Source organism: Brachyistius frenatus, unplaced genomic scaffold, assembly GCF_029030835.1.
Source record: "Brachyistius frenatus isolate BFR_SWC_R1_liver_20210118 unplaced genomic scaffold, ASM2903083v1 Contig_56, whole genome shotgun sequence".
Taxonomy (NCBI): domain Eukaryota; kingdom Metazoa; phylum Chordata; class Actinopteri; family Embiotocidae; genus Brachyistius; species Brachyistius frenatus.
Window position 1 is genome coordinate 833458 of NW_027210655.1, and position 144179 is coordinate 977636.

The following is a 144179-nucleotide window of genomic DNA, read 5'->3' on the forward strand; positions in this document are numbered from 1 at the left end:
AAACGCTTTAAAAGGAGTAAAAAAACAACAACAACAACAACAAAAAAGGCCTCGTTACAGAAGCTTGTTGTTTTCGTACTTTGTGAAGTGTATTGGGACCATTGTTGCGCGAGTAAAATCAAATTGAATAACTTTTATCGAAACTGTAAAGAATCCGATCAAATCAAAGTGCGATACCAGACGAGGACACGTTCGCTTTAAAAGTCACCTGATTTGGTCTGGAAGATTTGTCTTTTGTTTTTGTGGGTTTTTTTTTTTTGCACCGCCGACTGAAAGGAGCTGAAAAACAATTTGAAGTTGGGAGACACAAATTCTGTTCAGGGATTTTGTTTTATGTAGAAATAATGACTCGGTTTAATTTGCTGTGTAGTGACCAGTTTATTTGTGTGGATTTGACTTCACTCCAGCTCTAAAGACTCTTACGAGAAACATTTTAAGACCAAAAAAAAAAAAGATTTACTATCGCTGAAGGCCGCGATGTAGACGTCCCGTCCGCTCGGGCTCCGTTGAAGCCTCGCGGTGGTGGTGGTGGTGGGGGTGGGGGTGACGGGGGGGGGGAGGGGGGGGCGCAACATCTTCTGTACAAGTTAGTAGTGACACATCCCATCAGCTGGGACCTGTTCCTCTTGTGTTCCCCTCGGCCGAGCCACTTTGCCTATCAAAGCCGGGCCGGTTTGACGCCGTATTCCCTCAGGAGCCCCTCAGATCTCCACCAAAAGCGCCCATTACCGGATCATAAGCTGCGGGAGTCGGGCAGGACGCTGGACAGGAATCCCCAGTAGGGTCCCGCGGATCGGCGCTGATTTGCAACATAAGCGCCCCCTTCCCCCTCCCCCCCCCACCACCACCACCACCCACCCACCTGTGATTGCCCATTAGCCCCCTTGTCCCCACTGACGGCGGCTCGCAGGGTAGCATGTGTAGCGCTAACCAGCCACTGTGCATTTGCCATTGAAGGTTTCGCGACCATCGCTTCCCTCTAATTGGGTGCGAGGGGTGTTAGGAGAGGGTCCGCGGCTTCGGGGGAATTGATAGTGACATCTGATCTGACGTCCACTTAAAAATGAAGATGGCGTCGAGTCACCGTGTTGCCGACAGAAGAATATTGTCCCGGGAGGGCGGCTTAAAGATCCGATGATTGACGGGTTATTATAATACAAGCGCTCGTGTGTCAGGACGGATTTTCAGTTTCCGTTCATTTTTCACAGCTGAAATTTGTTCACCGTACTGCGTTTTTGTTCTTTTTTTTTTTTATATTCGCATAACACGCGTCAGTTCTGGACAAATAAAAAAAGTGAGCCAGAGCCGAGAAATAAATACGGACTGAAAACCTTTCAATACGTCACAGCATTTCTTCTTAAATCTGTTCCTGTCGTTTGCAACATATTTTGACTCGAGCTATGAAATTGTTGGAAAAAGAACACGTGGACTTAAAAAAACAACAACAACAAAAAAACTCTTCATTTATTCATAAATATTTTGAATCCATAACGTCTGAAAATGTGTGCCGGGATGGTCTTCAATCTGTTGAATTTCACACACCATTAGTACGACGCCGTTCTAGCGTTAATACTTATTTAACATTTTTAAATCCATGTGACAGACTCGGGTCCAGGCGTCCATTCCTGTTGCGTCACTTGTTCATTTGGCGTCTTCAAATCAACTCACTTGCTCCGTTCGCACGTTTCCGAAGCTCGATTTTAAAATCTCCAAACCCGGGATTGTGACTTGTACTTTACTCCGTTTTATCTACTCAGACTTCATAAATTCATATTTGAATGCTTCTTATATCGCCGTCTTATTTGATGTTTTTGTTGATTTTTAATTCGTCTTTCATTGTTAAATCTTCCTTCATCTGACATGCTAAATGGTTTAACTGGAAGCTCAACCGCGGTTCGACCTCTGCCAACTTTGTCTTCTCGCTGCGATCACTGCCGTCGTTTTGATTTGTTCTTTGCGTTGTAAGTGACTCGATGTCGTTGTGAATGAGGGGGTCACCCTCAATGATTTCTCCAGTATCAATAAAGGTTGAATGAATGAATGAATGAATGCACCAACAGGAAGTATCCTAGATTAGATTTCTGAAATGTCATGTAAATAATAAAGCAGATTTTGAGGCGTGAAAGCTGCAAACAGCTCTTTTTTTTATTTTTATTTTTACATGTATAGAAATAATAGACTTGGGGAAGCGGCGAGAAAAGACCATTACACACCAAAAAAAAAAAAAAAAAAAAAAATCTCGAAGCGTACGTCTTCAATTGAGACCAAAACTGATTCCAATCAGGAGTGTTTCCATAACAACATGTCAAATTCAGACACATTCGGGACGCAAGTAGAACAATAACCGAAACCAGTGGGACCGGCTTGTTTCGCGGTCTCGTCTGCATGTGGCCCGTCGGGTCGGAGCGCGCGCACGAGACACCGAGTGTGGTCCGTCGACGGCTCTTCCCAATCAACCCCGGAGGACCCCCGGCCCCCTTTCTTTTAGCCGCCCCGAGCCTTCGACGGGCCTCGCATGTGTTTACACACGCTGATTAGTTTGGTAAGTGTACCGAGTTGTCCCGTGGACGGTGATCTCTGAATCAGTGTTCCCCCCCGTCCCGTCCCCCCTCCCTCACCCCCTTCAGTCCCATCCTTTATCTTTCCAATTCCTCTGTCACAAAAGCCGGAGATCCTCTTGGAAAAGCGGTGAGAGAAATTAGAGGATCAGAGTCGGCCTACTCCTGAGCAAACAGACTGAAGCTAATGGCCCGGCCCGCTTTCTCCTCCCCTCAAATTATTAGCGGAGCGAGGGAATGTAGCCGGACCGGTCGCGATGTTAATGCTAAAGCTACGCACACACACGCACACACACACACACACACACACACACACACACACACACACACACACACACACACACACACACACACACACACACACACACACACACACACACACGCACACCGGGTTGATCACTCCACCACCCAGGCAGTGGGAGAGGATGCGAGAGCAAAGGAGTGAGACTGAAAAAAATGAACGTATGCACATGGGGGTGGGGTGGGGGTGGTGGTGGTGGTGGTGGTGGTGGTGGGGTTATGTTCCCAGGGGCCTAAAAAACATAATGCAGCAGGTTTCTGAGCTGTGAGAAAAAAAAAAAATGACAAACGAAGAAGAAGAGGATCCTGATCAAAGTCCAAACCTGAACTCGATTTCATGGATGTTTTTTTTTAGCGCAGTTTCTGAGCTTTGTTTTACAGATTTTTCCTTCCTTCTGTCGGAGGTTACTTCCTGTTTAAAGAGAGTTTTTCCTTCCTTCTGTCGGAGGTTACTTCCTGTTTAAAGAGAGTTTTTCCTTCCTTCTGTTGGAGGTTACTTCCTGTTTAAAGAGAGTTTTTCCTTCCTTCTGTCGGAGGTTACTTCCTGCTAAGAGAGTTTTTTCCTTCCTTCTGTTGGAGATTTCTTCCTGTTTAAAGAGAGTTTTTCCTTCCTTCTGTTGGAGGTTTCTTCCTGTTTAAAGGGAGTTTTTCCTTCCTTCTGTCGGAGGTTACTTCCTGCTAAGAGAGTTTTTTCCTTCCTTCTGTTGAAGATTTTGTCCTGTTTAAGGAGAGTTTTTCCTTCCTTCTGTTGAAGATTTCTTCCTGTTTAAAGAGAGTTTTTCCTTCCTTCTGTTGGAGGTTTCTTCCTGTTTAAGGAGAGTTTTTCCTTCCTTCTATTGGAGATTTCGTCCTGTTTAAAGAGAGTTTTTCCTTCTTTCTGTTGGAGGTTTCTTCCTGCTAAGAGAGTTTTTTTCCTTCCTTCTGTTGGAGATTTCGTCCTGTTTAAAGGGAGTTTTTCCTTCCTTCTGTTGGAGGTTTCTTCCTGTTTAAAGAGAGTTTTTCCTTCCTTCTGTTGGAGTTTTTTTTCCCTCCTACCTTACGTGGGAATTGTTGAATCATTGTGGTCCTCTGTATAATGTAAAGTTCTGCTGTAAGGACTTTACTGTGTTAAGTGCTGTGAAAAAACCTGTCCTGTGATTTGGCGCTGTTATAAATAAAATTGAATTGAATTTGACCAAACAAAAGTGTTGTGGGCACCCCAATCTGTGAAACCTCATCCTCCTCATCCTTTTTTTTTGGGGGGAGGAGGGGGAGATATGCCTGATTCGCACAGGTAACAGCCAGGTAACCCAATAACATTAAAAACCTCCCTGAAATCATTCCCCACCTCTCCATCAACACGGCCTCCTCTGGTTTTAGGTTAGCAACAGCTGGCTAAAGCAGAATATGTTAATGCCACTTTTCTTGGGAGGAGTACTTTGGGCTTATGAGGGATTAGCGCTTGTTGGCCAGCCCCGACTCCCCGCTGAGCGAGCACGCTAATACAGGTGTTAGTAAACTGGCATTAGGCTCCAGCTAATTAGCTCCCATTCACCGAGCGATTGTCCGGCGAGCTCTGCCATTTGTAGCGGTTGTTTGCTCATCGGCAGGGAGGTCTCTGTGCTGTGGTGGGTCCGTCATGATCCGACACGATCTCCCCTTCTTCCCCTCTCTTTAGGCCGCCGGGACAGCAGGGGCGCATCCAACAAGAGGCGAAAACTCGGGACGGTTTGAGGGGAGCCAGAAGCCAAGACATAAGAACAGAGGACGGCCAGCGGCGTCACGCTGAGACAGTGTCCCCCCCCCCCCCGGTAAAGTAGCCACACATGAGAATGCATCTTTAGTTCCCGCTCGAAACCGTCGCGCCAGCAGCCAAAAAGATAATCTAGCAGCCAGTGACACAATGCGGTGGTTGTCGCTATAAAGGATCGCTCTGGTTTATCTGAACTTCGGCCATTATTCCCGCCAGAATATTCTACTCGCTATATAAGTAATTCTACGGATCACTACTACAACCAAGTCCATCGAGGCAAAAAAAACAACAACCACAAACCGCTTGTTTAAAAAAAACAAAAAACAAAGTTAGGACACATTATAGGAACCACTTTATATGGAGGTGAAACAGGAAAGTGAGCAGTGTGTATACGGAGGCTGCAGATGGTAAAGTAGGTCAAAACGTAAACCAGGAAAAGCTGGTCTGGGAACATGTGATGAAGGTTTATTGTGTGAAGTTTCACTGTTGGTTTAAAACCTGTTTGATTGTTTCCTACAAACAGTGACGAAGATCCGCGGTAAGAAACATTTTCTGTTTCTGACGTATTGCCGCCAAAAACATAAAACTGATTTTGACGGTGGAATTATCATCGACCTCGGTTATCTGGTCTCCGCTCTTGATCAGATCTCGTTCTCCCCGACAGCAAAACGGGAAAATGTGTCAAATGAACACCTGATAAAATAAATTCAAAATCAAAAAGTCACTCGAAGGAGAGCCGCAGGTGCTGGAACTTTCTCCTGCTGAGACGAAGCAACGTAAAAGGCGTTAAATAAAACGGACGTGCAAAAGTTTAAGGCATTTTAGAGGCTTAAAGTCTCATCCATCATAAAATAGCATCAAGAAAAAGGCATGAAAACGACCCAAAATCATCCAACCGCCGTCACAAAGAAGCATCCTGCAACAGATGGTTCGACCCCGCAGATTCTTCAAGATCTTTGGGGGGGGGGAAACGCTGCATAACTGTTAAAAATGTATTTTTGAAAGCGTAATAATAATAATATGCATAATAATGCAAATTAATACAAAATTCAAGCGTTTGCAGTTGTTATGTTTAAGATGAGACAAAACTTCACAATCACGTCAAATAATAACCTCGATAACGAATTACAATTTGCGTCAAATTATTCGTGTGGACGAAAGGACGTTTTTTTTCAACTTAATAATTATTTCAAACTTTTTTTTGGGGGGGGGGGGCAAAACATCGTGATGAAAAACGCATTTTTAAGAAAATCAAATCGTCCTATGAGGTTCAAAAGCCCTGAAAATAAAAACAAAAACAAAACAAATAATCTTAACTCAAACACCTGAAAAGCAGTTATTTGAATATTTTTCTCTCTCAAAGACGGTTCAAACTTTTTTTTTTGCTCTAATTTGATTTCATTAAAAAAAAAAAAAAACCATAACGCGTTACGACAAGCGCCGCGCGATACGCCGAACGACTGATCGAGTGCGGACGCGGGAGATGTGGGAACGGGAATTGAAAGATGGGTATTAACGTGCCCTTCGAGCGCCGCTGGATGTGGGAATCGGACTAAAGGTTAGTTGGCTGACATTCCCAGAAAAGCCGTTCTCGCCGGCGGCAGCTCAAAGGAGTCATTAAAGCTTCGGCCGTCCCGCCACAAAGAGGAGATTTAAGACAGCAAATAGATCCGACGCTGGAAAAACTCAAAGCCAAACACGAATATCCACTAAGAGGCTTTGCTGTTATTATGCTGTTATTACCGCACACAAGAGCTGTCCAGATTTTTTTTTTGTTGTTGTTTTTTTTTTAACTGTTTCAAGTTTTCTGGGAAAGTCTCTTCATATCTCGTCGTGTCAGCTTTTTTTTTTTTTTTTTCCCCCTACCGGTTAGGAATCACGCCTGCAGTCAACTTTTACGACATATCGACGAACTGCACTCCCGAAAGCGCGTCTTATTGTTGACATAATGACGCTGCTGGTCTCGGCATCACCTTCGTTCGTTGACTTTAACAAGGCGCGTGGAGTGGGCTCACGGTTCAGACCAGCTCAGCGGTAGAACAAAAGGCCGGCGGCGCACCCGGAGGGGGAAACGGTCGAGGGAGTGAGAAACGTGGAGTCGTTGGAACAAACTACGCGCTTTGGAGTTTTTCTCCTTTTCGACACACTTAACGGACACGAGGAAAATGTTTGTAGGAAAAAAAGAAAACGAAAAAGCTACTCTTTGGTTTCTGACTTGCTGGTTTAAACTACCTGATGCTGTACAATTGTCTCTAATCTCCTTTTCTTTTTCTGGTCTCAACAGTATCATATGGTGGGAACTCTTTTTATGTGGGGTTTTTTTTAAGCATCTTTTTTGCTTATTGATGACCACTAATCAAACTGCTCCAGATTTTTTTTGTGTGCCATTATTGTCACCATGCAGGGTCGTACTTCAACTCTCTTTAGGTTTTTACCTCGTCGATTTGTTTCGTATATTCTTTGTAGTCGGGTGACCAGTTTTGCTCCGGGACAGAATATATGCTCTAAATATGCTCTAAAACGGGCAGAAGCGTGTCGTGTGGATGCGTTTATATGACATAGGAAGTATCAATATCCGCCAATAAGCTGGCGCAACCACAGGCAGCGTGCAGACGTTCAATAAAATTAAAGGAATGCAACAAAAACCAACCAACCTTATGATCATAACGACTTCTGTTGACTTCTGAACCGATGGAAGTTCACAGTTGCAGATGACGGATGAACTCTTGGATTCTTCCGATTGGAAACACGCGGTGTCGTCTTTATTGCGTCGCGTAAGACGGTGAAGTGAAAGCTGTCGTCTGATTGGCCCACAAGAAAATGAAGCCTCAAAAATCTGTATCTGTACATCTGTATCTTCTTATTTAAAAAAAAAAATAATAATAATTTACATATCGAAAAGCAGTTTATTTCACACTGTAAAGTTTGTGTGTCCTAAATTCTAATACATAATAATATAATAAGGTCCTATTGAAGGCACACTTCAGCTGGGTTGTAGACGCAGCAGGTCGGCCAGATGTACCCCGTGTAAGTCTTTATATCTCTACCTGCTGGGAGCTGGCGGTCCCCCACCTCCCTCCCTCCCCCCCCCTCCCCTCCCACAGACTCCTTTCAGCACCGGCTATTGAAAAGCAGTGATAATCTGTTTGCTCTTTTAATGAGCTCATTGTTTCCTCGGAGAAGGAAAGAAGCGGGTCTCATCCTTTGAGCAGGAAAAGCTCCTCTGAGTACCGCTGATGCTTCGCCTCCGAAACATATTGCGAAAAGGGCCTGAGCCTTCGAGTCTGAGCCCGCAAACAAAGCCGGGCCTGGAAGACTCTGAGCCTCCGTCCCACTGCGGAGATACTTTATTGCACCGCCTTTTTTTTTTTTTTTTTTTTTCTTCTTTCTCACAACTGATCAGAGGAGCCGGCAGCTGGTTCGGCCTTTTGAAGCCTTCAAACTTTTAATTTTCCCTTTCAATTTCCTTAAAATCTGGAGAAAAAAAAAAAAAAATGTAAACTCTGAATGGTAATTGGTTACGACTCTATATCGGGAAATAGATTTTTTTTTTTTGGTCTCGGTTTTTGCTGTTTTACCCAATAATTACAAATATATTACACTTTGCAACGTGGCCGACACTCTAGCTTTACTTTACTTCTTCATTTTTAAGTGCTTATTTAGAGGAACTCTGGTTATTTTTTTGTAATAACGGAAAGCTTTATTAGCTCTAAACAGCAATCATCATTTGTTTTACACTAGGAGGCATTTTTTTGTGTGTGTATTTGGACAAATCTAAACAAAACTGATTTGCTCCTTAAAAAATTAACATCAATTATTAGTCTTATCTATATTCTGTACCGGTTTATTGGACACTTCATTGAAACCCCACATTACATAGCCTAACCCCCAAAAAAGTGAATATGTCTTCATGATGATACGAACTTGAAGCTAATAATCATTAGTGACAAAATATACATCACATGAATCAAAAGGCCCAGTGTGTTTTCTTTTTACTGATTAAAAACAAGTTGACTTCAAGCGATCCCTGAAAATATTCATAGATCTGTTATCTTGCGGACAATAAAAAAACACATTGCAGATTAATTACCATTAAAACGTATGACCATGAGCGGACATCTGAGCGTGAGGTCACAGGAAAGCAAAAAGGCATCATCTTGACTATTGTTCACACCAGCTGCATCGGCAGACGCAGCAACAACTGACGGCAACAGTCGGCTTTAATGATCGAGGCTACTCTTATAACACACACACACACACACACACACACACACACACACACACACACACACACACACACACACACACACACACACACACACACACACACACATATATACATCATAGGTCCCATCAAACGCTGCATCTTGATCAGACAGTGCCTCTCTAATTGAGCTAATCCCCACTTCAGGATCAGCGCTGTCCCCCGAGGTCCGACCCTCCCTTCTCCCGCTCTCACCGTCTCAGCTCTCTCGGCTTAAAGCTACCCTCCGTCCCCCTCCGTCCCACCTCCCCTCCGTCCCCTCAGCGGCTCATGTGGACTGTAAAGCTGTTTATTAGGAGACAATGGGCAGCAGATTGTGCTGTCAGGCTCCATTAATTGCCATCATTAGCATCACACTCCAGAGTCTGTGGAACCGGGGTCCTATAAGCCCCAAGCTGTGTCGTGTGTGTGTGTGTGTGTGTGTGTGTGTGTGTGCGTGTGTCTGTGTGTGACATGTATGTATGCAGGCATGCATGTACGCACCTAAATGTGTTTTATTTTGAAAATTGCTTAAAAAAATTGCTTTCATTTTCTTATTTTTCATTTTATATTTTGACTTTTACAGGATTTCAGCACCGACTTCAAGGAGATAAAAGAGTCAAGATGTCAACAAAATGGAAACGTATAGATCTAAAAACAAATCGATTGTATTAATATCTGATCAAGAGTGAGATGTGCACATTTTTTTGTTAAATGACAGAATGTGCAATGATGCCATCAGTTCATAGGTCTTACAGTCTCTAAATAAGGTCCTATTAACATTTGTCAAATCTTTTTGGGGCTCACTATCTTCCATTGAAATTTCACCTTTGCAGGACCTACCTTTATAATAATAATAATAACATTAATAATAATAATAATCTGAGCAAAAGCAATAGGCTTCCACCACCGTTGGTGTTTGGACGAGTTGTGAGACTTCAAACAAGGTCAAATATTTTCCTCTTTGGTTTCACAACGTGATCTTTTCTTTACAACTTTTTTTTTTTTTTTTTTTAATTCTTCAGTTTAGTTTTATGTAAAAGCTGCATTATCACGTGTACTTTCTCACTGAAATCGATTCTCGTTCCCGAAAAGTTTTTGTGTTTCGTGTATTTCTGTAACTTGCAGGTTGAACCGATCATCCGAACTCATTTTTCTTCGTCGTAGCGTCCAGACTGGAGTTTGTCTCATTTAATTCCACAGTCTCACTATCCCTGAGATTTTTTTTCTACACAAGTATAAATATGCAAAAATGTCCATTAATATTAACAAAATGCTGTAACGCAATAGATCACCAATCACATGAGCCAGTTTCAAGTGTCAAGAGCATCATCAGTTCGGCTCTACCCATTTATCACGTGCACCTGTGGTCCGAAGAGGGAAAACATTGAATATTGGGAACTCCGTGGCTCCCGAATTTATATAAAATAACGCCAGCCTGACCTGTGTGAGCAATGATGTCGCTCCCACTGCTCCGAAAGCAAATCTGCTCCCGAAAGACACGGTAGGTGGAAGTGCGGTCGGCGCAGCAGCGACGGAGACGTCGAAACGGTATTACGCAACGTTAAAGGAAAAAGCGCGGCGGGACCGACAGGATGTAAAGAGTGTGAAGACCGACTCTTTATGATCCATATATGTCTTTTAGTGGAAGCTAATCGATGGCCGATTGACCAACTGACCAACCGTTGGCATTTCCACCTCCAGCGGCGGAGCTCTTAAAGAAAATTGACCCACGTTTCTGCCACGCACCCAACTGAGCAATAACGCCTTCTCGCGGCGACTTCTTGTCCGATCGATTGCGAGAGACAATGGCTCAACAGGTGCGACAGACAGGAGCCCGGCCGAGCGGCGGCGCTCCCCCGCCGCTCGGCCCAATTAGCGCCTGCGGCTCGGGAACAAAGAGGCGACATTTCGTTCGAGCGGAGTGCCAGTTTAAGGCCTCTTCTCTCAACCCCTCGAACCCCTCGGCCGGCTTTTTCTTTTCTGTCTCTCGCTGCTGACATCTTTTACAGGATCGTCCCCGGCGCCACCGTGTTCTATTAGATCGGGTCGATGCCTTGTGTTTCGCAAGCGGCGGGGGTGTTAAAAAACATGGGGCGTTGATGAATTCATTGCATGTGACTGCACTTGCTTTCTTTGTGTGCAGGTTTTGCCTAATGAAACTCCCCCCTCCCCCCTCCCCCCATCCATCCACCCACCCTGAAGTTCTGACAAAAGGCAGAGACATTTTTCAGGGTTTTTTTGCTCCTCGCAGACGACTCCTCAACTTAAGTCTTATTTCCATGTATCATACGGAAACTAAATAGTATTAATGAAGTCCTTAATGATCGTTTTCATGAAGCACCTGATGTGTGCAAACAGACGTTCACCGTTGTACGGCTTCTTCCAACATCTTTCCAGAATCGGAATCGGCGTTTATCGGCCAGGTATGTCGACACATGCAAGGAATTGGACTCCGGTTGTAGCCTCACTCTCTCGGCGTGCAAAGAGCAAAAACAGAAAATATGAAGAGACGTATAAAACATACATAGACATATGTACAGTTTAGAAACAAATATATACACGTATATACCTAAACAATGGTGCTGACGGGGTTGAGTGTAGTGCGCCGCTTGACATTAGAATATTTGAATATACATAGAATTTTCTCTCAAAATTAGGGCCATCAAAAACACATTTTGAAAGCATATTTCTGACGCAACGTGAACTTTTAGTTTTCCAGAAAGCGTTTTCCCGCGCGTGAGAGCAGCTGAGAAAACAACACCGGCCAAACAGCTGATCGCCCTCAACAGCTTTTGTAAGGAATTCAAATTCAAGTGTTTTATCGGTCCTACAAAATCATAAATGACCTGGTGAAAGGATTATGTAACCTGTCACCGCCCGGGGAAACTATAAACTAACTCGGGGGAAGACATTTTAGCAAAATAAAAGGTAAAGTGGAAGCTCTTCGTCCAGGTGTGTCCGTGTAAAAGTTTTTTTTTGGTTTTTTTTTAGCAGCTTGAGGTGAAGCCCGAAGTCGGAGGTATCTTTCGGGACGACGATAGATCTTGATGCGGTGTCTATTCGAAGCCGTCTCTCCACCGGGGCTTCATCCATCTAAAGAGGACTTGAACTTCATTCCCCGTCTTCTGCTCACTTCCACCATCATCTCTGAATCTTTCTAACCTCCTCCAGGTTGAAGCCTTTTAAGTTCAGGCCCACCAACGATTGTATCGCCAGGGAGAAGCAACTCTGTGGTTTAACTGTGAGCCTTCAAGAACACGGAGTATCATCTGCTGCTGGTTTATTGGAGGTTCAGCAGCAAAACATCCGGAAAGAAAATTGATGATTCAGCTTTTTGTCAGGATCCAAAAACAGAAATAAGAACATTTACAGTCGGAGCAGAAATAAGCTGCTCAGTTTCACATCAACTTTATTTTGAAATTTTTGAAAACAGAGTAGCTGCGGTGTCCTTTGTGATACCATAGGTTAGGTTAGGTTAGGTTAGGTTAGGTTAGGTTAGGTTAGGTTAGGTTAGGTTAGGTTAGGTAGTTACTTTATTAATCCCCGAGGGGAATTTTGTTTTCGCTACAGCAGCATACAGAAGCAATAAGATAATAATAGAACAATAGAAAAGCAATAAAATAGCAAAATATAAATATAAAATGCACAGTATATACAGTACAGTATATATCTATATATATTATATACAAACAACCAAGAAACAGTCAACAGTATTATTGTTATGTGATGGGTTTTGCCAGAGGTGAGTTATTGTATAGTCTAATTGCGGTTGGCAGGAATGATCTCCTGTATCTGTCCTTGTGACAGCAGAGCTGGAGGAGTCTATTGGAGAAAGTGCTCCTCTGTCCCTGCAGCAGGTGGTGGAGAGGGTGGTCAGGATTATCCAAAATGGATAATAGTTTGTTCAGCGTCCTCCTCTCCACCACCTTTTCCAGGCTGTCCAGTTTGTAGCCGATGATGGAGCCGGCCTTCTTCACCAGTTTGTTAAGTCTGTTGGTGTCACCGGCTCCAATGCTGCTCCCCCAGCAGACCCCAGCGAAGTACAAAGCACTGGCCACAACAGACTGGTAGAACATCTCCAACATCTCGCTGCACACATTGAAGGATCGAAGGTCAGTGATCCAGGAGACGGTGGACACGTCCACCCCCACCACCCGCAGCTTCTCACTCAGCAGCAGTGGTTGGATGGTGTTGAATGCACTGGAGAAATCAAAGAAAGTGATTCTCACAGAGTCACCGGTTCCATCCAGGTGAGACTGAGCTCGCTGCAGCAGGTAGATGATGGCGTCGTCCACTCCCACACGAGGCTGGTACGCAAATTGCAGAGGGTCCAGAGAAGATTTCACCAGCGGCCTGAGGTGGGCCAAGACCAGCCTCTCCAGCACCTTCATCACATGAGATGTGAGGGCAACCGGTCGGTAGTCGTTGAGGCCAGATGGAGTCGTCTTCTTGGGGACAGGAACCAGGCAGGACGTCTTCCACAGCACCGGGACCTCCTCCTGCTTCAGGCTCAGGTTGAAGAGGTGTTGTAGGACCTCAGCCAGCTGGGCGGCGCAGGTCTTCATGACCCCGGGGCTGATGCTGTCAGGTCCTGCAGCCTTGCGCTGGTGGATTCTCTCCAGCTGTCTCCTAACCTGGCCAGTCGTCACAGAGAGGGGTGGTGTGTGTGTGTGTGTGTGTGTGTGTGTGTGTGTGTGTGTGTGGGGTGTCAAGGTGTTGATGGAGGAAGAGCCCTTTGAGATTGAGGGCTCTATGCAGTTCACCAGGGGGCGCAGAGGTGTTTGGGAGGTGTGAGGTGTGGAGGAGACAGATGAGAGTGGTGAACTAAACCTGTTGAAGATACAGTTTAGTTCATTTGACCTCTCCATTGTTCCTCTCCAGGTTCCCCCTGGTTGTTCCTCTCCAGGTTCCCCCTGGTTGTTTCCTCCCCTGGTTGTTCCTCTCCAGGTTCCCCCTGGTCTCTCTCTCCCCTTGAACCCAGTAATCTCCTTCATACCGGTCCACACCTCCCTCACGTTGTTCTGCTGGAGTTTGGCCTCCAGCTTCCTCCTGTAGGAGTCCTTGCACTCCCTCATCTTCTCCTTCAGGTGGCGCTGCACTCTCCTGAGCTCCTCCCTGTCCCCAGACCTGAAGGCTGCTTTCTTCTTATTAAGAAGCACCTTCAGGTCACTGGTGATCCACGGCTTGTTGTTGGGGAAGCAGTGTCCAGTCCGGGATGGTACGGTGGTGTGTTCACAGAATTTAATGTATTCTGTGATACAGTCCGTCATGCTGTTGATGTCCTCCCCATGTGGTCCAAACAGCACATCCCAGTCCGTGGACTCAAAGCAGTCCTGCAGGGCGTCTTTAGCCTCCTGTGTCCACCTCCTCACAGTCCTGGTGGTCACAGGCTGCCTCTGCACCAGGGGAACATACCTGGGAGTCATCAGGACCAGGTTGTGGTCTGATCTACCGAGGGGGGGAGGGCAGTAGCACTGTATGCATCCATGGCATTAGCATACAGTAAGTCCAGAGTTTTATTGTTCCGGGTGGGGCAGTTCACATACTGGTGCAAAGTTGGCAGTACTTTATCCAGACTGGTTAAAGTCTCCAGTAACTAACAGAAATGCACCGGGATGCTGAGTCTGTAGTTTAACCACAGTGGAGTGGATGGTGTCCACTGCTGCCTCTGCATCAGCTGATGGAGGAACGTACACAGCGATAACAATGGCGGACGTGAACTCCCTCGGCAAATAATAAGGGCGCATCCCCACGGCTAGAAGTTCAATGTCCGGGCTACAGAAACGTTCCTTCACACACACGTGGTCGGGATTGCACCACCTCTCAAAGTGGACGCTTTTAAAGCAATAGTGGAGATTTTAAAGGAAGTGTAGACAGCTGGCAGTGAGTTTTAAATGTATATTTGAGGCTGGTAGTTTTCAGTTGTGTTGATGTTAAACATTGTAGACAAGTACTGATTATTTCCTACAGAGAAGGGAGCAACGGGGAAATAATAGGACAGTAGAATAACAAATAACAAGTGGAAAATAAGTAAATTAATAAATACAGATGGATTTGAATATATAAATTCCCTCGATGCAACAATGTCAGGAGAAAAAAAGATATATACGTATAATATTATTTCTTCATAAAAAGGAAAGTTAGTATTTCCAGCACACCTCCAACATGTGACGTCATCAAGGTAAACAACTACGCCCTGTTGTAATGCGGTGCTTAAAAAAAAAACAAAAAAAAAACACCACTTGCACTGTGCCAGCAAGGTTATTTAGATACATCTATATTTATATCTATCTATATATATATATATATATATATATATATATATATAAAACAACGTCATTTTTCGGGATTCTCCTGATGGGAGTTTTGAAAATGCTAGTGCGCATGCGTCGTTTTCTAGCGCTGAGCTTATGGCGGTCCAAGGACGAGGCTCCAGTCTCTCCTTCTCGGTTGAGTTTGCTGCTCCTATCGTCCTAAATAATTAAAATAAACAGTTTTGCAGTAAATCCGTACCGCGACATACCGACGGTGATAATATGTCTGTATTATTATTATTATTTTTATTTTTTATCCTCGTTGCCCCGGCGACAAGCCCGGAAGACGGTACCGTTTGTATAGATAACGAGCAAACCAGGAAGTGTTCCAAGCATTATTTTTTGTTTTTCCCCGTCGTTGCTCAGAGCGATCGTGTGTTATGAAAGTGTTGAGCACCATCCTGGGAAAAGCCACCGGAATATTAACGCTCCTAGTTGCTGTCATTGCAGCGGTTTTGAAATACCTGGACGACCCCGAGCCGGTTAAATACATCAGGTAAAAAAAAAACAAACAACGAAGGTATTTAATGAATCGCAGACTCGACATACACACGTGTTCATTTAGCTACGCTCACTGCGCTTGCGTCGTAACTGCAAAAATGTCAATAAAGATACAGCTTAGTGAAGTTGAGCTTTCAAACATTGCGGTGTTAAGACCTGCGGACACCCCATGCGCGTTAGATATCTGAAGTATAATAAGGGCGAACATCAAGCCAAACTCCCTGAAGAAATTCGTCAATTTAAGATCCACTCACTTTTTAGGCAAACGTACTCGCCTTGTAAAACACAATGAAGATGGTTTATGAATAATTTGCATCTTCCCACGAATTCGGCACTAATTGAATCCACTAAGTATCCGGGGTTCCCCCCACCCACCACACCAAAGTAGGAATACCCGCATGACAGTTTGTTTGATTAGTATTACAGGCACATATGCACAGTGCAAACAAGAGCCAGCGTGTTTGCTTTTCTTTGGGTACACAGCATGGCTGAGGACATGAAGACCCTGGAGGAGAACTTCAGGCAGCAGAACAAGAGCTGCTTCATCCTCGGCGCCTCGGGGGAAACGGGCAAGGCGTTGCTGCAAGAGCTGCTGGAGCGCAACATCTTCTCCAAGATCACTCTGATTGGAAGGAGACAGCTCACCTTCGAGGGCAAAGCCTACGAAAACCTGGTCAGTGGGATGGTGCTCCTGTCAGCTGACAGCTTTTTTTTTTGTGTGTGTGAAAATACATTTTTCTTGACGCTGTTTCTGTTTTTTTTTTCCTTCCAGGCACAAGAGCTGGTTGACTTTGAGAAGCTGGATGACTATGCTGCCGCCTTCCAGGGCCACGATGTTGGCTACTGCTGTCTGGGAACGACCAAAGCCAAATCAGGGGCTGTGAGTTCCTACTTCATCCAATGTTGGAGGAAACTTAAGAGTTAACTTTTTCATTTGTATCTGATGGGGTTGGTTCCCAGCAAAGATGACTAAGCAGCAGGCGATGACTCTGCAATTTTCGTCTAACAGCACTGGCAAATATTAGAGTATAGCTGCTAATTTGGCCCGGCAGATTTTAGCCAGACATCAATATTTCTATACAGTATTAGCAGTAGTAAATGGGTTACTATTAGACTTGTGGATGAATAAGAAAAAAAAATATTGCATATATATATATGACCGGGTGTCACACTTTATGTAGGACAGCACAGCATTTTTTCTTAGTTGTCCAACGTCCAACATTTTTGAAAAATTAAGCCAAATTAAAAAAAAAATTCAGGGCATACTCTTATCTAAAAATAAATCTTAAAAAATAAAATAAAAAAGCAAAAGGAGGAATCAATGAAAACTGTTACATTACAATTACATTTGTTTTTATTCTTTCACATACTAAAGGGTCTAACCTGTAACCGGTGCACCATATCGAGCGTATACAATTTTCTAAGTTAGACAGACATACAAATTTAAACATTCGACTCCCTCTCAGCATTGGTAACATGCCCCACACAAACATCCTGTTTGGTTTTGTTTAATCTGTTCGCGCTAATTGCAATCATAATAATCAAATTTACAACATTAAAATATAGACCTATTATTTGATTTTGTTGTATATATAAGCTCAGGTATTGAGATCTGCAGTGATTGTTTCTTGCAGGTATTTGTCATCACTCATTTACACATATTACAAAACAATTTATATCAATTTAAATGTTCCGCCACTTTAAAAATTTTTTTTTTTTTTGAACTAGAAAGACGATAAAACAATCATTTTTAAATATTGTCCATCCACAGTTATGACCCATTATTTTTTCAGAACGTGATTTTTGTGGGTTCTAATTTTCAATTTGACATATTTTAAACATTATATTTGCATATTTACTGAATTTAAATCCATACACAAAACACAACACACACAGATCAACTGTAGCAGATACTGTCAGTGTTGCACGTTCAGCATTTTCCCGTTTTCTTTCAGGATGGCTTCGTCCGGGTGGATCACGACTACGTTATGAAATCGGCCGAGCTCGCCAAGGCGGGAGGCTGCGCGCAGTTCCACCTGCAGTCCTCCAGGGGAGCCGACAAAAACAGCAACTTCCTCTATCTGAAAGTCAAGGTCTTTCCGAAGCTTTTCTCCGCCGCACGTTACTCGCCGAAGTCGTTTTCTCGACCAAAGCTTCTCCGCGGGTCTCTTAACACGATTTGATTTTCTTACAGGGACAAGTGGAGGCAGAAATTGAGGCACTGGGGTTCGACAGATACGCGATTTACAGACCTGGGTGAGCGATGTGCTGCATTTAATTCAACACTTTTATACAGACTTTCATTTTTATCATATGGAGGTAAAAAATAAAATAAAAAAAGTTCCCAAATTAAAATCATATTGCGACATCTTGTAAACTTGTCCATTACCAAGAGTTCGCATTCAAATATTTGTCCTCTTATCGGTTTAACGACGGGACGTTTTTTTGTTTGGCGCGTGAACATCATCCTAAACAGCAGCAGGAAGTGATCTGCAAAACAAACTGGGTTGTGGCCGCTCAGAGGAAATGAGCAGAATAAGAAAAATAAGACAAGTCTGGGCGAAAGATCACGTTCATCCAGAGCAAATATTGCGCTTCACTCATGTTTCAAGGACTGTTTTGATTTAATTTGAGCAGTTTGATAGAAAACCGAAACTCTTTTCCAGTGAAACATGACACTCGAGGATCATAATTGTATCGTGTTATAGACCATTAAAAAAACAAAACATGTGATTGCTCGTCGTCCTCTCTTTTAAGGAAAAAAAAAAAGAGTCAAATCTCCATTTTTAATTATTATTATTTTTTTTAAACTATTAAATACCCTGATTAAACCCAATAAATCTCTTAAAATCATCTCCATGTATTTGTCTCTCCCCGACAGGGTTTTGCTGGTGGACAGGCAGGAGAGTCGGCCCAGCGAGTGGGTGGCCAGGAAGTTCTTCGGCGCCTTCTCGGCCGTGTGCTCCACGTCCATGTCCATCCCCGTCCCGGAGGTGGCGAAGGCGATGGCGTCCAACGCTCTGCTTCGACCCGAGCAGAAGACGGAGATCCTGGAGAACAAGGCCATCGCCGCTCTGGGAAAACCCGCAGGGAAGTGAGAGAGCGGGAGGTGAGAAAGATATCAGCAGTTCACGCTGATAAACCAAATTCTAGCAATGTTATTTTATTTTTTATTTCTTTTGGACCGTAAGTGTCACCGTTTATATTCGACGCGGGAAAACTAAGCCAGTGACCCATCACGTGAATTTCACCTCTTTGCATCTGCGTTAAGTATTTATTTTCTTTTAAAGAATACTTTGTGTCCGTGTCCTGAAGTTAAAAGTCCAACTCCTGTAAACTTAACAAAAATGTATTGTTAATAAACTGTAAGTACATTTATTTAGTTACCATAGCGACTCCCTGCTTAACAATTAGTGCTCAGTAAATATTGGATTCAGATTAAAGCCGTAAATTAAGTTTTAAAAAGAATACCGCTTCAAACTTTTTGCCGCAACTTTCTGTATGACGTGACTCAGAACGTTTTCTTCCGTCTTCCTTTTTTGCAGGTATTTTTCAACTATGACAACACACTGCATTACTCATCACTTTACCATCATTTGCCTCAGTTTTTTTTTTTTTATAGTATTTCAAAATCTACATTTATCCATCAATTTGGCATCTGCCAGAAATCTTTTTTGAATTTTTTTTTCTAATATTAAACGTGTTGACTTCTTGATGAAGAAAACAGCCCGAAAAGCGGAGCAAATATACAAATACATCTTATTGAATGGTCATTCGGGTTTCGTTTCTATGGTTTTTCATTATGTTGTCATCAGGGAGGTTTTGTCTTCGCCATGTGTGCTCTGACACGCTGAACCACTGCCTTAAAATGAGTCTTTATTGCACATAACTTAACGTGTTCGTCGCATCTATGATTCCACCAATTGAACATTTTTAAATAAACTTTGTTGCCACTGAATGTTTCTGAAGCCAAACTTGAATCCTGCAGTTTAAAACGTATTTGATGAATTGTTTTCAATTTGTTTTAATTTTGAATAAAAAATATTACATGTTTGAACCTATTCTTTTTTTTTTTTTGAGATGGCAATATCGAGTATCATATACACCAACGTGTGTGTATGCAGGGAGAATAAACATGATGGCAGACGAACCACAGCATCGCTACCTAATAATGTCATACTGTCAGTGTGTTCATATATGAATTTATCTCTAATTTATTTTCTTTGTTTTTTTTCCTGCTGTTGTGTTTTTGATGAATTAATTGCTGAATGTGAAGCACTGAATTGCTGTTGTTTTGATGCTAAATAAACTTGTCTTTTTTATTTCCCTCTTTGATCTAGTGGCGCCATCTTGTGACTAAATATGGTTGCACACGTTGTTATAACCTGTACTATTCATCACTAGTAAAAGCACAGATGTAACCAAAAAAAAGTAATTAAATAAATGACCTCGATTCCTTTTATCTGTTTTAAAATAAAAATGTGCATTTCCAGGAGGAAAATACAGTGTGAAAGCTGTTGAACGTGTCGCTGCTGCTTGTTTGCTGCATCTTTCTCGGGAATGGAGAAAAAAAAAAGGGAGTGCCGTGCAAGAAAGGTCCAACCAGCTGGACATCGAACCAGGTATCCACTGTTAAGGAGATTAGTAACGTCTTTAGGCACTTTAACCATTAGACTATCATATTACAGTGAAATAGAGTTAGAGAAAGTGCATACATCCACTTAGTGGCTCCTGCAAAAGTTAGAATAGAAGTTGGATGTCCAAAAAAAAAAAATATTATATCTTAATTTGTATTATGTGTTGTAGTTTTGTATATATTGTTCTTTGTTTGATATTTATTTTGTCGTAAGTGTGTTGTGTTACGTGTTTGAATGCACGTACCCGTGTTTGTGATGTCTTCGTTGCTATGAGTGGGACTCGAACCCGCGGTCTCCCAAGATGTTCCCAAGCGCGGAGGAGGACGTTGGGAGGCCCGACGGAGGTTTTTGTTCTCGCGAGAATTCCCAGGTTGGAAAGAATCAGCCGGGCTGCTTTCTGCCGCAACAGGTGAACCGTGCACGTGACTCATACTGTCAGCGAGAACTTTAAAATGATTAAAAAAAATAATGTACGTGTAATTGTGCATGCTGTATGTGTTATTACCCGGTGGGTAATCTGTTAAACCCGTGCAACTTGTACTTTTCCACCTGCCGGAGCAGATAATAATAAAAAAAAAGCGTGTGAAACCGTCATTTTGGCGCCATCTGCCGGTTCTGTGCGGACAGTGCACTCTCTCGTGACTCGACCCGGCCCCGCCCCTTTTCCTTACGTCATCAAAACGTCATCCAGGAAGTCCTCTGAAACCAGTGGCTGCATCATGGCAGAATACACAAACGCACGTGAGTATGGTAAACAGCGAACACGAAACTGCGGCATTTAAAAAACGCGTCTGTTTGACTTGCGGTAGTTTCTGTTGCGTGATGAGTTGTTGTTCTTTTTTTTTTTGCGTTTCGTTGCGTTACGCGACGCGGTTCGCAGCAGTTTGCGTGGCGTTGATGCTAAACTGCAATTAGCTCGCATCGACTCTTCCAAAGTAGCTTTCTGCTTCTTCTGTAACGAGTTTTTATTTATTTTTTATTATTTATTTTAACTTGGGACAGGCGGTAACGAAGCTGCCGAGGATCTGCACGAGCTCTCTGACGGAGAGGAGGAGGAGGAGGAGGATGGTGATGAAGAGCAGTGGCAGTGGATGGAGGAGGAGAGCGACAGTCAGTCCGTCACCTGTTTGTTCTGCGACAGGTGAGGTGGTTTGGTTCTTTCCTTCAGTTGCATAAGAAAAACAAAACGTGAAATGTTGCTTTTAATGGATCAAACCCGCTTTTACTCATTTTAAAATAGTTGCTTGACTTTTCGCGCGTGTCCCAGTTAAGATATTTAAAAAGGTTTGAAAAGTTTTCACACAAATGGGCAGGCCGAGTATTCAAAAGGAATATTCACGTTTTTTTGTTGTTGTTTTTTTTTTACTGCCGCTGCACCTGAACTCCTGGAACAAAACAACAGGATCTCCTTGAAATCAATTACTCCATTCGCACATTATTCGATTTCCTTGATCTTTAAATCTGTTTTGTATAAACTGTACTTTTTGATGTACTCAGGCGACATAAACTTCTATTTTAATGCTTCTTACCTTCTTATTTCATGTGTTTCGTTGATTTGAATTCATCTTTCAGGTTAAATGTCCCTTCGTCTGTTAAATGTGGTTCAATCTTATTGCTGTGATCAAAACTCAATGATTTCTCCAGTACAAATAAATAAAGGTCGAGTGAACGAATGTTTCAAACCTGTCCAGTTGGCAAAATGTGGATTGTATTATCTAAAAATGTTGCTCTTCTATTTGAAAGAAACTAGCCGAGATTATAAAAGTAGGTTTTCAGAAAACCATTCGAAATAAACGATTTGTCGTCGTTCGCGTCTCCAAACTGCGTGAACGACCGAGCGCCACACACGGGTAAAGATATGAGGACGTTGCCGTATCCATAGCAACCTTTAAAGACCTGACGGTGCATCCTGACAATTACAGTGAGCTCATGTTCCTTTTTATTCAGGATTACCTGCAAACTTTAACAATGACAGGTTTTTTTTTGGGGACTAATTGTTCAGTTGATGATTAAATTCTGGATTTTTTTAATTTTTATTTGAATAACTTAAAGAAACACAACAAGTGTTTTATCGGTTTACTTCCGTATGTTGCGCTGTAGCATATTTCTGTACTATAAACTTAATAAATGAGGTTTATCATGTTTTTTTTTTTTTAATTTTATTATTATTAATTAACCAGATTTTGTTTTCCCGCCCGTGTGTTTACGTTTCTTTCAGGTCGCTCCGCTCGGTGTCGGCCGCCCTGCAGCACTGCTCGGCCGAGCACCGGGTCGACCTCGCGGACGTGATAAGAAAACACAGTAAGTGGACGCCCGCTTCTCTCTCGTGCGTCTGGGAGGTTTTCATTTTTCACTTCGATTCCAAAAAACAAACGACAACTTCCGTTTCCTCGTCAGGTTTAGACGACTACGGTTACATAAAGATGATCAACTTCATTCGGTCGACGGTGAGCGAAGACGTTTCGATTTTAAGGCTGAAAATTTGTGTCGATGGTGATTTTGTAAATATTTAATAATAATTTAAAAAAAAAAAAAAAAGTTAGAAAACAAATTGTGGAAAGATAATCAACTGAATGCAGAGCAGCTTTGAAGTGCAATAGAATTAATAAAGGTTTCATTTTCGTCCATCTGTGATGACAGAAGTGTAGCGCTTCCTGTCTGACGGGGCTGCCGGACGCTCCTCCGCCCTGGGAGAGCGAAGACTTCCTGCGCCCGGTTCTCCAGGACGACCTGCTGCTGCAAACGGGTACGGCGACGCCTCCCGAGGTTTATGAAACAGATTTGAGCTTCTAATTTTTGAGTAACTGATATCAGCAGATGTCTTTCCGAGTTGTTGTTTGTTTGGGGCGGAGCTATACATCCGAAGGTCACATCCTGTTGATCTTTCGTGTGCTCAGGATCCGATCGACCTCCTGCTTTAAAGAAATGTAATAAATTAGATTTTCTTATTGACATTTCATCCTCGTCGTCGGGGTTCCACCTTGCAGGAGCATCAGCTTACTGGAGTGATGACACCTGTCTTATTTAATCAGGATTTTAAAAAAGCATCCAAAATGGGAAAAACAAGCAATTTTTGTGTTGTTTTTTTTTTTTGAGCAACTTCAAAGAAGAAAACAGAAGAACGACAGAACATTAAATATTAAACACAATTCATTCAGGCCTACAAGTCATTTTTTTTTTCATAGTGATTAAAGAGATGCCAGATTTAATCAAATAGGTGCTGGATCTAATGTGGGAGGTCCCAGTTTCCTGTTCCTACAGCGTGTGGCACAAATTAAACTCCACTAGTGACTGATTTTACACACACAAAAAAAAAAAATCAAAAAATGACCTGAACAAGAAGTATTTACTTATTTTGTGTTCCTAAGGGGGAATTTTTTTAAATTTTATTTAATCCTCCAACAGTGAAAATGCCATTATGATTTTATAAGCCCTTTATAACATGTGGAACAACTGAAAATCACTTCGCTCCATCGCACGTCTTTTTTCATTTATCGTCCCTACAGGGAAAACGCTCCAAAAAAGGCCAACATGTATATAAAAATAAATCCACTGCCCTTTCCGCCTGTGTGTTTCTGTCAGACCCCGAGGAGCTCTGTGCCAGCGAAGGGTCGTGCTCGTCTGGCACTGTGTCCCATGATGCACTGCTGCACAGGACGGAGGCTGCTGAGGAGGCGCTCGCCAGAGCCATGGACGACCTGAACAAAATCAAGTCAGCAACCTTTCTGTATCTTCTTCATCTTTTTTTTTTTTTTTTTTTTTTTTTTGGGGGGGGGGGGGGGTTAAATTTGTCCAATTTTTTTGTTTATTTTTTAGCTTCTTTTTTTTAATGTTCTTTAGAGCCTCCACTGTATTTACTGTAGTGTGCTGCTTTTCTGCACTGCCCTTCTCTGGCCAGCAGGGGGACACGGTGAGCTCAGTACTGCGGGAACATCAAACTAGAGTACCTTGTGGAAGAAGTTTGGAGGAAGGAGAAAGATAGAACAGGGGAAGGGAAAATTCCACTGCAGCATGGAGGTTAAAGTGAGAAGGGGGACGGGAGGGGGGGGGCAATAAGGGAAAATTACAGAAAGAGTGAGTTTGGGGTGGTGGGGAGAGAAAGGAGAGAGTTAGAAAGATGAATGCCCCTCATCTCCTCCATTTACTGCTTTGTCCTGCGTGAAGGCTGTGTGCTTTTTTTTTTTTTTTTTTTTTTAATCTGCCCGCTTTGCCTTTGTCCCTCGTCCCTAATGTAAGAAGTTCAAACACGGACCTGTCCCGGTGTCTCTCTCTCTCTCTCTCTCTCTCTCTCTCTCTCAGGCTGCTGACTCAGGATCTGATTCTGAACGCTGAGACCGGCAGGTCCGGCGGCCACCTGGGCGCCGTGGCCGAGCTCCGCGAGGACGAGGACGAGGCCTACTTCAGCTCCTACGGCCATTACGGCATCCACGAGAAGATGCTGAAGGTCTGAGTTGTGCAGACACACACACACACACACACACTGACCACCAGTTATCACCCCCCCCCCCCCCACCGGGGCTGCAGAAGTATCTCCCAGCGCGAAGGCGGGCTCGTCAGCGCACGTGCTCGGCTGTGAGATGTCGATGTAGCGCGTAAATGAAAATCATCATCTTTTACGCAAAAAAAAAAAAAAAAAACCTCACGAGGACGAGACATTTTTCTCAAAAGTGATAAATCAGCAACAAGTGCGGCGCTCTCGTGTGAAACACTGTAACGTGGTGCACGATCCAGACGGGGAAATGAATTTCTACACTCCTTTAAGCGCTGAAACTTGAAAGTGTCAGCACGGTGGGGGGAGGGGGGGGGAGGGGGGGTTCAGCTCTCTCTCCTCCCTTCCTATTCTACTTACCGCAGTGCTCAGACATATTCCTGTCGGCCGTCCTGATTGGTGCTGGTTTAAGTTTTGCGTCAATGTGATCGTGCGTCAGACTGTAAACTCCATCAGAGCCTTACGTGGTGGAGGGGGGAGGAGGGGGAGGAGAGGGGACACGTGAGGGTGGAGGGGGGGCTTTGCGGTAGTATACGGTCAACTCTTTCACAGGCCGGCAGTCCGTATTTGAAGAAACCGTCTGAAAGACGGGAAGTATTTTACTTCCATTTAAAAAAAATGAATCAGCCTTTAATTTGTCATTAACAGTGTTAGTTATGTGATTTAAAAGAATAAATAATATTTAGTCTCTCTGTGGTTGAAACTGAAGAAAAAAAATTCATTTTTTAAAAATATTTTATACAGAAATGTGGGTTTGAAAGATTTTCAAACGGCATAATCTGAAGTTTAATTGTAACCTTCACCTTACGCAGCATTTTGTCTCACGTCAATCTTAAAACATGGAAATATGTACAAGAAACACAGTTGCTGATGCATCAATAACCCAAATATATAGACCGGGATCACATTATTTTATTGTAATGCACCATATCGGCAAGGATTTTGATCGATAAAGCGTAAATTGGTGGTTTCCTGGTCTTTAAAAGGCGCTTCAGAGATGAATGACACCAAATACTGCAGCTTATTTGACTGTCATCATATCCACCATTACTAAAGGTAGAAAACTTTTTTTTATTTTTATTTTTTTTCAAAGTATCTCCCAAAACCGAAAACCGGAGTCCCTTCCGGTTGTATTTATCCCACATCTGAAATTCCCCAGGAACCCACCACACTTCGTTCTGATCTGCTGTTATCTGCACCTTCACAGGGAAAATAAAAAACAACAACCTACATGCCATGTTTGAGATCCCCCCCCCCTCTCCCCGACCCCTCCACCCCCACCATGATGCGATAAGGCAAATGTTGAATTTCGCTTCATATCAGCATACGAACACAAGAAAATCAAATGATCTTTAAATCGTATATTAAGCCACATATTTCTGCATTTATTTTTTTGGTATTTTATTATTATTATTATTATTATTTTGTTTTCACAGGATAAAGTGCGCACGGAGAGTTACCGCGACTTCATGTACCGCAACCCCGAACTGTTCAGAGATAAGGTGAGTCAGCCAAAACTAATGCAGTGTGTGTGTGTGTGTGTGTGTGTGTGTGTGTGTGTGTTTGTTTGTTTGTTTGTGTGTGTTGTGAGTAAGCTGGTTAGGTATACACAAAAAAAAAAACATTAACAGGAAATGGGCATGTGCATTTTCCAGAACAGACATTAATAGCACGATGGTGGCTGATTTAAAACGCAGCTTGACTTTATTAGCACCTCGAATGTCGACTGCGGAGCCCCGATAACGGATAGACCCCTCCCCCTCCCCCATCCCCGCCTCCCTCCCCTCGCCACGCTCCCCCTCCATCCCTCTCCTTTTCCTTTGCCTGTAGTTGCAGGAAGCGGCGGCCTGTATCATGACCATCCATTATACGGGCGGCTGCCGGTTAGTGCCGGGATGAGGCTGTAGAGGAAGGGAGGCAGGGGAGGCTTTCGTTGATGGGAACGTACATTATCCCTGTCAGGTTCGGAGGAGAAAGCGTCTCCTCTTCCTCCTCTTCTTCTTCCTCCTCCTCCTCCTCCTCCTACAGTAGCCGGTAGACGGAGAACAAAGCGGGATATTGTAGTTTCGGGTGGAAAAAGGAGCGAGCGGTCGGCCTCCGTCGTGTCAGAAGTGTGTCGGCGACCCTCTGTGAACCCATAAAAGGCAGCGGGGGAGGAAGAGGGGAGGGGGGGTGCCGCTTTTTAAATGGAGACGCATATAAACACAATCGCCACGGCGTCGCGGTCGTTTAACAGCGGCGAAGATGAACAAATAAAAAGTGAAATCGAGTTGATTTCAGGCAGAAGAGTGAAAAAAATAAAAATAAAAATAAGCTCCTCGGGAGAAAAGTGAAGGATTCAAGAAGCAGTTGCGGTGAAGTTACCGAGTTCATCCCGTACACAGCGTCAATGTAAATAACCATCAGGTGTTAATACAGATTTGGAAGCCGTAGAAGCTAAACGTGACATATTTATGTCATTTACTGGCTGTACGTAGCTGTAATAAGGCAAATTTCCAGACGGCGCCTGAATGCAGCAAAGTCTTAAAATGTGGGAGGAAGTTGTGAAGCTTCGCCCGTCTTCATAGTCTACGGAAAGATCTGAATAAAACGAAGTATTATTTTTTTTTTCATTTCTTTTTCTCTTTTTATTTAGTTTCCACTTCTCCTATTGGCTGTGTGGCAATTATGACTGATGTTGTTGTATATTAAGTTGTTTTGAATGAACTTTGGTTTTATTTTCTCACCCACTTCTTTTTTTATTTTTTCCTGCCTTTTCCTGAACTCTATCTCTTCCTCCTCCTCCTCCTCCCTCCTCCTCCTCCTCCTCCCGTCCTGCAGGTGGTGCTCGACGTGGGCTGTGGGACAGGCATCCTGTCGATGTTCGCCGCACGAGCCGGTGCCAAACAGGTCATAGCTGTCGACCAATCATCAATCATCTACCAGGCCATGGACATAGTCAGGTGAGACGCATGAATTACAGAGTTCTCGGCAATGATACATGACATATTTAGACGCTATCTCACACACACACACATACACATTATTTGCTGGACACGATACAAAATATTTGTTATGTCTCGCCTGACACATTTTTCCTCAATTTAGCTGAACAGTAACAATAAATACAGCAACTTTTATAAAGAACAAAACAAAAAACTTCTTCTGTAAATAATTATTTTACTCTTGTGATCAAAAACTCAACTCAAAGCTCAATTCTGTAAATAGTTTTCTAATTAATAATCAATTCAGCCATTTCTGATCAACACATCAATTTTAGACTTCAATGGAAAACGTACGGTTACTCTCCACTACTTTTGGTTCAAGCCCCGCCCACTTCCGGATGAAGCCCCGCCCCATCCGAGGACTGGTTCCGATCGTTTTTGTTGCTTTACCAGATACAGATAATGTCCCTACTAATTTTTGTCCCCTTTCTGCGTGCAGCAGCAGAGGATTGTGGGAGTTAGAGGTCTGCGTGACCTCCAGCTACCTTTTTTTATTTTAATTTTAATTTTTTTAATTTTATTTGTTGCACATGATTGACTTCAATAGAGCTGCTGTCAGTCGCGTGGCCGTAACATATAATTTACACCCCGCCGTCGGACTCGTTCACCTCCCGCCCCTCTCATCTTCCCCCCCCCGGCAGTCGCTGCAGTCCGAAAACTGCCTGAAGTCATCAGACAGACATGTAGATGAACCCCCTGCTGGTTCCTTTTTTTTAATACAGTCCACGGCCCAATCTCAGGTGCGACGTTGTTTGGAGTCCATTTACCGCCACCGGAGCCCCCCCTACCTGCGACCACCATCACGACCTCCCGCCTCTAAAGTGCGTTTTTTTTTTTTTTTTTTTTTTTGAGTTAGTGGGCCATTATGACAGCTATTATTGCCGTTATGTAAGAGAGTGTCGTATCAGCGAAACAACAGGGTTTGCTGAAAGAAAAGGACGTTTTAATTTTACAGCCCACTGGCTCGCTGTCGGGAGTGTGTGTGTGTGTGTGTGTGTGTGTGTGTGTGTGTGTGTGTGTGTGTGTGTGTGTGTGTGTGTGTGTGTGTGTGTGTGTTTTGTTGGCATGCCGGCTGCGTCTCAGGTTTTCACCAGCGGTGAAGATTCAGCGAAAAGAAAGATGTTTGTGATTCACCCACCACTTCAGCTCCTTTACACACACACACACACACACACATATATATATATACACACACACACACACACACACACACACACACACACACACACACACACACACACACACACACACACACACACACACACACACACACACACACACTGTGTGTGTGTGTGTGTGTGTGTGTGTGTGTGTGTGTGTGTGTGTGTGTGTGTGTGTCTGTCCTCGGTGTGTCCGCCACTTCCTCTCGATGTTAATATCAGGATTGTAATTACAGTGGCTCCTGTTGGTTGGGCAGCAGCATCCATCTCCTGTCTCCTCTCCGTGGCCAAAGTTTAAATGAAAAGCTCGATGTGACTTCCCTCCTTCACAGTCACTTCCTTAATGGATAATGCCTAAATACTTTTTTTTTTTTTTTTTTTTATTTTTAAATGGCTCGAATTGATGGATTTTCCGATAGAACGTTTTGCATCGTGACAACAAAGCGGAAAAACACGAGACGGTATCTCAACTTTCGGTTGGGGTATCATCTGAGGACCGATATTATCAGTTTGTGGATGTTTTATCAGCCAATATTTAACTTAATATTAAAGAATGCTGACCTGCCATTTTACCCTTTATTTGACCAAATAAAATTTTCATGGAAAATGATGTTCATTTAGATATTTTAGTTCATTGTTATTTATCTAACAATTCCTCTTCAAGTATTATAAACATATTTTGATTGTTTGATATTTTTTGGGGGGAAACAAATTTAAATGACAAATAATTTTTTTGTGATTTTGTGACGGATTTTCACAAAAAATTATGAATTGATATTACGAAGATCGAAATTAACCAAGATGCACCAAGTTAATTCAACACATTGGCCGACTGTATGCACAAAAAGTCCAGTCTCTTCCAACTTGACGTCTGTATGAAATGATTTTAGCACACAATAACATGTAATCACTTCCATTGATAATAAGCATTTAATTAGATCATTTAAATGTCAAGACCACATTTCCCACAAACTCCGTCACATCCGGTTTCTCTGCTTGTTCCGGTTTCCTCCCGAGTTTTATTTGGTGATGGAAAAAAAAAACCAGGAGTTATTTTTGTCAATAAAGTGAGTTTTCCCTGAAAGGACTTAATTTATGCCTTTGATACTTTCAGCACAGCTGCTGCTGCCGAAATTTTGAGCGGAAAAATAATCACGGGGATTTTAAAAAGAATATTACGGAATTCACTTGAATTTGAGTAAATTATTTGCTTTTGCAAAATCTCGATTTCCTGGAGGGGAATGACTAGAAAAGAACAATTATTTGCGAACTGGTTTGCAAAGATAAAACGTTCACTTGTGCGCACACACACACACACACACACACACACACACACACACACACACACACACACACACACACACACACACACACACACACACACAAACACTTACCTACAAAGCTGCACAGATACCGACTCTCTCCCCAGAGTCCTGACATTGTCCTCTAAATTACCCCAATAATGAGATTACAGTGTTCCCCTCCTTGTGAAAGGTGGGGGGAGGTGGTTGTGTGTGTGTGTGTGTGTGTGTGTGTGTGTGTGTGTGTGTGTGTGTGTGTGTGTGTGTGTGTGTGTGTGTGTGTGTGTGTGTGTGGTGGGGGGTGGATTCTGGGAGGAGGTGATAGCAGCGGTAGGAGAGCAGCTGAGAGAGGGGAGAGACAGTTCAAGATTAGGATCGCTGCTACAGAAATGCACTCTGGGCCGCTGTGAGTAATTGTTCTGTCCTCTGTAACATTAGCTGTCATGATAATGGAATATTCACAGAGATTGATACTCACGAACGGGCCGATCGGGAAAAAAGGGGAAGGGGATCATTTAAACGGCGGCCGCTGATCTTTACAGTCCTCACCTGAGCCCGACACACAGCGAGGCCCCCCAGTTACAGTTTCCTGCTTCTCGCATCCCCACATGAGTCTGGAATAAATAGTCAAGTTGAATTGAATTGGAAACACAACAGATGTTGACAAGTTTGGAAAATGCTCGAAAACTTAGGAAACTGATTGTTTAAACACATATCAATGAATTCTGCTACTTGTCCAGCACAAGGACTATATATAAAAGTTTTTTTGTAGCTTCCGGGTCAAAAAAAAAAAAAAACTGGGCCGATGTTGAAGTGCCCTTAAGCTGCAATACCACCGAGTGCCACTAGAGGTCGGCTCCAAAAAGCCTCCGACTCCATAGACTCCCATTCAACAGGTCACATAAAATCCTCAGTCAATAAAATTTCTCCACGAGTTATGTTGGTGTTGTGAGCTAAAGTCTCTCCTTCTTATTAGTTTCCTTAAAAAGTAAGTTTCAAAAAGCTGTGTTTTGGGGGGGGCGTGTCTGTTTGATTGACAGGCCTGTGGTGCAGTCAGGTTACAGCTATCGGTGGACGGGACGTAGTATCGCCGGGTTTCCAATCAGACCGAGTCTGATCCACCGCTCGCTCCTCCCCCATCTCGCCCAAATACGGTCACTTCCTGCTCCGAACTAGCAAAGATGGCGCCGGCCAAAATTTGAACTCGAGGCCTCATGACGGCCGTTCACAAACCAACGGGTGACGTCACTGCTGGTTGCCGCTTGGTCCAGCACAAAGTTATCGACTATGGGAGTGTATCACTGCCATAAGTCAACAGCATGCTTCTTCAGTTTGACAGCGTGGCTTCTTGTTTTCATGATCAAATATTGTAACATTCTCTCTCCAAAATCTCGACTGAAATCGGCCGCTGCTCGCTCGAGGACTTGCTCGGCACTCTTTCAAAACCGTACGTCTGTCAAATGGCAAATTAGGTGGCAGTATGTCAGCGTTGCCGCCACTAATTAGCCCCAAAAAAGATTTTCCTAATAATTTGTCATGATGTAATTGCCGTAATTGGGATGTAAAATGTTGCTCACCGAGGGCGAAACAACGAAGCCCACCCTCGAAACATTGGTTTGTTGATTGTTAGGTGAAGTAAAATAGATACGAGATGTGTTTCTAAATTCTCTGACTCTCGTGTGCTTCTTCCAGGGCCAACCAGCTGGAGGACAAGATCACTCTGATCAAAGGCCGCATCGAGGACATCAAGCTCCCCGTGGAGAAGGTGGACATCATCATCTCAGAATGGATGGTCAGTACATATTTACACACATAACACACATATATATATATATATATATATATATATATATATATATATATATATAACTCTCGACCTCGAGCCTCCGTGAATATCTAACCAGGAAAAGAGCAGTCTTCCTTCCCCCTGATGGCCATTTATCAGAGAGATCCTCCGCGGCGATACAGGCGGGACGGCCAAAGTTGAACGCACCGCCGAAGTCATCCCTAATTCATGAGCATCCCGTATCTGTCTCCCCTCCGCCTCCCCCATCCATCGCCAAACCCCAGGGTCACGAGCAGGGGTCGCCAGCCACAGTCTTCCCGTCCTTTCGTCGGGGGCGGAGGAGGATTTTTTTTTTTTTTTTTGGGGGGGGGGGGGTTGAAATTCGGCGGCTGACGTGCACGGTGGAGCAGTGAAGGATAGGGGGCGTAATCTCTGATGACACCGGCTCGGCGAGAGCTAATAAATCTAAGAATTCTCCAGTCGCTTCTCATCAGGCCGGCGATGGCAGACATTTCTCAGAGGGGCAGAGACTTCTAAGAGCTGCCCTCCGATCTGCCGGTATAAAAAGAAAAAAAAGCGACAGTTGTCACAGGAGTTGTGGCTTCCTGGGCCGGCGTAAATGGCTTCAGACTGTATTCACCTTTTAGTGGCTTCGTCTTATATGGAGGTCATGTCTTATTTATCTGAGTGATTCTGGACAGATCTGCGCTCTAGTGTGTAATTTTTCATTTACATTTTCTGTCATTTTCAAAATATGTCACCTAAGTCGCTGGTGCTATGTTTGAAGAGTTGTTTTTTTTTAAAGTCACATTTTTGGTTTTCTCATTGAATTTTTTTTTTAGCACTGCAACTTTAATTTCACCTCCGTTATTCCCGTCTCACTCGGTTTGTACAGCTCCCCTCCGCATTATATCCAAATAGCCTTATATTTAATTGTAGATATGAAAAAAAAATCATGTTAAAGCAAAAACAACACGCTGCATCTTTGGGATTATGATCAGGGGTTTAATAACTTCACCTGACGTGGCTTTAATGTGTTCCTCTGGTGTGTTTTTTTCTAACCCTGCTAAAAATGCACACTCTCACCTTCACACACACACACACACACACGCACACGCACACACCTTGTCCACTAACACAGACCGGGAGCTTGTTCAGGCCTACAACAGGGAATTATTCGAATTAGGTCAAAACAGGAGGGAGTTGTGTAACTAAGAATAGATTATCAAGCAGGTTTTCTTTTGTGCAGACAAGCTGAAAGCTTCATATCCCTTCCTGTTTTGGGAGGAATATAGGATTGATTAAATAAAAAGGGACAGCAGGAGGAAAATGATTGAATTTTGGAAGACAACAACTAAATACTGAGGAATTTTAATACAGTTAGGGCGAGGACACAAATATATAGCTTGCTGTCTTTTGTCACCCGACAGTGTAATTCATCTGAAATATGTAGAATTGATGGACCTAGAAATGTATGCTGTGTGGATAAAGACGGGGAATCTCGAATTTATTGCGAGAAAGGAAGCCATCACTCCTTTAAGAAAAAAAAGCAATAAAACAAAAAAAAACTACATTCATCTGTCATCATGTCCTACGGCCTTGAAAGTAGTGTCCAATTAGTGGAATAAAAAAATCTGTAGGGCTTCAGAAAATTATGAATTAAAAGAGTCGACTAAACTTTACTTTTTGTGACGCGTCTTAATCGAAGTTTTCATTAGCTGCTTAGTTGCAGTAAGAAAAGAAAATCTCAAATTCAATGGTACGGGTGATTAAGTTGCTGAAATCACCAGCAGCGTCGAGGTAAAACGAAAAATCAATTAAAGACCCGGTTCATGCACTTATTCAACGTGCGTCCCTCATCAAACTACAGCTAAAGACACTTAGTCTAAAACCTCTTCTTTTTATCACGTCAGGAGTTTATGAAAGAAAAAGTGTTATTTTCACTCTAGCATTTTAAATTGTGGTTTTATACAGACAACCTGTGATCATTAATGAAGGCTGAAGAGAAACAGAAGATTGTATCGCAGAAGTCCAGCTGTCGGAGGTGTTGGACCGAGCGTACAGACAGACAGTGGTTACAGGGCTGACAGACAGATGGGTGATGGATGTGGTGTATCTGTGGTGGTGGTGGTGGTGGGCAAAAGGGTGCGGGGAGGCGGATGGAGTTGGGAGGAGGTGGGGGGGGCAAATGAGTGTCTGTCTGCTGTGGCAGTGTTTTTGAGAGACTGCCTTCAGCGGCACCACTGTCATTTCATAACTCACAACATTGATCGCTGCTCTTTCTCCGCACGGCTAAAAAAACAACAAAAAAACAAAACAGTCCAGAGCAGATAAGCGACTGCGGAGCTGACGGGGAGGAGAGAAGCCGAGTTCCTCCGAAGGCTAAATAAAGGAGTGTCACTCCGAGATCAATCACAGATGACGGGCCTACTGGCTTGGTGGTGTTCAATGGCGCGGACGTACAAACGCGGACGAGACGGTAGGCCGTCGGAGGAGAGTTTAACAAACTTCGGTGACACGCTGGCGTCTTCCTAAATATTAAAGTCCTCAAATCCTGATCTGATTGGAAACCCGGCGATACTACGTCCCGCCCACTGATGGTGGAAACCCGACTGCACCACAGGCCTGTCAATCAAACAGACACGGCCCCCCAAAAACACAGCTTTTGCTTTTTCAGGCTTATTTTGTAATTATTGATGGTGTTGTTTTTCAGATGGACCGCCAGAAAACTAATAAGGAAGAGCGAGTTTAGCTGGCAAAACCGAAATAACAAAAAAATGCATTGACTTTTGAATGTAGTGAGAAGTTGAATGGGAGTCTATGGAGCCGGAGGCTTTTCGAAGCCAACCTTAAACCTACAAAAAAAAAAACTATGCAATAAAACTTTTTGTTTTGTTTGTGGTTCGTAGCCATTGACTGTATAAAAAAAGTGGACATAGCTTCCGAAGTGCCTTAAACTGCAATACCACCGAGTGCCACTAGGGGTCGGCTCCAAAAAGCCTCCGACTACTCCATAGACTCCCATTCAACTAGTCTCATAAAATTCTCAGTCAATAAAATCTCACCACGAGTTAGCTCGGTGTTGTTCGCTGAAGTCACTCCTTCTTATTAGTTTTCTGGAAATAATGTCATTAATTAGAAAATAAACTTCAAACATCCATGTTTTTGGGGGCGTGTCTGTTTGATTGACAGGCCTGTAGTTCATCAGTTTACAGCTGTCGGTGGGCGGGACGTAGTATCGCCGGGTTTCCAATCAGATTTGGTCAGATCCACCGCTCCAGTTGATGATGCACAAACCTGTTGACTTTTCCTTAAGAGAATACGTAATCTTTTCGTAATGCCGAATCTGTATAATATATCGTCTATTTGACAAGATTGTGAACAGAGGCGAAGGCCAAGCGTCCCCGAATAGCGAGCTTGTTGAGGTGTGTGGTAGCTCACCTTGGAGAAAAACTCTCCCAGAATGTCAAAGTGGTCTTCGGCAACACCGAACGTTCAGCCTGTCATTAAAATAAGCAAAGGACCCTGAACTAGAAAAAGTTTCAAAGAGCCCCATTAAACTTCTCTGCTGATGCCTTGAAGTACACATACTTTAACTGCTAAGCAGTATCACCTGCGCACACACACACACACACACACACACACAAAGTCTGAAATCCTTGTGTGCGGTAGGAGTTGTGAAGTCAAATTAATGGCAGCTCTTCCTCTTTAGCCTCATTATCAGTGCTGAGAGCCTCAGCTGCCCGGGAGAAGGCTGGTAGTCATCAGTCATCCTGTCCTTCAGTCTGACTGGCTGTCAGTCACAGACGCACACAACAAACACAACAAAAACACACGCACAGAGATCCAACAAAATGGATGCACGTGTACACACACACACACACACACACATGGAGCGATAGTGCCACAGGTGTGTTCAAGCTCTAATTAGGATTTATTGGCTGTACTTACTTCCCCAAGACCTTCAAACACTACAGGAAGCGGTGCCTGTATTAAAAAAAAAAACAACTTCTGGCGCATCCAACTCATCCCATTCCTTGTTATTTGACTGGATTTTTGGTGCTGTGGGGATTTTATAGCCAACAAATATTTTGATTTTTTTTTTTTTTGGACAGATTTTTACCAAAAAGTACCTAAACATATATATATATATATATATTTTTAAAGAAGCAGAGAAATTCAAATATGATTTTCGCCCAGTTTACATGTCCACACGGACCTAAAAGTCATTGTTCCTGCTGCAAAAAAAATACACTGACTCCTTTGGTTTACTGTAAATGATCCTCACAGCATAGATCATGGTCCAGTCAGGTGAAACAGAGTGACCAAGCTGTAAAATGACAAATTACAAATGACGCTGATGCATTTAAAATAGACCCGTCCATTGAAAGTAAAATTTGTAACCTTGTTAACATGTCCAGATGCAGGTTTTTTTTTTTTTTTTTTTTTTATAGGCTGGAAGATATATCATGAGTGACATAAGCAGTCGATAACATGGCTTTGAATTTTCACTTTGGAACCGCAGTGTAACAATGACAGTTAAAAAAACAACAGAGGTGCGTCATTTTCCTTTTATATATATATATTTTCCTTTTATATATATATATATATATATATATATATATATATATATATATATATACATGAGGCCTATGAAAATGTAAATCGATTGATTTTACTTTCAAACACTGAAAAATGTTTGAAGAGAGTTTTGTTTTAAGTATTTCTATTCATGCATCCATCATGAAGCTCTCACATCACATAAGCTTGTATTTTTTAATAAATGTGTCGATCAGCAAGTCACAGAGTTGCATACCAGTACACCAACCCGTTTAAAATCTTTTTTTTTTTCTTTTGTACCTAGTGAAGCGTAAGCATATGGCCACTAAACCCACTACACAGTTCAATACATTGATTTATACTGCATGTATCCAAAATGCAACAAAGGAAAAGAGCATCTCCTCTCTGGTTTGCATACTCAACCTGACGACCTGATGTATCCCTGAAACAGACATCCTCATAAACCCAAACCCATCATCCTGTATCGCTCAGGTGACATTGTCTTTGTGGAGAGAAATGGCCTATTTGTTCCCTTGAAATGATGAATTTATTCACGGCCTGTGAATGCTTGGACACCGGCAAATACACCTTTATTAGGATTTTTATAGCATATGTGTAAATTCACAGCTATAACTTTTTATATCGCGGAAGCAAAGGTTCCACAAAGGCAAACATTTTTACTTCATGCTGCTGCCTTCGACTTTGACCTTAAAACCAAATTAGTTTTCATAGGTGCCTTTCCCAAAATCAACAGTCATGTATTGGGAGATGATACGTGCATTAAATATCTGGTGTATCTTGAAATGGTTCATATGAATCCAATCACAAGAATCGAAATTTTCCACAGATCTCTCACGAGTATACACGTGAACTTCAATGCTGTAGACGAGGAAGTCGATGCCGTTAAAACTCCGACGGTACGCCGGTGGGTCGTCCGAACGTTATGTGGCTAAAAGGTTGATTTGGGGATTTTCAGATTATTCAAGTGAAGATCGATCTGAATCTGAAACTGATTTTTTTTTTTTAAAGCCAGCCCCGTCAGGTTCTACAGGCAGTTAGTAGCTGCTATGAGAGGAGAACTTCCATCATGTCAGCAGGAGATTTAATGACAATCACAATAGCATGTTCAGTAAACAGCTGTCAGACCACCACTAAACAAACAGTCGGCTACAGTACTGACGTAACGCCCTTATAAAGTCTCACTGTCCAACAACGATCCATCAGAATCTGATCTGGTTATGTCAGCAAAGTAAATCCAATCCATTAAAGTATTTCATCCAAAAACAAGTTATTACATCTGTACACGATCTGCTGTGTAATACACACGATCTGCTGTTGTATCATTTGAAACTTCATTTTCTACACAGCAGTAAAGTCAGGCAGCGTCACTGCTGGTTTGATTGACATCTCACTGAGCCAACAGGAGCTTCCATATACTGTCCCGGGCCTACAAAAGCCAACCAGAGTCTGTATCGATTGAAAGGTGTCAGATTCAGCCAGTGGGAAGTTACATTGGCGATGATTGACGCTCTGAATACCCAATGACATTCTTAACACCAGTATATGTTGCTTCTGTGGGCGGGGCTTATACCAGAAAGAAAGAGTATCTTGTTGTTGTGAGGACTTATGGTTGTTGTTGTTGTTGAATAAAAGGTTTGGGGTTTATTGTTAATGTAAATAATAATCTTTTTTCAATAATGGACTATAATAGACGGTTCCTCGTACAATTTACACAATCAGTTGTCTGAGATCCTGTTTCATATCCAAGAAAATTTGGTATTGTAACTGAAATATCCCCAACAGAATCGATACCGTATCGCCTTTCTAGTCTTGTACTACACAATAGAAAACCCCCAGAAATGTATCATGACCTAAAATGATGTGCATATTTAATTGAAATATTTTACTCGCTGTGGAAAATCTGTGACCATCTTCCAAGACCTCGTAATTGATTCCAGAAGAGCCTCGGCTTCTCATAACCTTGTAGCTGTACGGCAAATTACTTTCTTACATTATCTTTCCCTTCCATCTCTTCCATTTGCATGGAAATTATGCTGATGCCGAAACCTGCGCGTTGTACCCTCGCGACGCTTTAACGCTCTAAAATGTATTGCGGGGATGTGTGCGGGGTACGTTTATGCTAATGTGGCGTCACCTGACCTTAGACCGGTTTAGAGGCTTGTTGACAGAAAGGTGCTTCCTTCAGTATCCAGTGAAGCGTGGAAGTATAGACCCTCCCCCCTCCCCCCTCTCTCCACACACACACACACACACACACACACACACACACACACACACACACACACACACACACACACACACACACATTCATGCATGTACACCATCTCCTTTTATTTTGCCTCGGCCCTCCCGGGACTGGAAGTGATGATGATCTGCAGTAATTGAGGAAGACGTGTGTTGAATGCAGGAGGAGGAGGAGGAGGAGTGTGGGGTGGGGGGAATATGAGGTACTAGAGGGGGGGGGGGGTATAAACTGCTGATGCAGAATTTGTACCAAAGTGCCTCTCGGTACCTGTAATTGACAGCCAATCAGTTTCCCCAAGAGGTGACGGACACAGAAATCTGTAGATTGTGGCGCACCAAATTCTTTTATTTATTTTTTTCCCCCTCAATTCTGCCTCCAGTAACTAAAGACAGGGAAGCATCGCGGCAGTAATTTCCCTCTATAAAAATTCGTACAGAATACTCATTACGAGATGATGCTAAATCAGGGAAAACGGCCCCCCCCCAAAAAAAAAAAATCTGGACAAAAGTAACACAGATGTAAAAGTGTGTTTGCCTTTGTGCGCTGGTGCATATGTAGATGTGTGCGTGAGCGCTGGCCCTCTCAGGGGAATGTGTTTTATATGCTAATTTTGTTAATGTGTATTAGCTGCTCCAGCCCATTCTCATTAGATTTTCATTAGTCTCTTTTTATGGAAATGCACAGCGACTGTATAGTGCCGAGAGTCTCACCACGCCGGGGCTGCCTGACGGACACGGGAGCCGCTTCCTCGCCACCGAGCCCCGTGGACACATTAGATCGATTTGTGGAAATGGTAAAAAAAAAAAAAACAAAAAAAAAAGTTGCTAAATCAGTCGGCTTTTTTTTTTTTTTTTTTTTTTTACAGAGATGTAATCTTGTTTTTCTTGACGCAAGTCAATAAAGGTAAAGCGAAGAAAAAAAAAAGTGAAAGTGAGGCAGATAAAGTCTTCCTTGGTGCAGTTTTCTCTCGACAACCTTGTACACCAGGTCGATCGCTCTTTTCTGATTCTCTGGTATTTGATCAAACCACCGCGTCAGCGGCAGATACGTGACGCTACAGAGTGATGCGGAGATTGGGACGACATTCATTTTGTTTCTTTAATCTGAAAATGGTGTGAATCTCATCTGCGTCCAATACGGAGGTGGTCGTGAACCTTTTTAGCCAAGCTCATAATGTGAAACAACAAGAATAATTATTTTCCAAAACACCCAAAGTTGCCGTATGTATGTTTGAAATGTGCATACATATGAACTAATATATATATATATATATATATATATTTACAGAGTTACCTCCCCTGCCAGAAAACATCAAGGGGTTAAACATCTTTACGCTGCCCAGGAGCATTTTATTTACTTTTTTAATGTAGGGTTATGGTAACATTCGGTTGACACCGGCTGACCTTTTGTCTTGTTGAAGGTCCAACTTCCAAACACCTCTCCTGGTGTACATAAGAGGTGTAATGAAAGCTGGGCACTTTTTCCACCATCCGATCTCGATGGGACGTTAGGGATGACGCGCTCTCGCTGTCGGCGCAGGATAACGTGCAGCACTCACAAGTGACAACGTGTTCATTTACATTGCAGATGTATAAATTAGGGGGATTGTGGCACAAACCTCATCGATGATAAAAGTAAGGTTGTGACTCTGCTTTCAGCCATCTCTCTCTCTCTCTCTCTCTCTCTCTCCCTCTCTCTCTCTCTCTCTCTCTCTTATATCCTCTTTCCTTCAAGTGAAGCAGCGTCCCGTGAAATTGGGCTCTAAATTACGAGACCGGCGTACTCTCTGCGAGTTTTTTTTTTTTTTTTTTTGTGCTTTTTAAACGACCCGTCTCTGCCGCTAAGGACGCCGGCCGGCGGGCGGAGATCCGTGGGATCTTGACTTTGGTTTCGGAGAGCCGGTCCGGCGTCGAGTTGATAAACCCCGGAGAATGTTCCCCCTCCTTTTATCACCTTGACGAGGATGAGGGCCGTTACTATCGGCTCTTCATCGCTGTCATCATTATCAGCTCGGGCCTATGTGACAGAGATGGTGACGATGTTGGGAGTCAAGAGTTATAAATCAGAGCTGCCTCCCCCCCCCCCCCCCACACACACACACACACACTGTTTGCCTTGCTCTCCTCTCCCATCCCCAATAAAAGCTTGTCTTTATTTGAATAATAAGGCTCTTATCTCGCTGAGTTACCTTTTCTGCCGGCTGCTGCATTCCCCTCAATATCCCCTCTTCCTCCTCTCCACTTTGTCTTTAATCATATATACCCCCCCCCCTCACCCCGTTGGGTTTTTATCTGCTGTCCCAGCCCTCACATCTCCTTGTCCCCTCTTTCCCCTCCAACTGAAGAGAAAGTGGAGATATTGGCTCCTAAAATCTAACTCCGGCCATTTTTCTTTCTTTCTTTCTTTCTTTCTTTCTTTCTTTCTTTCTTTCTTTCTTTCTTTCTTTCTTTCTTTCTTCTGTCTGTCTGTCTTTCCTTCTGTCTGTCTTTCTTTCCTTCTGTTTCTTTCTTTCTTTCTTTCTTTCTTTCTTTCTTTCTTTCTTTCTTTCTTTCTTTCTTTCTTTCTTTCTTTCTTTCTTTCTTTCTTTCTTTCTTTCTTTCATCTGTCTGTCCTTCTGTCTGTCTTTCTTTCCTTCTGTCTCGCTTTCTTTCTTTCTGTCTCTCTCTCTTTCTCTCTTTCTTTCTTTCTGTCTCTCTTTCTTTCTCTCTCTCTGGGTTGGGTCCAGCTCCGTGGGATCTTATTGATTTCTTGTCATTGCCCTGATAAAGGCCGATCCTTCCATAGTTCCACTATGAACCCATCCGGTCACGAAAAAAGACCAGAAACATAGATTTGCAATGAAAAATGTGTCTGTGTGCTTTTAATATTTCCTCTTCCCCTCAGTTTTGATAAAAAAATTTAAAAAAAAAAGACATCTGAAAGCAGTGGTGGGTGTTTTCACTCCTGAAGCAGTTCGTCAGCGTTGTCACAGCTTTCAAAAGACCGATATGGGTCATCAAGTTACGCGTAACCGATTTCGCTCCACCTCCTCGTCCCAGCTGGAGATATGCCCCCCCCCCTCCATCCGCCCATATGTCAGAACCTGCCCGAACATACTGCCCGCAAATAACATATTGAAGGAGCCGGCGTCGTAGAACGGCGCTTCTCTGATTGGTCGATCTGCCAGCAGGTAGAAAAAAAAAAGTCATTCGTCAGCAGTATGAGCCACTCAGGTCGAAGCCAACAAGATGTGGACAGAACTCAATTTCGGCATTAATGGAATAATACCACGGTTAATGTGCCGTCTGCTGGAGCAGAACACGAGGTCGGCCCAGGGTCAAACCTTTGGAGGCCGGGTGGCAGAACCACGTGGGCTGATTCACAGTCATGGTCGATTCAGATTCCCACCACAGTAATGTTGAATTAAAAAATAATTTTATCGTGTTGCCAACATGCTTTTATTAGTTTAACATTTAAAAAAAAAAAAAAAAAATGTAAATACATGAGTGTGAATGACAAACTATGTTTTGTCAGTAAAGCTTTTTTTTTTTTTTTTAAACAATATCTTGGGATAGTAATGTGTGTTTCTTTCCTCCCAGGGTTACTTGCTGCTGTTTGAGTCCATGTTGGACTCGGTCCTGTACGCCAGAGACCTCTATTTGGCTGACGGTGGCTCAGGTAGGTCACGCTGTTCTCTCTTTTTAAGTCTTCACTACAAAATTGTGGCGGCGCGAAGTAGTTACATCAGAATCTGAGTGTTTGTATTGACCAAAAACAAATTTCAAAGTGTAGAATTAAATGCAACAAGGGCCACAAAATACTTTCAAATTATAAAAGAACATAAAACAAGCAAACAAAATAATAAACAACCAACATTAAAGCATCAGCGTTAAAATAATAAAGGATCATAGACCTATGGAAGCATCACTCAGGGATGGTTCAGGGTCAACTGAGCCAGATAACATTTATCAAATGGAAAAGTTTGAAGTCTAATCTTATAAATAGCGAGGATGTCTGCAACCCAAACCTAAAGTGGGAACTGGTTCCACATGAGAGGATCCTGACAGCTGCTTTTGGAAACTCCAGGAACCATAAAGCCTGCAGTCTGAGAGCAAAGAACTCTATTAGGATGCTATTCGGAGGAGCATCAGATTAAAATGATGATTTATTTAAGAAATGGCAATTGATTTTTTTTTTTATATATATATAGTAATAATAATATTAAAACATGTATTTGTAAATCACCTTTCTTACAAGGAATGCAGCTCAAAGTGTTTTACAGCAAAAAAAAAAAAATGACATGGCGTGTTTCACAAAACAAAACAGACATCAAGAAACATAAAAACCTGTGAAACTATCATTTAAAAATATAAAACAAGACCAAATGACACAAAGCTCTTTTGATATGTGGTTAAAGTAAAGGTATAAATACAATTTCAGTCATTATCAAGATCAACACCTAAATAATCATAATAGTCAGAATAAACATACCTTTTAGACTGATACTGCGTAAGAATACTTTAGTAGTTCGAGCACATAGACGGTGGTTTTATTTTTGCTTTAAATGCTGTTTTACAGTGGGTACGGAAAGTATTCAGACCCCTTTACATTTTTCACTCTTTGTTTCATTGCAGCCATTTGCTAAAATCAAAAAAGTTCATTTTATTTCTCATTAATGTACACTCAGCACCCCATCTTGACAGAAAAAAACAGAAATGTAGAAATTTGTGCAAATTTATTAAAAAAGAAAAACTGAAATATCACATGGTCATAAGTATTCAGACCCTTTGCTGTGACACTCATATTTAACTCACATGCTGTCCATTTCTTCTGATCCTCCTTGAGATGGTTCTACTCCTTCATTGGAGTCCAGCTGTGTTTAATTAAACTGATTGGACTTGATTAGGAAAGGCACACACCTGTCTATATAAGACCTTACAGCTCACAGTGCATGTCAGAGCAAATGAGAATCATGAGGTCGAAGGAACTGTCCAAGGAGCTCAGAGACAGAATTGTGGCAAGGCACAGATCTGGCCAAGGTTACACAATAATTTCTGCAGCACTCAAGGTTCCTAAGAGCACAGTGGCCTCCATAATCCTTAAATGGAAGAAGTTTGGGACGACCAGAACTCTTCCTAGACCTGGCCGTCCAGCCAAACTGAGCAATCGTGGGAGAAGAGCCTTGGTGAGAGAGGTAAAGAAGAACCCAAAGATCACTGTGGCTGAGCTCCAGAGATGCAGTAGGGAGATGGGAGAAAGTTCCACAAAGTCAACTATCACTGCAGCCCTCCACCAGTCGGGGCTTTATGGCAGAGTGGCCCGACGGAAGCCTCTCCTCAGTGTAAGACATATGAAAGCCCGCATAGAGTTTGCCAAAAAACACATGAAGGACTCCCAGACTATGAGAAATAAGATTCTCTGGTCTGATGAGACCAAGATTGAACTTTTTGGCGTTAATTCTAAGCGGTATGTGTGGAGAAAACCAGGCACTGCTCATCACCTGCCCAATACAATCCCAACAGTGAAACATGGTGGTGGCAGCATCATGCTATGGGGGTGTTTTTCAGCTGCAGGGACAGGACGACTGGTTGCAATTGAAGGAAAGATGAATGCGGCCAAGTACAGAGATATCCTGGAAGAAAACCTCTTCCAGAGTGCTCTGGACCTCAGACTGGGCCGAAGGTTCACCTTCCAACAAGACAATGACCCTAAGCACACAGCTAAAATAACAAAGGAGTGGCTTCGGAACAACTCTGTGACCATTCTTGACTGGCCCAGCCGGAGCCCTGACCTAAACCCAATTGAGCATCTCTGGAGAGACCTGAAAATGTCTGTCCACCAACGTTCACCATCCAACCTGACGGAACTGGAGAGGATCTGCAAGGAAGAATGGCAGAGGATCCCCAAATCCAGGTGTGAAAAGCTTGTTGCATCATTCCCAAGAAGACTCATGGCTGTACAAGCTCAAAAAGGTGCTTCTACTCAATACTGAGCAAAGGGTCTGAATACTTATGACCATGTGATATTTCAGTTTTTCTTTTTTAATAAATTTGCACAAATTTCTACATTTCTGTTTTTTTCTGTCAAGATGGGGTGCTGAGTGTACATTAATGAGAAATAAAATGAACTTTTTGATTTTAGCAAATGGCTGCAATGAAACAAAGAGTGAAAAATGTAAAGGGGTCTGAATACTTTCCGTACCCACTGTACCTGAACAGTGGTCAAACCTTCCGTGTCCTCCGTCTGCAGGGAGAATCTGTTCACACCTGTCGTCCGCGGTTTTTACGAGACATTCAGGAACCATTGGTTTTAGGTTTTAGTGCGTTTCTCACTGGATTTGTCAAATTGTACACACGAATGCCTTCATCTTGTTTTTCTTCACGGTTCAGCCTTTCTAATCTGGTGTTTTTTTTGAAGGGGGATCAGTTCAACAGTTCACCTGACACGCTGCTGGTTTAAGCACCAAGGTGTCTCCCGTGTGGCCGGCCTGAAGGATGGGCAAACAGCGCAACCACATCGGTCGAGTTTTGGGTTTCTGTATTTTCTCTCTTCTCCCCGCTCACTGGAAAAATCGGCAGTGTCGGTTTGAGAAAATATATTTTTGAACACGATGTTTGAGTGTAAAAATATGACATCCTGATGTGCACAAAAAGATGATGGCCTGACACGTATGGAAAAGACCTTCTTCTTCCTGGGTCATCCCGTCTCCGCTACAGACCAGATTTAATGACTTGTACCAAATGTGACCCAGCTCAGGTTCCACCACGCTGCCTTTAGTGGCTCCTTGGGACACGAGAGAGAGGTCACACACACACACACACACACACACACACACACACACACACACACACACACACACACACACACACACACACACACACACACACACACACACACACACACACACACACACACACAGCGAATGGCAGCACCTACAGAGACAGATGTGTTAGTGAGGCAGGTTGGACAGGTGATGCTGTGACCTGAGAGAGGCAGAAAAGTTGCAGGTCAGATGACGCCGTATTGTTCGTCATGAGCCTTTAACCCTGACGGTCCCAACGCGGCTCGCTGTCACTGGATAGCCCCCCCACCACCACCACCACCTCCTCACACACACACACACACACACACACACCAAGTCAGATGAAAACACTTGAAAATAAAAAAAAAAATTCAATCAAATCTTGGCAGCACCTCAAGGCCCTAAAATAATGTCTCTATATTTCAGGGTATTTCTAGCGATAAAGATATCCTTGACAAAAGACTGAAAAATATTTCACCTCTTTTTGAGGTCTAATATCTAATTACTAATGTTTTTTTTTTTTTTTTTTTTTTTTTTAGAGGAACCGCTGGGAAACTAATAAGAAAGGAGCGACTTTAGCGAATGACACCATACGGACTTGAGGAAAGGATTTATTGACTTTGTATTTCATGAGGGAAGTTGAATGGGAGTCTAAGGAGCCGGAGGCTTTTTGAAAACGACCCCCTAGTGGCCCCTCGGTGGTATTGCACTTAATGGCACTTCTGCATTTTCCTCGCTTGCCAGACCTGGACGCTATGTCCACTTTTTTTTTTATATATATACAGTCTTATGTTTTGGAGCTTGTCTCAAAGTTTCAAATTGAGGTCAGTAGGAGATTCATAATATTGCTAATCTGATTATTATCTGCATTGAAGTCAGTTACCTGTGTTCGTCTTATGAATGAAGACTCTTCCGTGCGCAGGGCGGCATTTTGTGCAAATCTGTCGCAATAGGTTCGTCGACCTCTCCCCCCTTAAGTTTGTTTTCAGGTTGTTGTTGTTGTTTTTCTAGTGTGTGTGCCGAGTTGTCGTCCGGCCGCTGCCGCACACTGCTGCTGTATGTGTGTTTAAGCTACATTAGAAGAGAGTTACAGCAGCTCCCTCATTCTCTCCACTACATTAACCTCCCCTTCATCCTTAAATGTGTCCCTGCATGCCTGGCACACAGCACAGTGGCCATGGTGGGGAGGGGAGGTCTGTTTTGGTGCTGTGCCCCCCTCCTCTCCCACACCGTCTTTCCCTCTTTCACAGCCGACCAATAGGGGGGGACGGAGAGAGCCAGGAGAAGAGGGTGAGGCTTGGGTGGGGGGGTGGAGGGGGTGGGGGGTGGGGATGACAAACGGGCTGTGACCAGTGAGACGAGAAGGACGCAGATGTCAAAGCCATGAATCTGGGGACGCCCGTGTACCCCTCCTCCCCCCCCGACCCCCCTCGCCTGTCCGGCTCTCCGTCTCCATTTCTTCTTCGTCAGTCTCTCAGACAGCCCCCCCCCCCCCCTCCAGATTCCACCCAATCAGAAGGCCTCCTCTTTCACCTGGCCCTCGTAATTACTCACTCGGTTCGGGAATCGGGAGTAAAAATGAAGCTACTCATCTGCCGTGCAACGTGTGTGTGTGTGTGTGTGTGTGTGTGTGTGTGTGTGTGTGTGTGTGTGTGTGTGCGTGTGTGTGTGTGTGTGTGTGTGTGTGTGTGTGTGTGTGTGCGCGTGTGTGTTTGTGCGCAGTCATCAGGTGCGCTGACGCTCACGGTGTCACAGGCAGGCTTCGGCTAATAATGAGAGGATCATGAATTTAGAGAGCTGTCGCCATCCATTCACACGTTTTACGTCCCGATGTGTCGGAGCTCACGTGAGACGGAGCAAAAACACACATATCAGAGAAAGTAAGATCGAATGTGCACATCTGGACAGGCTTGTAGTTTTAAATGGATAAAAAGTGGCTGTAAAAAAAAAAAAAAAAAGTAAAAGTTTGGAATATGTTCAATTTACAACAACAGTCAGAGGAAGGTTTGTTTTCCTTTGTCCCTCGCGTTCCCCCTTTTTCTTCCTCATATTAAGTACCTTATAAAGTTTGTTTTGAATATCGCTATATAGATAGTTTCATTTGGTTTTTATGGAAGAAAAAGTATCAAAGCACTCGTAGAGACTTTTTAAACCAGTCATAACCAGTTTCCCTGTTACACGTACGATCTTTTAAACATTTGACCAAACTATGGACAACTATAACTAAAATATACGGACGGAAGATTAAAGGGAAAAACAAGTGATCACCTTTTTCCTACGATGAAACATTCCTGATCTGATGAGCAGTTAACGCCCCTCATGACTGCATCCTAAACTGTAGTTGAAGCCCGAGGCCTCAGTGTCGGCTAATGTTGCTTCACAGCGGGAATACCAACGGCCTCCAGCGTCCCGGCTCCCGACTTAATCGCCAAGCGTATTAACCGTACGGAGGAATTTATTCAGATGTGAAAACACGATGACAAGACATTAAGGCTCATGTTTAATGCTCATTTCGAGATATGGATAATTCCTTCGATGGATGGTGTTATGTAATCTGAGCAGCGCAGTAATCGCTGGTTGGAAAGAAAAAAAAAAAAGAAAAAGGTTGGAAAAATGAAACTATAAACACAGTTCCCCACTGACGGAGTAACATCTTCCATCTTTGAGGAAAATCGTTTTTCGGGAGGCTGCAGGTTCAGCCAGCGGTGGTGGGGGGGAGGGGGGGAGGGGTGTTACAAGCTTAGATGACCAAAAATAAACTTTAGTACATTTCAGAGAGAAATATTTGTACTCCACTATACATTTAGTTGGCAACTTAAGTTGCTTTTAAGATGAAGATTTGTCCCAATGACTTTCATAACAGGCGGTTTAAAAAAAAAAAAGAAGTCCAACACATTGTTAAAGTTTAAAACCAGTGGTTTCCAACCTTTTCGCCTTCTGACGTCCCACAACGAACAGCGTGCACTTAAGCTCGTACTTTTAGATTCGTCCGAGTGGTTAACGGCGCCACCAAATACGCATGTTACCCGCTACACTGGTTTCATTTCAATAAATGTTCAAACGATTCAACGTCTCGCCAAAAATCAAAGATCGGAGAAAAAAAAAAAAAAATCCCAAAACGGAAAACAGATTTGCGTTTTTTTTTTTCTTCTTTCCTCTCCCAGGAATTATCTGACAACCCCTCAGATGTCGCCGCTGTCCCTGTTTATGAAACTGTATATAAAGTAGTTCGAACTCGCGCCACCTCCAGCAGCTACACGCTGATCCTACTTCATTAATAATCTAACAAATGTTATATAGAATCATTAATTAGTCTGAGGGATGAAACTAGTCCTGAAGTGTTAATACACACTTTTGTACTTTCACTTAATTAAGGTTTTCCATGCGGGACTTTTACTTAAATGGGAGTATTTTTTTTCTATAGTGCAATGTGAACCAGGTCTTGACACCGAGAATCGGGCCTCGACTTCACTGATGCTCTTGCACTTGAAATTGAGAATGGGAGTAAATCTCTACGGCTTAACTTCTAAAATTTCATGGAAAACATTCTCTGAGGAGCGAAGTACTCGTAAGTCAGTAAATCACAGAATTAAAATGGGACGTTCGTCGGTGCGCCTACGTGGTTTTGCCTAGCGGTCCACACATTAGCCGTTTAATGTACCGAGTATAAAGTAAGAAAGTCCCAAGTATGAAAGTAGGACAAAGTGGTCATCAGGCCACGTACATGTGATGGATACCGTCATTACAGCGGCTTCACGAAATGGATGCAAAACTCCACACCCACAAGACGTCGAGGTGTCTCTGATTAAATCTGTCGAATGGTTTTGTAGGCCGTTAAATTTGTTGATATTAAGGACGTCTCATCACCGAGAGTAGATGTTTATGGGAGCAGAATTCCCCTCCCTTTTCGCTTTAGTTATGATTAATGATCTTTTTGTTGGAGTAAAATAAATCCCTGAAGGGGACACACTCGTTGCCGTTTGGGCGGTTCTGCAGTAGTTCAGTACACTGAGACTGGATTTTGCGAGGCGGTGACCTTCACACCGGCGGACAGCGAAACAAATATTTGGTGCTCTCGTTTCTTTTTGTTTGAATAGTGGCGTCGTTTGGAAATTTGAGCAACAATTCGGTTCAATTTGAGTGCACTGTCAACTGGACTTGTGTCATAGACTGTTTAAGATGCTTTTTTTGGTTGTTGTTGTTGTTTTTTGTTCCTTTTCTGATGTGATGTGATGGTTTACCTTTTGGGTGGAATCAGCCAATCGGGAAGGTAAAAGAGAATTTAGTCGGTAAGCAAAGCCGATTCATCACTCTGTTACGAAGTGAAACACGACTTTCTATGCTCAAACTGGTCTATTTACTAGTTTTTCATACATGTATGAGGGTGCCATCAAATAGTTTCTAGACTGTGCCCATAATAACCCTTCAAAAAGTAGTTCCCCGGTGCAGCGATAGACGGCTCCCGGTGTTCCTGCCACACTTATAACGCTCTCTGGAACTCCCAGTTTCTAACCGCGTCGGGCTTCATCTGCAATTCAAGTTAAAAACAAAAAAAAAAATGTCCACGGTGTCAAAACAGCAGCCTTTTCACCTTCAAACTTCTCTCGTTTCTCCACAGTGTACCCAGACCTCTGCAACATCAGCCTGGCAGCTGTGGGAGACGCACAGAAGCACCAAGACCACATTGCATTCTGGGATGACGTGTACGGCTTCAACATGGCGTGCATGAAGAAGGCCGTGGTCCCCGAGGCCGTGGTGGAAGTGGTGAACGCGGACTCGCTCATCTCTGAACCAACGGTCATACAGGTAAACATTCGGCCAAGAGAGCAACTCGTCTCTATAATTTTATGTATTTCTAGGTTGTTCCGGCTGGACGTACTACGGATTCTTAAAAGTGGAAGATGTGAATATGCTTCGCAGTAAAATATTTTTACCCAGGGAGCCAGATTTGTAGTTCAGATGTGTTTTTATATTTTCAATGCGATAGAATTAAAGAAAAAATAAATATAAATTGCAAAACTCAATACTGAAAGCCAGGTTAAAGTTTTATGAACGGGCAAACCGATCGACGAAAACAAATTCTTTTGATTTTTTGACTTTTAATCCCAAACACGTTAAGAGTGCACGGACTCAATATCAAGTCGGTCCGACAAAATCTGTAGGTGGAGTTCGTTAAAGTACAACGTGTGAATCGCCAGAAATGGCGACTAAATTCAAAATGCATGAGTCTCCGCATGCACATTGGTCACATGGCATGCAAACCACCGCTACCGATAAATCCTCAAGCTGCAGGAGAAAATGTAGCACGTCTTTAATTTTTTCTTTTTTTTCTTTTCTTTTTTTATGTAAACAGCTTAAGGTGTTGTTTTAAAGGTAAAAGCTGAAATTATTTCATTAAAGGGTGATTTATTTATTTTTTACTTTCCAAAATGCACCGAATTTTGCACAGCACCTGTTGATTATAGATGACCTCTAAATAACATTGGTTGATGAACTAAAGATGAGAAACAAGTATCAAAAGTTTCCCTCCAAATTAAACAAGCACTCCGGGTGTCAATGACACCCGACTACCTGATATCTGATAACCGAACAGCTGTATCGGACGGATATGTTGGTTAACCAATAGATCAGTCAGGTCCTGTGTGTGTGTGTGTGTGTGTGTGTGTGTGTGTGTGTGTGTGTGTGTGTGTGTGTGTGTGTGTGTGTGTGTGTGTGTGTGTGTGTGTGTGTGTATTCAGCTGAAACACACACACACACACCACCACAGGAGAAATGGAGTTCCCAAGGTGTTCAAACATCGACAGAGAATGAGAGCTGGATGTAGCTGTAGAGCGAGAGATAGGGCGTTGAAGTGTGTGTGTGTGTGTGTGTGTGTGTGTGTGTGTGTGTGTGTGTGTGTGTGTGTGTGTGTGTGTGTGTGTGTGTGTGTGTGTGTGTGTGTGTGTGTGTGTGTGTGTGTGTGTGTGTGTGTGTGTGGGGTGATGCTGCTGTAGTGCTGGGTGATTGATCGGTCTAATCCTTGTTTAAGTTCCTCTTAAGGAAACTTCATTACTCCCCCACCACCCACCACACGGATAGAGTGGTTTTCACTGACGGGAGAACACACACACACACACACACACACATTACTCAGAGATAAAACACACCCACGCACATATCTAAGAACACACACACACCTTTTTCTGAATATTTCTACGTAGGGGAAAAAACTCCTTCCCTCTTGACTCGCGTAAGGTCGTGCGTTTCTTTGCCGGTCGGCCCGTTTGCTGAGCAGCGCGTCCTTCACCACGTCGGAGGACGTGATGAATGAAGGCAGAACTTGATGTAATGGAATTTGAATCCTCTAATCGATAGTTTCTCCCCTCCAGTGACAAATAGACAGCCCCTCTGCCCAAATTACAAGGACTCTCATCTATCGCCTCCCCGTTGATACGATCCAATAACATTCCATTAAGGCTGGCTGCTATTCCGTAAAATTGAGAGCCCTTTCATGGAATTAGAAATTCCTGTTAAACAGATGAGGTTTTTTTGTTGGTTTTTTTTTCCCTCTGTGAGAACAGATAGGAATGTTTGACTTGAGGAATGTTTGACTCGCTTCCATTGTAAGCTGCTTTAAGTGTAATGTGCGGTCGTGATTTGAACAGTTTTGAAAGTCGTTCCGTTCTGAGTCGACACGATCTGCAAACCTCTTATTTTACGTATGTATTGTATCAGTGTGCTTTTAAAAAAAAAAATCCCTTTCTGAAATCACTCCCTATTAAATATACTGTACGGTGGACTAAATTTACTGTCTATTGTATTTGAATGTCCAAATAATTAAATGTATCCACTATATATATATATTTTTTTTTAAATCCCCCAATGAACAAAAGCAGCAAGACACTACGTTTTGCTAAAAACAAGTTGTTGTTTTTCTGTTCCATTTCTTGTTTTGTCTCTTCCTGTTACTTTTGCCGTTTGTAGTAAAGTCAAAGCCTCGATCGGTCACCCGTAAATATTACAGCTAACGTGATTAATTTAGCTCATCAACTTATGTAAGTAGAGCTTTGATGTCAATTGCAGTAAATGATTGTCGAATTTATGATGAGGAAAGTCTCATTTATCTCAAACGTGTGGCAGCACGATGCTGTGCGTGATGTTATAAAACTGGTCCGATAGCGACTAAAATAAATGCACCAAGTCATCACGGGCAGCACGTGTCCGTTTACTTTATTAGCGTTATACATTCACACTTCCTGTGCAGAAAAGAAGTTAGAAGACAAAAATAACGGCGTCAGCAGCACAGTTATCGCTTAACTAGCATTGAAACATTCACTGTTTTCTGAGATTTGTAACCAAGCAAATATTGACTGAGTTTTCTGCAGGTTTTGCTTTATTGCAGCTGTTTGGGATGTCGTAGAAAATACCAGTATTAAATCGTTTATATCGGACACACAGCAAATTGGTGCTTTGCAGAGGCATAGAAATACATTTCAAAATAAGATACTAAGAAGAAATTAAAGTTGCATTTAACAGACAATATAACCAGGCCGTTCAAAGTGCTTTATAGTACAAGACATTAAAATTGAGGTTATATATTCAAAGCTTTAGCAAACAATGTTTTAATTGCTGATTTTGATGAGCTGACAGTTTTAAGTGACCTCAGGTATTCAGGAAGTTTCATAAAAAACTAAAAGCTGCTTCATCTTGCTCGGTTTTGAACGCCGAGTCAGCTTGTCCCAGATGACGTGAGGCATCTGGATGCTTCGTTACGTACAAATACACCAGAGATATAATATCTCTGATCTTGCTGTCTGCAGCTGATTTATTGCTGATGATTTCCAAATGACTGTTGAATTAGTTACCGGTGGGATAGAAGTTGTGTATTCAACTTTCTTTTTGCTTTTACTTTTTTTCTCAGAGTAATTGCTTTGCTTTACTTCCTATGAGGACTTAATATTGATCTTTTTCTGTTGATACTTAATCTCACATTGCAATCAATTAGACAACAGGTCTATATTTTTATTCCGTTTCTCTGTTACTGCACTGACTAGTTTTTACAGCTCTTCATCTCATAATTGTTTTTAGATTCATCACAAAATAAATGTCTAATATTGTTTTTCAATTTCTACAATTGCTTCCTGTAAAAAATTCACAGGCAATCCAACATTTATTTGAAGTGTGTTTAACTCACACAATGTAGGTTCAGACGTTCAAAATGCATCCTGTTTAGCACGTTTAGATTTTAACTTGAGAATTTATTTTTTATTATACTTCTATTCACTTCACCAGATGTTTTTTTTTCTCCGCTAAATGACTCAGAATGATGCTGTTACCAAATTTAACCCATTTAACTGGCACACATTTTTACTTACTGTATTTAATTACGTTTTTTTAAGGGATTTCTTGGAATTATTTTTGACATTAAAGGTGTTCTCACTGTAGACTTCAACCTGCATGATCCTCTAACCACTTGTGTGTTTTGTGCTGTTGTGTTCTCTATTTTAAGCAGTGTAATCATAACAGATACGAACCAATGGCCAGAACACAGAACATAAAACCTAAGTTGTAATAAACCGCAGTTTCCTGTAGAGAAAGCTTTGCTGTAGCTGCCTGGAGGGAAATACTGTGATTTGCTGTGAGATGTTTCATCTTAAATGATTTAAAGTCCAGCTGAAACAACATCAACTGTTATGGATGAAAAATCTGAAAACAAAATGTCATTTTTCACCGTTGAACAGAAGGCTGTTTATACAATTCAAATACATAGAAGAAAAAAAAAACAATGATGAGAACTATCGCTGCAGTTTCTGCTCAGCAAAAACAAACAGCTGTTTATCAGATTCCCTCTAAAGAAAAAAAAAAAAAAAACAGACTGCATTGGCTTGATCACAGTTCATATTGTCATCATTATTTATGTGTTTATTTTTTTATTTTGTGATTGTGTGTAATCGATTGTGTGTTCTGGACTTTCGACAGACGATTGACTGTAACAGTGTGTGTCTGTCCGAGCTGGAGTTTACATCAGATTTCTGCTTGAAGATAACAAACTCCACAGACTGCACGGTAAGCAACACACACACACACACACATTCACACTCGTACATACTAATGATGAATATTTGATGAGCATGTCATATTACATGGTGCAACGATCTCAAAAAAAAAATGTACTCTAAAGAAAAAGTATTACTAAGATAATTCTTGTCTTTCTAATAAGTTTCCCAGGTGAGTTTTTCTTTAATTCTGATTGGTCCGAGTGTTCAAAATTCAGGACTACACAAAGAGAAAAGGCCTTAAACAAGTTTGCACGTCGACTGGTAGCACCTGTCATTTATCAGAGGTGATGTGTGAAAGGAACGAGGCAGCACAAACAGAGGAGACATCAGTCAGCACAGGTCGATGGATAATGTTTCTGAATTTGAGAGGATGTCTGTCAGTTGGATATTTAATAGAGTTTCAAATTGAATCACAGGTATATGAGGCTAATGTGACTGACTGACACGTCATACGACATAGTGAATGTCCACAGCCTGCCGTTCCCGTCACTCATTTTGGTTTTTTTTTCTTCGCCTGTTTTATAAGAGTTATTATGTTGGGAGTCTTTCAGTCTTGTAACTGATTGTCAACCGTGTCAGTCGGTGATGAATTGAATAAGTTTCAAATATGACGACCGTTTGTGAAGATACTTGTGAGAAAAGTTAGCGAAGAGCTTCTCTCCCGGATGTGAACAACTTTGGTCGTGCTGCGTCGGTTTGCTTTTTGGCTTCGATTTGAGAAAGAAAAAAAAGTTTGAATCGATGAAACCATAGACTAAATATTAAAAAAAATCCTCAGGTCTGAAAAGTGAAACCAACTTGCCGTCTTAACTTGCAATACCAGCGACGGCCACTGAGGGTTCTCCGCCAAAAAAAACATCTGGCATCATAGACTACCATTCGAAGAAAACATCAAATTCTCTCAGGAAATACAAAGTGAATTCATTTTGTCCACAAGTCAATAATTCATCATTATCTAAATTGACTCCTTCTGATCAATGTTGAGGTGGTCCTTCTGAAAATATGTTCACATTTAATTAGATATTAGGCTTCAGAGGGAGCTTTGTTTGGGGGCCGGGGGGGAGGCGGTGCCTGCTTTGATTGACACGCCTTGGATGCAGTCAGGTTGTCGCTGTAAGTGGGCGGGGATAGTGTTTCCCCTAGCTCCGCCCTCTCGTCCAAATATGGTCACTTCTGGTGCCGAGAAACCAAGATGGTGAAAGCCAAAATGACAGATTCCAGGCTTCAAAACGGCAGTTCAGAAACTCAATGGGTGACGTCACGGTGGGTTGCCACTAATTGGTGGTCTTTAATTATCGAATTCGTGCTGTCGAATTCATAAACTCGTGCTCTCAAATTCATAAATTTGCACGCAAAAGTAACGGAACAAGATAATCCAACCTCGTTCACTGGCAACACTCATACCATGTTCATGTACGTCTTTCCAACTTCGAAATGTAACTTTATTAAACCATTTGGCTCCTTTAGTTTTGAAAATAAATGCCGATCACTGGAACAAAAAGACAAACGTAATAGTCCTGTGAGACGTGACTCATCTGAACCTTTGAGTTTGTAACGTGTAGGTCAGCTTGACCAACAGCTGTGTGTGTCCTCCGTGAGGGTCAACCACAGCCAGCAGAGCGTGGAGGGTGGTTTATGAGTCTTATTTGGTGAGAAGCTGGCAGCCACCGTCACCCCCTCCCCCCTCCCCACCTCCCCATCCCAGTCGTCCCAACCCACTTCACTTGAACTCTCCTCCAGTGTCTGAGCCACATTTCTCTTTGCAATAGCAAAAAGCAGCCTGCGTACAGCCGGAGCCGTGTCACTGCCGCGGGTAGTGAAGCAGCTCGGTGTGTTGTGTGCTGCAGTATCACTGCACTGTCTGGTGTATCGGTTTAATGGCTAATCAATAGGTGGTTATTATAGTGGCCCGGGCTCCCTGGGTGTAAGGGCCGGCCGATTTAATGGGATCTGTAAAACATCCTCTCATTTCTCCCGTCTCCTCCGCTCTGTAATTGAAAACATCCAGTTTTCTATTTCCAGCACGTAAGTCCGGTCGTGTTCGGGGTCGTCCGTAACAAAACGGATGATGGGAATCACATCGTACAGAGATGTCATTTTTCAGTTGAATTTTTTTTTTTTTGTTTCCAGTGGGTGCCACTTTTGTTTTTATTTCTCGGATGTCTTTAGAAAAAGCACGTGTGTCTTTGTATGTCGTGTGAAAGATTTATCATTCACTCAAGCTGTCGGGACTCGTTTTATTTGGGTGCTGCCGGCCTTTCTGAAAGCAGGTATCCTTGTGCACAAGGTATCACTTCTTGAGCACATTAGCCTGCTTTGTCCCCACGGATTTATAGATCGAGTATTGCCCCCCCCCCCCCCCCACCACCACCACCATCCCCCACCCACCCACTGCAGGAGTTACCATAAAGATACCGATCTGCAGTCAGTATTGGCCGCAGCTCTTCGGCAGCAGTTAGGACGAGGGTGTGTGAAGGGTAAACTGCTCCCGGACCAGTGCTTGCGGAGGACTCGGTGAGAGCGAGCGGCTGCTGCTGCTCCTCCCGTTCCCGTGATGGAGCGCCTGCTTTTGTTCTCCTGTCGACAGTCCATTCATCAGCTCAGCCTGCCTAACCTTGCATTAAATGAACAGCACAACCCCTGCGTCTGTGCCGTTCACACACACAAGACAAGTCCACTCAGTCTTGCTTTTTCTTTTTTTCTTTTCCTCCCTCTTACATGTCCCACGCTCTGCGGCTCACATACATTTTTTTCCTCCGCATTTGCAAACCTGCAATCCGCTTTCTGCGCAGCACATGCGCTAGAACTTCCATTAAAACTCTGATTTATTTGCCATCTATATCTTTTTTTTTGTTGTTGTTGTTTTTTTTTAGGTTTTTTTTTTTAGCCCCTGCAGTCATGATCCATTCACCTGAACTGTAGAATAAGTAGCGAACTGCCTCGTTCTCCTTCCTGGAGAAAGGGCTGGGAATTGATGTATGCCGATGGCGTAGCAGGAGAGAATAAGTTTCTGCCCGTAATTCATTCTAACACCGCTGTCTCACCGCTGCTGACGTAGCTACTGTAGCGCTACACACAGAGAGAGAGAGAGAGAGAGAGGGAGGGAGGGAGGGAGGGAAAAAAAAAGATCTCGCTATCCATCTCGAACCTGCTTTCCATCAAATTTAAATTGTGTGAGTTGTGGCCTTCCGGACTGACAGGGCGGGCACTCGTCAACTTCCAAGGACGATTCTCAGCACATTAAGACGGGAATTGTTCGTGGAAAAAAATCCGCTCTGGACGAGGCGTCGGTGCGTCGCGTTCAGAGCGTCAGCTGACCGACGACAAGAACTGCTTCGGCAGGCTATTTCCAGTCGACTTACCAGCGAATGTTCAACACACTGATTTATGCCAACGGCTGAGAAGATAAAGTAGCAGTCCGCCAAATTTTACACACAAAAGTCTATTTCCAGGTCTCGGGCGGTACTGCACATACTAGTATTTTCTGAATTGTGCTATAGATTTAATTGTTTTTTTTCTTTTGCATTTTTGTAACCGTTTGAGATTTGAGAAACAAAAGACCTTCTAAAAAAAAAAAAATTAAAAAAAGGACATCAAATGGGAAAAGAAGCTTTGACAACCTTCAACTTTCTCCAAAAACTTTTTAATGCAACAGAAATCTCAAAATCTCAAAACAAAGTGCCCAAAGGCTGCAGGCCACTTTTTTTCTTTGTCGTTTGTGGCCGTTTTGAAATTGTCATTTTATTTTTGTAGTTTTGGAAAACTGACAGATGCCGACCGCCTTGTGCTGTTCGTTAACTTTTGTCCAAGTATCCAAAAATAAATGGAAGATAGTCTCATTTCTGTTTGGTTAAAGTGACACACGAAGCAAAGTGTTTGGCAAAACTTGCCCCCAAAAAAAACTGGGATTTCCCTCTTAAGTTGTGTGAGTGTTATTGTAACGCCACATACGTACATATTTGATCTCCTGACCAAAGCCTAGCGAGGCGGCTAACCGTAGTGCGTCCTGCACAGCTTGACCTCTGACCTTCTCTGACTCTTCCTGTATGTTTGTTTGTCTGAGAGGCATCGTGAGTGAGGTACAGCACCGCCCCGGGGCTGATTCATACTCCGGCAGCAGTTGGGCGGTATAGGTGGAGGAGGTGTGTGTGTGTGTGTGTGTGTGTGTGTGTGTGTGTGTGTGTGTGTGTGTGTGTGTGTGTGTGTGTGTGTGTGTGTGTGTGTGTGTGTGTGTGTGTGTGTGTGTGTTTGGGGGGTGAATTCACACCATCTTGCTCGTGAGGTGGTCGTGCTTGAAGCCTCCACGCCTGGATAAACCCCATCAAAAGCGCATTAGCCCTCTATTCTCCCATTCCCCTCCTTCTACCTCAGCTCCTCTCCCTTTTCCTCCCCTTAGCCCACCCCCCCACCACCTCCGTACCACCCCCATACCCCCCCCCCTCCCACCACCATCGTATAATAGTATCTGGCCGGGCCACGCGGCTCGCTGACACATAGCCGGGCGAAAGGGGAGCGATGATGAATTGCTCCCTGTTGGTGTTATCCACGATGATAATTATTAATTCCACCCCCACCTCCACCCCCCTCACACACACACACACACATACACACGCACACACACACACACACACACACACACACACACACACACACACACACACACCCCACACCCGGCTCCTCTCGGAGAACAGGGGAAGGGGGAGGGGGGGGGGCAGAGAGCTTCGGTGTTGCAGAGCCTCCTCCGTGGGGCCGTCAGGAAGCCCACTGCCATCACTTATCACCGACAGAGCCGGGGCCCGAGGCTAAACGCTGATGAAAATGAAAGGCGCTCATTCTGATTCGTCCTGTTTTCCTATGTGTGTGTGTGTGTGTGTGTGTGTGTGTGTGTGTGTGTGTGTGTGTGTGTGTGTGTGTCTCGCTCTGCTTTAAATTCACCCTTTCTTTTCCTTCCCCTTTCTCTCTCTCTGTTTCTCTCACTTCCTTTCTTCCCCCATGTGGGTGGGATACAAAAGCCTTAATCTGTCGTGGACTTACATAAATTCTCAGATATGACATAATTTACTGTTTTGTTTCGGTCTCAGCTTGAGCCGGGTGCCGAACGTTGATACTTTTTATAGCTCTGACCAAATTTGCTGTAGTACTATCTCACATTTGAAAAATGCCTTGTCGAACGGTACCAAATTTAGATACCTTGGGGTTCACCCACACTAAATGTTTTCATTTAAAAACGCATAACTTCTGCCGCGTTAACACGGGAGTAAATCTCATCTGCGTCAGAGAGCTGCAGCGTTTCCTACGTCGGCTCGCCGCGTCACTCCGTTTCAACTTGGATAAATCTGACGTCGAACGTACGACACCTTATTTCACTACTTATAAACATATTTTTTTGCCACCCATCTGTCCGAGTTGCGCTGCTCCACAGGAAAAGATCTCGGTGTGCGGCCGCCTGGGTTGGATCTACCAACAGCCTCCGTGTGAGGCGTTTAGGGAACATCGGTAAATTGTGGCATCTTAACAATACAGCTGTAAAATGCGGCTCCCGAAAATAATCTGGGTTTCCCTCTTCCTTCTGTAAACTAACTAACCCCGAGGTGTAATGTCATTTTCTTTTTTCTTAAAGTGGGTTTAATAAAACTTTTCAGGAGCCGGTATCGAAGTCGAGGCATCGTTACCTTCACCGGTACCCAAATTTCTTTAACGTAACCGAGCACCAGACTCCACTCAGTGTCGGTCTCATTAACCTTCCTTCCAGCAAACAGCAAGCTCTTTTCAGCGTATAAGCTACAAATATTTTTAAACAGTTGGCAAAGATATCTGGTGAAGAATGTGTAACGTTTAAGAGGTAAAGAGCCAGACTGTTTTCACATTAGTCGGTGGAGACCAAAACTGAGCTACAAGAATATTTCCTCTCCTACTTAAATTCATCAGGAGGACAGAAACAACACAAATTATTTCTTCGTCTACAGTAAAGATCACATAATAATAATGATAATAATAATGATAAACTTTATTTGTATAGCACCTTTCATACAGGAAATGCAGCTCAGTGCTTTACAGCAATAAAATGACATGCAGTGTTTCACAGAACATAAGATACAGAACATACAAAAATATAGAAAAGAAATGAGATGCATGAGAACAGATCAAATTAAACGCATGTAGAGTTAAAATATAAAATAACCAATATGCATTTTAACTTTTCATCAAACAGTGTTTGAGAGATTGAGCAAACAGACTGTAATTAGTCATAAGTTGGGATACTTTTTCCTGATATGTTTCTTGTCAAAAGCAGATGGTTTCAGATGAATATAAACTCAAACTTCTTTTCCTGTTTTCAGCCTCCGTCTGGAGTTCAAGTTTGAATTCCCTTTTTACTTTTTTATCGGTTGTTGTAAAAGCTCTCATTAAGTCCTTTCAGGGCGCCCGGAGAGGTTTGATAAACTTTCTTCCCTCGGCTCAGTTGAAATCGTTTTCAAGCCTCTGATTTGATAGACTCGGTGGAGTTCACGTCGGGTGTGAGTCTTCAAGGTCTTTATCCGGACACTCTCACGTCTCCTGTGTTTAATCTACAATGCGGTGAAACTCCTTTATTTTTCTTTTTTTTCTTTCTTTCTTTCAAATGTGATTTTAATGAGGTGTCGAGTTTTTTTTTGTTGTATTTGCCAGTTTTTCACTCCGTGGCCTAATTTTTAATTGCCCGTCTCGCTGCGGCGCGAAAGTTGCAACCGCGCCGAAATGACAATCAATCTCGCTTACGAGGCGTTGTCATCGGCGAAGGCGTTGTCATCGGCGAAGTCGTTGTGACGACGATCTCTGCCTCTCCGTCTGAGAGAGGTGAATCCGCTCTGCCTGACGAGTAATTACAGCTAATTTCCTAATTACCTGAGCACCGAGCTTCTCTGTAGCGTTCATTAAAGGCTGTAATTGCGTTGGGTTGACATGCTCTTTTATCCACTTTGTTTTTGTGTGTTTTTTGGGGGGGCAGTTTAGCTGTGAGCTCGCCGTGCTGCCCCCGCCTGTCTCAGTCAATAAAGGTTGATTGAAGCCTTGATGGGTGTGTGTGTGGGGGGGGGGGGAGGAGGGGGTAGAGGTGGGAGGAGAGGGTGTATTGAACACGGCGTCTGACGGCACCGTGATTGTCTAAAAAAATAAATAAACGGCTCTCCTTTAAATTATTTAACTACAATTTGGGAGAGTTTTTACAGAAGCTGTGAACAGATGGTGTTGTATTTTGCTTCTCCGAGAGCTACAAAACCAATAAAAACCCTGTAAAAAAAAGGAAAAAAAAAGAAAGAGAAACCTCCTCCCCGGCGTTTACAGTATCTTGCAGCCAACTTCTCTCTCCTGCTTCGGTTTTCCCTGCTTTCCTCCCATCTGTTCTCCTGTCTTTACAGCTTTCTTTCCTCCCTTTCTGTCTCCCCATTTTTGCTCTCTTCTGTCTCTTCTGTCTCTCTTCTCTCTCGCATTGATTCAGCTCTTCTTTGTCTCAGAGAGCTGGCCTCCAAGTTGTCAGCTGCGTCAGGATTAAAAGCTATTAGTTCTGCATCATTGCCACTACAAGTGTGCTCCCGAGATTGATAGAGTGGCTCTGTTCCTCCAGTGGGGGCAGAAATGGGAGGAAAACAAGCCTTGAGGGGGTGGGGGGGTGTATATACGAGGGGGGGGGGGGGTATACCTCACATATCTGACAAACAGTCACCCAAAGGCGCGCCGGCCTTGGACTTTCCCCCTCGGATTTTATTTTGGACGTATGAATTGGTTTTTCGCTCAATCGTGTTTATAGCTGAAAATCCTGACCAGCAGAGAGCACACGTTAAAAGGAAAATCTATCTTTTTCTTTTGCTAAATGAAAAGAAGAAAAGAAGTCTTGACATTTCAGGTCACATCTACAACCTTAAAAAAAAAAAAAAAAGCCTTAAAGAAGCTTCAGACTGTTGAGGTCTTTCTTGTTTGGTGTCCATAAACTCTTATCGACGTAACAATAGATTCCTTGGAAACAGGGATTTTTCTTATAGTTGTCTAATTTCCTTTCCCATGGTGGACATTATTCAGATAAACATATTCCTCTTCAGTTGTACCAAAGCCACATTATTGTTTATTTCCCTTTAAGTGTCTCTCTGCTGAGTATTTCTTTCACATCTCTGCAACGCCGTCGCCGAAATAGCCACCTTTGGTAATTTCATGTAGCAAGCTGTTTGTTTTTTTTTCTTTTCTTTTTTATCTATTGTCAGCAAAATTGCCTGAATGTTGTTGGCGGCTGCCTCATAATTTATTTCTTTTGTCCGGTGACAAGTCTCAGATGAGGTGAGAGGGAGCAGGTCGGACGTGTTGTTGACTCAGCCTGAATGTGAAGCCGAGTTGTGTTTTTTGGTTTTTTTTAAGAAGGAGCCGGGTTGGAGAAAATAAAAGTGCAGTTCGTGTCGATGTCGTCTGTATCTGTAACAGGGCGGCTATATGGTTGTTCAGACCACACACGCTCACAGTCATACGGTGAGCATGGCGAGCAAAATCATGGAAGGCGACACTCAAGCGGCAACAAACAGTGATGTCACACGTCGGCTCGGGAGCGGTCGTCGTGAAGCCTCGAGTTCGGATTTTGGCCGGCGCCATCTTGCTCGTTCGGAGCGGTTTGAAGCAGGAAGTGACCGTATTTGGGCGAGCTGTGGGGGGAGCGAGCGGAGGATCGGACTCGATCTGATTGGAAACCCAACGATACTACGTCCCGCCCACCTGTAACGGAAACCTGACTGCGCCACAGGCCTGTCAATCAAACAGACACGCCCCCAAAAAACATCTTTTTGAGTCTTATTTTCGAATTAATGACGAGATGGACCGCAAGAAAAATAATAAGAAGGAGCGACTTTAGCTAATAACACCGAGATAACTGGTGGGAAAAATGTATGGACTTTGAATTTCATGAGAGAAGTTGAATGGGAGTCTATGGAGCCGGATGGTTTTTGGAGCCGACCTCTGGTGGCACTCGGTGGTATTGCAGCTTAATGCACTTCCACATCCGGCCTCATTTTTCAGACCCGACAGCTTCGTCCACTTTTATAAACGGTCTACGGTAACATCACATAGAAGAAGTACTGTAAAAACAACTGAAAATATTTGAACGGTAAATTTAGCTGCCTTGTTCCTCAAACCACAGCAGCTCTTTCTGCTTCACTTTGCTCATTAATATCTGGTGTGCCTCGAGCTTCTCTCGCAGCTCCGCATGTCAGAGTTGCAGCGTAGTCAAACAAATCCAGGGGTTTATTGTCCTGTCACATTCTAACACCCGCCTCATATTTCATTGCAGGCAATTGTCGGCTACTTTGACATTTTCTTTGACAAAGGCTGCGGCAACAAGGTAAGCAGCAGCAGCAGCAGCAACAACCGAGCCATTTAACGGAAACTCAATTATGTTCACGCTTTAGCGTGTTCCTCCTCCCCGAGGCGTTCGCTGGCAATCGACGGGCGTCCTAGCCGACTGCTGATACAAGCACTTACGCAGCGGAGCTGGCCAGTTGGAACAGCCGATGCCAAGCTCTGTGAGCAGCACAGACATGCCTTTTGATTGCACTTCCTGTTGTACCTGAGACTCGCGCTGAATGCTCGGGATGATCCAGTAAATTGCCAGATAATTCTGCAACAATTTAACGTGGAATTAACATTTTGCCTCATAAATACAGAACATTCAGGTGTCATTTTTCATACAGATTAAGCTGCAGATGAAAACGGATTGGCTGCGACATTGATTCATAGTTTTGTTTTAATATAAGTAGGACTTCTTCTTCACCTGCACATAGTTTTTCCTTCTTCTTTTAGGTTTGTATCTTTTAACTTTACAATTATTTGGCATTTCCTGTTACCGCAGCATATATACCTACATTCACTCAATGACATGAATGTGAGAAAACACGGTTGCTTACTTAAATTAAGGCAATTAGCTTTCTGTTTTTTTTGGTACTGAAAGAAAGTTAGTTTTTTTTTAAGAGTAGTAAAACTTTAAAGTGATTCGTAAATGGATTTCAAGACTTTTAGCATTCGAAAAGTTTTGTTTTTGCAAGAGGCCTGCAGGTGATACTGTAGCTCTTAAGAGAGAATAAGTAGTATTGATTGGTGTTTTTGATTATGTTCCTTTTGTCTTCGTATTATTGCACCAGGTGATGTTCTCCACGGGTCCTCAGGTCACAAAGACACACTGGAAACAGACTGTGTTCCTTCTGGAGAGGCCCGTGTCTGTCCAGGCAGGTCAGTAAGCACACAGATCGCCATCGCACGGCAAGGAAACACTGTAAAAAAAAATTCAAATACACTACAGATGTTATCTTCGTATCGCCGGGCCACAAAGTGTTTCCGTTCGTGCTTTTTATTTAGCCGTGTGTTGTGTGTTTACTTTCTCTCGCGGGTCGTAGCGGGTAATCTGTCTGTGGTGGAGATGTAGTCAGGCTGGTTGACACCCGTTATCTGTCACCCGCGGCGACAGCGAGGGATCAAAACAAATCACATTCAGCCATCAGAGACAGCATGTAAAACTTCATCTGATAGCCGGGTGCAGGCGTCTGAATCATGACATGTTACAAGAGAAGCACTTTGTAACTGGCCAGTCAAATATTTATAGAATCGCTGCATCAGCAGATAAAACTACTGTTAGCGGGTGCAGCTCGCTGTGAGGCGTCGCCGTATAGAAATAACTTTCTGCAAGTCCAAGCATAACAGAGCGTCCTGCATATCTACGCTTTTTGTGAAGTTTACCTCACTGTTATTGTTCTACAGAGGAAATGTCAACAGACTATGCACATAATAAGCCAATTACTATATATTAATAAAAAATAAACAAAATTCACTCACACTGAACATTATTAGAAGATATTTTGTGTTATGATAAAACATTTATTTCTATTGGAATCGCATGCATTTATACTTCAGTGTTTAATAAGAAACAAAATCACAATGTACTCACAGAACTGCAGTTACGCCCAGTAACTACTATTAATAAAAAAAATGTTTGCACTCGTTTCATTTCAGCTGTGAGATTCGCTCGCGCATTTTTCCGTCACTGAAAGTCACGCAGATTCGTTTGTTTCTCTGCTCTGCAGCGTGTTTCGTTTCACGAGGGGCGGAGCTTAGAGAGGCGTCGCTTTTCTTCACCCGTTTGGCTTTCGTGTCGTCGCGAATCGGTTCTTCTTCCGTTTATTGCAAAGAATATATGGACGCCGCTGCCTCGTGCGCGTCACGGCGTCTATTCCGGGGAGGACAATCTGCGAGCCTGGAATATTTAGATCTGTAAATATGAACGTTTTTGTTCAATAAACGCGGGACGGTCATGTAGAATAATTACTTTCCGTCGTGCCCCGCCATTGCGCGCGTCGTGCGAATGGTCCCGTGGTTACGACTGCAGTAAGCTCTGGCCCTCCGCCCGCGTTATCATAATGGGAATCGCGGTTTGGCGTCTGTTGATGTGGTTATTGATGAGCCTCGGGACCGGCCGTCCGCTCGCTGACCGGTTATCAGATGGGAGCCAACTGTAATAAATGACCCGCGAGGGGGACGGAGGCGCTTGACGCCCGGCGGCCTTTCAGCCGCGCTCGGCTCCCGGGCCGTCCGGCCGGCAGCGTGCCACGGAGATAAGAACGTTCAAACCTCTGACGCTGCTCGAACGCTATCGTGAGCTCGGCGCTCCGCGGGGTCAGATAAAACACGTCGGAGACAGCGGACGGCGACAGGATGCTCGCGCGGTACAGAAAGTAAGGAGCTGCACGACGACACCTCGTAAACGCGTCCACGTCTTTATTTCACTTTTCTTTCGCCTACGTGCGTTTGTGCACACGTTCATCTCCGAAGCTGTTGGAGTTCAGCCGAACGTGTTTCCGTCATTGTGTCCAGACAGCTCTCAGCACCGACATCAATATAAAAAGAAATGAGGGAAAGTCTGTCCGAGGAATGGAGTTCATCCATTCAGTAGAGAATCTATGACCAGCAGCAGTGACGGATCAGCATCTTACTAAGAGTGGTTGGTTTTCCCTCTGATTTGCCACCTTTATCTGTTTTCAAGTGTTTTTTTTTTCTGTAAGTATTCAACTTTACATTCATATTGGCTTTTTTTTTTTTTTTTTTTTTTTTTTAATTCAAGAAACTCAATTATTACCATGAAAGTTTGATTTAAAGTAACTTTTTCATCACCACCAGGCTGAAATTGTCCCTCGGTCCATGGCCAAATATTTGGAAACCCAAAGACAGGATATTCATGGTCCCCAATGGATGAATCATCCCGTTTTTTGTGACCCCACTGAACACTTCTCCTGTGCCAACATCTAGTTCAAATTTTCCATTTGAACACAAGAAATATTAAAATCTCATTTGCAGATTGCCAAGATGTTTATTGAGCACATTCATGCTCCCAAGAAGATGAACCTTTCCCATTTTGGACGCTCCATTAGTGCCAACATTGAGGCCAAACCGTCAAATATCATTTTTGAAGAATATTGCATTTTCCTCCTTTGTTTGTGAAGTTTCCCTCCTGGTCCTCTGGTTTCCTCTGAAACTGTAAAGACATTCAGGTTAATGAAAACACTCGGTTGCCGGCAGGTTTAAATAGAAGTGTGAGTGCCCGACAGTGATTGGCTGCTCTTCTGTCTCAGTGTACCCAAGTCTTTCTCACAGGGCGCTGCTGTAAGATTCCTCCCCTGGCAACACTGCTCAAGATGGTATAAATAATAGATAAATGGATAGATTCACATTTTGCTAGTGTTTTATTTTTATTGTTTTTAAATCTGACTTTTACAGCCTCGTGATCTTCCTCTCGAGCTAACGCTTAGAAAACATGTGCACTGTAAAACTCTTTACTGCGAAGGGACGAATGATAGTTTGTCCCTTTGTGACATGTAATAACGACGGCTGCCTCTAGAGGCCACCATACCTCCGTGTGGAGACTTTAGTCTTTTTTTTTTTTTTTTTTTTTTTTTTTTAGATGTTCAAGATTCTTTCATTTCACACACTTTGTTCTCTCTTTCGTCGACTTTTTTATAACACCAGGTCTGATTTTGCAGTCAGCGGAGCACGTCGTGGGGTAATTTGGAGGCGCGGCGACACGTTGGAGCATTAGTCAAGACGAGCACGATTGTAAACGCACACATGTTCGAAGTTATTTCAGTCGAGCTCAAATTGACATCAAGTCAGTGTGTGTGTGTGTGCGTGTGTGTGAACTGAACAGTAAGAGCAGAAAAAAAAAAAAGTTAAGAGGAAGAAGAAAAGGAAGGCGGGAGTGAGAAGCAGGTTATTGATGTGCTCGCTCCACCCCGGCACCCTAACGGTCCCCAGACTCCTCCAGGGGCCGTAAACCAGAAATGGAGTTTTTAACAGCGCTCACCGGCTGCCTGCGAGGCTCCTATGGTGTACTTTACAACACACACACACACACACACACACACACACACACACACACACACACACACACACACACACACACACACACACACACACACACAGACTGAAATACAAAAGGAGTTCTTGCATACTCCTATACTTAACTCCCTTCCGGCTATAAGAGTAAAACTTTCTAAAGTCACCTTGAAGATGACAAAAACTCAACAGCGGTCTTGTTTTTTTTGTTGTTTTCGGCCGTTGACTGAGAAGCTCCTTCAGCTCGGACCTTCAGCGTGAACGGCCGGCGGTTTGGTTTAATATTGTCTCCGGCTGCGGTGATTTATCGCGGCCCGAGACCGAATCTTCTTCGAGGTGTTTGTACGAGTGCAGCAGTAATTAACTCGGAGGCTTCTGCTGGGGAGGTGCTGGTGGACGAGAGGGAGAGAGAGAGAGAGGAAGGCACGCAGCGGCCCGGAACAAAACATCCCTGCAAATCCTCCCGGCTGGCAGCGTAATAAATTAAACAGCGAATCATTTGTCATGCTCCGGTGTGTTTGTGTAGCTCGAGTATTGAAGAGGAGGGTCCCCGTTTCACACTTTTTACCTGCTTAATGTTCGCCGGAGGAAAAGAGGTAACGTTTTTTTTTATTTATGTATTTTTTTTTTTTGTGAAAGGAAAAAAAAGTCCCGCGATCGTCGACGCGGAGGCGGTCGCCCCGGTTACCTGCTCAGAGGGGTCGCTCGGAGCAAACAAAAAAAAAAAAAAAAAAACGTGGGCGTGCATCACCGTCCGTGCTCTCATTGGTCTGTCGGGTTCGTCGTCGTCCCTGCCGACTTTCGTGACCCCCCCCCCACGCCTCCGCCGCCTTCACCTGTCCCGGCTCCGTTTAAACCCCCCACTTCACTCTCTCGTTTTAAACTCTGAAGGTCCTTGAGCTGTTGAACGCAACAGCAGCATCCGAGCCGAGCCGAGCCTCCCGAGTTCTTCAGGGATGAAACTCAACACATGGTCGCGATATGCAATTCATCAGCTCTGCTTTTTTAGCTCTGCAGTCGACAGCGAAGGCCTGAGAGGTAGAAATACATTCAGTAAAGGTGGATCGAAGCATGAGGGAGGATGTCAGAGGGGGCGGGACCAAACCGTGGTTCTGAGCATCACTGTAAGTGTCACGTGAAGTCAGCTGATTTGGTTGGTCGTTTGTACGAGAGTAGTCACCGGTCACACCCGTTGGTTCGTAAACGGCCGTTATGAAGCCTCGAGTTCGAGAGACTCCTTGAATGGGAGTCTGTGGAGGCTTTTTGGAGACCCACATTCTTAAGACCTCCAGTGGCCCTCGGTGGTATTGCAGCTAAAGCCACTTCCGCAGCGGCCCATATGGTGTACTTGCGTACCAACACTCACTATTTTGAGTGCAGAAGTGCGTTCAAGCACAGAAACATGCAGTGCGCTACGAGTACCAGGATGATGCTCTCAAAACGGTCCGATAAAGAAGTGCGAAACGTGAAACGGTCGCCATCTTGGCTACGTAGAGGAAAAAGGGGGCGGGGCCAGCGACGTAAATAATTTTCAAATGAAGGCGTCTGAGGAAGCTGCAGCTGGTCCTGAGCACCGACACAAAGAATCAGCGGACACAAAACCACGTACATTCCTGGGTAAAATAATTAAAGCTGCAGATATTTGGGCGGGTGATGCGTTCAAGTGCTCACATGCAAGTGCAGTATTTGTTAGTGTACTAAGAGAGGTGTGTCATTTGAAACACACCTTCTCCGAGCTTCAGAGGGACTCGATGAGACTCTCGCTCTCCCGGCGTGGAGCTGCAGATGCCGTAGGAGTGCGAGCAAAACGGTTCGAATGTAAAGGACAACAGTTTAAATGAATCACTAACGCGAGCGGTTTATTTCCAGTGTAATTTCATGGAGGAAGGGTGCGTTCGGGCGCCTTCAGCGCGGCCTGCTCGTGCTTAATGACACTGGCATGTTGATGTACGACGTTGCAGCGAAAAAGCCGGACTCATTTCCACACATGGTTAAGTCTTCCTCTTGCCTTTCTGAGTGGCCGGTTTACCGAAAGGCACAGAAGGCCCCTCTTCCAACGGCGGGGGGGGGGAGGGGGGGGAGACGGGGGGGAGGTTGGATTGACTGATCGCGGCAGAGCTCCCGTAGTCGCAGCAGCAATTTAAACAGACGAGACACGACGGTCGTTTTGTAGGCCTCGGTACTTTAATCCGAAACATGAGGGATTATTAGAGCAAGTTAACTGCAAAGTCTTTGGTCCAAACCCCCCCCCCCCTCACCCCCGTCAGTGTTGTTTTAACGAAAGGTCAGCAAAGGTCAAGCAATTATTTCTTTTGGCATTCATCAGCCTTTTGACCAACTTGAGTTTGACTGCAGCGTCCCATGAGCGCCAGGCTCTGTTGCTTTTACCAAACCGCCTCTGGCTGCAAAGCTGAGAATCCTTGTTTCAGTTCCTACAAGGTAAGTCGAAGCAATCACAATGTGTTTTATTTTTATTTTTTGGGGAGGAGATTATTGTCTTTATGTCCGTCCAGAAAGAGATAATCCCGCCTTAGCGCCCGTAGTCAAACCGAACCGAGCCCCACCCGATACGAGGGTTAGCTCCAGGAAGAAGAAACATCATAACCACAGATTCTAGATCGGGGAACTCCCACCTTTTTCCCCAACATTTATTCACGTAGCTGAACTCCACCCACGCCAGCTGAATGAGCTTTGTTTATGTGACCAGCAACAAGTCCATACTCGCTACCGGTTCCAGACCCCCCCCCCCCCCCGCCCCCCGTTCTAAAGGAATCTCTTCTTGTGTTTTGTGTTTCTTATCTGCGGTACTTATTCAGTTTGAGAAATCCCACCATCTCCGTCGCCAGGGTCGTCGCTAAGGGTCGGCCTACGCGCTGGGGTCGTAAACGTTGCATACATTACACAAGAGCCTGCTGACGTGACTTATGGTTTTCCAGATGTTAGTCGTACCCCGGGCGTTGCCGTGGAAACGGAGATCGCACGAACAAAAAGTGTTTATACTTTGAGAGCGAAATTGCCTCACAGTGTGAAAACGTTCAGATTACATATTTCATTTAGTTGGTAACTTTTTTTTTTTTTCCCAACATTTATTCACATGGATTATTTATTATTATTATTTATTCACACTGTGGAGATGTGATTTTTTTTTTTTTTCCTGTCGGGATCCTGTCAGTCAGACACACACATGCCGCCCGTCCAACTTCACACACAGAGACACGGGGAACACAAACCAGGCGTGTGTGTGTTCGTGACCTTTTCTGTTCCGGTTGGGTTCTCTTGCCTCCACGTTGTCGACCACTGACCCAGTTCATTGAGCTGCTGATGGAGTCTTTTTAGTTCACTACTACGGGCTCCATCTTTTTCCAGCACATGGCAACACTTGCGTGTGTTTACTACTGTAAAAATCAAGACAACACAGTGTTGTTGTTGTTGTTGTTGTTGTTTTTGTTATATAGGAAAGGCAGGTCTATTAATCATCGGGACCTTAACTTTAATTCTCCAGTTTATTTTCTCCATCTGCTTTCAGCATTCATGATGTAATTTACTTTCTTCTGCTGATCTTGAAAAGTCCTCCATGCAGTCATTAAATCTTTTTAATGGGAGCTTCTTTTTTTTTTTATTTTTTTTTAAGCAGCATAAATCTGTACCACACCTTGAGTTACTTACCGCCGTTTGACCATTTTTAGCCCGAAAAAGTGTTTACATTTTTACGTTCTATTTTTGAGATGCTAATTCCTTCGAGGCAGATCACGGCCGGAGATCTTCCGGTGCCTCTGTCGCTCTTTCTAATTGATGGCGGGATGATTTTTTTTTTTTTTTTTTTTTTAGATGAACTGACAGAAAACTAATAAGAAGGAGCGACTTTAGCGAACAACACCGAAATAACTGGTGGAGACACGTTATTGACTTCGAATTTTATGTCTATGGAGCCGGAGGGTTTTTTTTTTGGAGACGGCCTCTAGTGGCACTCGGTGGTATTGCAGTTTTCATCATCATTTTTTTTTTTAACCTGATATCTGTGTTCATTAATATTTTCTGCCATTCTTAAGATAATTTTTTTGATCAAAGTCTTTTAAATAATATTTGCGTGTGTTTCTTATTTGGTTACTTATTGGCTTTAAAAGCTCTACAGCGCTTTGTCACATTATTTTGTTTGTGCTTTAGTAAATTGTCTAAAGTTTCCTCCTCTGCTTCTTTTTTTTTTTTTCCCCCCCAACAGGAAGTAGTACAGCACCTCAGTAACAAAACGACTTCCTACTCCGGCGTCCGTATCTGAAATGCGCTGTTGCATTTAGCTCTCGTTCATTTTGTTCCTCGCCGCTCTTTGCTTTTGTAAAAGCCCCCCCTCCACCCCACGGCGAGACGCTGTGGCCGCCTAACCCTCTCTGCAGTGGAGCGACGGACCCGGAGCGCGGCGCCAGCAGCCGACTTCGGTGGCAGCGGCGTTGGCATGGTAACGAGCGAGGGACGTGGCAGCGACGGCGGGGGCCGCTTCCGCCGGGAGAAAAAAGCGCCGCAGTCAGCACTTTCTCGCCACGTCCTCCTCTAACCTTCCAGCGATGTTGGAGCGGGGGGGTGGGTGGGGGTGGAGAGAGAGACGTGATGGAGGTTTTTTTGTTGTTGTTTTGTTTGTTTGTTTTGTTTTTTTCTTGCGAGAGGGATGCTTGTTTGCCGTTTGGGTAAACATTCATTTACCTCCAGCAGTCAAACGTGAAGTTAATCAGAGTGATTATGCGTCATAATCAGCGGCGTCTTCTCCCGGCCTCCCGACCCGCTCGTGCGTTTGTGCTGGAAGACGTGCTTCCTGCTCGCTGCCATCTGGAGATCTCAGCCCTCCTGCATTCATTCACACACACACACACACACACACACACACACACACACACACACACAAGACACCATCCTGCTTATTAACATACATTAAATCACATGGCCTTCACACACATCATCATTTCTATAAGCGCCGGTGCGTCTCCGCTCGTACTGCAGAGGCCTGAGCTCAGCAGCTCTGTACCGCTGCAGGGCATCACCACGACGACGACGACGACGACTTCATTTTATTATGAACACGCTGACCGATGTCTGACTCAGGGAAACTGATTTCTGATTTTTTTTTTTTTTTTTTTTTAATATATGTATTTTATCTTCTCCGTATCTGATATCAAATTAGTACCAGTTTTACTTTCTGCGAGGGGAACAGACCCTTCGTTCTTTAAACAACCTGCAGGGAGAAATTCATGCTTCGCAAATAGAAGTAGTCGCCAGTGCAGCAAAAAAAAAAAGAAAAAAAGCAACAACGTCAAAGCTTTATTTCGGTTCTCGCCATGCGACTTGTTGACAGAAAGGAAAATGCAGAATAATGGGGGTTTCTCACCTTCGCCAGAGATGCTACCTGACTGGAATCCTTTCAGTCTTCAGTCTATTCTCTACAGGTCGTATTTCCAGACGGCTTTTGTTTTTTTTGTTTTTGGACTTTTTCTATCTTTTCTTTTTTTTTTTAAATCAATTCTTCATGTTTTATTTCTGTTTGAATATTCGGTTAATGCTTCATCGTCAAACCTCGGTGCCGGAATGAAGTTGAAATCATATTTAACAGCCTTTACAAGTCCTTGATGTTCGTTTGGCTGAAACAAACTCCTGCTCCTCAACATTTAGACTTGTGGCTACGACGAACGACCGTTGTCTGTATTGACGTTGATATTTCTGTCTCGTTACCGTTTTTTTTCTTTAGGGGAGGAGCTTAAGGGAAAGATCACCGTGCGTAAACACAAGAGGGATCCTCGCTCGCTGTTGGTCACCTTCGAACTCCGGGACAGGAAGCTGACTTACGGCCTTCAGTAACCAATCACATGGTACATCCAGCGAACTTAACAAACTTTTTTTTGTTGACCATGTTGCAACATGTTGGAGTCGATACTTCGTGTTAGGATTCTCTCTTCATTGTAATAAAATAAAAATAATCTTCTATGAGATTTGCTCCTCGTGAATGTGTTTTATTGATAAGCACGTGGTAACATAACGAAATCTAAACTTCCCCTCCGGGGTTCTCCGATTACTGTTTTAGTGGGAGGTACACATTTACCGCAATATGTTTACAGTCTGTACCTGCTGTTGAAATATAAGTTCCCCTTCACCTTTTGCACACTTTATTAAAGCTGGTATTTTCCCATCGGTTTACACCCAAAAGTGAAAACATAACTTTCGCAAAGTCTATTAAAAAAAAATCAACCGTCTACTTAATTCAGTGCTTTGGCAGGAATTACAGCTCCGAGTCTTTTCAGGTAAGTTTCTCTACAAGCTTTGCACACCTGGGTTCGTTCGGGTTGGTTCTCAAAGCCACTGCTGCGTTTTCTTGGCTTTATCCATTGCGTCACTGATCCTTCAGTTTCAGGTCTTTGCGCTCTGAAGCAGGTTTTCTTCAAGAATTTCCTCTTTATTTGACTGCATTCATCCTTCCTCCAGTTCAGACCAGTCTTCTTGTCCTTGCACCCCAATTCCATGATGCCGCCGCCGCCGTGCTCCACCATAGGGGATGGCGTTAGCAAGGCGACGAGCGGTACCTGTTTCTGATGGAGTTCTGCTTGGATGGTTGTCCTTCCTCCAGGTTCTCCAATCTCTGCAGAGGACTTCTTTGGGTTCTTCATCACTTGTCTGACCAAGTCTCTTCATACTCACTTTGGCCAAATGGAACCAACCTGGCGGTTCCAAACTTGCGTTGGTAAGACCTCCGAGCTCCTGGGAACACTCAAACTTTTAGAGGTGGTTTTATACCCTCGTCCTGATCTATTCCTCGCCGCAGTTTTATTGTGTAGGTCCACAGAGAGCTCCGTCAACGTCATGGTTTTTTTTTTTTTTGTGCTGACATGTGAGTGTGAAGTCTGAGACCTTATTTACACAACTCTGGGCCTTTCTAAACTGTCCATTCAGACCCATTTGCATTCAAAGGACTCCAACCAGGTCCTCGTCACATCTCAATGATGGTAAAAATCAAACGGGATGCAAATGACCGCAATTTTAGATTTCCATGCCCCCATCTATTTCCTACCACTTATTGGGTCACGATGTCCCTTTTCCCGGCAACACTTCCCAGCTCCTCCTGGCGGATCCCGAGATATTCCAGGGCCAGATGAGACACCTCATTTATCCAGCATGTCCTGGGTCTACCCCGGGGTCTCCTACCAATTGGAAATAACCAGAAAACCTCCAGCGGAAGGCGCCCAGGAGGAATCCTAATCTGATGCCCGATCCACCGCAAGTGGCACCTTTCGACGCAAAGGAGCAGCGTCTCTACGCCGAGCAATGTCAGAGCTTCTTCCACTATCTCTAAGGCTGTTAGGCTGAGGCGTAGAGATAGTGTAAGGAGAGATTTCAGCTTTTGATTTTAATAAACGTGCAAAGGAATGCTAGAAACGTGTTTTTATTCTGATATTATGGTTTATGGAGTCCAGAAAAGGCCTGACTTATCTTCTACAAGAAATAAGTGTTCCACACATGAAGGGATCTGAATACTTTGAGACTGTATTTGTAACCTCGATATCTGGACAACTTAAAAAAAAATTGTTCAGATGAGGATTTACCCTCAAATGTCCATGTAGCCGAGTGGTTCAGAACAATTTCTACACCCCCCCCCCCCTTTTCCTCATGTTCCACTGCCGGATCAAAAATTTCCAGAAAACTAAAAAAAAAAAAACCCACAAAAAAACAAGGACCCTGACTGCTCCTTGTTTAAGAGCTCTTGTACTTTTGCCAAGTACTTCTCCTCTTTGTCCTACTTTGAGCTGCATGAGATCTCACCGGGGGCATCATCCATCTTCCGTGAGATTACTGGGACAATGCAAAATGAATTTAAGCTTTAAAAAAGGCTGACTGAAGCCTCTTTACATACTTCATTGAGCAGGTCTGCTTACAATTAAAGATTTTTTTTATTTTTCCTTCCTTCTCTGCCTGAGATGATGAATCCTGAACTCTGAGGAAGAGTAGTCATCTGTGAGGAAGAGGAGGAGGAGGAGGAAGAGCAGACTGTGGGGCTGGCTGCCCGTCTTATTGGTGGTTTTGACAGCCACGTCTTCTGATGTATTTCTACTGCTTCTCTGTCCTCTCTGCCTTTATATCATTACAGTCTGGCGTGCACGCTCACGCGAAATAAGGCCGACGCTCACGAGACCCGGCTGTCGTGTGTGTCTGTGCATGTTTTTTTTTGTTTTTTTTAGGTTGGCTTAAAAGGAAGATTTCCGCTGGACTGTAAGCTGGAGCTTGAATATCTTGTTAATAACTCTTTAGCCGTAGTTCATCAATTAGTGGAGTTATTTGACCAGATGCACAAGCGCAGACTATTTAAAAAATAATAATCCTATATCACACTGTTTTCTTGCAGCTCCATGCTGACATTCTCTTGCAATAATTTAATTTAAAAAAAAAAAAAAAGCTGACACTTTGAATTTTTTTTGTGTCTTAAAATCCCTTAAAGTGCCCTTTAATATCTGCTTTTGTTTGGAATACAGATATTGGCGCCGTCACTAGTCTCAAAAGAAGACATTCGTTTTCTCAAGATTCAAAACGCTGCCTATCACAGTCCATTTTGGAAATTGAATGCACTTTAAAGCTTAATTATAAGGGAAAATATCCTTTTTTTCTTTTCTCGTATCAAAAGTCCAGTATTTACAACACATTACCATTTTTTTTGGGGGTTGGACCACTTGTCCTGCTGGCTCGAAGCCTTTTTAAAAACCGATTTGACAAGTGAATAAATACAACAACAACAACAACAACAAAAAAAAAAAACTCGAGCTCTTGTTTTAAAACGACAAAACTGGAAAAGGCACTAACAGCCATTAGTACAATTACGAGACGTGTTAACTGCGTCTTTGAGGAGGCAGTTTCTTCACATTATCGGCCGAACTTGAACCGTCCAGTGCCGGAGAGTCTCTGTCGGGCTGCTGCAGGACCACGACGCCTCCTCCCGCTTCAATCACACTCTCTCTCTCTCTCTCTCTCTCCAAAAGCAGGCGCTTTTCCAAATGGATACGGCTTCTTATCACTCACGCGACAGTGGGGAGTGATCAATTAATTACACGAGCTCGTGTAATTAACGAGCACGAAGGAGACGCTCCTCCCTCCCTCCCTCCTCCGCGAGGCAGTTAGTTTCGCCTCGATCAGGAATTAGACTGCACCAAAGGAAAAAAACAAAAAAAAAACTAAAATTGAAGCAAAAAAACAAAAAAAATACAATCAACTCGAGCTTAAAGTCAACAGATAAACATCAGCTGAACATGTTGACGTTGTCTGTACGTCACTACGTGTGTGTGTGTAAATCTCTGCTACATCTTTGAATGAAACGTGTGTGTGTGTGTGTGTGTGTGTGTGTGTGCGTGTGCGTGTGTGGGCGGGGAACCGTGTGTCAGTCCATGTGCTCAGAGCTCTCCGGGAAAGAGGAGCAGAAATCAATTACAATTATTCTCTGTTGACAATGTAATTAAACTCAAGGCGGCGGCTAATACACCCGCTTCAGCCTCTTATCTGGAACGGACGGAGATTTACAAGCTCGGGCCGCGCGGCATGCATAGCAAGTGAAGGGGGCCCGAGAGAGTGGGGTGGGGGGGGGGGGTCACAGCAGGGTGAGTCTGCCTCCAAACCTCCTCAAGTGTCGTGAAATTTAACACAGGTTCAAACCCGGAAATCAAATAGAAAAAGTAGCCGATACACCTGGCTGCATCATTTTAATGAGACTGAAACAAAAGTTGTTGTTGTTGTTGTTTTTTTTAAAGCTTTGCCTCTATTCAAGTCTTAATGGGTTAAAATATAGAAATATTTCAAAATATTGAAAAGATTTTTTTTTTTTTTAGTAACGCAATTCTCCTTCCCTGTAGCCAGTGAACAGTTTTAGGCCTATTGACGTAAAATTCACGTGTTTCAAAAAATAATGACGTGTTTTAAATGTTACGCACTTCTCCATTCTTGTAGCCAATGAACAGTTATTAAAATTGACGTAACTATTTTAGCTCATGGGCTACTGATTCGACTATTAATGTTAGACACCCTTAGTTAGTAACGCATTGTTACTATTATTAGTATGATTATTTTTTTTTTCATTATTATTATTATAAGGCCTGTTATTAGGCTATTGTGATTTGGCTTGTATCCCTGTAATCAAACGTGTTTGGCAACGACGCACACGTCTAACTAAGCGTTTGTCATTTCAGTTGAGAGGGCCGGAGAGCATCTGGTTTATTAAGGAAAATGATTTCCATGTTGCTGCAAAGTGTCAAGATGAAAAAGGTTAGTCTACACGAAGTCCATCTCCCTCCCCTGTTTGGGGCCTGTGGTTAATGTAAAAACTCTCTGCGTGCTTTGTCTTCACTTCCTCCACATCTCACAGTGCGATGGTCTCCTATATATGAAGGCCTAATACAATTTAAGATGAACAAGTGATGCTTAATCGCCTCCTTAAGAGGTCGACTCTTGTCTGTTTTTATAGTTTTGAAAGAAATCAGCACACGGTGGACTTGCATATATGCGTTATCCGTTCAAGAGGAGACTTGGAGATGCGCAATGCAGTGGTTTAGAATCTACAGTGTGGCACCCTCCACCCCCCCCCCCGCCCCCCACCCCCACCTCTGCTGTCACTGCTTCCAGTGCAGGCTCCAGTGGTTGCCTCCGGTTCCTCCTGACGCACGTGATTAAAAAAAAAAAATAAATAAAGCCTCCTTCTTGCGTAAGACTTTAACAAATGAGTAGGTTTATAGAGACCTCGCCCCCTCTTTTTTAATTTTTTTTTTTGAACTTGATCAATGCGCCTATCGGTGACGCACGAAGGAACGTACAGAGCCTGGAGCGCGTTGTGCGTAAAACCTGCTAAGTGAAAAAAAAAAAAAAAAAAAAAACTATTTATAGTTCAGACCATTTTTAGCACATACTTTTTAACAAGTCTTTTTACTCATACAACTTTTCACAATCAAAATGAGGTGAAGCCTAATTATATATGGTCATAATTTATAAAGAATTGCCTGAATAAACCTAAATAAACACTGGTTACTGTATTGTGTAGGCCTTAATGTTGAGGACGCAGAGAAACAAAGTGTTCCTACAAAAAAAAAGAAAAAGAAAAAGACCCTTGCGTAGCTACTGTAGTTGTAACTGTACCAGAGAACCCCCCCCCCCCCCCAACTCAGCACAGTGCAAACATTATGTAGACCCGCAATGCACTCTGCTGCGTTAGATCTCCTCCAGTAATAACCCAAACCTGGAAATCTTTATCCCAAACGAGCTGTTGCGAGATCATGTGGGACGCGTCCACGTACGTGTGTAAGCATCCCAACACGTCCCTGGAGACAAGTGTATTAATCAGCTCTGGAAGCTCTCCGTCCAACGCTCACGCATGCAACGTGCGTAACCACAGAACACACACACCATCCACGCACGTCCACACGCGCCGCGCCCCGTCGTTCTTGGCTCCGGTTGTCCCCTTTAAAAATCCGAATCCAAGGCCAATGATTTATCAAACTCCTATTATCAAGAAAATGTCACGCGAAGGGCACCTTGCGCCGCACTGACGCAAACTCCGGTCTTTCCCACGGAGCTATAGAAAAGCTTTGCACTTTTGCGCGGCGACAACCAGTTCGCTTCCAGTCCTCTCCTCGTCTTTTTTACAGCTGTTTCCAGCCTGCCAGCAGAGCTCTGCAAAAAAAAAAATACAATGGTAAGTGCCCGAAAACACTTTCTCTACTTTTTTCACAGCGGTTGCATCTGTTTTCTGAACGTTTTCGCTTCTATTTTCATGTTAATTTGACACTTTTCTTTCTTTTTTTTTTTTTTTTTTAACGCAGTTTGGCACATTGAGGCGCTTTGCACTGTCCGTGGTGCTGAAATGCAGCTGTGGCTTCACAGCCACACAAAACTTTCTTCACTATTTATTCTGTCATTATACTCACCGTGTGTGTGTGGTTTTTTTTTTTTAAGGTAATATGGCTTTTTTTTTTAATTTTTATTTTAAGGTTTAACTGCGAGAAAGGTTTCATTTGAGTTTCTCAGACCTCATTTCTTCTGTCTTATTTAATCGTTTTCTACCGTTTTAAACAGAAGCCAGGTGTTTATTTCTCCCCTACTAATTAATAACACAGCTAAGCATTAATCAATCAATTTAAAAAAAAAAAAAAGTAAGAATCTGGAGGCTTTTCCGGTTGCTTAACCGCCCCCCCCCCCCCTCACCCCCCCTCACCCCTCCTCCCCACCCCTTCGAAGTTAAATTTCAGGGAGTCATTTGTAATTCCGCCGCCCCGGGTCCGCTCGCTGCTGTAACGCCGGTGATCTCGCATGCCTGCGGGGGGAGAGCCGAGCCACCGAGAGACCCGCAGCAGCTTGTCTATTGCCCATAAAAAAAAAAAATTAAAAAAAAAAAATCAGCGGATGTGTGTGGCTGAATGACATGAGGTGGGGGGGGGGGTGGGGGGAGGGAAAGGGAGGGAAATGGGGCGTAAAATTAAAGAATCTTGCAGAAAGCGGAGAACTGGAGAAGCAAAGCAACCCCCCCCCCCCCCCCTCAAAACACACAAATACTCTCTCCACGCACGCACGCACACACACACACACACACACACACGCGCGCCAACATACCCGGTATAGACAGTCAGATGAAAGTGTATAGCGGCCAAAGACAGAACATACTGCAGACAAACGTTGCAGAAAGAGACATTTGGTTTGGTTTTTTTTGGAGTCCCGGAGCAGAGATGGGCTGCAGCAGACTCGCAGCCTCGCGGGTTTTGCCGCTCTTCCTCGTGTCGTCTCGCTGATCTGTCTCTCAAACGCGCGCGCGCGCGCGCACTCACACACACACACACACACACACACACACACACACACACACACACACACACACTTTCTCTCTCTATGTTCCAGGATTTCTCTGACCAGAGAGACATGGCCAAACAACCGGCCAGCGCTCTCGGCGGCTACATCCCGGCGCAGCAGCCCGACGGAGCTGCGGGACTTACAACAAACAAACCGGACAACGGTGCCGCTTGCCCGCCGCCGCCCTCCCCTCACCACCAGCAGCACCAGCAGCACCACCCGGCGCCCCAGCCGCCGCCTCCTTCCAACGAGGGCAAAACTTTTTATCCCGCGGAAAATAAACCCGGAGAGACGGACGCCAATAAGGCGTACGGGACGTTTAAAAGCGCGCCGCCGGTCCCGGGATCCGTGGCCGTCAACTCGGCCTTCAGGAAGGATTCCGTCGGTTCGGCCCGCGGGGGGGCCGCCCAGTACGGCGACCCTCTGCGGGCCGCCGCGGAGCAGAACAACACCGCGGGCAACTGGGCGGCTATGAGCCAGACCACCATCATACTGGGAACAGATGGGAACACGTCTGTTCAGCCCGGGACCGTGGCGGGGGTAAGTCGGCTAAATGAACCGTTTCCCTTAACGGAGAGTTGCTGGTCTGCCGGTGTGGATGTTCGCTGATTGGATTAACCTGCTGCCTCCGATGCAAAACAAAAAACAACAACAAAAAAACAACCCCGAGAGAGCCTTACAAAGCTTTACTAAATCAGTGCTGCTGATTCAGAGTGTTTGGAGCTGTCGTGTGTGTGTTGTTGTTGTTGTTGTTGTTGTTGTTTTTTCCAGGCAGAGCTTTGTGGTTTTGTCTCTGCGCGGATTGCCTTCAAGGGACATTTGTAGGCTGACAACTTTCGAGCTGAATCAGTTGATGCGTGTGGTTTAACGATCTAAACTAGTATTATCAGGCCTTAACATAGAGACTTATTGTTGTACAGGGAAAAACAAACAAAAAACAACAACCCCAGTATCCTCAGTTGATAAGAGGTTTCATATTTCCTTCCTTGGGCTTTGGCTGCATTGAAAGGTTTCCACGTCGGTTGCAGAATTTAACGTGGCTGTAAATCGGCCGTCGGACCCCACGTGGGTAGTAAAAAGCTGCCCTTCAAGCCTTTTTAAAGGTCTGAATTGTGACATCCAGTTTGGTTTGCGCGGTTCTGTTTACTGTCTCCGCATCCTGTGCTGTCTCCATCCCTCTGCAGCACGTCTCCTCAAAACTTTCAAAAGCGCTTATGTCAGCGAAATATCCAGGAAACAAAACGGATGCAGCCGCTTGTTTGTGAATCCGTGTGATTAATCTTTCGATCAGCTGTGCTTCTTGAACTATTATTATTATTATTATTATTTTTTTACCTCCTTTAGATAGAAATATTTCGGGGGATTATTATTATTATTATTTTTTTTTTTGGGGGGGGGGAGGGGGGAGGATTTGATTGCTGCTTGTTTCTATGAAAGAGAATTGAATCGTACTCTCGCGGTATTTACCGTGTCGTACGTGGTATGGCCCAGAAGCCCAGGTGTTACCGGCTGATAGGCGGCACTGTATTACAGCAGACTGCGGATTGTCTCCAATCCCCGCGAGGGCACCCCCATCCCTCACACACACACACACACACACACACACACACACACACACACACACACACACACACACACACACACACACACACACACACACACATTCCTTTGCATTGTGTTTATGAATGTGAATATTCAAGCCTGATTGCTCAGTGAGATCCTGCTGTGTAATTCTAATTTTGTTTCTTCTATTAGTGGGTCTTTTATTTATTATTATTTTTTTTTAATTATTATATCGTTATATTTCTCATTTATGATGTCATCTCAAGCGGCTTCGTTGCTGTAAGAGCAGCTGAGGGTGACTTTTATGTGCGAGCTGGAAAGATGCTGCTGAATTCCAAGTCAAACGTTTCTGTAATGTGAAGAAGAGTCAAATGAAATACAGGAAAGCGACAATGCACTCAAACCTGTCTGTTTTCTGACGAGATTTCCTTTTTGTTTTTAAATAAAGAAAATATTTCAAGGTTTCTTTATGTCAGAATATATCTGACAAAGTTATTCCGCTCATGATAAAAAAAATAAAAAAAATACCAGTTAGTGGGAAAACCCCCCCCCCCCCAAAAAAAAGATTATGTGCCTTTCTAAAAAGCATTTGTCGGTCACTGAAGATGATTTTAAAATGATTTGTTTCTTTTACTCTGGATAGTGAACGAATGTGTTTCCCACTCAGGCTGATGATGACGATGACGAGGAGGGAGATGAGAATAAGGCCAGAGGAAACTGGACCAATAAACTGGACTTCATCCTGTCCATGGTGGGCTATGCGGTGGGACTGGGAAACGTGTGGAGGTTTCCTTATCTCGCCTTCCAAAATGGTGGAGGTAAGAGTGAAGAGTCCCCGGGTCACTGCTTTTTAAATTCCTAACACAGAAACGAACGAAAAAAAAATAAATTAAAAAAAAATCAGTTGGAATCGAAACGAAGTCAGAATATTAATCACGTCTGTCAATTTTCTTATTATAGGCCATAAAACAGGCGAGAAAAAAAAATACTTTCATAAAAATGACTTTAAATCAGCTCAAAAATACGAGATTTGTTCAATGAGTAATAAAAAAGAAAGCGAAAAAAAATAAATAAACGCGAAAGAAAAATACACACAAATGTTGTTTTTATCGTTAAGAAAGCTGTAAAAACTGACAGTCGTCATAAATATTAGCCTACTATCGATATTAATTAATAATGTCTTCAGCTATTCAAGAAGCTATGAAGAGATATAGATTATTTAGGCTAACTGTATCTTATTTTGTCATTTAATTTGTACATTTTTGTTGTTGTTGGTGTTAGTTTCCGGGTTTCCTAACCCTCCTTAAACTGCGCTCTTCCCCGCAGGAGCTTTTCTCATCCCCTACCTGACGATGTTGGGCATCGCCGGGATCCCAATCTTTCTGATGGAGGTTTCCCTGGGCCAGTTCGCCAGCCAGGGCCCCGTGTCAGTGTGGAAATGCATCCCGGCTCTGCAAGGTAAAACTGGTGTGATAACTGACCCACTAAAAAAAAAACAAAAAAAAACACACAAAAATAATAATTCAAAAATATAACTCATTTCTTAATCATTACGAGCTCTCCACTTTCCCTTAAGAGTAATTTATATATTTCGTCTCATTTATTTATTTTAGGTTGCGGGATTGCCATGTTGATAATATCTGTCTTGATAGCCATATACTATAATATTATTATGTGCTGGACACTGTACTACCTGTTCGCTTCGTTGAAGGGCTCACTGCCATGGGCTAACTGTAGGAATGAGTGGAACACGGTGGAATGTAAGGACAAAGACATGCTGCTGTTAGGTAAGACACACACACACACACACACACACACACACACACACACACACACACACACACACACACACACACACACACACACACACACACACACACACACACACACTAAAAGCACCTCTCCCTCCCTCTCCACAATGCGCAATGCGTCATGACTCCCCTCAGCTGGAGGTGTCCTGCAGTATAATGAATCCTGACCTGTGATCTCTGCGGTGTTTCCACTCTGGAAAAACACTTTAAAACAGGAGCCACCTCATTTATCTGGTTGATCCAATTTTCTAATGAAGCAGGCCGGGGATCGTGAGAGGAGGCCTCCTCCTCCTCCTCCTCCTCCTCCTGCTCCTCCCCCCCTTCCCTTAGTGTGACAGGTCGCCCTCAAAAACACGCGCTTTTAATATATTTTCGATTATTTTATGTGTGTGTGTGTGTGTGTGTGTGTGTGATACAATCAAGACCGCGGCTGTGTTTTTTTTTTTTTTTCTTCCTCTCATTTGAATCCGCAGTACAGAGCTGAAACAGTCTGCGGCGGCGTGTTTTCAAAAGAAAATTCGCGAGAAAATGTGAAATCAGGGACACGGAGGCGCCCGACGTCGATTTGCGTCGAATGAAAGTCGAACTTTGGGTCTATTTTGCGTGATATTTGCCGGCAGCCATTCTGTGAATTCAGCACAAAAACTGCTTGCTTGACAAATTTACTGTACAAGACTTGAGCTGCTGCAGTGCTGCAGTGAGCCCGACACTGACCCCTGCTGGCCGCAGCACGAACCGCAGGCCCGTTCAGCACTGTAGTCTCTCTCTCTCTCTCTCTCTCTCTCTCTGTCTGATTGATTAGATACAATTATTAATAAAAGGGTGGGAACTAGGTGAATTATGTAATCTCTAATAATCTCTAATTTATTTAATAGCCTCTTTTGACCATGTTCTGGGACGTACTAGATTTGAAAAGCGGTTCATAAGCCCTGCAAAAACCAAAATGCTACTATAATCTAACAAAGTTGCGTCAGAAAGATTTTTTTAATTCACCTTATAATGCAACGTGATTTAAAAATAAAAATGTCGAGGCCATATTTTGAGGCTATACTGTCATTGAGGATGAAGAGGAAGATTGTGTTAGTCGTAGAGGAATCTCTCTTTCTCAGTCGCTCAGTGAGTGTGTTTCTGTTTCTGTTAAATAAAAGAAAATACATAGAAACTTATTTTTTTTGTCTTGAACAAACATTTGCAAGTGCAAAGCAGCATTAACATGTTCTGAAATCTTACATCTGTTCAAAGTAGTTTTAAAAGAACCGAATCATATATAAATGTAAAAAAAAAAACAAAAAAAACATTTTCTTTGCACGATAAAGCAAAACAGGTTTTTATTATCTTTCCCTTAAAACGTGTCTTAAATGGGGCACAGAATCATTCATGTCATTAATATCCAGCTAATATTATTTATTCATTCATTTTCATGGGAAATGAATTAAAACCTATTTTTAAACCTGATTTTATGCCCCTATACAAACTCGAACATTTTGCTGTTACTGTATGACACAAACCAACAAGCCTTTTTTTTGTTTTGTTTAGAAAAATCACACCCATAGTACATTTTCCAGTTGAGGAAATGAATAGAAAATTAAAATACCCATCTAAAAAAAAAAAAAAAATTTTAAAAAAAAGAAAGGCTGTGGTTAAAATCTGGTGTTAGTTTGGAAGTCAGCAGAAGTTTTATCCCATTTCTATAACTTAACTAAAGTTCTTGATACGAACTCAAATCTGCAGCCTGCTGTCGCACCTCCTCAAATCTGCAGCCTGCTGTCGCACCTCCTCTCTGTAAACCAACCGGCTCCATCTTGCTCGCTCCCGCTTTAAACGTTCAGGGTGAGAACCTGAGCGGACAGTAAAAAAAAACCTCTGTCCTGCAGCTGCAGCTGCAGCAGCAGCTCTGCCAGGTCTCTGCCAAGTCTCTGCCAGGTCTCTGCCAGGTCTGACGTGTGTCGCTTTCTGATTGGAACAGACACGTGCGTCCTGCGGGACAGAAACATCACGTCCATCAAGAACTCCACTTTCTGTCTGTCCGCCAACGCCGCGGGGAACCTGACCAAGCTGCTGAACATGACCGCGGACGCCAACAAGACCTACGTCAGCCCCAGCGAGGAGTACTTCAAGTGAGACGATCCGACCGGTTAAAACACTTTCAAATCAAACTTCCCATTTAATCGACACAACAACAACAACAAAAAAAAAATCCGATCGACGGTTTGGTTTCACGGATCATTTTCACTGTTTCTTTTTTATATATATATATTCAGAAGAAGAAGAAGAAGAAAAAAATCAGTTTCTCTTCTCCTGAAGTTTTTAATTTTTTTTTTTTTTAACTTTCTAGGACCTTTAAGACAGCATCATTTGTCAGTAGCAAAATAATTATGGACACTCGGTCTAGCAAGATCATATTTATAATTTTCAACTTCTGTGTTGAATTTACTTACTTTTACTTTTAGATAGAGAATCACAGAACCGTGTTTCTAAATTTTGTTCTAAAGAACCCCAAAAATCCCCCAAACCAGGGTTTTATATGTCTGAAAATTAATTAGAAAAATAAAGCACAAGAGACAATAAATGTATGAAGCAGAATCTCCAGTGAAAAGTAAAAAGCACTGCAGCCAATACTACAAAATACAAGATGTTTGTATCTTTTTCCGTCACTTTTTTTTGTTTTTTTTTAGCAGTAGCATTATTTTGAAACGCAATAAGTCTTCACGTAGATACAGAAAAGTGAGACCTCATCATATTATTTACGCATTTTCGAATGAAGTTGATTGATGTTGGAAACAGGTTGAAATAATCCCGCAGTCGCAATTCAATTCAACTCCATTCCACTTTATTCATAGGAACGCCAAATCACAACACAGGTTATGTCAGGGCACTTAACACGTTCAAGTCATTACAACAGAAGATTACAGCGTCGTACAAGAAACCCAACAATTCAACTATTTCCACGTGAACTAGAAGGAAAAAAAAACCAACAACCTCGGAGAGAGAAAAACCTCCAGCAGAGGGAAAGGAAAAACTCCCTTTTAACAGGAAGAAACCTCCCACAGAACCAGACTCGCATCAGACATGTGAATTTCAAGTGTACAGATTTGTATTTGAAATGCATTGCATCGTGCTTTAAGTTTGTTTGTTTTCAGGCTGAGATTTACTGTTCGAATCACACCTGCAGGTACAATGTGTTGCACATTTCTAAAGGGATTGAGTTTCCGGGAGACATCCGCTGGCCTCTGGCGGGCTGTCTCTTCCTGGCCTGGATCATCGTCTACGCCTCTCTAGCCAAAGGAATCAAGTCTTCAGGAAAGGTAACAGAAACAGAAACTTTATCCTCTGGTCTCCTCCTGCTGCTGCATCTTTCACACGGTCCCACTCGTTGACAAAAGCGCCACCTAGTGAGGAAATAATGTGACACACAGGAAGTGACGCCTTCAGGTCTCATGCAAGGGAAACTTTCAGGTTTCCAAACAATACAAAAATTAAAAAAAAAAAAAAAAGGAAAATTCCCCAAATTCAAAATCCCCAAGATACTAGTGAAGCTTCAACCGAATATTTTCTTTTTCTTTTTGAATATTTAATCTCTCTGGAAAAAAACTGAAATCTCTCATCGTAGTTCTCTGAACTTCAGAAGATTGTGATGTTTTTTTTTTGGTGCCTTTTAATATAAAGTTATTTGTATGTTTTTCTCACTTAAAATACTTGGAACTTATATTTCACCTTCACTGAGGGGAATTAAAAAAAAAAACGTTTTTTTTTTTAACTATAACATCGTCTCCAACTTTTAAAATGAGCAAAGTTGATTAGAGATTTTGAAAGGCGTCACTTTTGACCTCTTTTTTTTTTTTTTTTTAAACCATTTTCAGAAGGATTCTCAGTATCTAAATATGGACACATGCACGGCCCGAAACAAGTATTTTATTCTCTTGCTGCAGAGGAGACGACTTAAACAAGAGAGATGTGATTACTCACAGCTGAAAAACGCGGATCTGAGATTCACTTTATGCAGTGACCATCTTTCATCACGCAAATTGGAGAGTTTGTCCTAATTAGAGAAAAGTCAACGTGCAGAAAGAAGCATTTTACAGAGACTGAGTGTAAAAAAAAACAAAAGAGATAATGGAGAGAGAGAATCCTTGTGCTGTGCTGCCCTCTACTGGACGCAGAGATGACATGCAGCACAGACAAGACTGTGGATTGGAGTCTGAGTTCTTAGTGACTACAGTACGTCTGGAAGACATGGTTGTTGTTGGAGGAATACTTTAAATTTAGAAATGTATTGAGTAAAAAAAAACACGATAATTAATATAGGTGATATTGTGTTGTAGTGTTTTTGCGCACAGAAACAGGAAGATGAAGACGTAACACTGTAAAGATTGTTTTAAAGATGATTTTTTTTTAATTTTTTAAAAATCTACGCAATGAAACATACCAAAAAAACCTTCATTTAATACTTCATTTCGGGGTCTCCAAACTTTTTTCTCCTCTGAGAGCTACTTTGACAACATAATAATGTCACACTGCAACATTTATTCACATAGCTGAGCTCCACCAAACCAGTTAAATGAGCTTCTTTTACGTGAACGATAACAAATCGATACACAACACACATATTTCACCAGTACAGCTGCTGGTAGGAGACTCCTGATTTCGCACCGTCCGATTTCCAGCGTTTTATTAAGACGTACTTTTTTTTGTTGTTGTTGTTGTTCCTGTTAGCTTTCGCGTCTTTTGTGTCGCCCTCTCCCAACTCTGCCTGATCTCGTCACGTGTCCTTTTCAGGTGGTTTATTTCACCGCCACGTTTCCCTACGTGGTGCTGGTCATCCTCCTGATCAGAGGAGTGACCCTCCCGGGTGCCGGAGACGGCATCCTTTACTTCATCACACCGAAATGGGAGAAACTCAATGATGCGAAGGTACCAGACGCTTCTCCATCTAACTCCATGAACATTAATGTACAAACAGCGATAAAAAAAAAAAAATAAATGTAAAAGAAAGTTTGCGCCTCGAGGTTTTCCTCACTCTTCCTCGTTCCTTCAGGTGTGGAAAGACGCAGCCACGCAGATCTTCTTCTCCCTGTCGGCTGCTTGGGGAGGCCTCATCACGCTCTCCTCATACAATAAGTTCCACAATAACTGCTACAGGTAAACACTCAAAAGGTAAACCATGCTTCTGGCAGACAAATTCAAACTGTTAACCGCAGATGCATGATGTGCTGTATCTGTATGTCTGGTGGAAATGACAATAATAAATGTCGCTCTTTGCAGCCGGCAGTTCAGTGTTTCTTTCATTTTGACTCACTTCATCTTTTTTAATCCGCTAAAATAAAAAATATTTGATTTATTAGATTCTCAAAAACTTATGAAGACAGAACACTCAAATAGAGCTTTTTTTTTAAATTTTTATTTTTTTTCATTTGATGCAAACACATTGGTTAGATATTGGGAAGAGCTTGAACTCTGTTCAGTTGTTTTGCCACAAAAAAAACTTTTATATAAAAATGATTGAATGAAAACTTATTTGCTGTTAACATAGTTGAAATCTTAAAAAAACTGATCTTGTAATGTGACTTTGCAGTTTTTGCTGACTTTGAAAGAATCGTGTTGATTCATCTTCATTTGTGAGGTTGTTGGACTACTTTTTAATTTCCAGATTTTTTTTTTTTTTACATTTCTTATACTATAAACAACAGAATCGTTTTACAAAATAAAAGTGCACCGCCTTGTGGACATCCTCTGTAAACGCAGCCTTTAAAAACCACTGTATTTTCAGACAGTTTTTATTCCTGCCACCAGAGGACACTGTTGGATCTCTTATCTGTGTGTATATGTTACAAAACGGCAAATATCCCGCGTCAAATAGACATGTACTACGTGTTTAACGTCTTCAACGTCGCAGCATTAATATTGACTTTTTTAGCCTCTCTCTTCTGTCTTTCTTCTCTTTCCCTGCAGGGACACTATCATAGTGACGTGTACGAACAGCGCCACCAGTGTATTTGCCGGGTTTGTCATCTTCTCGGTCATTGGTTTCATGGCTCACGAGTTGAAGGTGCCGATAGAGAAGGTGGCAGATGAAGGTAAGATACCCAACCAGCAGGTGGCAGCAGCAGCAGCAGCAGCAGCAGGCCAGCGCTGCTCACTGAAACACACCTGAACTAGTTTCTTACCTGCTGTGGAGATGGAGTCTATGCATGCATATTTATTTATGTACATATAAACATACGTTTATCTGTGTGTGTGTGTGTGTGTGTGTGTGTGTGTGTGTGTGTCAGGTCCAGGCATAGCGTTCGTGGTGTATCCAGAGGCTCTGACCAGACTTCCCCTGTCTCCTTTCTGGGCGATCATCTTCTTCCTCATGCTCCTGACTCTTGGCCTGGATACTATGGTAACTGCTGCTCCTGCAGTGCGTTCATGTCGCTGTATTTCTATATTTCTATGGCTCTTATGCCCTCACGATGACACATACTTAAAGACTGCAAGCAGAGGAAAACTGCTTGCCTGGCTGTGAGGTCGAGAAAATGGAGGGATTTTAATTCCCATATTTTCATTTTGATTTATTCTGCTCATGGTGATGCACACGTTTCTCGAGAAAATGTGAACTTTTCGAAGTGATTTACAATCAAAACAACAAATCTTATTTATACATATCATACTTGCAACATTAACAAGAGACAAAATACAGATACGGTATTTCAGTAGTTGTGGATGTTTTATTGCACCGACGAAAAGCTGCTTTCGGTTTTTTGTTCTAAGCTCGACTGAACTGCGAGACCTCCTTCTGCGGTGGACACGTGCAGAGATGAAAGCGACCCCAATCTTCTCATCTGAAAACTAGCCTGTTCCTAAAAAGCAGCCTCCTGTAAAGGGAGGCGGATAAAAGCACATCATAATCCCAAAACAGTGAGCTAAAAGAGGCCGAAAAGCCTCAGTGGAACCGCAGAGTCGATGGGTAGCGTTGCGTTTAAGGGTTAAGGTCGGTCTTAGAGAATAAATACAGACAGCGAAATCAGACCAATGAGTGTTCAGACTCGACAGTCCGAGAGCTAAAAGTTTGCAGCGTGAACGGTCTTTCTGTCGGAAACACGAGTCTCTTGACTTTTGTTTGCTCCTAAGTAAACACTCAACTTTGGTGGCGCCATCAAGCAGTGTATAAGCACCGCACACGTTGACCCAATTAACATAATTACCCATGCACGCCTCACGCTGCGACTGATTTCATCTGAAGTGCCGCGGCTCTCCAGGTACGCCGAGCCGAGGGGGTTCGTGTGATTGGAGCGAGCGAAATTAAGTTGACCTTAAAGTTCTGGGAACAACAACAACGCTGAAGTGAATCTAACAATTCAATTATGTTGCGTTGACGTGTGCTGGTTCCAGCATCCGAGTCTCCAACGAGAGTATTTAAAGACATTTATTTGAACTATTTAGGATTCTGTTTTTTTTTTTTTTTTTTAAACTATTTTCTGACATTTTATTGAATAAATACACTCAAAAACTGCAGAAATAAATCATTAGTGAAAAAAAAAAATATATATATATATATGTAAAAAAAACTTCAGCCACTTGTACAGAGCCTTGAATGTGCCACGAGAATATTTATAGGCTTTTAACAATGTTTAATTGCGATACAGAAATAAATCTTAGAAAAAAACCTGTTATAAACTGAGAGATTACATTTTCATTAAGACTGAAGGGGATTTTTTTTTTATGTTTCAGTCATTAAATTGACCAATTAATAATTCTATTTCTTGATTCTGTAGATTACTATTTAATCACAGCATTTTCAAAAGGAATCACAAATAAATTGGCTTATAAATTTGACTCTTTAAGTTATAAGTTTACGTGTCCTCGGTTATTTTCTCTCCTTTAACATTTGTAGTTTATATTTGGAAAAGTTAAAATTGGTCAATGTATTAATCTATTATATTTAAACAATAGTCCGGTGGTGAACTCCAAAACCGTTTTAAATTCAACTGCAAGACCAAAGTGAAAAAAATATGTATAATAAGAGAAATATATTGACTTTTTTTTTTTTTTAAACCTATGAAGTCAATATTTTCGATTAACAATGGGTCAAATGATTATGTGGGATATGAAAGACTTCTTCAGCATTATTCTCCCGCGTCCAACGCACCGTCCTCTCTCAATTTGGCCTGCTTATGCATTCGTCCCACCGCCGTCCCCCAGGGGTCCGGAGGCTCCTTTATCAACCGTCGTTGTTGCGTTTTTCTGCCCTCCGGACGGGCTCCGCCTGTCAGGTCGCTTCGTTGTGAAAGGAATTCTTCGGACTTATTTGTTCTCGCGTCTCCTCCTTTCTCGCGATTACAATAATGTTCCTTATTTGTTTCGGAAATGAACGGAAATTCGTGGCAAAAATGTGTTTATGGGAGACAGATGCCTCGCAACATGAGGCGCAGAAGTTTTGACAGCAGCAGCTGCTCTGAGTCAAATGAGGTAATTTGCTGACTGGATGGTTTTTTTTTTTAGTTGAAATGCTTTCTACAACCAGACCTGATTGGTCAATAATTCTGTAGCGGGGACAATCAATCAGGACGTGTTTTCTGGAGTTAACCCGAAACATGTCGATATTTAACAGATTTTAAGGTCCGGCTTCCTCCGATTGGATACTACGTCCCGCCCACCGTTAGCCGTAACCTGACTGCACTGACGGCCCGTCAATCAAAAAGACAGCCCCCCCCCTCCCCTCTCCCTCCCAAAAGAACATGGCTTTTTAAAGCTTATTTTCTAGTTAATGGCGGGATTATTTTCAAATAGAAACAGAAAACCAATCCGGAAGAGTAAATTTAGCGAATGAAAAATTGTATTGATTGAGAATTTCACCAGAGAAGTTGAATGGGGGTTTATGGAAACCGGCTCTTTTTGGAGCCGACCCCCTAGTGGCACTCGGCGGTATCGCAGCTCACGGCACTTCCGCGTCGGCCTCATTTTGCCGGGAGCCGGAAGCACGCGACCACTTTTATATAAAGTCCAATGGAGTAAAACATTAAAAAAACACCGACTCATCCCTCTTTTATCCCCACTCCTGTCCCGTCCCCTTCACATTTCCCCCCCCCCTTCTTCCTCCCCCACTCATCTCTCCCCCAGTTTGCCACCATCGAGACCATCGTCACCTCCGTGTCGGACGAGTTCCCCAAATACTTGAGGAAACACAAACCGGTCTTCACGCTGATCTGCTGCTTGTGCTTCTTCGTCCTGGGATTCCCCATGATCACGGAGGTACGACACCGACACACAGAAAAAACAACAACAACAACAACAACCCACACATCTTACTGTACTGTTCGCGGCTGATGATGTTTTGTTTGTTTGTTACAGAATGGGATGTACATGCTGCAGCTGGTAGACACGTTTGCAGCCTCCTATTCTCTGGTCATCATCGCTATCTGCGAGCTGTTGGGAATTTCCTACCTCTACGGTGAGTCATCTCGCGACCTTTGACCTACAGGCCTCTCAAAGTCTGAAGATGGGTTTCATGACCGCGAGAGGCCGTAATGTTAGTTTACAATATCCCTCAGTATGAAAATAACGTGGAGATGAATGCGTGATAGTCTACCTCTCAGTTCCTGGGCTGTGTTGTGCTCAAACTTAACGTTTTGGCCGGATGTGGACATGATAGGAAAAAAAAAAAAAATCGGTCATTTTTTTTTTTTTAATCCGAAAAAGAAACTCAAGCTTAATCATTCAATCGAGGCAGTTAATAACGAGAAATGCTGAAACAATTCACGGTAAAAACATCTTCGTACATATGTAACTAACGTACGAGTAAACCGAAATGTAAGCGTCAGGCCTCTGATTTGGCCGTTGGCCATGGCGACGCAGCAGGCCTACGAGCAGGCACGCCGTCAGAGTCGACGGTAAAGGCCGCTGCTCGTCACAGCTCCATTTATACGGAAACACAACGGTTCACCAAAGACCTGCTGACAATTATTGGAGGCATTCAATCCCATCTGAACCAAAAACTTTACACTCCTTGGAAAAAACACAAATACCAAAACAAACACTTAAGGATATATTTAGATTTGTAATCAAAAATACATTTTTAGTTCAATTTTGATACTTTTTTAGCTTCCCAACAAAACCTTGACGCATGTGTACAGTGATATGTGTACAAATAGCACTTTCCTACTGCTCTTTAAATGTAGAAAAAAAAAAACCCTGTATTTTATGACTGTACTTAACAGTAAATTGCATAATAATTTGGCCATTTAGATTTTCCTGATATACTAATGGAAATGTTGGCTGGATGGTGGCGCTAGAGCAAAGGTCAGAGAGTCATTATGACAATGAGGGATCCTCCTCTGGGTACCATTAATATCTGGAGCACATTTCCTGTAAATGCAGCTCTATTTTAGATATCGCAGTGAACCAGAATTTTGCTCAAAAGAAGGTTTTCTCCGAAGTGGCCCAAGATAACTCAGGAGATTGTCCAAATTATTAGGATTTTACAGGGATCAGGGATAATTGATGGTGCTGCAGGAAAAAAAAAACGTGTCAAAAAAAAAGATCAAATATCAGGTATCCTAATTAATTTTTTTACACTGTTGCTGATGTCCCTGAACACTAGTACAGGAAAACATTTCTGTTTTGAAGATTTAGATATCTGAATGTCTTTAATGTAAGTTTACCGGACACTTTATACATGTTTTCCAATAGTCCTCCCGAAGACGTGTGAATTTTAAGTTTAAGTTTAAATGTAAGTACATTTACAGTAGGGACCATGTACAGAATACACTAATTTCAAAAAGAGAGGAGATGCTCTGTGCCAGATTTAGCTACCAGCTAATTTCCATCTGCAGTCCCCAGCAGTAGAGTTTAAGTGAGGAATTGAACGCTGCTGTTGCGTAGTTTATTGTAAAAAAAAAAAAAAAAAAACACAGAATATCTTTCATTTGAATGTCATGTCATAACAACAATTTTGAATTCAAAACACACAAAACAGTCAAAAATACGTGTTTACTTTACATGCAAAAGTGAACGATCATCCAAAATATCCTTCCTGCTGGATGATAATTCTCACTTGTTGTTTGAACTGTGACCACTAGGGGTCTCTGTTGTAATGTACACCGTGAGCCTCTCTCTCTCTCTCTCTCTCTCTCTCTCTCTCACACACACACACACACACACACACACACACACACACACACACACACACACACACACACACACACACACACACACACACACACACACACACACACACACACACACACACACACACACACACACACACACAGAGAGGCAGGGAGCTCAGGTGTGCATCGGGAGGCTGTTACCAAGAAGCAAAGTGAACGTCTCTCCTCCAGTTTGTCGGAGCGTCAGTACAGATGACATATTGAAATGATTGTGTGACTCGGCCTCTTCATGTCACTCACTGTTATCCGTCAATAAAGCCAGAAGAATGAAGCCATCTGCTCCCTCCCTTTTTTTTTTTTTTTTCCTCCCAGGGATGAGATGAAACTGATACACTCTCACGCACACACACACACACACACACACACACACACACACACACACACACACGCACGCACACACACACACACACACACACACACAAACACACATATAAGGACGGAGGGAATTTTCTGATCCCGTTGAGACACCTTATTGAACCCAGGCCGGTCTCTGTGTCTCCTCCTTCTGTCTCTCTGACTTTGTCCCATTTCTCTTCTTTTTTATTTGATTCCTCTTCCTGTTTTTTTTTTTTCTTTCCTTCGCAGGTCTGCAGAGGTTTTGTGAGGACATTGAAATGATGATTGGTTTCCAGCCAAACCGATTCTGGAGACTGTGCTGGGCCTTTGTGACTCCAACTATTCTGACGGTATGTTTGTCACACACACACACACACACACACACACACACACACACACACACACACACAAACAAACATGTACAGCTTGAAATGCTTCTATTTCCACTGCCTCCTTTCAAGTTCATTGATTTGCAATTGGAAAGGAACAGAGGAGAAATTGCTCCTGTTGCACTGAAATCGAAAATTATTTTTTCCTTCCCGTTCCCGCCATGTCAACAATGCTCCGAGTTGCGTGGTTCTAAATAGGCGCTGCAAAAACACCGAGTGTGACGTCACTCCATTTAACCTCTAACATACACACATTTATCTCCAGAGAACACATTTTGTTGTTGTGGAGATTGGCGTTTTTCGTTTGTCGCGTGCCGTGCGACGGAAGCCGTACATGCGCAGAGGTTAGCGGCGTGTCAGAGCTGGACGCCGGCCAGCATTAATGTTAGTAATTGTAAATGGTAACCGCTGTACCTCCGACGCAGAGGTGACGGTGACAAATGGAGCAGCAGTTTGGCCGGCCGGTCGTCCCGCTGCTCTCCAGGGAGATCAGATTTTCCAAGGGGATCTCATTTGATGCACAACCTCTAGCTAATCTACGTCCGTCTGCCCTCTTTTTCTTTTGTTTCGCTTTCCCGTATTTTTCCACTTCTTTTTTTCCGCACCGACTGCACATGTAATGCAACACGAGGTCTAATTTTCACCGTCATCCATCCCCTTCTTTGTCGCAGAAACATCTTCAGTCCTGAGTTCAGTCCGGTTAATTGGGTAGAAATCGACTGCAGAGCCCTCATCATCGCAGAGTTTGTCAATATCGGGCGACAGCAGTCTAAAAATGAAAATATAGGTCGTTGCTTTATGATTCACACCAACGAGTTTTTGCATCTGAAAGATGTGCAAAATGCAATAATCAATGACTTCTGAAATAATCAGTCCGCGATAGTTAACGAGAGGGTGATTTGTTTCCATGAAGGATTAAGGATTTTTCTGCCCTTATTTGTTGATCAGTTGGTCAGTTAGTATTTTACAGGACAGTCCTGTAAATAATAAATAATATCTGTAATTAGCACCTGTAAACACCCACAACTGGTACCTAAATAGTTTTTAACATTTTTAACACGCACTAAAAGCCTGTTGTGACGATGTTGAAGTGTTCTAAATGTATTTTCAACAATAAAAGTCTGCGATGGTCGTTGCACTCTGCTCACGTTGGGGAAGAATCTCTGTTGTTTACAGCTTGGTGAGTTTCGGCACACGACATACATCATAAGGTGGTCACTGCCGATTGGTTAAACGCTGCTCCTATAGTTTCAAAATTCACCTGAGGGCTACACCAATTAGGATGCAACGACTGGAAACGATCCTCAATGGATCGCGGCCCGACCATTGACTGCATATAAAAGTGGACGTAGCTTCTGGGTCTTAAAGATCAGGCCGATGAGGAAGCGCCTTAAGCTGCAATACCGCCGAGTGCCACCAGAGGTCGGCTCCAAAAAGCCTCCGGCTCCATCGACTCCCATTCAACTTCTCTCCTGAAATAGAAATTAAGTTGCAAGAAAACTTGCAGACTTTTTTACCCCAGTCAGCCAGACCAGTCTGCAAATTCCAAAATGAAAAGCTTGGATGTCAACTGGAGGTCATCCTTCGTCATTCTCCGCAAAACTCACAATATGGTGAGCAGAAACTCCCCAAATAGATGTGAATGTTTTCCTCCGCGTGTAAAAATAGCTGCAGCTCCAAAAATCCATCATAGATTTGCAAGTAAGCTGTTTTGGGGTGTTTTGTTTGCGCATTTGCCTTGTAAGTCGAGGAGCCGCCTCACACGAGAGCTCCGCGCTCCAGCTCATTATTTAACTTTTTTATTTATTATTATTTTTTTTACTCCATACACGAGACCTCCCCGTTTACTCCAAATTGCAGTGAGAGAAAAATGTGTGTTTCCCGGTGAGAGAAACACAACGCGGTTTGATTTAGTCGCGGTACCTGTGGAGCTGACCAGTAGATGGTGGCCGCCGAAGAAGAAGAAGAAGAAGAAGAACAAGCGAGTTGTGTAAAGACTCCGGGAAAAGGAGTCGCTGAAGGTGATAGATAAGACATTTCCTGGATTATGTGGTGTGTGCAGGGCATCCTGGGACTGAGTCTGTTCCAGTGGAAGGGGATGACGTATGAGGACTACACCTACCCCACCTGGTCCATGGTAATGGGCTGGCTCATGGTCATCTGCTCCGTAATCTGGATTCCCATCATGTTTATCATCAAGATGTACCTGGCCCCCGGCACCATAATCGAGGTAATAATTGAGATAAAGCTGCGCCGTGACATTGTCACGTTTATTTTGTTTTCCCACACACACACACACACACACACACACACACACACACACACACACACACACACACACACACACACACACACACACGCAGACAGGCACGCATGCGCACACACACACACACACTGTCTGAGAAATCAATAGTCTCATCCTTCGCTCATTAGCAGGGAGAGTCAGGCTGCCGGCTGAGTATTAATTCAAACATTTTTCTGGGAGTCTGGCGGGCGTTCATTTTTAAATGCTTTGATTAATGGATGATGATGATGATTGTGGCTTTCTGCCCCCGACATCTTTATTCCCCCTCAGCATCCCTGACAGCAGCCTCAATCACACACTCTCCCTCCGACTCTACATCCTAATTCATCTGCTTTGCTCGGCTGTAATTGACACAATAATTATCAAAGCTTGTATTATTCGTACATCGGGGCACCGTCACATGTTGCACAACAACTTCAAACACCCCCGCATGTTTTGATGACGTCTTACAAGCCAAAGGGAAAGCCCGATGACCTGTCCTTTTAATTTGAGTTTTTTTGTTGTTGTTGTTGTCTCAAACCGGTCTTTACATCACGTCGGGGTCGCGAGAGTCGACATCACCCAGTGTGAAAAACGAATTAATAATCTAGGGGAATCCACTTGATAATGAAAACGAGAAGAGCAAACAGGAAGATCATGTTTATGTTGATAGCCACAGTAAAAACGATGTAATGCACAGTTTGATATAAATGGATTCCGCTGACACAAAACTGACACTTTACGTCAAATCCAAACCTTACAATCAACAGATGCTGAGCTTCAGTCAACATATATTTGATATTTCAAGCAGAGTCTTTAATAAAGACACAAGGAGTCAAAGGAGTAACCAAAGCATCCACTCTTAACCAGCAGGGTGTAGTACAACCCGTTTCCAAAAAAGTCAGGAAGCTATGTAAATTCTAAATAAAAACAGTATGCAATGATTAGCAGCATGACATATACAAAAAAAGGAGACCCCGAACTGTTGATCAGCTGAAATCCTATATCAGGCAAGAATGGGACTAAATGTCACTTTCAAAACTCCGGCAACTGGTCCCCTCAATCCCCAAACGTTTACAGAGTGTTGTAAAAACAAGAAGTGATGCAAAACAGTGGTAAACATGCCCCTGTCCCAACTGTTTTTGAGACGTGTTGCTGGGATCAAATTATACGTAAGCGTATATTTTTTTTTAGACTGATAAGTGTATTTTTTCTGACACAAAACCAATATTTAGAAAACCTTTCCTCGTTTTAGTCACGGGTCTCCAACGGTCTTTCCACGGAGAGCTACGTTAACTAAGAGACCGTAACATTTATTCACAAAGCTGAGCTCCACCAAACTAGCTGAATAAGCTTCTTTTATGTGAACAATAACAAATTGATCCTCAACACACACATAACCCAACCAGTAGCTAACGTTTCGCTCGCGAGCTACTGGTTGGAGACCCCCGCTCTCGAATGAAGAATACGAAGAATCATCAAATTTACTGACCCCCGACAGAAAAGTTTCACGTCTCTTTTGTCTTTTAAAAATCTTTTTTTTTTTGGATGACTTTTCACAGTACAGTATTTTAACATTTGTGGCTGGCTGCGCACACTGACCCTCGTCCCAGATACAAACCAAGTGCCATAAGAATCATCGAAAACACATTAAACAAAGAGGTCACCTGTTCCCCGACTGCATCCACGACTTCCCGTGTATAAACTCTCTGCTCTGTGTTTCCTCTGCAGCGTCTGAAGCTGGTCTGCTCCCCTCAGCCCGACTGGGGTCCCTTCCTGATGAAGCACCGCGGAGAACGCTACAAGAACATGACCGACCCGCTGGGAACCAACTCGCTGGGCCTCAAGCTGCCCCCCAAGGACTTCCAGCTCGGCTCCTACCAGTAGCAGCCGCCGCCGCCGGCTGCGCCACAACCAACCACTTCCAAACCTCTTTGCGGGAGGTACTGTGACGGAGGCGGGAGCATCTTCTCCTCCACCTCCTCCTCTTCCTCCTCCTCTTTCTCTCTCTCTCTCTCTCTCTCTCTCTCCCGCTTCGTACTTCCCCCTCTCTGCTTTCTGTCTCCCTTCCTCTATCACGGATGTGGAAACAGGCTCCACTTCCTCTTACTCCTTTTCCCGTTTCCTCTCTTCCCTCGGGGAGGGGCGGCTGCCCCCGAGTGGAGTCTGCTCTTCCGCCGCTGCTTCGGTTAACGGGCTATCGCCGCCTCCCACACATGACCACTGATTACTCCAGAACCCTTCCCAGGGATCTTTATTCCAAGAGAAAAATTGCTCAGCTCAGACTGCACTTGCAATATTAAACTCGCCATAGCCGCTCCCTAATGGAGCTTTTGTGTGTGAAAGTGCGCGTATGTGTGTGTGTGTGTGTGTGTGTGTGTGTTTGTGTGTCTGTCATCATATTTATTTGTGTGTAGAATTAATAAATCATCTTGGTGCAGGAAAACAAAAAGAAAATTGAGCAGCAGGAGAAAAAAAAAAAAAAAAAAAAAAAAAACGGTTCGACGAGCTCAGTTCAGGATCTGTGTTTGTTTCCATCTGTGTACAAAAAGTCCGTCGGCAATACAAATAATTTCAACTGCCTCGGGGAAAGAAAAAAACAAAACCCCCCCCCCCCAAAAAAAAACAACAACAAAAATACAACCCAGTATGCTCTGTTATCACATTTTGTTCCTTATCCGGCAGGATATATGTATATTCATATCAGCTACTGCTCGGCCGCTCTCGCTTTGTCAAAAATAGATTACAAGATCTGCAATTTGTGCCTCCTGACGTCCCGGTAGAGTAGCGAATGCATCCCGATAAACCACTTTCAGTAGATGTACACTTCGGCCTTGGACGACTCACGCAGTACGATAGAAGCTCGGGTCCTCTCTTTCCTCTCCGAACCTGAGGGACCACTGGTGATACCCCCTTTTCTCTCTCTCTCTCTCTCTCTTTGTCTATTTGTTACGCTGTACTTCCAGCTGTATTATCTTAGAATGTGAAGTAGCACATAGTAATACCACTAGAATAGCCTATCCTTCCTTTAGCGGGCGATAAAGTGGCCATTTAACCTCATATAGTCCCTCTCTGTGCATATATTTTAGATGTGTATTTATCACTACGTGTTGTGAACTTGTCAAAACCATCTGTGAAAAACCTTCTTTGCAATGTACGCCACATCAGTAGAGTAACAATATATAATATATAAATATTGATATATATATATATATATATATATATATAAACATATACAGTAATATATTTATAGCCTCCAGCAGAGCAGAGGACAGAGCTAGCAAGGCAGAGATTGAGTGTGTGTGTTTTTCTGAGCCCCATGTTTCTCTTACTAGCGGTGTAATATTTTGTACAAAGTGTACACTTCATATATATATAATATATATATATATATATATATAAAAAGTAGACTATATCTTTAAGCGTGCGTGTTGTCGCGTCCTCACAACGTTAGGAGCAGCTGCTACGTGAGAAGACGAAGATTAGACTAGAAAAACGTCCTCCTCCTCCTCCTCCTCCTCCTCCTCCCCCTCCTCCTCCTTCTATCCTGGAAGTGTACTTTATCTCTCGATGTTTGTGGTAGAGCTCCAGAGACGTATGCCTCTCGCATCTTCTGTGTGTGTCCTCATGAAAAACAGGGTCTCAGGTATACTCGATTCCATCGCGCTACTCCGGTAGTCGTGGGAACACTAGCATTCAGTGCACAGAAACAACAACAACAACAACAACAACAACAACAACAACAACAACACAGATAGCAGAGCTCACGCTAATGCCGAGTTATAACGGCAGCAGGTGCGGAAGTGTGCGTCCGAAATCGAAACGCGACTTCCTGACGAGCCCCCGGCGCAGCAACACTTTCGCTTTTCGCTCGCTTGAATGCGCCTTGCGATGATTTTGAAGGATGCGCGAGTGACTTAACCCGCTTGAACCACTTTGCGCAGTGCAAAATGAAGTGTCATTGTGTTTATTACGTAGTTAAACAGAGAACGAAACACGTTTCGGACCTGTTACAAAGTCACGTTTTAGACCAACGGGCTCTCGAGCCGGTTTGATGCACTGATTTCATTTTCATCTGCGGAAAAAAACACGGAAGGCTTTCAGCATCCTTCCGATCGCCTCGCTCGCGCCGCGGTCCGTCGGAATCGGCCGCATTACTGTAGTTTAGCACACATTTCCCTTTAAGCCGTGCTGCTGAGACGTCATCTGCTGTAAGAGCAGTTTCTGGGGAGCTGGCGTAAAAGTCATCTCCACATGCAACACCGCAGTAGCCTGGAGGAAGAGTCCGGTCCAGCTCAGCAGATGGTCACACTGTCTCTGCCAGCTTTTAATTCCTACCACTCAGAAATAATGAATCCCTTGCATTTTTGTTTGACCGGTTGGATAGACATTTTCACTTTTGACGCAAACTCCTAATTGGCTTTTAACACTGCAGGTGTTTAATTGTGAAGTGGCTTACGTGTTTTTAGCGGAGGCTGCGGGTACGGATGCAATAACGGTTTCAGCTAAGAGTTCAAGGGTCTCCCTTACTTCTATCTCTAAGCCATGTCTTTTCATGAACTCGACATGAAAATAGCACAGATACAATTCAAGAGGTTGAAAACAAAAACGTAATCAATTAATGAGCACAAATTACCCTGATGTTGAAATAGCTTGCTTGCGTACACTGTGTTGCTTTTGAAGACGTAAGTGCGTTTAGCTCTCTTCGTTCCGACGTGATAATACTGTATGTCTGTGTATGCTTGTGCGTGCGTGTCCGTCTCTGTATTCGTTTAACTGAGCTCCACTTAACTGTCAATCAGATGTTTGCATGGTCAGTCTCAGAGTAGATCGCTGAAAGGAGCAGAGGAGTTTTTACAGGAAGTGTTTATCGTTATTTTTTTTCCCAGGATGCCTCGACTTGATGCACCTCTTTCTTTCTTTTTTTTCTGATGACGTGAGGATTTTAGAGAACCAATAGTGAACTTGAGCTTTTAACACTGAAAAAAATAAATAAATATATGGTCGAAGGAGCAGAGGGGTATTTCAAATCATGTGTTGAATGAAGCGGACGGTTTCCTCATTGTAGTGCGACTTGAATGATAAAAAGCCTTTAGAGCCCGGAGATGGCTTTTAAATGATTTAATTTAGGGCTGAATAGCAATATGTTTTGTGCCCCTGTCTTTCCATTTTGACAGGGTTTTGTCTCTCTGCTTTTGTTTTAAGAAAAAGAAAAAAAAGAACAGCTTAGGGTTTAGTTAAAACCACATCGCTTCAGAAAATGTAACAACGAGGAGCTTGCATGTGCAGTTTGTGTTGCTGTAACTCAATGTCCATGTATAGTAACCTTTGTCCTTTTTCTCTCAATAGTATAATTCGATGCATGTTTACTTTAGGGAACTTTTGGTTCAACATAATGTTAAGAAACGGAGGGGTTGCTGTTGTCCATTTTTTTTTACAGTGGATGAGGAAGAAGAAAAAAAAATCAACAACAACAACAAAAAAATGGAACTGCCAATTTCGCTTTGGCCTGCAAGTCAACTTTGGGCAGTAGAAGTAACCAAAGAACGAGAACTTTAACTAGGGTTGTAGTGAAAACAGAAAACAAAACTTTAGAAGAGTAAAGGAATGCGTCATCTGCATATGAGGAGGTCGAGATACTGCCATTCATATAACATGTAGTGTTCTTCGATGTTTGCCAATACGTTACAAAACATCTTCAGGTAACCATTGGCCTTATAGATGTCCTCTAATGGTAGAATATTATATGTATTTCCCAAATAACACTACAGAGTAGCTGTCTGTCTCATATAGTACCCGTATTCCTATTGTTATGTCCGTTGTGTCTTTTTTGGCACTTTATCGTGTGACCTATGACTGCATAGGTTAAATTTCTAATTACTTGAGTAATGTCATATATTTCCGTGTGTTCTATGTGAGGTACTGCTGCCTATGGATATAGATATGTGCCTCCAACAGCCCATGACATCCTTTGATTTTGAAAAATTGAGAGTAGATATATATAACAAATATGTTTTAAAAATGTATGTGACGTGTAAAAAATAGAAACTATATATCATATATGTGAAATGCATTTATTTATTTTCAATGTCATCAATCTTTGAGGCCCTACCTCAGATTTTGTATTTATGTATAGAAATGCAATTGGATTATAGTATCTTTGCCAATAATAATATATCGCTATTATATCATGAAATGTATAACCTATAAATCAATAAATAAATGTTATTGTTTTCTTTGTTGTCACTAGTGGCTTCTTCCAGACACACCCCCCACCCCCCCCCCCACACACACACCTCTCCCTCCCGCTGCTCTGATTCTGAAGCTATTGACAATAACAACAAGGAAATTAGGTTAAGACGATAAATCCCCTCCGTGATTCGAGCTGTCAGTCAACTTCCACGCTCAGCTGCTAAATGACTGAAGGCACCGCGGCTTGTGAGGAAATGTAACACACAGTTTGTTGTTTGCTGGGAAATCGTGATCAAAGACGAGGAGAGCAGGAAGAGAAAGACGATTTGAACGCGCCTGCAGGCGTGCTGTTTGTTGGTACACATGATGCGCTGCTCACCGCTGCTCACCGCTACTCACTGTGGCAGACAAGCTTGCATATTTCACGTCAAATTCATTAGCAATTTAAATTCACTTGTATGTAGCACACTGATTAGCTGCTACAGCATATCGTGCCGGGGAGGACGCGCTCCATGTCGAGAAACGTACAAGTAAGAAGTCCCAGCAATGGTAGGGACGGGAAAACTGTCGATTCTGACTCAGTTGTACGTGTTTCAGGCTTATTGAAAAATAAGTAGTGGGTGTAATTGATTTGTAAACCGCATTGATGATGTATTTACATGAAATATTTCAAAATTGCCAATGCTAGTAATGGCAAAAATACATTTGGGAGATTTTTTTTTTTTTTTTTTTTTTAAAGAAAAACAAAACCGTTTTAAACATATTTTATTGTGCATAAAAGTAATGCAAACTTGGGGATGAAGGCAGTTTGATTTACCAGGTTTACTGTCAACAGCTTGCATGCTAATTGTTAGCTAATTAGTGACAATTAGTGAATTAGTGAAAAGTCAGAAACATCTGGGGACCATAAATATCTTTCCATAGCAATCTATTCAACAGTTCAATCTTTGGCATGCACTAGCCACATACTTTTTAAAGTCAATTGCTGAATCTGCACATTGCATATCAATTTAGATAAATGTGAACAGGTTTCTTTCAAGTCTACCGCAGCTGAGAGTGCAGAACTTAGGGTGATCTATGGGCAGAAACCTCGTGTCACGTTTTTATTCCTACAAAGCACCCGAAACTGAGAATTGTTGTATTTTCTATTACCTCAGAAAGTCTGCCATGTTTCCACGGCAGCTGGCTCGAGAGACGGCCTTTCTTGTTCTTCGCTGCCACTGTAGATTCTCCTGCACGCCTGGAGGAGGAGCGTGAGGGGAGGAGTATTCAGTTGGTTGCAATCTGCAACCTCGCCGCGAGATGCCACTAAAAGCTACAAGCTACACGCACGTACCCTGAAGCAAAGTGTAGCATCAGTCGTGTTGGAGGAGCTGATGAATCAAATCGTGGAAGCTGGTGTAAAAGAATAGTTCACAGAAAAAAAGAGAATGATACACACTTGTCAGTCGACACTAGAAGAGTTAGTCATCGAAGTTTCACTTCATGCGTTTTCCAAACTATCGAGGTAAACAAAGTGACAGCTCTTTTTATAGAGCATATATAGGATTAAGAATCCAACAAGGAGTCTTTAATGTCGTTCTGCAGGATCAAAACTCCAGCAAAATAAAATTATATTTCATGTTTTTCTCTTTGACGGTATGTCTTTGTTGATATTGTGGATGTTCAAATGAATTGTGCAACTTTTTCCCCCAAAAGTTTATTCATTCTGAGTATCTGGAAGAATCGTCAAAATTTACACCAAAAGAAGCTTGAAGCTCCGCCGACCTAATTTACATTTATTATCACCTGCTATTGACAGTGCACCCAGAGGATGAGAAATTAAAGTTGCAGAAGACTTTTATCTCAAGCTACAAACAGAAATACAATAAATTTTACACACATTTACTCGATTTACATGGGACTAAAATTGCCAGATGGTGGCAGTGGCATTTCTCCAAGGAGAGAGTCAAACAAGATTAAGAAAACAGAGGATCTGTGCAATTATTACAAACTAGAGAGGGACATTTCTTTTGTTTGTTTTAAGATGGTATCATTTGCCGTCAGTTGAAAGTACTTAGACCTGAAAGTTTTGGAGTATTTTGTTTGAGGAGTAAAAGTGCTGCCGTCTCTCAACCCGCCGATGTGTGTTTCATCAAAGATCTCTGCAGGAGGGAGGAAGAATAAAGTTTGATGTGTTGGAGAACGCTCTGTCTCCTTCAGGTGGTGACATTCAGACGTTTATCATTCTGATCGGGGTGGTCTCGCCTGCTCTCTCCGCCCGACGGCCTGTTTGTTTATTTCCCCATCAATTAAAAGTCGCCCGGCCCTCGGCTTGACGACACGGGACCCGGCTCGCACTTTTCCCGCCTGTTTTCGGCTGACAAGAAAATCCTTCATGATTTATCTCATCAGGCGATGAGATAAGGCAGCAAGTGAGCTGACCTTGGGGAGCAGAAAAACTTCACAAACAAAATATGACTATACGGTTTTAAATGACCCATTCTGTGACAAATACGAATGCTGTTTACACCGACATAATGACATGATTAAAGGCTACCTGCTCTCCTGCCTCTCTTTGTGAACTCCTCTAAAATGCTGTCATTTAAGGTTGAAATTTATAGTATCTAATTTAGGCCTGTTGTCAAGAGCAAACACGATGATAAAAATAGTACAAATTTGATTATTAAATGCCTCTTATCCATCCCCTGCCGCTGTTGTAGATAATTGGGTGCCTTTTGTCTTTTTTTTTTCTTTTATCTATTTGTGTATTTTATTTGACTTTCTGCTCCTACAATTTTATGAGCTCAGTAATTAAATGGCAATGAGTTAGTGAATGCTGCCCCGTCGAAACGCACTTTTCAGCCAGTCTTTCGTTAATTGTTTCTCCTCGACTTGAGGGTATCATTCTCGAGGGGCGCTTTGGAAACATTACTTTAATGTGCGTTAGTCCGAATCAGCGACAGGCACACAAACAACATTTCCTCCCATTTTCTTTTCTTTTGCTGTTGCAAACCTTCAGCGGTGTGTGTGCGGGGTTATAATATCTGGCATCAGTAAGCCTTTAGTCCCCACCACAAGAAGTGGAGAAACCAAGCACACCTACCTGGGAATCACACCCACTCCCAGCTGCCTGCTATCATGCCACTCAGGAGGCTAACATGTACAGCCTTCCTCGCTTTGTTTATTCCTTTTTGACTCCAGCCGTGTGGTGTGTGCGTCATGTGAGTTCAGTTCAATTCTTAAAACGTGTTATGTTCATAGTTTGTTCTGTTATTCATGCTTACCCTTTTTTCATTTAATAATACTTTTGTTGCCTTTGCGGTGCTTAACCCACACCTTCAGATATGCTTGGAACCAAAATGAAGACCTTAAAGTCCATGTGACCGGCGCCCTCTGGTGGTATTCACGCTGTCGTAACCGTAGACTATAAATATAATATAAGTGGACGCAGCTTCTGGGTCTGAAAAATGAGGCCAGTGCGGAAGCGCCTTCAGTGCAATACGACAGAGTGCCACTAGAGGTCGGCTCCAAAAAGCCTCCGGTTTCATAGACTCCTATTCATCAAGTCTCATAAAATTCTAAGGCAATATAGTTTTCCACCAGTTATTTTGGTGTTGTTAGCTGAAGTCACTCCTCCTTATTCGTTTTTTTTTTTTTTTGTTGGCGTTCCATCTTAAAATAATCCCGTCATTAATTGAATAAAAAAGCTTCAAGAAGCTGTGATTTTGGGGGCGTGTCTATTTGATTGACAGGCCTGCGGTGCAGTCGGGTTACGGCTATCAGTGGGCGGGACGTAGTACGGCCGGGTTTTCAATCAGATTGAATCTGATCCACCGCTCGCTCCTCCTCAGCTTGTCCAAAGATGGCGCCGGCCAAAATCCGAACTTGAGGCTTCATGCCGGCCGTTCACAAACCAACGGGTGACGTCACTGTTGGTTGCCGCTTGCTCGTCACTTAAATTTTCTATTAGCCTCGAGTTTATGAGTTGTGGCGTGTTTGCTGACGTTTACAGAAATGGTAGAGGCCATGGAAATTCATTTTTCCTTGGCTGTTTTGGCTAATATTTATAGATATTGTAATTTTAGTCATGTAAAGTTTTTCTTTGTAACTTAGATAATAGCCTACGTCTGAGGAAAATGCTGATCTCCCCGACGGCACAGTATGTACACTTGTTAGTTGCTAACTGTGTCTGTCTGACCTTCGGTGAAATGCGAGGAGCATGAAGTGTATTTCCAGAGCTTTTAAGCTGAAAATAGTGGCTTGGTGCACCTTAAAATGAGGCTGATGACTGCAGTGAGACGGACTGAAGGCGGAAAACGCTGATGGACAAGAAAACCAAAACGGTGAAAGATGATAAAATGCTCTGTTAATGTAGGGGCAAACGCGGGGTCAGGTGATGATTCTCTGCAGATTCATCACTACAAATGATCACTTTCACAGTACACAGAGTCATGTGACTCATTATTAATATGAAAATACTGCTTATAGCAGCTTTAATTGGACATTGCCCCTGAGCCTCGCCCCAGTCCACCAAGGCTGGTGAGATTAAAACAACATGATAACAAGAGAAGAGGGTAAAAGGTTTTCTCAGATCTGCAGAGATGAGTCATAATTTTCTCTCTGTGTTAATAGTAATTTCTTTTGCTTTACATAAAGTTATACTTTGGGTACATAATAATCAAGGTCTGGAATTTTTTTTCTAGACATTACAATGTAGTAAAGGCTAACTTGAGAAAGTGAGTAGAAAATGAATGCAACATTACAGTCTTTGATTTGTACTTTCTTGCTTTAGAGTAAATGGACAACCCAAGGCTAGTACACTTGAAATAATAATTTAATTAAAAAAAAAAAATTGTCAAGCCTGATTTCATTATAGCATTTTATATCATCGCAAGAGTTACTGATTCACTTTTACATTCCTCCTCATAGAAATATGTGGTGTTTTAAAATTTTTTTTTTTATGGTTTCTTCTCCCAGCAGCCTCCAGCCTCCATCTAATCTACTGTATGAGCACATTATCTAATGTGTAGCCCTGCAGGTATGATAACCTTAGCTTGGTCTATTCTGCTAAGGGATAAAAGGTTTCCCTGATAAGATAAAATAAAACAGCCATTCTCACTTTCCTCCCTTTTGAAGCTAAAGGAAAAAAACTCAAGAGCAAAGTTGACCAATATGAATGGCCTTTTGAAGGGAACTAATGTGTTTTAGGGAGACTGCACTCTGAAATGGCAAGAGGTTGCTCTGTCCGCCTCCCAGAGAGTCACCTGTAAGTGACTATACCTGTTTGTGTACACAGAAATGGCATTTATAAAAAGATAGCATCTGTGAATAGTCTACACCTGAGTGCAACATGTACCTGTCTTGGGTTTTCCTGAGGAAAAATGTCACAAATCACCTGGTGAAGTAGAAGCGGACAGGGCAGATTGAAGTGGGTATAAAACTAGAAAATAAACACTTGAAAAAAACAACAACTGCAAAATAACTCCCTGTTCCAGTGAGTATCTCAAACTCAACAGTACAAGTCAAGTGACAGGTAGTGTTTTGTTTTCTAATGTCCATGAATTGTCAAATACCAGCGGGGTTGTGTGGAAGCAGCAGCAGTATAAGACAAATGAAAATCTCTGGGTACCAGTTACTTACCATAAGATAGTGTAAGCCTTGTCACCACCTACTTTTTTTTTTTATTGACTTTTACATCTCTTTTTTTTAAAACCAGCGTATCCTGGTAAACAAGCTGCAAAATTGATGTGCTAAGAATAAACACTCAAAAACGATCATTAAAAAAAAAACCAACCTTGCTCTAAAATCAGACTTCTAAATAAATCAGTTTTTAGAAAACAACATGGTTGGAAAAGTATTTCATTGAACCACAGCTGACTACTTCCCTGTCTCTCAGGGAGCGTTTGATTTGTTTATCTCTGCACAGCTGCAGAGTTAGTTTCTATTCAGTATTGCTAATTAACATTTCTTTGTTGTTTACTTAGCTTGTTTGTCTTCTTTTTGTGACTGAATTCTGAAACTGTTTGCTGTGAACCTTTAATTTGAAATTTCTTTGGTGGAGGCGGAGCTAGGTTTTCTGCATGGCTCACCCTCATTGGGTGATTGATAATGACGTGGCCATTTTGTGGTGTATATAAAGGCAGTGCTTTCGCTTCCTCTGTAACAGCCCGACAAAGACCTTGTATGGAAATAAGCTGGTTGAACAAACTGCCGTCTCTTCAAGGACGTAAGACGCTATCTTGTAGTGATGGTGAGATGAAGCCTCATGAGGCATCGAACCACTTCAGCCAATTGGTTCTAGAAAGGGTTCATTACTAGAAGCTTCATGTGAACACGAAACCACCTACTGGCCAAGTGTATAATGACAGGCAGCTGGATCTGAACCACATGTGATGCATTGAATGTTTGTGTCTGTTATGGCTGTTGGGAATGACTATGAATTACAAAAATGTATGACCAAATAATTTCTGTACATAAATTATCACATATGTGCATAATAAAATATCTTTTGAATGTATTCTGTGTGTGTACATTTTCCCAAAATGGTAGTATCATATGATATGGCAGGTTGTGTAATCATGTTTTTCTGTCACTTTAGGAAAATGGCATGGGCTTAAGCAGGCAGAGGACAGTGGAAGTGCTTGTGGAACTAGGAAGAGGGGACTGAATATGCTTGTGTAACTTGGACAATGATGTACAGGACAGGGGACATTTTATTCATTTTTATTCAGAAATAACAGTTTCTCAACAGTTTTTGGTTTTATGGATGTCCACATGTCAGAAGTAAGGCTAACAGCAGCCACCTTTTCCACTTTAGCCTTAGCCTTCTCCTTAGCTGACTCATACTTGGCCTCCACCGTGGCCTTCAGAGCCTAAAGGAAAAAATATATAGTGCTGAACTGTGAGACACAATAAAGTACTCATTTGTTTCATGCATGCACCCATACATACCTGCCTTGTAGGGAGGACATAATTAGGATCCAGTTTGGACACAAATGCCCTGAATCCAACATCATCCACAATACTGAAGGGCTGTGTGTCCTTCACTATCATGGAGACGAGGGCTTCATCCAGCTCTTGTTTTCTGGTGGCTGGTTAAAAGAGAATAAATACAGTGTCTGTTACCTGTCTTTATTTGCACAATAAACAAAAGTGAACAGGGAAAAATTGTGATGGTGCATTTGTAATATTGTAATGACTTACCTTGGCTGGGTGAAGCTCCAGTTTCCTCCTTATTCTCATGCAAGGCACGGTAACGCCTCAGCATGGATGAGGTGTTGTTATTGTACCCCAACTCCTTGGAGCACAATAAACACCTCACCTTTGAATAAAATAAGAAACTGTGAAAAATACAGTTCTTGATAAGCAAACCTAATGTGTCTGAAATAGAGTTAGATATAGCTTACCTTATTAGGAGTTATCAAATCAAAGTGTTCCCACAGGGGAAATCCTCTTCTTCCCAGCTGGCTCCATCTTATCACCTCCTTCTCTCCTCACTCTCCTAAATCTCCAAACTATCTCTCTCTCTCTCTCTCTCTCTCTCTCTCTCTCTCTCTCTCTCTCTCTCTCTCTCTCTCTCTCTCTCTAAACTCTCCAAACTATCCAAACTCTCAACTGACCCCAACTCTCCACCAACAACCCACATTTTGAACGGAGCCTGAGAGGTTTATATTGCCGTCAAACCTCCCGGCAACACCTGAACCACTTCCCGAAGCAGTCACGTGGTACAGCCGGCAGCGAGGCTTCGGACGTCATCATTTTTGGCTCCTCCCCTAAATGAAGCAAGCTTCGACACACGCTTCGAGGAAACGCCCCCTCCATTACTCGACACACGCTTCGAAGCGTCGGCACACCTCGTAACATCACTACTATCTTGCAATGTTTCGTTTTCTTGTCACTTGAGCGCCTAGTTAACTGCTAAAGTAATGAAGATACACCTTTTCTCCATGTTTTCACAGCAGCCAGAAGCCTCAACAGTGTTTTCAAAGTCATTGGTTTTATAGAAATGTGTTGCGAGTTTTCTGCTGTTTTGTTGGTTTGGTCTGTTTGATTTGGTATTTTCGTTCGCTCTCAGCTGTAACAACCCGTTATCAACACAACATCACCAAACAGCAGAAATGGTTAGCAAGTATCCGGTGAGCATGGTGGAGCATTTAGCCGCTTAAGAGCCAGTTTCTTTTATCTAAAGGTTTGGTGGACAGCAGTGGACACCAAAAAAACAGCTAAAAGAAACCAAATATTAGACCAAATGAAAGCTGATGGTGTTGTTGATTGTGTAAGTAAGCAATGGTTTGATAAAAAGTTTGCCATTTCAACTTAAAAAGCAAAATGCTTTAACTTATTTAAACTGCTCCCAAGTGCCCCCCCCCCAAAAAAACCCAGTTACTTCATTTGAACTGAGATTATTTTAACAGAATAATATATGCAATTCAATATTTAAAAAAAATAACTTATTTACACTGTCCCCTATCTCCCCCCACAGTTCTGCATTCAACGGAAGTGTGTATATTTCAGATAAAATGCACAAGATGATAATTCATTTCTCATTTCTAAAAAGATCACACAAGGGTGACTGTCGTGGGAATTAAGGGAGCAGTGAAGACCGCACGTCTAAGCTGTGTTACATCGTGTTCTGTTGGATAGAAAATAGTGTAATGATAAATACAGGGAACCGGTTCAACATTTCAAAATACCCTCAGGCCTTACTTCCATCACCTGCGTTTTGTTACACCTGTGAGACCAAAGAAAGCAGAGCCCCTCAGATTTCTAAAAATACGTGTTTGCTCCTGATCCAACCACAGAGACAAAACATTCGAGGTCTATCTCGGGGTGTAATACAGCTCTTCAACACACTGCACCTGCTCTGCTGACAAGAGGATATTAAATCTCAAATAGTCACCTTTTGGTGACAAGAACTGAGGTCACAGATGTGCCCGTCTCGGCATGCCCTGTTTGAGCTGTTGTGGAGTTCAACGGCTTCTTCCCAGAGTTGTATCTTTTCTGAACTACGAGCAGAGACAAAGGCAGTTTCCTGGGTCTTAGTATGAGGCAGCCATCCAAAATGTCATACTAAGGCCACACATGGCTTCTCTGTAACAAACGTATTAGCATTTTCCTGCAATATCTTGAAAATTGAAAAAGGTATCCTTCATCCAAATGCAAATTCAAAAGACTGCTCCACCAAGCACAACCCAAATTACACGATCTGAGACATCCTTCCAACCCAAAATTGACTGGCAGAGTTCCAATCATTTGCCAGTGACAGCAAACCATAGCTTAAAAATTTAGTCCGATTTGGAAAGTTTATTATGATTACTTTTGAAGTAGTCCAAACTGCCGAGAGGCTTTTGGCAAGCGTCATGACACGAAGGCTACGTGTGCATATCAAGAATGGTTTGTGCATCCTTTTAGCGTTAAGATGTTCAGATCATGTTTATTTTAATCAGACACATAAATCATGCAGAGCTTTCTGCAGGTTTGTAGAGCTGTGTCAGTCTTTCTCAAGCTTGTTGCCATTTTCGTGGCATGTTTTTGTTGTTGCCATATCTCTGGTTAAAGGTACGGCAGAGCAACATCCCCAACGTGATGTTTCTGCCGAACAATTTGAACGGCAGCGATTCAGAGTTCTGTAACAAAACTACAGAATGTGCAACGTTATTCTAGCCCAGGATTAAGCAATATTACACGAGAGGGTGTGCTTTAATGTCGTTATTGGCACGGCAGGACCCAGGCGCTTAGTAACAACCGAGCAACAGAGTTCTCATCTGTTTTATTGCTTTCTGGATATTGTTTCTGAAACTGAATAACTACAGCGCATAGAAACGCAAAACTACTTAGCTCGTTCGGTCTTGTCGTAAGAAAGATACCCGCTGAAAAAAACATATCGGTGGACTCGTGTGTTTTTAAGATTTTGGCACCGTGTCGTGTTAAAACCAAACCGGTCAAACTAGCCGCCGCTAGGATTTTAAGTGGGCGACCATCCGTGGTGTTACGGGTGCTCGAAGCGACAAAACAGGACCAAAAGAGACCCGATTTCACCAAATGGGTCATTTAATATACCTATAACAAGTAAAAACAACATTGTATTGCTTATTATATGAAATTCAATTCCAATTTTATATTGCCATTGAGCGGTCGGAGTGATATTTTCTAGTGATGAGCAGGGTGTGATGTCATGATGATTTGAGCACCAATCAGATCTCTGGGTTGTAACTACCTGTTGTATCAAATTATAATTTGACTGTAGCACAATGTCATAGCCATGAAAATCAAACCAAATAAACATTACGTTGACATTTTCTATGTGGATGTGCTTGAGGTACATTTTGAGAGAAAGCAGCTGTACAAATGACAAGTTGTACGTCATTACATCTAAAGGAGGAATCCACGAAAATGATAATCTATCTCAGTGTTTGTGGTATCATTTTTAGTCAAGAGGAAGAATTTGAATTTTTCTGGTGGTTGCGCACAGCAGGAATTAGATGTGTTAATAATAAAAGGAGCAAATAAAATATATTGTGCTACCTAATGCTTTTTCTTTTGGAGGAAACTCAAGTATTCACAATAATAATCTTCTACATTTTTTTTTAACAGGTAGTGTTTTCATATTGTAGAGGACCTGTTGCTGACATATTTTCAAAAGCTTTTATTCCATCTGAGAGTTAGACAAACAAACTTTGCCCACTTTATAGTTTTCTGGTCAAATAAATGATAGGTTGCATCCTGTAAATTAATGTATTCCTTCCAAGGGAATGATAATTTAGCTGTACAGCTGAGCCAGGGGTGTTTGGTTAGAAAAAAAATATGCCAATGAAAATAACAATGTTCTCCTTTAATGAGTCTTTCAAATTGAATTGAATTGGCAAAACAAGAACTTTCCCTCTCTGGAACTGGCAATTTTGTCAGTACTTGAAAAGCCTTGGCAGTGTGCTTAGTGTGTGCTTGTATTTGAAAGTAAACAACAGCTAATTAATACACAATGGTCTGAATGGCTGGAAGGAAATAACTCAACAATGACACTGGCCCCACAGACTTTTAGCCTGCTGAAGGAGCGGTCAAGGCAAACAAATAATTTAAACCCTTTTTAAAAAAAATTATTATTATTATTACAGGTCAAAAGTTAACGTAGTGGTGGGAAATCAGATGTGCAATGTTCTTTAGCCGTGAGACGCCGTCTTCATTCAGGCTAAGGAGATACTGAGGAATAAACATAATAGCACCGGCAATGGAGACAAATCCCCTTTTTCCACCCACAAATAAGCCTCGACAGGACATTCCTTTCACGCCGCATTTACCAGATGGAGGCACCGCTCATGGAGATGAGTGGAGGAGTTTATCCACCATTATAGAGAGGTGGTGTTTGATTGGTCACGTGTTCCAACAAATTGGCCCGGAGCTGCTGATTGGTGCAATATATGTTGACAAAAATAAACACATTGTGTGCTGTTGAAAACTAATAATCACAAAACGGTGATAAAACAATTCTTATAGTGAATGAATTTTTTGAACTGCAATTTTCTCACTCCCATTGTCAGCAGCTTGTTTCGGTTCATTTGGCTTTGGTGCTGTGAAAAACACTTCGCCGTGGTGCGTCAGTGTTTTAATGGTAGGGAAACCCCTGCAAACAGTTGATTATGCTAGTATCCCCTTTGCTGCTATCTTTTTCATATCAAAGTCATACTTGTGTCTAAATGGCATTTGCCGGTGAAATGAAATTCCGTTTTTCAGCTTTATGTCAACATTTTAAGGCATCAAACTGATTGCCTCATTGGAAGCCGTAGTTTCAAAGCTGGTTCTTTTGACTGCATCTCCAGCTGTCACATGGATTAATTGAACATCTATGAAGGCAGAAGTTTGAGTCCCAGTGGTGGCTTGGTCACGCTTTCCAAGAACGATTCAGAGCAATTAGTTTGCCGACGGGAAGCCGGTGAGGGATCATGTTCTCGTCGATGCACTCGTAACTTCAGATTGGTAGAAAGAAGCGGCCGGAGACACGCCGTTTGATAGAGATGTCGGTGACGAGGACGTTTAAGAGTACATCAGAAAAAACAATTGGCAAAACTAAAATTCTCCTCGGTGTCAAAAAAAAAAAAAAGATCTCAATTTGTTTTCATGGTGACAAATTTGCTTATGTTGTACTTTGTGCACATGTACATCCATAGTGCAGACCTCGTGTGTGTATCTGTTGTTGCGCTGAGCGTCTCTACAGCAGTCAGCGAGAGGATTCACTGACAGATGAGCTGAATAACTGTTAGGAAGGCGTGCAGGAAACTAATTAGTCGAGGCGAGGTCATTACTTCACTTTGTGCTATATGCCATTAGCCTCCTGGTAGAAAATCACTTGAAAACAAAGTTGTTTTCTGTCTCCCATCAGTTTTTCTTATTTTCTTATTAAGACTTCTTCATTACTTCTCTCCGCAAACTCGCAAGTCCTGGCATTAAAAACAACCCAGTGTCGTGCCTGTGAAACCGATGCTCCAGTGGATTGAGTCATAATTAACAGCGTACATTTTGCTGGGATGCCTTAAAACAATTTTTTTATTCCTGTTTATCGCTGGAGAAATAATTCCAAATGCACATTTTCAGGAAACACGACATACACACATGCCTGGTTGGAGCTACAGTGAATATCAGTTGACTTTATGGCTAAAGGAGAGTGAAAGCCTTCATTTGTCACAGCGGGGCCCAGCGCTGAGGGCGATAACATTCAATATCCAATTCCCCCCGGGCCTGGAGCTTTACCCGAGTGTGTGTGTGTGTGTGTGTGTGTGTGTGTGTGTGTGTGTGTGTGTGTGTGTGTGTGTGTGTGTGTGTGTGTGTGTGTGTGTGTGTGTGTGTGCGCGCGCGCACACACACACCTTTCCTTAGAATTAGCACCCGGGTATTATGGTCTGGTACTGTGTGGTAACAACGGAGAAGGAGGAAATCAATGACCTTTCCCTTGTGAAAGAAGTGGGTGAGCGAGGGCATTCATCAGATCACAGAGGTAGATCAACTGGAATTTACAGCTGCGGCTCCAAACCTGGTGGTTTTTGAGATGCGATGAAAAACGCAAGCCGACCTTTGAACCCAGTGTCGGGTGAACAATTTCCTTTCTTTTTGTTTGCATTTTGTCTCATACCAGTACCATATTTAGACACAATAATGTTTTACAAAGGGAGGTAAAGTAAAACAATAAACATTTTCCACAGCAGACATTTTGATCTGTCAATGTAGGGAAAGCGCAGTGTTAATGATTTTTACATATTTTATTAGATTAATGTATTAATGATGGCTGCATTCGACCTAGAGTGAGTGTGTGTGTGTGTGTGTGTGGTCCTGCTTTTGTGCACGTTGAGTTCACTGTCATTGCTTACTGGGACACCATTAAAACACGTGTGCTGTGTTCCCACGTTCACACTGTCTAGTACAGAAACACGCAGTGCGCTACAAGTACCAGGGAAGTACGTCATTTGGAACACAGCACTGGGCTATTTCTAAAATGACACGTCAAAATGTCCGCCATAAATAAGGCACATTATTACCGAGAATGACATTTTTGCTTTGCTGTTTTGCTTTAAGAAAAATGTGACAATCCCAGTAAACATCGGCGTACCTCACGGATAGTGGAAGCAGAGAAGAATGTTAAATGAAATAGCCGGCCAAAGGCAGGTCTGTGGCAACATTCCACATCCGGTGAGTCAGACTCTTCCTTTATTAACTTTTCTTTTTATAAAAGGACCCGGAGTCGTCTCAAAAATGTTAATGCGGTTGTTCATATTTCAGCTGTAGCTCCTGAAAGGAAATTGTTCCGCCGTCACTAATTAAACCGGACAAATATATTCACGTTTTTTTTTTTTTTCTGACTATTTTCAAAAGCTTAGGAGGGAAATGAGGACTTTAATTATAAATCACCTTGAGCACGGCCCAGCATATAGCTTTTCATTTATATTTTCTGAAGACTGTTTTAATGCTTATTCTGTTAGTTTTATTGTGAATTCTGCTGCTTTTATTTTGAAAGAGTACTATTAGTAGTTATTAATCCCGCAGTGGGGAAATTTAGTAAGGATGTTTATGTAATATTTTCTTTCCATTGTAGCGCTTAGTGTCTTCACTGTCACTTTTTTGCTCATCAGTGAAACTTTTGTTGAAGAGGTAGACTATCATTCAGCCAGGGATGTTACATTCCTTATTTCCCTTAAAATGACAATTTCTCATTTTCCTCCCTACTCTCATTATATCCTTTGCATGTCTATTTTCTGTTGTTCTTGGATGTTTATCAGTCTGGAGGTAAAATATTTCTTCGGTTGCTCGTAATTCGCCTCCAGTCTTCATCTTATTTTTGAGTAGTTATGGATCCAAGCCCTTATATTTTGAATTTGCGCAGCAAAATGGTAATTTTGGAAATTTTTCATTTTCGATTCACAATCCATGCAGTTCTATTCTATAAAATGCAGAAATTTTGTAGAAATAAGCTGCTGAAATTTTAATTCAGGAAGTTACTCAAGCCGGAGGGTATCCACCAGCTCTTGAAATTAAATTGAAGTTGAGATGCAAAAAAAACCTGCCTTGTCGTCCTCCATGTTGTCTGCTCCAACGGTCTGTGCAACTTGAGAGGGGCTACTTCCAAAAGCAGGTTTAAACAAATCCAACAATTGAAACATCATCCTTATGCCCTTGATTAAGCTAAGATGCTAATGCTAATGTGTAGTTCATCAAGAACAGAGGACTTCCAACACAACTGCCAGCTTGTTTTCAGCTGAAAGCCCTCTGTAGCGATTGGATTATGCATATATGTTGATTTGATTGCTGTATTCCTGTAGGGAAATTGTAAAAATCAACACGATGGCTTCTGAGTGTACTCTGCGAAACGTGCTAATTACACTGTAATTTGTAACCCTGTCTGGGAACATTATTTCTCGCCGTCGCAGCCCCGAATAAGTGAATGGAATCAGATATTTGTCAGCACGGAGAGGCACGCGGGCGAAACGGAGGACAACATCTGTCCGCTGTATTATGGACCTCTATGATTTGTGCTCCGTCCAGATGGGCCGTCGCGCTTTCGTGGTTTCACACGGCAAACGCTGCGGTAACAAATGACTCGGGCTGCGATCCAATGACAGGGACTTTCAGTAGGACAAACTGAAAGGCCAGATGAATGGACATCTGCGGTTGCGGCGTCACTGCAGCAGTCGATTGTCCCGCCGATCATATGTAGCCAGGTCACGGTCAACCGGAAAATGTCCAAATATGAAGTGTGTACACTTAAAGCGGTGACAACATACTGCGGTGCAGGCCGATTATCGATTGCGGATGCAATAACTGTAAACAGTAGTTATTTATGGAGTGCAATTATTTTGTGGCTGAGACCATTTTATAGCCGAACTGTAAAGGATGATCTTTGTTACTCTTTGTTGCAATGATGCCACGACCTCTCGCTCTGTACCTGTCGTTCTTAATGGATTCCAAGTCATTTTGGAGTTTTGCTGAGGATGCGTTTGCACTTTGGCCCGAGACTGTTTTATCTTATCCAAAGCTATTTTGCACCGAGAATTTTTATTATTATTTTTTTTTTGCGAGTGTGAAAACTGTTATTGAACTGGTCTTTTGGGGTTGCTTTATCTGAGCTCTTAGCCCCGCAGACTGTTTATAAGGTGAGAAAATTACATCCTCTGTGAATGTCTGCAGAGAAATCTCAAAACAAACCTCGAAACAGAAATGATAAAAACTCATAAACAAACTGAGGGGAGAAGAAAATCACCTTTCTATTTTCCAAAACACTCGCCCAATGTGCCGTATAGCATGCTATAGACATCGTTCAGAAAGATTCTACTAGGTGAAAACAAACCTGACACTCACACGTGACTGTCAACTGTAAAACCGACACATTTTGCACAATATTGACATCGAAAAGTTTACAATATTGTGATTTTGCCCTCAATAAAAACGGAGGCAAATGGGCTGGCTATGTAACCCCTGCACAAGATGGTTTGAGGTGTGATTGATGCATTTCTAAACATGATTTTTTTTTTTTTTTTACTTGTTCACACAATACTGTAATTACATAGTTTGGCAGGATTGTACTTAAGTTGCATATTAAAATTTTCTTCATAATTTTAGTATTGCATATTCTGTTCGTTTTTGTAGCTGAAGCACTTTTATACAGAAAAGGTGACGATTTCAGTTAAATGTTAATTCACGTTGCATCTTCCGTTTCATTTTTTAATTTTTTTTATCGAACATGAATGGAAAACAAATTAAATGTGTTTCGCAATAAAAGCAAGCAAACAACAACAAAAAAAGAATCGTCATTCACAACTGCCAAATTAAAACAAATTTAAATCATGGTCAATAGAGGTAGGAAGAAGTTCAATGACTTTTCTAGTCTTACCCTCATCGACTAATCGTAGATTGATTACAAAGAAGTTCCTTTACACTTGGTGTCTATACTCTGTATGTTGGTTTACTCAAACAAGGACATAATACACCAAAACAAACATAACAGAGGAATCACAATCCATCACGTGTCCGTTCAGTATTTTAAATATTCGTTTTAGTTTTGATAAAGTGCAACAAGTTTTCAACTGATTACTGCAGTTATTCCACAAAGCAACTCCTTTTGTTGAAACGCAGTGTTGCTTTGTATTTGTCCTCACTGGTGTTTTTTTTATTATTATTATTTTTTTTTATATGTTCTTCAAGTCACTGGCAGTTTTTCCAATATTAAAGCGAGACAACAGTCTTCCCTGACCTTAACCAGGTGCTCTGTGTGCCTAAAAAAAACAACAACCACAAAAAAAGCTCTAAAATGTGGTGTTGAAAGATTGGGCGTAGGGAGTAAAACAAAATAACCGGACATTTATTATGAAATATTGTTGGTGAACATGCATGTTCAGTTTCTCCACTTTTCAAAACCCATTATAAGCAACATTTCCTCAAGAAAAGTTGAACTGCATTACATTTCCTGCAAAGACTTGGAAATTAGTGTTCTAGAAATCCCTTGGACAAAGAATTTGCGGCAACAACAGGACGCATTAGAAGTAAATGTCAGAACCAGAGAGGACAAGGTGAAAAAAATACATCAAATAGTGCACCGATTGGTTTTACATTTCTGGTATGGGCATCAGTAGAGTCGTATCTTTCTTGTACTGGTTTTTCTGTTTAGTATCAGTTCATCTTTACAGCACAAAGGGAAACTAATAACCTTTTCTGTTGCTCTCTGGCACGTTTTCTGCCCCGGTGCTTGCTTGGCGTTGCATCCCAATTCGACATTTTTTATTTTTTTTAAGCAACGCTTACACGGTACAATGCGGGTTCCAGTTTCTTGGCTTTCACTACAATAGCTCCCGCTGTGTTGTATTCCCGTGCCAGTTGTTAGGGTGTGGGTTTGTTGCTGTTGCCTCCCAGCACTGTGTTTTATAGCTGCGCTCAGCCCACCAGCACAACCCAGCGTGGTGGTAAGCAGAAGGGAGCCTCGGGAGCGGGGGCGGGGGAAGGGGGGGGTGTTGGGGCTCCTCAAACCGGAGACGCTCCAGCTCCTCCGTCTGGGATTGATGTTCATCTTCAGGCAAAGGAGGGGAGGGGGGAGGGGGGGGCATCTGATATGCTTGTGTTATTCTAACTCTACATGCTACGCTGCTGTAAAATGGAAAGCAATTTCATCAATGTCATATTGTGTGGGAGATTAAATTTGGCAAAATACTTGGGGGAAGGGAGAGGTCTGCCACCTTTTGGAGGGGAGAGCATGTTGCTATCTAATATTAATTTAGTCATGAATGCAGGCAGTCTGTCCCCTATGTTCCCTCGATTATTCTGTCAGATGAAATAATTAACTATCGGTGTAATCAACATCATCTGCTACGTGTGTGTTTGAACTCGCGGTGAAGCAGGGCGGCATTCTTTACTATGATATCCATGTGGATAATCCTCCGAATCCCGTTCGGGGACTTTATTATTTTATTCATGAGATGTGCTGATATATTATCAAGCTTGGATGGAGACATGTGAATCTAGTTGGGCTCTTTTCGCTAGTTGGAGATTGATCAGCGCCACTGCACGTGCGGGCCGTTGTCATGTTTCAAAACTGCCTGTCGGGGCTTCATTTCCTTTTCTTTTTTCTTTTTTTTTTGCTTATGTATGGAGCTTTTCTGCTTTTTGATAATTTTCTGCTTCTCGGCTCTGAAATATTCATGACTTTGTTTTGCCTCTTTTTCACGTTTGAAACAGACCGAGAAGCTTCTCCTATGTTTAGTGGATAGATTCTACATCCGTGAATGTGATTTGAATGGTTTTTTTTTTTGTTCTTGTGAGTGATAGAAGTTTTCTATTCCTCCTCAGATGCGTCGCCCTTCTTAGGAATCCACCTCTACACAGTAATTATGGAACAAATTTCATCACAACAAGAACATAAATGTTTGTCAAATCTATTGGATGCACAGTTTTATACAAACATAAATTTTTTTTGTATAATCCCGTTTCCAAAAAAGTTGGCACGCTGTGTGAAACGTAAATAAAAACAGAATGCAGTGATTTGCAAATCACATAAACCCATATTTAATTGAAAACAGACCAAAGACACCATATCAGATGTTGAAAACATGCCACTGTCCAAAGTTTTTTTTGAAGTGTATTGCTGGCATCAAATACAAAATTTGCATATATTTTTCATAAAACAATGAATTCTCTCTTTTTCAACATTTGATATGTTGTTTCTCGGTCGAACTTCAATCAAATATGGGTTTATATGATTTGGAAATGATTGCATTCTGTTTTTGAGTGCATTTTACTCAGTGTCCCAACTTTTTTGGAAACGGGGTTTTACATTTCATAACCTACAGTAACCTGCTTTATTGCTGAACATATATGGAAGAATTTCTAGTACGGAAAAAAATATTAGATTCCCTGATGGTGATCATCAACAAAATAAACAAACACCAATTCAAATTCAACTTTTGAAACTACCGTGCGTGTTGTGGATGACAGTGTTTCTAAAGTTTCTCCTAAAATATATAGCAATTTGAAATAAATTCAGATGACTGTCTTCCAGGATGCTGATTAGATATTTTGGGAAAATATTTCTATAAACATCAAATGCTTTCTGTTTGCCGTATGGGTGTAATGCAATGAAATTTCATGATTCAAAACTAGAACTGAGGATATTGATGAACCTTTCACCCCCGTCGGTCAGTTAAATGCATATTCATACAGACACTTCTAATGAGCTGAATTTGAGTTTTTAAACTTTAAATGCCAAACTTAAATCAGCTTGCTTCACTGAGAAGTTTGATTTAAAAAACAAAAACAAAAACGGTCGATCCGCTGCATCTGCAGTTGAATCCAAAGGCTTCATTTCACCAGTAGCCAATTAATCAAACGGTGATGACTTGAAATGTCTTCTGCAATAATAACTTTTAAACGGAATAAACTGTTGTTCAAAGAATACGCCGATACCTGGGGAAATTAGCTTGTGTGCTTTCTTACAGGGAGTCTCACGAGAAAATCAATCAATCAATTGGATGTTTTGTACATTCAATGCAGATGTTGAGCAAAAAAGAGGAAATGACAAGGGAAATCATTACTGCCTGCAAGGCGATGGTTACATGACAGATAGAGGCAGCTGATGGTATCGGGCTGGAGAGCACTCTGGCAGTGTTCTGGCTGGCTGGACCACATGCACAGTAAACCTTTTACTGTTTTGTGGACGACAGTTTAAAAAAAATAAAAACGTATGCATTGGCGTCCTATTAATTTACCTCCTGCATAAGGACAAAGATACACGTCTATTGATTACTATGCCATGCGGAAGAAATGAGTTCAAATTCAGGTGATAATAATCTTTCATACTAATAAACTGGGTACTATCTTGGTTCGCGGTATATATTCAGTTACGTTCAATTCTTCCACGATTGGCTGCCTTCGTTGCGCATGTAACCATTGTCTTGCAGGTCGTAGTCGTCCCTCAACAATCCACCTTCTCCAATCTCACAGCAGAGAAGATAAATGATATCGATCTTCTCTCCTAATTCCCAGGAAAACGTTCTTATTTCTAAAAATGTCGGGGTATTCCTTTAAGGTTTTGCTTTTCTTTCGTTTGCCTCCGTCTCATTACGTTAAACTCCGCAAGATTATTTCTGAAAATAACAATTTTCTGCTCATTGATTGAACTGAAAACAAGTGGGGGAAACAAGAAATCAGTCCTCTATTGTGTAGCTGTTTTCTTCTCTTGAGTCATCACTGCAAATCAGCACGAGAGCATCATTGGCCAGTTCCTTCTCTCAGCCCAAACAGTGACAGTGTCAAAGTATTATTAACGCTGGCTTCATCATCACAAACATTTGTTCCCTTCCTGTGCTCTCATTTATTGAGGTGTAACTCACCAACCGCTCCACCACCTCGAACCCCACCGAAGTGAGCTCTTGATGCCGTCTGCGCCTCAGAGCAGTGAACACAAATGTCAGCTGGATTACCAGCCTAATTGGCACGGCGTTAGTGCTGCTTTCCACCGGCGAGAGCCAAACTGAGAGGAGAGATTCTGCAGTGAAGGCCGTAATTCACAGAACCCACATCTAAATCAAAACACTGATGGGAAGGGAGCTTCTCTCTCCTCCCAGGCTCATATTTTCCACACACAGATGCACACCGTTAGCATGCACATGCATGCATAAACAGTCAGTCTCACCACACACGGGATACAAAATTCACATTTGACTTAGAACACGCTGTCTCAGGTGAGCCCTGATTTACATGCTTTGGGCTCCTGAAATTTCATAAAATAAGAATAACATTTCCAAAAAAAACAACCCAGTACAGTTGTAAAAATTCCATCCAATATTGGTATCGGGTGCCGATAAAAACCTACTTTAGTCAACTGATATCAGACTCGTGTTACCGATCCACATATTGATCCGGATTCCATAGTCTGACGTTTCAACCCGGTATCACGGCAAAACGTGCAATAGACACGCCGATCCACTCCAGCAAAACACGAGATAGCCACGCTTTGCGCTGTCTAGGCGTGAGAGTTACACGTTTTCCTGTAGTGGACGAAAATGAAACCTACAGCTAAAACACGTGGTCGGGGTTCGGGAAAGAAAACATGTCGACGCTCATCGTCCCGCATGGCAGTCTGTGACTAATGCCACCAAGCCACCCCTCCTGCCCTCCTGGTACCGCCAAAAAATGTCCTTTGTGGCTTCTGTTGCGGGACCTTGGTCACATGATCCCGCGTCACGTGCAATTCACATGCGTGTAAGTTTCACACTTTGAAAATGCGTAACTTTCACGCCTTGGCATCCCAAAGCGTGGCTATTTCACGTAATGCTGTTGTGGACCGGTCTATCTATTTCCCGCTTTACCCAAATCATGAACGAAGAATAATGTCAGCTGGGAGAAGAGAGCGAGAGGATCCTGCTGGTCTGATTTATAAACTTCTCTCCCAGCTTACTCATGTGTAGTACATCTCTGACAAGGTCTCGGCTCCACCCTTGGACTCACTGAAAGAAAAGGAAAAAGCATGGCCGACCGGAGAAGAGATGATGGTGCCATTACTGAGGCTGCCATGTAATTTATCTTCTGTATCAAAGCTTCTGGCAAAAAACAAAAAAAAAAGCCATAAAGATTCAAGGAATTTTTTTTTTTTTTTTCCTCTTGAAGAAAGGAAGTTTAGCTTGAATTAATTAGCTTGATTTAAAGTGTTCTCACATTGGAACAGCAGTTATTTCAGCCCCGCTCTGCATCTTGATCGTTAAATAGTGGTTCTATATCTAATTAAGAGAAATAATAACAGCATTGTTGAAGCAAGTGAGGCAACTTCTAAATATGAAATGCATGACATTTCTACTTAAAGTGTGCCCACACGCTGGATTACCAAAATGTAGTTTTTCCATCTAGTTTTATGTAAAGACATTCTTCTTTTTTACTATATATCAACTCTACACCTGACAGTATAGTAATATAGTCCAGACGGTACACTGCCTTCTCTCTGGATTTCTCCCATTTCATTACTGAATTTTGGTGCTTCATTGCTGCACTAGAAAAATGTTTGTCTGTCGTAACTTTCTTCTGTTACCATGCTCAGTGATGGGAAACGCACTGATGTCATATCTACACTTTGTCCTTTTAATGACATCAGTCTGTATTGTACTTGGTAGTGACATCAATTTTATGTTGCGGCCACAGCTCTCAGATCGATTTTGTTTTGCGAATATATCAGGAAACAAGCTGGTTTAACTAAATCTGGGGATGTGCTGTGAAGTCTCCTCGAAGGGAGCATTTTGGGTTTCCAATTAAAGAAAAAAAGACATGACAGGACAAGTAATGCTGTCACAGTACGGTTACACAGACAATGAAGCAAAACAAGAAAAATAAGAGACGCATGCTGTCTGCACTTTGATATACTTATTATCTCGTACATATTTACGTGCTTTCTTTTATTATCCGCGCGCGTTTTCAGATCAGCTGTTGTTATTCCCCGTGTTTTGCTTGCCTTGTTTCCCTTTGTTCCTTCTCTTTCTGTGTCACCTATCATTTACAAAGGCTAGATGATTCTCTGCACGCTCGAGATGATGTTACAGTGATTACAGACTGCTGTAGGGAGAATTAGGTGATTCCAGTGCACTTTGTACTCTCCATTAACTGCCACTTATGCTGCGCTTCAGTGCTCTCCGTGTAGAAAAGAGGTCGTCGACTCTGACCTCTGTTTTATCAGTATCGCAAGGCCTGTTCTCAGTGCGGGAAAACCTCTCCGCTTGTTGTTCATCTGATTGGGGTTAATTACAAGTTTGGTGTAATCATCAAAACATCCCGGCTCGTCCTCTATCCAGGTTCGATGCTTTTGAAGCTGAAGACTTGTGCTGTATCAATCAGTATCTTAAAGACGCACAGCGGCTGAACATATAAATAAATGAATGAAGTTGAGATTTTTTTTTTTTAGCATCTGTCAGAAGAAAATCTTCAGATCGTCGGCCATCATTTTGTGCTCCAGATATTAGAGTAAATCAGTAAATACCTATTAGTTTTCCAGGCGTTTTTAGAATATGTTAGCAAAGTTAAAATTGAGAGCTCACAGCCATGCTACCTGCTCTATGAGGCTGTACTTGAGGACAGTTGTGCAACCTAAATACTAACTTTACCATGCTAAAGCAATATAGCTTATTGCTAATATTAAGCAGGTTTAATGTTGCCATTTTCACTGTTTTTGTTAGTAAACTAACATTTGCCAATTAGCACTAAAAAACCAAGTCATAATGTGAATGTCATTATTTATTTGTTCATATGGCCATAAGGTGTTGTGAGAAGAAAAACAGATCACCAAATGTATTTTCCTAAATTTAAACCAACATGTCCAATTGACAGATCTATAACACTGGGTGAGTGATACGTTTCTCCACTTGGGGGCGCTAAACAAAACGACAGGGTCCATCGAAGTCATTAGGGCTCAGCTGCTGGACACCATTTGCACCAAATGTCATGGCATCCCAGTGAGGAAAACACCAAGTCCATTAGGATGCATCCCTCTGGGAACTCCAATGTCAAATTCATAAAGTTTCTTGACAGTTCATTAATAGTTGATCAGTTTCAGTCTGGGCCACAGTGGTGGACCAACCGTTCAGACGTACTCATTCAAAGAGCCGCGCCAACAGCAAAGGGTAAAAATCCCTTTAAACCCATTTCAGTTGTTCAGACACTTAATTTAGTATTATTTACCAACGCACATATTTAAAAAAATGTTATCTTCTCCCCTTGGTTTTGATCAGTACGGCAGATACATCTGCAGTATTTCCTGCCTCTCCTGCATCACCTTGAGTTGCCCAAATTTCACCTGTCATTTTTGAGAAATGTTTGAACATCCATGTTGGTGTGAGAAACACGTCTTTGATGTCGTTCTTCAGTTCTGAATTCGGTCCGTAGCGAGCCGCGGTGTGTGTGTGGAAAGATATCTGTGCAATTTAGTGTGCATTACAACCTGCCTCTACCTGCCTGGAGCAGTGAAGAAAAATAATTTAGTCTCACGACAACTGCTGCGAGTCTCTAAATCTTAAGGGCTTTACGCGGCATCTGCATTGCATCAGCACATTTATTAGATGGCTGCAGCACACACACCAGGTGTGCCACGTAAACAAAAGAAGTGCCCAATGTACTGATCTAGGGAATGCATATGCTACATCACACTTGGATGTTAGGAAGTAAAAGAGAGGCACATTCTAACTTGTACTAATGCCCACCCTGGTGTGTGGGATTATACGGAAAACAACAGGCGCAGGTGTTCACGCATGTTATAATCTGCTGGTGTGGGCCGCCAATAATGCCTGCAAACGCTTGGTACATGCACTAAAAATGCTCCCACACATTTTCAAAGGTTTCTTAGCAAGAATGGAAGAAGGATGAAAATAAAATCACAGTCTTGAAACGGCCCCTGCAGATCAGCACAACTGCAGGTAAAAAACAAATATAGCAGCTGAATCAAAACAACCTAATAACTGAAAGCTGACAATTGTGAAGAATTGCCTGAGAAAACGTAGTGATTTTTGTTTGGATCTCATCATCAGCTGCACATAAAAATGCAGATTGCGCAGCGAGCCAGCTTTCAAACACAGTCGACATTACCCGAGGAAGTGTTTTACCGTCTCCGGCTAAGTTATGGCGGTTAATGAGGTTTGTTAAACAACAGCACCAAGATTGTGAAAGTATAGATTTGTTGTCAGCGTGAGTATCTGACAGGAGCGGGCATATACAGTACATGATGTGGGCGGTATTTACATTCAGGTGCTGCTGTCGGGGATTTGAAATGAAAAGATGTGGACAGCACGCCTGAGCAGACACATCACCTTCAACAACAGCATAAATCTTATCATTAATGCTGATATATCCAACTGCTGCTTCCTCCCCGTGTCCTTAGACACTCCGGCTCGCAGACAAGAAAGAGAAATGTTCCGAGGTGAAAACAAACACCAAACAAGTTCATTCTTTACTTTTTTATTTTTTTTATTTCCAAGATTCTGCATCGAAACTGCACACAACAAATTATGAGCAACCCAAACCACCCTCCGGTTAGCCAGTGCTGACTTGGAGATTAAAAAACATGTTAAAAAAAAATGTATTTCTGTTTAATGCAATTGGTGCACTAGAGTTTGCGATTATGCAATTACCAACTAAGTAAAATATATAATCACAATGTATTGATATTGGGGGCGCAATTCACTCTCAAAAGAAAAAACTTTTTGTTCGTGTGATCTCCGTTTCCATGGCAACAGATGGGGTGCGACTAAGAACTGGAAAACGATCGGTCGCGTCGGTAGACTCTTATGTAACGTATGCAATGTTTACTGGTCCAGGAAGCAGTCCAACCCCCTTAGCGACGACCCTAGCAACGGAGACGCTTTCTGGTCCGTTTTAATGCTTTCTAGAGATCCTTTCTCAAACTGAATAAAAACAGCACATAGGAACATAAAACTGCTTAGCGAGCTTAATCTAGTTGTAACTAAGACATCCGCTGAAAAAAGACATCCATGGACACCTGTATTTAAAAAAAAAAAAAGTCGGGCCGTGTCACCCACTCAACGAACTGCGGTCAAGTTGGCCGTCAAGTGTTAAAAAGCCAAGCGGCAGCTGGCTTGACCGGGTTGTAAGTGCGCGACTCTCCGTGGCGTTAAGGTACTGTTGCTCAGAGCGGAAAAAAGGACAAAGAAAGACCACATTTTGCCAAATGGGTCACCAAATTTACAGTTGTTGTTTATTAAGCCTTAAACTGTCCACAACAACAACAACAAAAAACACTCTCCAGTTTGCTAGTGCTGACTTGGAGATAAAAAAAAAAAAAAGGAAGTTATTTCTGTTTTACACATTTGGTGCACTGGATTTCCCTCAGTCTTTATTTTTTAAACCTTTTTTAATGAAACAATCCCGGGAGCTTTACAAATTTAAATTCTGATAAAGTCACTTTAAATTCACTTAGTGAAATTCAGACATGACAGAGTTCAAAAATAAGCTCTAATCCCTCCTTATATTATTTTCAAACTAATGCACTACTTTCCCCCCTTCATCCTTTTGCCACGAAATACTCAGAGTGTGGCATGTTCTTTTTGATATATTAGCTCTGACACTTCGGTCATATTTTCATTAATTAAACATGGCTTTGTAATAATTTCATACTGATAGAGACCCATTTCACTGCAGACTTTGGGCACACAAGATATGCTTTTGCCACATAACTTAATTAGAAAATGATAAATGCCTCAGTAGCCTGTCCATACATTTCCTAAAGGTCAGGGCCACCTCTGGCTTTTTCTCGCTTTAATTCATCACACATTTGCAGAAGAGTTGTTGAGCGTGTGGAGGTGTTTGCCTCCTACCCGAGTGTGTCTTTCAGGTTCGCTACATCTTAAATATAATTGGTAGTCCTGAATGTTTGTGTGTGTGTGCGTGGTTTTCTAAACTTCAGAAATCCCCCGTAGCATCTCGTGAAGCTAAGTATCGCTGCTCAGACTATCAATGTGAGAAAGTAACCTCAGGTCACCGTTCATTCGAGACTACAAGAGCTATATGTGGCCAATACAAGACCCTCCATTATGTGCGGTGACATGCCCGCAGACAGTGCTTGTTTTGTGCAAATGAGTTTTAGAGACTTCAAAGGGCTTTTTTTTTTTTTTTTTTCTCCTTTGCTTAATTTCCTACAGAATGATGAGTGATGCCCTGTCGCCCCACTTCATGTCTTCTAATTTCCTGCTGATCAAAACACATCGCAGGATTATTTTTTTTTTTAAAGTTGTAGTCTTGATTTTTTTAGTCGTCAGCTGAATTCGTCTGTTGTGCATTTGCGGGGTTAGCTCGTGATGTGTGACACAGCACAATGGGAAAAAAAACTGGATTATTAGGGTACTTTGATCCAAAGCTAGTCCATTGAAATTATTTGCCAATGCGTGAAGGTCCACATACATTTTTTTTTCAGTGTACATCAGATTTAAACTCAACACAAAGAGAAGCTACTACAAAATATTGGTGGCTGTCCTCAAATCAGGATAATTCAGGAGACTCTTATTTAATATTCATCCCAATCTTTTCCTCTCCTCACCAAGGCCGTTTTAGTGCAGAAGCTTAACCTAATTTTAGTGGCATCACATCAAAAACATTTTCAGTAACTTCAGAAAATTGGTTTTGGAAGGTGTGGATAAGGTTAGGTTAGGTAGTTGCTTTATTAATCCCTGAGGGGAATTTTTTTCCGCTCTGTAATAAGAGCTCTGCGGCTGAATGGGAAGACAGATGACGAAATGCTTCTGTCATTTTGTAAGGTAATTAAAAAAAACAACTAGTGATTTTACTGTTTAGTTTAGAGAGCTTGTAACTTACTGCAGTGTAAAGGGAGAGAAAGAAGAGGAACGAGATGGTGAGAATATAACCAAAAGACCTTTTGACCATGAATGCTGCTGTACAAGAAGAATAGATCATCATACAATGTAGGGGTCACAATGTGGTCACAAAGCCCAATCACATCACACATAAACCAGCTAGCTCTACCGGTGTACCCAGTGGCAAACTTAATTATGGAAATCCAGATAAAGCTGTCAATACTCTCAGTCATTACTTTTATTAAAAGCATGGAAAGGTAAATGCTGAAGTGCTCCAGGTCTGACAATCCTGCAGGTACACAGGCGATCGCCACAGTATTTGTCATTGTGGCAAACAAGATTTCACTTTCTCAACATCTCAGGGACCAGACATGAGCTTCTCTCTCAGTGAATATTTGATGTCCTTCTGTCTCTTCACCTCATTCTTCTCCTCTCCAGCGAACAACACTTGAACGATCCTTGAGAGGAGGGAGAGAAGTAGTCTGCCAAACACGCGAACTCAATCTCCATAATCAGACACGCATGAGAGAAGAAAAGCAGGACTTCATGCTTTATGCCTAATTTTCTCTTTTTGGCATCAACTTTCTCTTTCAAAACCTTCATGTGGATTTTCTGAAAAAGGCAACTTTAACCCCAGAAATCCCGTCATAAGACACATTATAGATCATTCCAAAACAATAGTCAAAGCAAAACAAGTCAATGACTCATAAATTATGCAAATAAGCTGAATTCAAATGGAGATTTTAAGTACAACGTCGTGTCTCCATATTGTGTGCATTTAGGCAGAGATGATAGTATAAAACTCGCTCAGCACGGAAGTGGTGGGGGTCAGTTGACATATTGTACCATATAATAAATGGAACTGCATAAAACAACGAGGTAAATATTGGATTTGGGACCCACCTTTCCGTTGTGTGTCTACAAAGCAATGATGGGGAAACAAAACAGAAGGGAAAGTGTGCTCATCTGCTTGACTGCACCTCGTGATAACATTTAGTACTTTTCTACACAGGCCTGTATTGACATTGTGAACGCTCTATAATAGGAGTTAAATACATTTCCTGTGAGGCATAAATGCCAAGAAGAAAAGTTCTTATTGACTGTAATTTTGTTCTAATTAAGTGTTTAGGGTCGGAAAGCTTTATTGCCTCACTTCCTTTCTTCGCTGCCTAAAACTGCTTTCTCAGCAACAAAATATGCAATAATGTTTTGTACAGCAGTTCCAGTCTGGACCTAAACTTGCCTCATGGAAGGTTCTGAAAGCGTTTGCGCTCCCACGTCGCAGGACCAGAAACAAAACACATTTTCCCATTTTTGCAGATTTGGACAAGATGCAAAAAAAACCCCATTGTTTTTCTTTTCATGACTTTGTGCCAGTCTTTCATCCGTCCCTTTCTCATGAATGTGATATCTCAGGAACAGTTGAGGGAATTTATTCAAATTTGGCACAAATGTTTACTTATTCTATGATGAACTGATCGATTTGTGCGGTCAAAGGTTGAGGGTACTGTGACAAAATCTAACTCTAGCCACTAATTAAAGAATTCATACGTTAATTATGACAAAATTTCTCTCAAATGCCTCAGAATAAAATTATGACATGATAATATCTTACATCCAAAAGATTGAAGTTCAACTTCACTGTGACATCAAAATGTTCTTTAAAAATACTTTTCTGTCCATTATTCAGCGCCATAAGTCAGGAACAGAAGGTATGAGTGTGACAATATTTCATAGATGGTGGATTGCTGAAGTGGTGCCACTAATCTTAGATGTCCATCTCGAAACTGTGGTGATTGTTTAGCGCTTCTGTGCTGCAGTGTTGAAGGGTACTGTCGTCGCTACAACTTCGTGTTTCATCAGATGCTGGGTGAATTTACAAAGTTTTACAGTAAGACACACAGGAAAACAAGAACAAGAAAGCTTTAACAAATTCAAATCAAATTTAATTTCATAAAATACACTTAATAACACTATTTTTTTTATTCCTTCAAATTCACTACATGTAGTTCACTACATGTATTACATGAGTCTGGACAGACATAGATGTGAACTGCAACTTGACTGTCTGGTCATTTTTGTTTCTTTTAAGTTCATAAAATTGTCATAGTGCTGTATGAAGCCATTCCTCGTCGGCATTTGAAAATTCAAATAGTTCATAAAAACACACAAGAAAAGTGAAAACCTGAAAGCATTACTTACTGAATTTTGACAAAACACAAAGTAGACATCTTAACATATTCGAACTTTGCAATTTAAAACCTGTACCTGCAAAAAAAAAGAAAGAAAATCCCTCCAAAATAACGTTATCATTCCGAGAGAGGAGCTTTTGATTCGGGCTGTACCTGCCAGCCCGCACACATTTTACCTCGGGTCATCTTTTGAACAACGAAATGACACCTGTTCATGAAACCTGTGTGTGACATTTACAGAGAAGTGTAAAATGTGTAGGTAGTGCGAGGCGGAGTCGGCGCTTTGTGTTCTGAACAGAGCAGTGACTCCAACCCATCCATCACTGTAAGGTATTGTTGTGCGCATTGACATTTTGTATGCTGTGAAGGGAGCAAAGTGGGCTGCTGTTGCCTGTGATTCATTTGTTGTTGTTTTTCATTGGGATCCTGCAGAGGAGTGGAGGAGCCAGTGCTTTGTTTGAATGTCAGCGACAGAGATAGAAAGAGACTGCTGTGCCCACTGAGCTATGTACAGTATGCACCCGTGATTATGATGGATTGTCCACTCCGAGTGCACACTTATGAATGTTAAGAGCGCCTCTTATTTTTTAAGTGCATCTTCTGAAAGTCGGGGATGTCACGAAGAATACTGAAAAGTATTCCAGGTCTATCCATACGGAGCAGATGAAATGAGAAGCCTTTAAAAAAAAATGTTGCCGGCGGTGCCCCGGCGGTAATCCTGCTAATGCAACTCTTACGTGGAGAATTTGTTTGGCTTTATCTCGGACGAGCTTGTTCCTCGTCGTGTCCTCATTCGGCCCAGACCGTGCAGGGCTCGACCTCGAGGTAATTGCCTTTAACGTATTACAAACCGAAGCGCCACGAAATGTGGCGGTAAAGCTGTTGGAAAGAAAACCTGTGAAATGTTCAACTACACAGTTGTTAATTGTGCTGTCGTCTCTGCAACAACTTGTGGAAATGTCACCAACAACTCTTCAGCGTTTTTCCCTGCTGTTGTTTCATTACAAGACTTTATTCAAACTTACGAATTATTTGTGTTCTACATTGTTCAACAATGACGGGTTCATCATTTCCATGAACGAACCTGAGATAATGACGCCTTTCTGATCCACATATTGTAAAGTCTGAAAGCTGGCTCAATTTTTTTACCAAAAAATAATCCAACATTTTAATTGACAAAATAAATATATGCATCATGTGTGTCAGCCCCCAGTTTGATTCCAGCTGGTGTTGCCCCCTAAACAAGAAAAAAAATTCAATTATCTAGATAGAAATATATTACAAAAAAAAATGACTGAATTAAATGAATTTATGCTTCTTCTGTCGCTGAAACTTCCAGAATCTACAAGTTACTTGCTGGACGGATTGGCCTTTAAAATAGTTTTGACGTCATATATAACGCGTTAAACTCCTCAGTTAGATTTTCGCTGAGCTGAGAGAAACTTTCAGCAGATGACTTTGAGAACATCCTTCTGCTGCCAAACTCTGCACAGACAATATATCAGTCTGTATGTGAAGGTTAAACATCCAAGAGAGGTTTAGCATTGATTTAAGTGAAAGGGGGTGTGGGGGGGGGACTTTAGAGTTGATTCGTGACGTGGGACTGTGGAGCTCAGTAACAGATACATTTCTCTAAATGAAATGTTACAGTCATTTTACTGCTAAATAGACTGAACAAATCCATGTTTTATGATTGTATCCTTAACTTTGTGTCGCTGTGTAAAGTTAAACACCATGTTGGTATCAGTTAAAAAAGACTACGGGCTGTTCACTGGCTTGTTGAAGAATCAATTAGGTGCAGGTTGGCTCAATTTGTAGCTCTATAAGCATTCAGCATGCTTCAGTAAATAAACCTTCCACTGCCTGGCTCGGATCCTGCAGACTTTTCAGGCTGATGAAGCTCCTCGAGCTCCGTCTCACAGTATATGCTCATCAGATTATTCTATAACCTTAAATATGCTGTTCGCTACGGTTCACCTGCTTGTTGATTTGCTGCAAAAAGAAAGCCGCAGCTCCTAAAGCTGCTGGTGTTCAATAAAACTATTAAAAAAAAAAAAAAAAAAGACTTTAGTAGGTAGTAGCAGCGATGGCAGGGGGTCGGCCGGTTTTGGCGCATGCTGATTGGTTAAAAGTAACCCGAGGTCTACGCCCAGTAGGCTGGGACGGCCAGCTACTCAAAGGTCTTTGACAAGGGTTGCTGCCAGCCTGCTAATTCAGCCACAGCAACATCACAGACGCATGGAAAATAAAAAAAAATCCTGCTCGTGTGAATTTACCGGATGCATTTGGTTAGCGTCGCATTTCTCATCGCAGCCGGTATTTTTCCTAAAGCTATCAACACAACGATTCATTGTTTCTCCTCCTGTGGAGCGGCGTCACAGCTAACAATGTCTAAATATACAACAAAGGGCTGCAGGAACAAAAGTTGCCTCTTTTTTCTGTGGCTCTGAATCTACTCGGTAAGATGTGAAGAGTCTGGAAAGAATTTGAAAGGTTTTTAGAGGAATTAATGTGCGCAGGTTCCACAACTTTTCAGTTTCTTTTATTTATTGTAATAGAAAACTATTACATCCTCCACACAGCAGATGCAGTAATTATGTCAGAACCACCACCAAACCACAGGTTACATTTTTTTTTCTTCATATTTAAGAGACCTTTTCATGAAGAGCTCCTCTCACAAAGAGAAAGTGATCACAAGCTTGTGCTGGCTGCTTGTTAATGGAGTTTAATGAACATTAATAAGAAACCTTAATCCATTTCAAAACCCCATAAACTATTTTAATACACTCGTTCTGTTAACTGTCTGTAATGTTTTCATCACCACTCATTCTACTTTTCATAATGTTTCCAGGAAAACGGTGACGTTATTTACGCTACTGATGTAACACTTAATTTTTAAAGCTGAATATACCGTTTATTGTGCAGCAATAATGACCCAAAACCATAAAGGTGCGATAAGATAAGATATCTAGGTAGGACATAGAGAGAGACGGAGAGTATTTAACTGTAATTTGGTTCGATGAAGAAATCAAAAGTCAGTTTGAAAAACGTACTTATTTTCTGAGAGGAAAAATAATAATGCAATAATAACAATTATATAGAGACGATAAATTGAATCTGATTATACATTTTTCTCCATTCAAACTGAAAAGGCTGCCGGCCGAGTTGACAACACGCCACCGTCAGACACACGGCGTCACGACTCAACCAATTAATGCCAACTATAAGGACGTAAGTGGGTCATGCAAAGTGGGCTCCCAAAATTGCAACATGAAACTGAAATGAACCCAATTAAATGTATTGAACAAAAACATAAACCGTGGTTTGGACTTTCAGGTTTTAGAACGCCAAAACTGTTCTGATTTGCGTGGTAAGAAATACTAACAAACAAAAATTAACTTAAAAAAAAAAAAAGAAAAAGAAAAAGCCCATTTTGTATACAGGACCATTTGGCTTATGATTTGTGATGAACAAATTTAGATTTTTAAGCAACCAGCAGCATTTAATATTATTTGTGCAGGGAATCTAATTGTGGCCCAAATTATTTTAGTTCTAATGTTAATATAAAAACTCACAACACTGAGCCCAAACATTGGTTGAGTCTCATGTGTTTACTGCCCTCAAATGTGGTTCAAAATATTGGATTGCTGTCTCTCACCATCAGTATCAAAATATTATAGTGTCTTTTAAAACTTTAAGCATATTTTAGCTCATACTCATCAGTAATCTGTCAATATCTATCACTACTTTTAAAAACAGGACTTTAAATCAAATTTGTTCTTATCTGACAAATACGAAGCGATGGACCGTTGAGATCCTTTTCTGTTCATTAACAACATATCTTTTCGTTTTAATGAGAAAAGATGTCATCTTAATCAGAACATATGGAGATAATCTGTTCCTATTGATTTCCAAAAACTTCCACAGCCTCCTACATAATTAAGATAAGTGAGCTGTTAGTTTGATTAACATTGTTGTGAATGATGGTGATCCTTTTTGGATCCTTGGTGGGAGATGAATGGGGCCATTTCGCCGGCTGCCTCCGTCCACTGCCTTTGTTGTGAGTGTGGCCATTTTTTGCTTCGCCTCGTGGAGCCAAAGTACATAAACGCCATTATCAGAGGAGCAGTTGGAGGGAGTGTGCTGCTGTCAAACAAACAATGGCCTTGTGGAAATACCTGCCATGACTTATACATGTGGGATAGCTGCTATCATCCTCGTTCAAACCGCAGCCTGCGAGCCCCTCAAGTTTTGTTGTTTGTGTTCGGCTTTTAAAAGTGATTCGAGCGAGATGTGGCAATTAATTAAGAATGCTGATTACGGTAATTTGTAATCATTCTTCCTATAATTTCTGCAGTGTTCGGCAGTGCACAAAAGGAGGTCCGTGAACAGTCATAATGTGCAATTGTTTCAATTTTTTTTATTTTTTATTGTGTGTATAAGCACTTTGTTGGCCTGATTTTGAACATTTAGATGTAATAATACAGTCGATAAATTAGCGGTTTGGATTTTTATAAAAACTCATTAAAGTACACTTTATACATTTGCAACTGAAAAGAACCCACAGCTTGCATCACTATGAAGCCTCTCGTCTCCTTCCATTCATGGCTTTAGGTTATATTTTTTTCCTGCCCTTTTTTGCATGTTCATCTTGAAACCGAAAGAAAGTTTGGGTTCAGTTTCATTCACATAACTGTAACTCGCAGCACATCATCTGTGGATGTTGCTTTTAATCAGAAGTCCCAGCTGCCAGATTGTTCGAGGCTATTACCTTCTCAGCCGGACCTGCTCTATGGCTTCGTTTTATGCCACCATCACTCAAGGTTATGCTGAGCCTGATTTGTGATGTCATTACACAGGTACTATTGACATTTCAAGTACTCTCAAGCCGCACCGTGGCCTTTAGCGTGCTTTATAAAATTGCCCTCCAGTGGACAGAAACTGACACAATCATTTGAGAGAAGATTAGCCCGAGATATTCGTCTTTGTGCGATAATGAAAGCTGTACGATGCATTGTTTAAAAAGGACAGAGAGTTGCAGTTTAGAGAATTTTTTTTCTGGCACGATTTTGGTTTAAATTGGCCTGAAGGTAATGAATTTGCCGGTCTTCTTTTGTCCTGTAGTAACTCTGCAAACAGAAGCCGCGAGAGGGAGGTTACTGCTCTCCTTTGTGACCAGGTCGATAATAAATCAAAGATTTCAGATGAGACTCTGGACACTTGACGTTGAGGAGGGAACCAAGGCTGTGAAAAACTGAGACGCCATATAAGGAGAATTAGATGTCAGACACAAACATAGTGCTCAACAGTTACTCATCATTTATTAAAACGTTTTCTATACCTTTCTGATTTCGCACGTGCATTAATGCTTCTTTCCCTAAATCTGGTTACCAGTCCAACTGGACTTTACATCGTGGTCACACAAATAAAAGCTTTTCTGGGATTTGGGAAAGTTTTGCAACAACAAACCTCAATTTTTCTAAAGAATGCACAATGGAAAATGTTGTTGTTTTGCAGTTAAACCTACCTTGTCAACAGTTTATAATGGTGATCTATGAGGATTTTCGTTTCTCTTTTATTATCTCATTTGTCCACCAGGACAAACTGGCAGAAAAGCTGCCTTGCTGTGTTACAACCAGCTCTTTTACTACTTCCATAAAAAAACCACCTGTCATTAATACTAGGCCTTAAGCGTGCTTTTATGGAAGGGCTTCTTCTAAATGAAACAATATTCTTCACAACCACGACAAACATTTGTATTAGAAGAAAGTTGAAATTGTCTGTTTTGAAGTATTTTGCTCAAAAACGGCATCAACCATGCAGTCACGAAATGCTCCTCCCATTCTTTGGAGCACAAGCATGATGTCTGTTCAGTTTAATTCCAGTAAATGTAACCTGCAGCTGTTACTGCTGCTGATGTAACACTCCTCTCAGATGAATTTTTTGCACCAAACTTTTATTTTTGAGTCTAAACTATAAGAGTCAGGATCGCCATGACAATGCTCCAGCTTCAAATGACCAATTCTGAGAGTCCTCCACAGACCCTGGCAGTCAGGCTGTTCGGTTAAAAGTTGTGAGACAAATTATTTCCCATAAGGCAATCGCATAATGATCTTAATGCTCCCCTGATAGTGGTGGCTGCTTCCTGTTCCAACCCTCTGGTTCTTAGACTCGAGCACTGACATGTCATGATGCAATTCCTTTTAATTATGAATTATACTTCAGTATACCACCTACTGTGACTCAAAAACTTAAAAGGCTCCTGGCAGTGAAATATAGCAAAGCTGAGCAAAGCGTCAATGTTTTTCAGTAATCCCCTAATGTGTAGGAACAAAAACCTTTCTTGTTTAAACATGTTAGAGGAAAAGGTGACCGTCTCAGTCAATAGCTTCTCCCAATAAAACTTCAACCAGCTTCCAGGGCTTGAATTAGAAAAACATCTGTTAGGAACACATCACCTGGGAAATAAATATACAACTTCATCTTGTCCTACTGATGCCAGGGAGCCTATTAGCTGTCCAATGAGAGATCAGAGTGTGAATTGCTCAATTCAAACAAGCTTCAGAGTCATAAACGAGAGAGCCTGACGCTTTGCATCCACATGTAAACGGAGGGTAACTCTTTAAAAAAAATGGCGTTAGCGGTTTAATTTTCAAGTATTAATTCATTCCACGCATCAGAAAAAAGGACATGCTTTCTATGAAGTCCCCTTTTTGAACATTTCAGACTTGAGTCATGACTAACAAAAACGTAGCTCTGACCAGCAGACGCAGCCTTAAATGCAACACGATGACGTGTCTCCAACCTTTTTTTTCTCTCAGGGCTACTTTGACGAAAGGAAAAAGTGCCTGAGAGCTATTCATGTTTTGTAACTCTTATTACCGTAGTTGAGCACGCAGCTTGTGTGCGACCACCTGGTTTGTATTATTAATTCGGAAAATCCAGTGTAGATTGGGACATTGTGCTTCCTTAAAGACAAACACATGTCTCCGTCTACACCTGGTCTGTGGCTGAACCCTGTGTGAAACAGGAGGGCTTTAAAATTGAAAAATGACTGACATTCACTTTGTAGCTCCCTGTTGCGGTCCAGCCAAAAATACAGGTTCTTTTTTACCTAATTTATGAGCACCCGTCTCTTTCCAGCTCACTGTCAGAGTCTCTGCTGCGTTTTGCAGGCGCTTTGCAGGTCGCGCTGGTTACTGTCCTCTGGTCCCTGTCCTCTGGTCTCTGTGTGTTTCGTGAAGGGCGGAGCGCAACCTCTCTTGCACTGACACGGCCGACACAGATTGTCCCATTGTTAATTAATCGCTTCGTTTCCTCGGACAGGTTAAAAAATAAATAAATAAAAAATGCTGAAATGAATCGCCTAATGTACCCGAGCGGCCTGCTCGGGTAAATCTGCAGGAAACACTGCATATTGTTCAAACCTTCAACGAGCTACTCAGAAACGGGTGCCGCACGGGTGCTGAAACTTTAAACCATTAGCATATCGCATCCAGTCTGTTAAACACACATGAAAGGGAGACAGAAAGTCAAGGAACAACCGAACACTGTACGGGAGTGTGAAGTATCTGGGGCTGAAATTCCTCTTAATGTTTTCTCGGTGCTGGGGTTGACTCGCTCCGAGGGAAATGTGTTTCTTTGTGTATTTCTGGCAGCGTTTAGAGGTGAATCTTGTGTATTTTGTGTGTGAGCCGCGAGTGCAGAGTGGAACAGATGCTGTTATTCCTTTTTTTTTTATTGCTGTAAGATTGGAGCTCCCAACCCAGGCCAGTGTCCGCTCCCAGCGCTGGAGCCTTGAATGGGAAGCACCAGCAGCCTCTCAGCTGTGAGGTGCAGACCTGACGAGCCTGCGCTGACAGATAAGCGAAGAGTGCTTTGGTCAACAACAGAGCGCCACAATACAAATGCTAATGTCAAGCTGTTGAGTTGTACCAAGATGTTTGCCGCTGAGATTTGATTGAATGGCGCCTCAAGATCCGACCAGTCCAAAATCAGATCCCCCACTGCTTTTCCGTAAGAGTCTTGTTGGTGGCTGACATGGGAAATGGTAATCACTGTGGCCTTTTTCCAGCATGAGGCGTTCAAGTACAAAGATGTCCTCCTGGGTCCGTTTGGAGGAAACGGCTGTTCCAACTGGCCATTCTCAGCTCGAATCTGGTGCCCGCTAATGAGAAATGTCATTCTTCAAACTCGGTCCTTTTTTTCCTCTCCCTCTGACTTTTCAACCATATTAAAGGTCACTTCAAGGGTTATCTTAACCAGTGAACCACATGTTTCCGTGGTCGTCCTAAGGGTTCCTATAAAGAGCCTGTGCTAAAAGGAAACCGTAGAGGTGGACTGTCTGTCCAACCGAACATCTGCAGTTTGCCCGTAAAAAGCCAGAACTCTGCCAATTTTACTTTTTCCGCTTGGACAAGGACAACATGCCCTGTGCGCGGCTCTGGAAATTGCCAGCCATGTGGCGTAGGATTGGGGGCGCTTAAAGCATGAAGAAGACATTGGTTCTCTGCTCGAGGAAGCTGTAATTGAAAGAAGCAGAGTTTGGTCATGTAAAATGTCCCTCGGTTACCATGTAAAAGAGAGGTAACCTCTCCAAAAGTACCTAAAGGTCATGTAATAATTGCTGCTGTCGTATTAATCGTTGAATTAAACAGCTGCAGTTTGCACTTTTAAAGAAATATTAAAGAAAGTTCAATATTTGTATGTTATCAATTGTTCATTTTTTTTTAATACCAACAAGGAATTTGAATGAAACCAGATGCCCAAACTGCAATAGTTTATTTTCATTACTTGATATATCTAAAATAATGTCACACTATGGAAAGCCTATGATGTAATCAAACCAGAATAAGATTTCAAATAATTTTTTTTTTTTCCTGAAACACTCATTTCCTACCAAGTTGGATATTAGTATAAATCAGATAGAAAATGCTTTATCACAGTTTGTGGGTATTAAATCACCAACTCCGTGCATCATTTCGAGCTCTCATTAGAGCGCTAGTAATGACTTGCATTGATTGCCACACAGCAGCACTGTCTGTATACGCAGCCCCGGGCTGTAAAAATGTCAGCATCTCAAGAGTCTGCCAGCTTTTTTTTGTTTTGTTTTTGTTTTTGTTTTTTTTGCATTTGTAATAAACTCCTGCTCTCATTACTGGCAACACTTGCAAAAGCTTTTATTGGCATATTTATAATATAAGCATGAATATGTATTGTCAGTGTTCACAGATTTAGATGAAATCATACTTTGTCAGTGCTAATTGTGTTTGTTGCCTATTTACAGCTGTAACACAAGAAGTTCCTGCTTTGTTCAGATTGTTTTCATCTGTGATGTGAAGTATTCTTTGGCTCTGTTGTTTCTGCGCAAAATTTTGGATGATGTACATTTGGATTTTCTATCGATGAGGTTTGACATTCGACACAACTTAGAGTTTGAAAATCACCATTTAGTCTTTTTTTTTTAATTTATTTTTTTATGTTGCAGGCTATAACAGTGTGTTATGACCACTTTCTGCCTGTAAAGATGTTGCACTGTGTTGCGACTTATTGTTTGGTTTGGTGTTGTTCATCGTTATAGCAGACAGCCTGTATTTTGGCTCCTCTCGTTGGGCTGCGTTCGGGGGTGGTGGGTTTGAAACGCAACTTCTCCCTGTATGGATAATTATCCCCTCCACTTGTTGTACTTCAAGGCTCAATCATGCAGCTAGCTGAAAAGGAACAGAGAGCAAACATTTAGCCTCACGATGTAAACATCAGGCCTCTTGTGTGTTGGGAGTGTGATGGTTCATCTCGAGCAGAGATTTCAATGAGCTGGAACAAAACACGCAGAGAATGAACAATCGTCACACGCCGGCCTCCAAGCTCAGTATCCAGCCCTTCAGTTATGCTTTGCCCTGTATTTCAATACAGACAAATGTGCGATTTTAGATTTCATTTAAATCCTCATGTTGCATTTTTTTTTTTATGTGCACTTTGACATAATGCAACAACACTTTTGCATTTCGTGTAAATTGAAAATAGTCTGCCAAATTAAACTGAGTAAAATTAAAACTTGACCAACAATTTTCACTGAACAAAA

At 42.3% G+C, this 144179-nt stretch overlaps 3 protein-coding genes across 3 annotated transcripts; all 3 read left to right on the forward strand.

The window, feature by feature from the left end:
- Positions 1-15243: 15243 nt before the first annotated feature.
- Positions 15244-20168, forward strand: htatip2 (HIV-1 Tat interactive protein 2). Its single transcript, XM_069705461.1, has 6 exons — positions 15244-15646; positions 16135-16324; positions 16424-16531; positions 17607-17744; positions 17846-17907; positions 18533-20168. The coding sequence occupies exons 1-6, from the start codon at positions 15531-15533 to the stop codon at positions 18747-18749; spliced, it is 831 nt and encodes a 276-aa protein (XP_069561562.1). The 5' UTR covers positions 15244-15530; the 3' UTR covers positions 18750-20168.
- A 763-nt stretch (positions 20169-20931) lies between these two features.
- Positions 20932-74011, forward strand: prmt3 (protein arginine methyltransferase 3). The gene is made up of 16 exons (XM_069705445.1): positions 20932-21029; positions 21291-21429; positions 22507-22589; positions 22686-22735; positions 22929-23034; positions 23871-24000; positions 24588-24732; positions 26214-26279; positions 27598-27719; positions 31915-32014; positions 42413-42491; positions 50234-50421; positions 54574-54660; positions 63955-64005; positions 64802-64889; positions 73771-74011. The coding sequence occupies exons 1-16, from the start codon at positions 21008-21010 to the stop codon at positions 73878-73880; spliced, it is 1566 nt and encodes a 521-aa protein (XP_069561546.1). The 5' UTR covers positions 20932-21007; the 3' UTR covers positions 73881-74011.
- Positions 74012-80860: 6849 nt separating this feature from the next.
- Positions 80861-104648, forward strand: slc6a5 (solute carrier family 6 member 5). Its single transcript, XM_069705398.1, has 15 exons — positions 80861-81422; positions 83113-83263; positions 83772-83903; positions 84059-84232; positions 86223-86373; positions 87429-87561; positions 89033-89167; positions 89292-89395; positions 90206-90330; positions 90526-90638; positions 93356-93487; positions 93587-93686; positions 95989-96089; positions 98191-98358; positions 100144-104648. The coding sequence occupies exons 1-15, from the start codon at positions 80922-80924 to the stop codon at positions 100297-100299; spliced, it is 2376 nt and encodes a 791-aa protein (XP_069561499.1). The 5' UTR covers positions 80861-80921; the 3' UTR covers positions 100300-104648.
- Positions 104649-144179: the final 39531 nt, after the last annotated feature.

Coding starts and splice junctions, on each gene's coding strand:
- htatip2 (XM_069705461.1), top strand. CDS start 15,531: ATGAAAGTGTTGAGCACCATCCTGGGAAAAGCCACCGGAATATTAACG. Junction 15,647..16,134: donor GAGCCGGTTAAATACATCAG/GTAAAAAAAAAA, acceptor TTGGGTACACAG/CATGGCTGAGGACATGAAGA. Junction 17,908..18,532: donor TACGCGATTTACAGACCTGG/GTGAGCGATGTG, acceptor TCTCCCCGACAG/GGTTTTGCTGGTGGACAGGC.
- prmt3 (XM_069705445.1), top strand. CDS start 21,008: ATGGCAGAATACACAAACGCAC. Junction 21,030..21,290: donor GGCAGAATACACAAACGCAC/GTGAGTATGGTA, acceptor AACTTGGGACAG/GCGGTAACGAAGCTGCCGAG. Junction 64,890..73,770: donor GCCCGTGTCTGTCCAGGCAG/GTCAGTAAGCAC, acceptor TTTTTTCTTTAG/GGGAGGAGCTTAAGGGAAAG.
- slc6a5 (XM_069705398.1), top strand. CDS start 80,922: ATGTTCCAGGATTTCTCTGACCAGAGAGACATGGCCAAACAACCGGCC. Junction 89,168..89,291: donor AGAAACTCAATGATGCGAAG/GTACCAGACGCT, acceptor TCGTTCCTTCAG/GTGTGGAAAGACGCAGCCAC. Junction 93,687..95,988: donor GGGAATTTCCTACCTCTACG/GTGAGTCATCTC, acceptor TTTCCTTCGCAG/GTCTGCAGAGGTTTTGTGAG.